This window comes from Nannobrachium achirus (genome assembly GCF_963921795.1).
Source record: "Nannobrachium achirus genome assembly, chromosome: 21".
Classification (NCBI taxonomy): Eukaryota; Metazoa; Chordata; class Actinopteri; order Myctophiformes; family Myctophidae; genus Nannobrachium; species Nannobrachium achirus.
In genome coordinates this window covers 40,995,595-41,139,773 of record NC_137828.1, presented here as the reverse complement: position 1 = coordinate 41,139,773, position 144,179 = coordinate 40,995,595, and the positions used below count along the sequence as shown (strand labels likewise).

At 41.7% G+C, this 144,179-nt stretch overlaps 5 protein-coding genes across 9 annotated transcripts; 3 read left to right on the top strand and 2 right to left on the bottom strand.

The window, feature by feature from the left end:
• Positions 1-26,660: 26,660 nt before the first annotated feature.
• On the top strand, positions 26,661-37,336 carry LOC308306733 (delta-type opioid receptor-like; the record flags this gene model as incomplete). The annotated part of the gene is made up of 3 exons (XM_080751777.1): positions 26,661-26,926; positions 33,669-34,021; positions 36,801-37,336. 3 exons carry the CDS (start codon positions 26,661-26,663, stop codon positions 37,334-37,336), a joined length of 1,155 nt encoding a protein of 384 aa, XP_080607903.1.
• An 8,309-nt stretch (positions 37,337-45,645) lies between these two features.
• Positions 45,646-50,449, top strand: chmp5b (charged multivesicular body protein 5b). The gene is made up of 8 exons (XM_080751937.1): positions 45,646-45,798; positions 46,670-46,774; positions 46,903-46,949; positions 47,938-48,031; positions 48,128-48,199; positions 48,408-48,516; positions 49,114-49,229; positions 50,073-50,449. Exons 1-8 carry the CDS (start codon positions 45,730-45,732, stop codon positions 50,121-50,123), a joined length of 663 nt encoding a protein of 220 aa, XP_080608063.1. The 5' UTR covers positions 45,646-45,729; the 3' UTR covers positions 50,124-50,449.
• Positions 50,450-50,623: 174 nt separating this feature from the next.
• On the bottom strand, positions 50,624-56,538 carry fastkd3 (FAST kinase domains 3; the record flags this gene model as incomplete). The annotated part of the gene is made up of 6 exons (XM_080751776.1): positions 50,624-50,797; positions 52,246-52,360; positions 52,864-52,933; positions 53,540-53,714; positions 53,956-54,041; positions 55,065-56,538. The coding sequence occupies 6 exons, from the start codon at positions 56,536-56,538 to the stop codon at positions 50,699-50,701; spliced, it is 2,019 nt and encodes a 672-aa protein (XP_080607902.1). The 3' UTR covers positions 50,624-50,698.
• A 2,543-nt stretch (positions 56,539-59,081) lies between these two features.
• myl12.1 (myosin, light chain 12-1) lies at positions 59,082-64,688 on the bottom strand. The gene is made up of 4 exons (XM_080751865.1): positions 64,626-64,688; positions 61,026-61,228; positions 60,297-60,458; positions 59,082-59,624 (listed from the first exon to the last, which is right to left on the bottom strand). The coding sequence occupies exons 2-4, from the start codon at positions 61,207-61,209 to the stop codon at positions 59,452-59,454; spliced, it is 519 nt and encodes a 172-aa protein (XP_080607991.1). The 5' UTR covers positions 61,210-61,228; positions 64,626-64,688; the 3' UTR covers positions 59,082-59,451.
• A 4,700-nt stretch (positions 64,689-69,388) lies between these two features.
• On the top strand, positions 69,389-136,085 carry myom1b (myomesin 1b). Of its 5 annotated transcripts, XM_080752198.1 has the most exons (37): positions 69,390-69,553; positions 78,653-78,713; positions 87,482-87,656; positions 89,008-89,165; positions 90,675-90,767; positions 92,919-93,007; positions 94,059-94,100; positions 96,204-96,365; positions 100,321-100,482; positions 107,459-107,600; positions 108,545-108,744; positions 109,272-109,325; positions 110,716-110,840; positions 111,427-111,610; positions 112,829-113,003; positions 114,173-114,294; positions 117,380-117,853; positions 120,920-121,116; positions 121,782-121,908; positions 122,526-122,710; positions 123,855-123,969; positions 124,810-124,966; positions 125,357-125,463; positions 126,064-126,108; positions 126,223-126,359; positions 127,291-127,435; positions 128,592-128,651; positions 128,758-128,825; positions 128,937-129,050; positions 129,969-130,056; positions 130,143-130,181; positions 130,272-130,377; positions 131,086-131,249; positions 132,152-132,188; positions 132,365-132,387; positions 132,786-132,841; positions 134,748-136,085. In XM_080752198.1, exons 3-37 carry the CDS (start codon positions 87,546-87,548, stop codon positions 135,000-135,002), a joined length of 4,518 nt encoding a protein of 1,505 aa, XP_080608324.1. In that variant the 5' UTR covers positions 69,390-69,553; positions 78,653-78,713; positions 87,482-87,545; the 3' UTR covers positions 135,003-136,085. The 5 variants fall into 5 exon arrangements, with proteins under 5 accessions (XP_080608327.1, XP_080608324.1, XP_080608325.1 ...); XM_080752199.1 differs by lacking the exon at positions 87,482-87,656 and having other exon boundaries at positions 69,391-69,549; XM_080752200.1 differs by lacking the exon at positions 87,482-87,656 and having other exon boundaries at positions 69,391-69,553.
• The last annotated feature ends 8,094 nt before the right edge of the window (positions 136,086-144,179 follow it).

Here is a 144,179-nt window from a genome sequence, read left to right as displayed (position 1 = left end):
TCACACTTTTGCCCTGCTCATATCTCCACAACCGTTGCCCCCATCCATGCCAAATTTTGCACACACACTCCTTACCAGCCAAACTACAACCTCCAAGGACCCCCGGAGCTCCAGGGGGACCCCCAGGTCCCTGGGGGACCCCCAGGTGTAAAAAATGACCAAATGTGCAAAAATGACCACCCCAACGGGGCTGCTCACGGGGAATTCCTGGGGACCACCCACTCCTGGTGCTCCAGAACGGATGCAAAAGTGGTGGCGCCCCCAGTGGAGGACCCCCTCCACTGCAGCTCACATAAAATGCCGTAACTCGGGCTAGGAGCGTCCGGGAGAGCCGGGGCCGGTACCTATTCGTCCACCAAGGCAACGCGGAGACCCCACCCCTCATTTCTCACATGGCCCTCTTCTAGCGCCACCTTCAGGACGATTTTTAAAACACATTTTTGGACACTGCTCCTACAGTTTTTGCCCTAAAATCACGCAAATCGCTACACAGTATGTCTACACTCATCCCATCAACATGAATCTGTCCCATATAGCGCCACCTTCAGGCCGATTTTTAAAAACACATTTTTGGACACTGCTCCTACAGATTTTACCCTAAAATCACGAAAATCACCACACAGTATGTCTACACTCATGTCATCAACATGGATCAGGAAGATTTTGGAAAAACACATTTTTGCCCTATTTGTGGCGATCTCCCCGATTAGGGAGTCTTACTGGTATTATAATATTTTGAGATGTGGATTTTTGTTGTACTGTTGGACTGATCATAGGTCCTTGCCATTCTATGCATTTGATGTATTTCCTTATATTTTCCTTGCTTACTAAGTCACTCTGGATAAGAGCATCTGCTAAATATAAATGCCTAAATTGTAAATGGTACATTGTTCTGGTGGAGGTTGCAGGCACTCCTGAGAGGGGTGGTAGGTAGGGTTTAGTCTACATTTAAAAGGCTTCAGGTTTGATTCCAGCAACAACAGTGGATGTATTCATCACTGTCATGTGTTCTGTTGAAGTGTCCTTGAACAAGACACTGTGAATTCTTACTCATATTGAAGGTTGCTTATAGGAGAAAAGTATACCTAGAAATGTTTCAAAAGAATAAAACAAAAATGCACATATCAGCACATACATTGTTGTTGTATTCTTTAAATGCACATTTAAATGTACTCTTCTGAATATGGAATAGCTATGGAATAGAAGAATGGGGCAGGAAATTCCATGATAACAATCACAGCTGATCAGTAGAAGTCCTCTGTGTGTTCTGATCTCAATAGGACTTTAAAGGACTCAAACCAAAAATATACCGTAATAATATCTATACTATAATTTTGCGAATGTCTGAGTGAGTGTCTGAGTGTCTGTCTGTCACAGCGTTTCTCCTCAATGGCTGGAGCAATTGATCTGAAATCGCATCACAATTAGCATATGAACACACCTAACATAACTGTGAAGCCCGTTTGTCACTTTCACAAATCGTATGCTGTATATTAGCATTTTTATGGTGTATCTACTATCTATTCTGCATCTAGCTTGAGGCTAATCTATTCTGCATCTAGCATGAGGCAACATGTTTAACCAGCTCTGTGTGTGTGTGTGTGTGTGTGTGTGTGTGTGTGTGTGTGTGTGTGTGTGTGTGTGTGTGTGTGTGTGTGTGTGCAGGCGGGTGGGCGGGCGGGGGGTGTGTGGGGGGTGTGGGGGGAGGGGGGGGGGGGGGGGGGGGGGGGGCCAGTATCTCTGTAGCCATTAAACGAAACGGGTATTTCTTACATTGATGTTCCTACATATTATCATGCAAACACCAGTTAAAGTTACTTTCCATCCCTCATATACTGTGTGCACAGTGCACATCCCATAACCCACACACTGCACATCATTTCGGAGCTCATATCTTTGAACGGGTAAGGGCTAGTTTTAATAATACATGATAATAATAAAAACAAAACAAAAAAATCACTGCACATACATACTGTACCTGTATGAGTGAGTGACAAAATATCTTGACTTATTTCCTTATTTCCATTAAATCCCTTTTAAAGTGATTTATTTTTCTTTTTTCTTTCTTTTTTTTTTTTAGCTTGATAATAAGTAAGCTAATAAAATCTATACAAATCATGGTGCATCTGACCCGGCCTAATAAATAATGATGTAGCACAATAACATTAAATATCCATGGTTTTTCCACAGTTCATTCTGTGTTTAATAATGTATTATTATTTCCTCTCCTGGTACACAGCTGGTACACGTGACTACTATACCTTTACGTCTACATGTATCTTCCTCCTTCAGGAAGATAGCATCTCATATACCGTATAATCCTTTCGCCTTCACACCCCTCCTTCCTTCGCCTCGGATGTTCAAGCGGATTTTCTTCCTGCTTCATATGGTGCTCATTCACGGTCACATCAGGGATTTAGAACGCAATAGGCCTAATAGTGGTTTACAAACATTAGTATCCGGGTCACAAATTGGTTTTCCTCTTGACTGACCTGTGAGGAATAGTTCCAAAATTCAAAGTACACGGGTTGGCACACAACAGGACTGGATTTCAAGTGCACAGAAGCCCAGGTTTTACTTGGATCCAGCACAGTCAAAGAACTTTTAAAAGGTTTAGACCAGTAGTCTTTAACGTTTTCAGGCCAAGGACCCCTTAGTTGAGAGAGAGATGAAGCAGGGACCCCCCACAACCTGTTCATAGATTCCATATAGTTTCATTGTTTGACAGCACAATCGTCAGTGTATTTTGGATTCATGTCAATTTGTGTTTTCAGATATTTAACCACTTGAACCGTCAATAGGCCTACTTAATAAACTTGACCTTTCACTCTTAGTCTGCTCTAGTGCAAAGCTCTTTGCCGAAAAATAGCCGATCTACAAGCTCTTGTGAGCTTGTAGATCTGCTATTTTTGGCTAAAGTTCTCAGAATATGGACGCTAGGGTTCAAGTGGTTAATATAAAAAAGGGGAAAAATAAGTTTCTATCACTCAAAGATTTGGAGGACCCCCTGTAGTATCTCTGAGGACCCGCTAGGGGTCCCGGACCCGCTGTTGAAGACCCATGGTTTAGATTGATTGTGTTGGATCCCAGGCTGCATGAATCAAAGGGCACTGGTGGGAAGTACATTTAATCAAGTATTTCCAATTTCTTGTTGCGACCGTAGGTCGCAGTTACTTCTATACTATCCAAACCTCCACAGGGTGTCAGTCCGTCAGTCAGTCAGTCCGTCACGTCACTCGTCACACGTCACACTTTCCCCCTACTCATATCTCCGCCACTGTTGGCCCAATCCATGCCAAAATTTCCACACAAACTCCTTGCCTGCCAAACTACAACCTCCAAGGACCCCCGGAGCTCCAGGGACCCCCAGGTCCCTGGGGGACCCCCAGGTGTAAAAAATGACCAAATGTGCAAAAAAGACCAAATGACCACCCCAACGGGGCTGCACACGGGGAATTCCCGGGGACCACCGACACCTGGTGCTCCAGAACGGATGCAAAAGTGGTGACGCCCATTTTAATAAGTGGTGGCGCCCCCAGTGGAGGACCCCCTCTACTGCAGCGCACATAAAATGCCCCATAAAATAAAATGTAACTTGGGCTAGGAGCGACCGGGAGAGCCGGGGCCGGTACCTATTCGTCCGCTTCGGCGACGCGGAGACCCCACCCCTCACTTCTCACATGGCCCTCTTCTAGCGCCACCATGAGGCCGATTCTTGCAAAACACATTCTTGGACACTGCTCCTACAATTTTTGCCCGAAAATCACGCAAATCGGTACACAGTATGTCTACACTCATGTCATCAACTTGGATCTGTCCCATATAGCGCCACCTTCAGGCCGACTTTTTAAAACACATTTTTGGACACTGCTCCTACAATTTTTGCCCTAAAATCACGCAAATCGCTACACAGTATGTCTACACTCATCTCATCAACATGGATCTGTCCCATATAGCGCCACCTTCAGGCCGATTTTTTAAAACACATTTTTGGACACTGCTCCTACAATTTTTGCCCTAAAATCACGCAAATCGCTACACAGTATGTCTACACTCATGTCATCAACATGGATCTGTCCCATATAGCGCCACCATCAGGCCGATTTTTTCAAACACATTTTTGGACACTGCTCCTACAGATTTTGCCCTAAAATCACGCAAATCGGTACACAGTACGTCTACACTCATCTCATCAACATGGATCTGTCCCATTTAGCGCCACCTTCAGGCCGATTTTTTTAAACACATTTTTGGACACTGCTCCTACAATTGTTGCCCTAAAATCACGCAAATCGCACAGTATCTCTACAGTCATGTAATCAAAACGCATCTGTCCCATCTAGCGCCACCATCAGGACGATTTTGGAAAGACATTTTTTTTTGCCTATTTGTGGAGATAAGCGACCGCTTATCTCCCGATTAGGGAGTCTTACTGGTAATTTTACTTCAACTCACTACCTCGTAGACACAAATATTGTACTTTTTACTCAACTACAATTATTTGAAAACTTGAGTTACTAGTAGGGGAGACCGAGGATGGTTGTCACATGGGTTGGTTGTCACAAGTAGTCCATGGGCCATACGAGATGTCGGTATCGGAAAGGTGGCAAAGGTTATCATGCATTTTTGAAAAGCTCTATATCTGTAAATTATATTTTGGTATGATAACCCTTTCTGAGACACAGCTAAATTGGTGTTATCAGCCGCTATAGATTTGGTATCCCATTAACTTTACATTACAGGAACAAAAAGCTAAAAAATAATCTGCTTTAAGTAACATATGAGGGGTCAAACTAGGGGTTTTTCATGATTCTAAATCCATTGTAAACATCTGTTTTGCATAAAAAACATTCCTTCAGCTAAAACGGGAAACGGCCCCCACAAAAGTGTGAAAAGTGATGACTCATCACTTTTCATCACTAAACCATAGTCTTGTGGGGCCGTTTTGTAGCCCAGGAGCAGGTTGTCACAGCGTGTCAAGATGACTTTGAAGGCTAATAACTCCCTGATAGAATAAGTTATGCAAACAAAGGTTACACCCATGTCAAGCCAAGACCTTAAGCTTCCTTCTAATGTAGGAGTGGTTATCATCAGATGTGTTGTTGATGAGCAATTCACGTCAGAGTAAAGAGTGTGACGACACTGTGAACAGGACTCCTATATATTTCAAGTGCAAACCAGGTTTTTACTGATCCAATCCAAACCCCTCAAAAACCTTTTAGAAGGTTTTGATGGATTGTGTTGGATCCCAGCATGACATGACACCCTCTGGAATCCAAAGTGTGTCACGCGCACTTCACTTGATTGCAGAAGTTGTGCGAACACCATTTCAACCATTTGCTGGAAAATAAAACAGAACGAACAAAACTGTAGAACTCATCTGACGCTATCTGACCTTCATCATCTGACATGTAGTTGCATGCAACGTAGGTTCAGGAGTGGAGGCCCACCTCTGCTCAGCCTTGCCACTCCCCGGTCACAATCACCTTATCGTACACACCTGCCTCTGCACTCTCTCCTGGCCAATCCACTTTGCAATCACCACAGTATAAAACCACCTGTGATTGACTCCCCTACCTGTTTGTATCTGCAATAGTAAAACGCCCTCCTTCCCCACCCCCCAAATACCTAATCTTTTTATAATCCTTGCTCTCCTAACCTTGTTTTTCTCCATCCTCCCAGGGCAGGGGATTATCGGAGACTACCCCCACACTGAGTCTCACCCTACCTCGGGCCCCATCATCACACCACATACACCTCAACATATCACTTTTGTTTAATAAGTGTGTTCAACTTGAGCAGAGGTGTGGTCTCTTAGTGAACTCACCATTGTAGCCTACTGTACATTTCTAATGAACCTGTCTTCATGCTGAGCTTTTGGGATCTAAGCAGCATTTGGGTTTTGCCAGGCCAATATATCAAAACAACAGATTCATGGATAAACCTTTTTTTCTTGTTTATGCACAGTACATCATTAAAGAGTAGCCGGAGGCTGATTTTAATTGGAGTCAGAAAAGGAGTAGAAAGATATGTTTTTCTTTTTTAATCATGTGTGTTGCTGCTCTTACACCAGGCTGTTACATAACCAGTAAGGCTCCCTAATCGGGAGATAAGCGACCGTAGGTCACTTATCTCCACAAATAGGGCAAAAATGTGTTTTGCCAAAATCTTCCTGATCCATGTTGATGACATGAGTGTAGACATACTGTGTAGTGATTTTCGTGATTTTAGGGCAAAATCTGTAGGAGCAGTGTCCAAAAATGTGTTTTTAAAAATCGGCCTGGAGGTGGCGCTATATGGGACAGATTCATGTTGATGGGATGAGTGTAGACATACTGTGTACCGATTTGCGTGATTTTAGGGCGAAAATTGTAGGAGCAGTGTCCAAAAATGTGTTTTGCAAGAATCGGCCTCATGGTGGCGCTAGAAGAGGGCCATGTGAGAAATGAGGGGTGGGGTCTCCGCGCCGGCAAGGCGGACGAATAGGTACCGGCCCTGGCTGTCCCGGTCGCTCCTAGCCGGAGTTACGGCATTTTATGTGAGCTGCAGTGTAGGGGGTCCTCCACTGGGGGCGCCACCACTTTTGCATCCGTTCTGGAGCACCAGGAGTCGGCGGTCCCCGGGAATTCCCCGTGAGCAGCCCCGTTGGGGTGGTCATTTGGTCATGTTTGCGCATTTGGTCATTTTTTACATCTGGGGGTCCCCCAGGGACCTGGGGGTCCCTGGAGGTTGTAGTTTGGCAGCCAAGGAACGTGTGTGCAAAATTTGGCATGGATCGGGCCAACGGTTGCGGAGATATAAGCAGGGAAAAAGTGTGACGTGTGAGGTGTGACAGACAGACTGACAGACAGACGGAGTTACTTACACTTTGTGGTGGTTTTGATAGTAAAGTGCGACCTACGCTCGCAACAATGTAAGTCAAAGAGTATGACTGTAATGGTGAGATTATTAGTGCACTGATTTTCCATTTCCATCACGCAATAATGTTACGTTATATGCAATTTGTTAATCAAGATTATCCTGATGTAACGAATCGACCAATCACTCTACAATTCAGTGATGCTGTAAGTTGAGCATTTTTCCTTTAATATCAGAAAGCTTTCACAAGGATCAGTTTTTAGAGGGAAGAGAGCAAACTTGGATATCCTTCTGATTACACATACTGTAACAGCATAACTAGCTTTCTAAATCTACCTAAGTAAAACTACAACTGACTTTAGAATATATCAAATAATATATAGCCTACTGTACAGTTGGCTACTTATACACAACCGTTTCCTTACCATAAATCAATGACTCCACCTATCTTCCCACTCCATTCTAAACGCTGACGTTAATGTTAATGCATGCATGCCTCTGTACTGTAAGTCTAATTTAATAGTCACCCAGAGGCAGTATTGAAAACAGATAGCAAAACAGATAGCCAACCAAAGCCTAATCATAAATTACCAGCACAAGCTATGTTTTGTTGACTAAAACGTGTTAATCTGTTGAAACACACCTTAGGTGTGCTAATTAGTCTGTAAATGGTAAATGGTGCATTTATATAGCGCCTTTTATCCAATTAGGGGTTCAGGGGTTTGACACTAACTCTGGAGGAGCCCGGGATCGAACTTGACGTTCTCAACCGGCTGCTCTACCCCTGAGCCACTGCCGCCCGCCTATATTTGACCCTTTCTCCAGGAAAGTTGGAAATGCTGCAGCCCTCCAGGTAATGAATTCATCCACATCAGCAGGACATTAAGTAATCAATGTTGTGATTTCATGTGTTATTAAAACTCATTCTGTGCCAAATGCCAAAATGGCTCCAAGGTAGCTGTGCCAGGATTTTTTTATTTTTTATTTTTTTTATTTTTTTTTTGAAAAAAAAAAAAAAAAAAAAAAACTTTTTTTTTTCTATACAAAAAACACAAAAACCGTCAAAACCGTCATTGGCACCCAGGGCTAGTGAAAAAGAACCATCAAAAACCGTCATTGGCACAGAATGAGTTAATAAATAAAGCCATTATACAAATGTGGTTATAAGGATTATGAACTGAACGATGGTCTTGGGAATGCGCGTAAGATTCTGCTCTATTTTATCTAGCGTGATTAACCTCTTGAACTCCAGCATCCATATTCTGTGTGATGGGGGTAGCAGATCTACAAGCTTGCAATGTGTCACTATGCAATGTACTGTGAGCTTGTAGATCAGCTATTTCTGTCGAAGAGATTTGCTGAGAAAAGAGGCGAAATGACCTTTTTGCCCTAGACTCTCCAGACTCCTAGACATATACCGTACTGTCTGGAGGATTTAAGTGATTAACTTTAGTTGCTTCCATTTATCAGTAACACTGCTGCCTCGATGTGCAGCACTGGAGTGATTTATTTCACATATTAAGTCTTTTTGTGGGGTAATTCCTTATAATACGCGCGCACACGCACACGCACACACACACACACACACACACACACACACACACACACACACACACACACACACACACACACACACACACACACACACACACACACACATTTTAACAATTTATTCACGTTCACGTAAAGGAGAGCATACAAGGACACAAATTAAAGGACAACTTCACCACTTTTTAACATTAATAACAATAGGAATTCCATCAGATACAGGTTTCCCTACTTTGCATTGGAACTCTAAAATTACTATTGTGCAGCCATATTCATTACAACAACACAGTGCTGCAACAAATGCCTTCATTTCCGATTTGTGATTTCTGAGTTTTATTTAGCTGAGAAGCTTGTAGACATACTCTATGTATGTATGTGATTATTTTCACTGATGGATTATTTAAGAGTGAGGTTATAATATCTTGCTTCTGAGCCATTATATTCTAATCCATTAGAACATTATAGGCTCGGTCGGCCAGTAAGGATGGCCGACCATGCATGCTGTGTTGGCACCGAAGCTGTGGAACAAACTCCCTTCGAGGATGAAAGCTGTCCCCACCCTATAGGACTTTTAAAAACATGGTTTAGAACCACCTTTTCACTGTAGACTCAAGGACTCCGAGGTTGTTTAGTATAGTTTGTGTGTGTGTGTGTGTGTGTGTGTGTGTGTGTGTGTGTGTGTGTGTGTGTGTGTGTGTGTGTGTGTGTGTGTGTGCGCGTGTGTGCGTGTGTGTGCGTGCGCGCATATGCATGTGCGTAGCCTCTACTCCCTCCTATTGTGGCTGACTGACAGTGTGAGTGTGACTGAGTTGTTGTTGTCCTATTGTCTAGTCTCCTTCGTCTTGTTCTGTGTGTTTTGCTCTTTTCTATTTATTTTCTCTTTCTTCGGGCTGCGCCCCGGGCTAGTGTATTATAACTGGATGGGGGGGGCGCACACAAATACCGAACCAACAGTATGAACCTCTGAACCATAATTTAATGTAAATCAATAAATAGAGCGCAATGGACTGGGGTGCAATGAATGTCATGGATAAAAAATCTATGCTGGAGGCTAAATTGTTGGATATGATGCACATCAAGACCAAGTGTCACCTCTAGCCATGGGATCAATACCAGGAGGATGGAACCCAAGAAACGACCTAAAAAAACCTCCTGTGCACCTCCAAAATGATTCCCCTAGTTTAACATTTGTTTGGTTTGGTAAAATTGTTTCGTTTCTTTTGTATAATCATTTGGTACCGGTATGTCCATCTTTTATTCTAACTGGAACATAAACTCATTGATTCACATTATGTGGGGAACAAAAACAAAACAAGTTTCACATTCGTCTACAACACATTGTGTTGTGGGGCTGAACCTTAGAATGCGGGTGGTTGTTTTTTTGGGACAACACAATTAGCAATGTGGACGAGTTATAGGACAAAATACAGGAGATTATATAACAGAAATTCCAGCAGACACAATAGCGTTCCCTGCTTTGCCGTGGAAATGTAAAAAAAACTATTGTGCAGCCATATACATTACAACAGTGTTTCTCAATCTTTTTTGGCTTGAGTACCCCCTTTCCCTGATTTTTGAATCCAAGTACCCCCTTTACCCGACAACAACATTTTCCTTATAAAACTGCAATTAAAACCATAGTGGTATATGATGCTACAATAACCACCCTTTTCAAGAATATAACAAAAAATAAGAAAGGGAGTGAAAGTTTAAAACGTGCCTTCTGAACAGATTTATTTTCAACACTGTGGCCATAACATTTCAGTCTAGTTTTCATGTCAATAACTTACATTCAAACAATATTCAAACGCATCCCAGTTGCCTGGTACCATGGAATTTGGGTTAGCAACTATCAGGCGTTTATCCAAGTGTCATCATTAAACATAACAGCAAATGTTCTCCTTCTAATTCAATTGTAGTTAATTATTTAACTATGAATAATATTATCATAATTTATATTTCTATTTTTCTGTAATTCAATTCCACTACATCGCAGAGGCAAATAATTGTACTTTTCTTTTTAGATATGGTTTTGGGTTTTAGTCTTTATTGATAGATTACAGTAGGCTTGTCGGGCAGTGACACGCAGCAAAGGTTGTTAGGATCGGGAGTCGAACCTGCGACACACTGACACGCTGCACCAGAAGCCAAGGTGCCCGGACCGCTACCCTAGCCGTTCGGAGTCTCTCTCCCGCACCTGATCCTCACGTTGTACCCCTTATTTCAACCAATCTCATATAACTCCCAACAGTTACCCTATGTCATATACTAGGGGATTAATAGCCGGTACTTTAATCATCAACTAGGGACTATTAATCTTATCTGGGCGTGGGAGTGACGACGCCTGTGTGTGTGTTTGTGTGTGCGTGCGTGCGTGTATACGTGCGTGTATACGTGCTTGCATGCGACTGTGCGTGCGTGCGTGCGTGCGTGTGCAAGTGCGTGCGAGCGTGTGTGTTATACGTCTGCCCGTGTCTGTAACTTGTATGAAAATGTGCGTTGCTACACCACAAATTAGCTATCGATCACTTCTATTGACAGCTCTCACTTCTCATTAAGTCACAGTCATTAATCAAATGACACATGATCCTGGGGGATGATCTGTGGAAGGAAACAGTGAGCAGCTTCGGTGGCACCATGACCCCTTGCGCTGCACATAGAAAACCTGCAATGGTTATGCTATAATAACACCATACCATAGTATGATACCACCTTTCTATGTTTCGTTTACAGACCCTGTGGTCTCCTGATAGCTTCTTTGAAAGAAGACAGTGATTCTTTTGTTAATGGATGTTTTTCAGAGCATTTCACATTTTGGTGGAGTAGCGAATTTTCCCATGTTTGTTCAATACGTGGGAGGTACCAGATCGTTTGTCGCTCCCTCTAGTGTCGTTATATGTGGGCGTCAATCACAGTAATTATGTGTGTATTGAGGGCACTGTCCTCATCTTAAATACCAATCGCATTTTTAATTGCTTAACCCTGTCTTCTGCCCTGAGCCATGTAACAGGCTGTTTACAGTGTGCTGTGCATGTGTGTTCAGATTCAGATTCAGATTCCTTTATTCACCATTGTGTAGAACACATAGGAATTTGTTTTGACAACATAACAAGTGTGCATTCAACATCCTTTTTTCACATATAACATGAAACGAAACCAACAACACATTCCTATATGCATGTCCACAGCCATTTGCATGTGTGCGTCATTGTGGAAACACGTGGTCACGGTGTCATAAACAACATGTATTTTCCAGAGTAAATAAGTCTCTATCTGCAGGGATCCTCTCGCCTGTCGGCCCTGTGAAAATGATGGGAGAGAGTCTCATTATTCACAGCATCGAGCTCTCACAGCACGGGGGGTGTTTCTGTGGGTTTACCGGTGAGCACTGAATATATTGTCCTTGTCAGGTGGAAACCTCATATACAAAATGGTTATTTTTCAGGAAATAGAAAAGAACCCATGTGTTCCAATGGATCCAATGTACATTAAGGGCGAGTGCCAAACTTGCACCAGCAGAGCGCAAGTACTGTGTTTCGTGCTGTTTATGTTTTCATCCTTCCAAATAGAGGCCTTTTTGGTTGCAGTGTTTTTCTTTACTTTATATTTTCATGTTTTTGTTCAATTTCTTGTCATCTTTCTGATGTGGTGCTTCATAGGTGACAGTGACACACAATATACAAGCTATAAACACACATACATGGTGTCGTAGCATTTTGTTAATAAAATGATTTATTTGTTTTTAATATGGCAGTTATTCAGATTGATCATTCCAAATTGATAGATTGACTACCAGTGTTATGATGGGCCACATGTGCCATATGATGTGCCATATGTTGCTCCTAATGTTATACTTGGTGCGTAAATTTAGCCCCGGATCCGGCACCTATTCACTGACAAATGAAGCACTGCCCTTAGCCAATGAAGGAGCAGCATTCTCTGTGACATCAACACCAACAAGTGCGACCTGATATAAATAACAAGGCGTGAGTTGGCACCTCGACAGAGTGCCAACTTGCCCACATACATACAGACAGCACTCATCACCCAGTACGCTCTGCTAGTCGCACTTGTCGTTTTCTTCGGAAAGTGACTATCAGTGTACAAGTAGCTAGTTGGTACAGTACCTCGACAGAGTGCAGTCTAGTTATTATTTCATCACAAACTCTTGTTAATACTTTCAATTGGCTAAATATATATAAAATCCCACTGGCAGAGCACTTTGAAGCTAGCACGCCCCTATTTGTGGCATCTTATTGTGGAAAGGAATACAAAAATATATATTAAAACAGATCTTATCATTATGAAAGAATATCGAAAGATGAAATATTGGAGATATAACGTTTCTGACCTGTTGTTGACATGTTACTTACAGTATGTGCTATAAGAAATGTATTTATGCCCTGTGAAGATGTTTCACATCTTATACAGATGCCTGTATAAGAGATAACTGACTTTCCTGTAATACCCAGTCAGTCACCAGACTGTAAACCAATTCTGAAAATGGATAAGATGGAAATGAAAAGGATAATGTCCCATAGGGGAAACGCATAATACTGGTCCTTTCGGGAAGTGAAAGGAACAGGCCACGCTCTGAAAATGGTTGATGACCTCCGCTTCCTAACCCTCTCTCCCTCTCCCCCTCCCCCTCCCCCTCTCTCCCTCTCTCTCTCTCCTTCTCTCTCTCTCTCTGGCTGGCAACAACCCCTGAACAGTATGTGGCATCAAGTGAAAGAATATTGTTTTTATGCTTGTAGTCTATCAAGAGCCACAAATGAAAAACCCCAATCAGAGTTGGAAAAAAGTGGCAAGTTTCACTTTTTGGAAAATTTATTTTGGTGTATGTGATGAGATTGCTGTTACTGGCCTCTTTCCTCATCTTCCATCACTCCCCTCCGCCCCCCTACAGCTTATTATTTTGTTTCAACCTCCCCTAAATTCTCCAACTTTTCCCTCCGCTCATGCTTTGATGTATCGAGGCTGTGGTTTAAGCATATGGCTCGCTTCCCCAGGCCACTGATCATAAACGCCTAGGTGTCGCATAGTGCACAGGTCAGCGTTTCCACCTGTACCTCAGGGCTATGCATCAAACAGTGGACAGCAACCCTTGCCAGCCCACCCACACTTGGCTGAACCTGGACCTTGAGTCCAAGGTGGAGCTGCATGCACTGGATTCATGCCGCTGGATCAATGGGATTGTCAGAATCAGAACTTTTTTGGCTTGATTGACAGGCTGCTGATCAAAACCTTAGACTGTCGGCTGTCACCTGTGCTTAACTGATTTGCACTTTCCTGACCCAGTATTAATGTGTTTAAGATCGTTTCTGGGGAGAAGAGAGATCAATAAAAAACAAACAAATGAAAAACAAAACACATTTTCTAGATATTTACACATAGTAGATAGATATCTATCAGGTGCGCTAAGTAATGAGGTAAGACATATTTTGAATGCGCTAATAAGAGCAGCTCTTAAAGGACCATTTTACCCCTGGGACAACCAGATCTTATTTTATTGTTGTTTGGGACACGATCAACACACTCCTGAGTTATGTTTTGTTTTCAATCTGTGTATTTAGATATTTTAGTATTTCAGCATGCTACAAAGCATCATATGATATACATCACTGGCCAGATGGCAAATAATTGCCACGACCTTCTCGCCCTTTAGGGCGAGGTCGCATGTTTGCCCTGAGGTGTCTTACTAGTTATATATTCTGTATATTCCACATACAAGGTAACTGTCATATATGTTACCACCTATGTTGTTTATTCCAATGCATTGTCAAGCCCAACTCGTCATAGTCAGATGCGTCAGGTGCCTTTGGCCATCTGGTTGCTGACGCTGAGGATGCTCTTTCGTGCACGATGCTGACGACAAGGGAATAATCACTACCAAAATTAACTCCCCCATCAGTATGATGGGCACGGGCACGGGCACTCGCTCATCGCTCGATCTTGTGGCCTTTGCGGGCCGCGACGCTCAAGCACACTTCTCACGGCATAAGTGTATTGACATCCTCCTGATCTTGCATCTTAAGTATAGGGGAAATTGACTGCGTCAGAAAGGCAGGAACAGTGGGGCCCTTGACTCTCAGGGGCCCTTTGGGGGGAACTGGGCCGTGGGGCCAACGTCAATTTAAATTAAAATAAAGTGTAGGTTAATCAAATATCTAATTTGTATTTACAGCAGTGGTTTTCAAACCCAAGGGACATGCAAATACATGCACAAACTACTTTAATTAGGTTACAGACTAAATCCTGTATGATAAAATGTATTTTTGATTGATAGAAGTTGATTGAAAACAGCACAGGAAAGTACAGCTCAATAAAAGGCCTACTAAGAGGATTTAAACCCAAGATAGCACTATGGCTCATTTCCATTGGGGTCTTTTGTATTCAATTCATTGATAAACTAAAACTAACCACTTTCTTGACCCACACATTCCGTGTGACTGCCTGCTGTGCCCACCTGACTGCCCATTGTGGTTAGCTAACACACTTGTCTACTTCTTGTTGCCCTATTTCACATCTGTGTTTTGAAAAAGTATAAATAAAAAAACACTAGTGGTGTTGATTACTGGATCCTACACCTCTTGTTTCACCTAAAAGATAAGTTGAATCTTAGCAATTTGTCTGAGTGTCCACTGAAGAATACATTAGAACATGAACATTATGAACACATGTCCATAATGATTTCCCTGGTTGATGTTCATATTCTTGGCCTTATGTTGGAGAGATGGAAAGATGCCAGATGGAATTAGATTAAGCCTACAGCCCACTCACTCTCTGTAGGCAGGAAGTATAGAAACCATGAACAAGCGGTCAACTTAGAAGCTCATGATAATCAATCATGGGAAAACTCCTGCTTCACATATTGGCTACATGTCCTTCACTACAGTAGCCTATGTCTTCTATTTGCTTCTCCTGCCAATGCAAATAGCTGGCAACAACAACCCCTGGGTCCTGAATTGCATGTAGCATCAACAGGTGAAATAATCTTGGTTTTACGCTTCTATCAACAGCCACCCACAAAACAAACAAACAAAACAAAAAAAGGGTTTCTAGATAGCGATATTTTTTAATTTTTCTTTGTATTTTTTCACATTCTTCTGATCAACGGAGAATATACACATGGCTAAAATAAGAACAACGCATACAACCCCGAAACGTAAAGCTCTATTGTTTTTAATCTCATTCCATCCTCTCAGCATGCAGGCACCTCAAAGGAATGGTGTGCGTTGTACTTCTTTGAACTAAAATATGAAAAACCATCACTTTTATGGTGGTATATGCTATATAGTGGCGAGAGAGAAAGAAATGTCTGTATATATTTTCTGTTATAACCCAAAGGCATCAATGCAATAAACTTGGAAGGGAATAAAACGCACACAAGCACACACGCACGCACGCACGCACGCACGCACGCACGCACGCACGCACGCACACACATATTTCAGGGCACTGCAAGATTGTGTGGCCCTCATTTCTGTCTTTTCACTGTTTATCTTCTGTATTTGACTGTGCTTGGAACCAGAACTAAAGAATGTTACACTCTACCCATACACAATTGTAACAATGACGAAACCGCGACCCATAAACCTGTGCTAGCTTCCTTAGCTCCCTGCAGTTTTACTCACTCTGCAGGGGAAAAATGTGAAATGTGATGCATATGAAAAATATAACCAATACTTCAAGTGATGTGGTGCGATAAAATAAAATAAAAAGCGTTTTATTTATGTATGTATCACTTTGACAAGTTCAAAACTGTAAACACACCCTTTTCCCAGCTGGCATTTAATGGTTAAACAAACACTGCTGATGGTAATAACATTAATTGTGGGTCTGTTTCATTTAGACATTGCTGCGTGCCAGACAGATCCTGTACAATTAACTACGTGCTGGCACATAGAAACCTGTATGAATTGAGTACAAAGGGACCCCAAAGCAAACAAGCCTAACAGCTTTCTTGTGGTCTTTATCCTTTTAGTTGACCTTGTCTCAGTGAACATTTTTGGACAGTAGGCCTACTCCTATACATATTTTGTCCAAAAATCATGCAAATTGGTACACAGTATCTCTATGGGGCTTTTAAGCCGTGACATCATTTTGTGGTCAGACCTCCAAGCAGATTTATTGTCAATATGTGTCCCTCGCTATTTCAACAGATCCGAGACAAAAATAACGACTTTCTATCACTTTCCTGTCAACAAGAAAGAGAAGAGAAATTCAGCCAGTAAATAGTAAAAATAGTCAAAAGATTCACGGAAAATGGGGCCTTTTGGCCCCAAAAGTGCTTTTTTTCAGATTTTTCATATTCCATCCTGAATGGCTAAGATTGGCTTCCAAAGTTTGCAGGAGCGCTCCGCTTGGAACGAAATGCCGCAAATCATGAACACAGTGCGATTTGCATGTCATTTTGCACGCACATTACCACTGGGCTGAGGAAGGAATGCTACTTGAAATGTTTCAAATCAGCCTCATGGTGATGCTATAACAAGCCGATTTGTGTTTTACCTACAACTCCACTGATCATTGTAAAATGTTGTATATGCACTCCCTAGAGGCCAAGGAAAAACCTTTGCCCTGCATTGTTTTACATCTGCCTTTTATAGCGGCACCAGGAGGCCGACTTATATAAAACACATTTTTTGATATTATTCAGATTCTTTCCAAAGTTCACGCAAATCGGTTCACAGTATCTCCATAGTCATATGATCAAGACTTCTCCAATTCTCCATTGGAAATGAATGGGATGCGTGTGCTCACTCACACAACACGCGGTCTGTCTGAATGAGCCTTACAATCATGAATGCAGCGTCCGATTGCCGTGAAAGGCCGAAGAAGACGGGATAGCTTCGCTGTTACTACATGTCATCTGTTCGACACCCAACTCTAACCCTTACCCTAAACCTAACCTCCGTGGGGTGAGTCGCTAACCCTACCGACGCTCCTTTGTCGAACTGGCGGTCGTTCGAAAGAGCGAGATTTCCCCGAAGAAGACATGGCACCCTTTTGGGGAAATCTCGCTATTTCTACGTCCCGTCATTTCGACTAAGGGAGTCAGCAGGCTATAGCTACTCACCCGCGTCACGGTTACTGAGGTTAGAGTCAGGGTTTGTGTTAGGTTTAGGCATAGAGGTTAACATTCGCCCACGTTGGCAGTTTAGCTTTTCACCAGGTTTGCGTTCACCCGTGTCAAAAGAATGAACCGTCGAACAGATGCTATGTTGCAATAGGCTATCGACATGCTCCCACCCTTTTCACATTGGCCTATTATTTCCCCACCAGGAGGCGACCTGACCTGTGCTCGGAAGAGCATTCTAGTTATGCTGTGTTTACCAATGAAAAATGTCTGCTGTGAAAAAGGGTTCAACGGTAAATCCATAAAGATTTAATCAGGACCTTCACTGTCGATACGTACGTGTCATGTGTATGTCACAGCTGTTGATCCATTTAAAATCACTCTGCCGTGGGCATGGCTGCTGTTTACATTATACAATGACACATTATGGTATGTCATGGGGGACACGTGAGTGGATAATTGGCATAATGCATTTGCTCTGCCTTTGACCAATCGTTTCCTCGATTTGGTTATAATTAGCGTCCTGTTTATGGTATAGCTCTAAAAGCCCAATAATTAAAATGTAATAAATGTAATTTATCGTCTATAGATAAATCTCTGGTGATTATTCAGTGGGTACTGTCATTCCTGAGGAACAGTGATTGTGTATTCTGTTCACTGTCCGATGTGAAAACAATCCAGCATGAAATACTTTTTTTTTTATTTTGTTCTTTTTTCATGTCGGAATGTTGTATGTCAAGTTGACTGTTCACTAGAAAGGTTTTGTTTCAGGAAAATCCACAGAGGAGGAATGGCAGTTGCGTTGGAGAACGGTGTATCCGTAACTCACAGCCTGGACAATCAATATGTTTATGTATTCTGTTTGTGGTGTATCTTGGTATATGTTAATCTGTCTGTCTGTCTGTCTGTCTGTCTGTCTGTCTGTCTGTCTGTCTGTCTGTCTGTCTGTCTGTCTGTCTGTCTGTCTATATCTATCTATCTATCTATCTATCTATCTAATACAGTATCTATATACCGGTATCTATCTATCTAGTACGATAGAGCTTAAAGGTGTGGGATGACTTGAGGGATGACTTAATACAAGTTTACATGTTGGTTCAGAAGAACCCAAATTACCTGAGCCCATTTTCATCCTTCATTAAAGAGTTGCAACTGGTGGAACTGATGGTTTCCATTCTGCCACAATGAGCTGACGTTTCATTTTCACTCTCTCTCCTCTGATTAAATGCAATTAAAGACCAGAGTGTGGATCCAAATGAGAACTCTTTATAACCTCATTAGCTCCATGGTCCACCAGCTTTCTCTATAGGCAACAGATACAATGGGCCCTATTTTCGTCAGTGCCTTACACTTATCCCTAAACTTTTTTGCCCCCTTTTTATTTTAGTATTTTGAAAAACATTAAAATACTTTAAATAGCTGATCTACATCGACACGTTGTGAGCTTGTCAGCTATTTAAACTATTTAAAAATATTTTCCAAAATAGTAAAAAATGGTGAAGATGTTTAATGATAAGGGTAAAGGCACTGACGAAAATAGGGCCCAATACCCCCCTCCCCCTGCAGAGGGGGGCGAGAAAGAGAGATCAGCACACACGCACATACGCACGCACGCACGCACATATGCACGCACGCACAGACACACACACACACACACACACACACACACACACACACACACACACACACACACACACAGAGACAGACCAAAAAGGAGGTGTGCCGTTTTGCTGGTAGGCCTATAGGGATTTGCGCACACTTATTAACACACCAGCAGTAGGCTATAGGCTACCTGTCCTGTTGCAAATCAGAGAGTTCAGATTTTTCTTGCTTAAAAGAAGCCCCCCTCATAGATCTATCTATCTATGTTTGGTAGATACATTCTTACAGTTTCGGACACAGACTGACAGACAGTCAGACAGACAGACAGACAGACAGACAGACAGACAGACAGACAGACAGACAGACAGACACAACATCCATCTTTAATTGAGGGTGAAGATCTCGTGATCCTTTCTATAATGAGACAAATATTGTACTATAGGCTAATTAATGTTTTAATGTGGACTTACACAATGTAGACCGTTTAGCTGATGGGCAGGCAGCAGGCTATGGTAGGTAGGCTATGACTTTATTCTGACATAGACTAGGCTACTTGAGCCTTCTCTTGCTCTCAGAATAATTTCTCTGATGTCATGCGTCTGTGCTGTGGGTGTGTGCAGTGGTGTAAAGTAACTAAGTACATTTACTTAAGTACTGTACTTATACAATTGTGAGGTATTTTTTACTTGAGTATTTCCAATACTTTCTACAACTCAGATCCAAATATTCTACTTTTACTACACTACATACAAAACATACAGTAGGCCTACATTAACCACTTCAGCTCTACATACATTTCGGCCATTTGAAAATAGACAATCTGCAAGCTCACATGATGTCAGATCATACCATCCCCATTCCCAAAATGCCTGCAGATCTGCTACTTTCAAGAAATGTTTATACATTTTGAAAACTTTAAATGGGACTTTCTGCATAATGAGTACTTTTACTTTTGGTAGACTATATTTTAAGTATATTGTAATACCAATACTTTTGTTACTTAAAGGACAACTTTAGTTTTTTACAACAAGGGTTCATATTTTAGATTGTAATTAAAGAATATAAGATGAGTGTTAAAATTATTTCAAGTTCAAGTTCAAGTTCATTTATTGTTTGTCCCCGAAGGGCGATACGGTTGCAGCCAGGGCAGGAATTTCAGGGAGGCCATGAAGGCCATGGCCGCCGTTGCCCCTCAGTTTGTCCATGTGCCCCTCAAAACAATGGCATGACCTGAGGCCACAGTGGCCTTAATGCCCCAGCTGACTGTACCACTTTCTCCTCTGTCTCTTTCTTGTCAATGTGTAGACACCAGTGTCTCTTTCTTGTCATGTAGACAACAGTGTCTTTTGTTGAGATTCTCAGCTATATCTTTATCCATGTCTTACCCCTTATCGCTATAAACGTCTTTGCCTTTTTTCTTTTTACTATTTTGAAAAACATTTTAAAATACATCGAAACGTTGTGAGCTTGTAGATCAGCTATTTGAAATATTAAAAAAATAATAAAGTAGTTAACAATGTCAAAAAGGTTTAGGGATAAGGGGTATTCTGGAGCTCATTGGAATGAGCTCCATAATGTGCGATTTTAACTTAACAGTTTGGTTTCTCAAATGCCATTCGACATAGAGTAATAATGTCATGGCGTCACTTGCATCCCCTAGTTCGCGGAAGTAATTTATCTATGGAGAATAACATTGAGTCATCTTAAAATCGTCTCATATAAGCATTGTGGTCCAAACATATACAAACTGTCTCCACAATATTGTTGGGGAGGTGGCTCTGTAGTCAGTCACTAATATTTGATACAGTCTATCTCTGGCAAAAATGTAACTAATTCGGCGACAGTAACATTAGCGTTTTCTAACCATCAGTTGTTTCTTCATATCCATATGAGTCAAACCGCTGAGATCATTTGTTTGTGTTTGGAACACAGTTCTTATATGACGCAATATGAAAAAAGTCTATGGGAATTCAGAATGGGGGGAAAAAACAGGAACCAAGTAGGATGTTTAAATGACGTCAAGCAGCTCTATTAACACTGACATTAACAGTCTAATAAAGAGTCCAGGTTTTTTAAACAATGAATACTGACTGGTGGATGATGTCAATGTGACAATTCTTCTCACTGTCTCTAATTAAATTTTGTGCTTTGTAAAGTTCAAAGCCATCATTTGGAAAAAGTAGAAAGTGAAGAAGGTAAGGAAGTAGACAAAAGTTCAGAGATGGCCATAGAAATAATAACAATAATTACACTTGACTTTTAAAGCAATTTTGGAAAATGGGTTATAAATTGCTCCATCTACGCCTTCCCTCTCAGCTTTCGTACTTACTAACTATTTGATTTGTGCAGGGCTGAGATTCTTTTCACTTCAGATAAGTCTACATTTCAAAATCATCCTTCACCCTTAAATTCAATTAATTATTTCAATGGACTAAACTTTGTTTTATTTGATGGCCTTCCTGCCCTAGCATTTGGCCTTTGTGCCCTAAAATAATTGACACCACCAAAGGCCAAATGGCCGTGCCCCTAAAATGATGAAATTCTAGGCCTGGTTGCAGCAATATATAAAAGCATACTCTGTCACAAAAGACACATAAAAACACATAAGACACATAGAGCAATAAAAACAGGGTAGCAGTTCATGATCTCATCCAGAAGTAAAGAACAAAAAAGAAAAAGCAACAATCATAGGCCATATATTGAAATTCGCATCATTTAATTTCTCCCAAAGCAACAGATTACCTCCTCCTCATATCAGCATTTAAAGCCTTTATTGAAGCAGGCACAAAGGAGAACTTATGCCTGTTTGTTTTGGCCACTACACACTCCAGGCGGAGGCCAGAAGGAAGCAGCTTGTACTCAGAGCTGAGAGGATGAGAGCTGTCCATACGAATGGACTTGGCTTTCTTAAGCATCTGTCTTTGGAAGACGTGATCCAGGCTACTGAAGTTTACTCCAGGGATCTTTGAAGCCGTTCTCACAATTCTTCCAAGGTGTTTTTTGTCTTTTATGTTCAGGTTTCCATACCAACAGATGATGGAGAAGGATATTATAGATTCAATAAAAGCACTGCAAAACAGTCTCATTAAAGATTTGTCAACGCGAAATCTGGCAAGCCTCCTTAAACAATAGAGGCGTTGCTGACCTTTCTTGCACAACATTTCACAGTTAACGTCAAATCTCAGCTTACTATCAAATGTAGTACCCAAATATTTATAGGTGTTAACCAGTTCAACTTGCTGACCGTGGACAACACTGTTCTGGGGAACTGGGGAGGATTTCCTTAAGTCAACACACATCTCTTTTGTTTTTGAGATATTCAATTGTAGAAAGGCATCCTCGCACCAGGTAAGAAAATCATCAAGCACTTGGCCATGACCATCTTCATTATCACCAAGCAGGCTGACAACTATAGAATCATCAGCATACTTGATAATGAATCTGTTGGCATGGTGACTAAAGCAGTCATTTGTGTATATGATGTACAGGAAGGCGGACAATACACAACCCTGAGGTGAGCCGGTAGAAGATGTTAATAGGCTGGACAAAATACCATTGACTTTTACCTGTTGTGATCTATTGGTAAGAAAGTCAAAAATCCAGCCTATAAGACCTGCATCTAAACAAAATAGGCGTTCCAGTTTTTCAATCAAGACATGAGGCTGGATCGTGTTGAAAGCTGATGAAAAATCAACAAAAAGTAGCCTGGCATGCTTCTTACTACCTTCTAAATGTTTAAGAAGAAGGTTAAGTAAGGTGGATGAAGCATCTTGCACACCTCTCCTGGCTCTGTAGGCAAATTGAAAAGGGTCTAACAGAGACTCGGTTTTTACCAGGAGCTCTGTTTTAACCAAATATTCCAATTGCTTCATTACCAGGGAGGTTAGTGCAACAGGTCTGAAATCATTTAACACCATGGGGTTCTTTATTTTGGCCACAGGCAGGCACCACTATGGACTGTTTCCAAAGAGATGGCACCTTCTGCAGGGAAAGAGACAAGTTAAAGATATAGTAAAAAATCACACCCGTGTGAAGTGGAGCTGTGTGTGTGTGTGTGTGTGTGTGTGTGTGTGTGTGTGTGTGTGTGTGTGTGTGTGTGTGTGTGTGTGTGTGTGTGTGTGTGTGTGTGTGTGTGGATCATGTGTACCGATTTTTGTGACATTTGAAGAAAATATGTAGGAAAAGGAGCAAAAAGTGTGTTTTGGAGAAAATTCAAGATGGCGGAAAATCTATCATGGCGCAAATGGGCGTGGCCTATGCGTCATGACCCAAGGAATCCAGGGAAAAAATATTTTTAATTTTCCGACCTACGGTTCAAGAGTTACAGGCCAAAACGTAAAGTGGGGTGTTATGGCGCCACCATGCGGCCAAATGACACAATTATTCTTTATTTAATCCTTGAAATCATTATGAACCTCCTCTCCAAGTCTTGAAACTCTAGCCCCTATGGTTTGCGAGAGACAAATAATTGAATGTGAGTTTTTGCGATTCCCATTATAAGTCAATGGGGAAAATTAATTCACTAATAAATTAATATCAATTAAACTATAGAACCTTTCTCTTAGAAAAGTAATAGCCCACGATTCCCGAGTAAGCCGTTCGATTTGACATATGGCGCGAGTGTGTGGTGGCAAAACTGTGGGACTAGTGGCGTGCCGAAGTTTAGGAAGTTCAGGCTACATACCACCGGCTTCGACTGCTCTCTTCGCATTCAACCGGACTTTATCACCCTTTTTCAGACGTTTGAACGCAGATAGTATCCACAGTGTATCCACGGAGGAGTATCTACTTTGAAGTACGCATGCGCCGATATCTCTCGCCTTGAATATTATTCCCCTCAGGGGAATCGAACCCAAACCGTGGGTTTATTGCATCCGTGCTCTACTGACTGAGCTAATGAACGGATGAATGATGTGACTCCTTTTTTGTGCATTTATCTATGACGTGGATAGTGTGGTAGACGTTGATAGTGAGGGACTGAATATTTACTATTCTGTCCATAACGGCACATAACTCGGTAACGCGGCTGAGTGGGATTGTGCGGCGTTCCCACCGCTCGTCGCGGCAACTCGGCTCGCTAGCGCTCGCCTCGGTGGCGACTCACGGGGGTCATCGCCGCCCAATACCGCGCCGCTCCGTCAGGGTCTGTGGCGTGGAGCGTTGCACGGGGGAACAGAGAATAGCTGGCTTCTGGTTCGAGGCTGGAATTCTCCTCAGGTTTTATTTTTGCGCTCCTCTGAGGTTGACCACTAGATGTCGTCATTTTACTACTAATATCTCTGCCTTGGTGAGATACTTCTCTGCATTGATGAGATACTAGTATGCTGTATCTATGGATACCTCTGCATTGAAGAGTCTGAAAGCACGTGAATATTTCGCATTAAGTGCGTTGATATCATTAGAAGCAGGTGCTACATACAGACACACACACAGACAGACACACAGACAGACCCACACGGCCACGTATAGGGAGCCTGTGCTTCACACAGCTCCAAAAATCGAACCTCTGTTCGAAGTGGAGCTGTGTGTGTGTGTGTGTGTGTGTGTGTGTGTGTGTGTGTGTGTGTGTGTGTCTGTGTGTGTGTGTGTGTGTGTGTGTGTGTGTGTGTGTGTGTGTGTGTGTGTGTGTGTGTATTGCAGTTGATGCTCAGGGCAGGCTAGACTCAACAGCACCTCTCTGGTCACCCAGGGTACTCAGGCTACACCAGAGGCTACATACAGACAGACAGACACTGAGCGGTGGTTTACCCACCTCATAGATCATGTGTACCGGTTTTTAAGACATTTGAAGAAAATATGTAGGAAAAGGAGCAAAAAGTGTGTTTTGGAGAAAATTCAAGATGGCGGAAAATCTATCCTGGCGCAAATGGGCGTGGCCTATATCTGGAGATGCGTCTTGACCCAAGGAATCCAGGGAAAAAATAATTTTAATTTTCCGACCTACGGTTCAACAGTTACAGGCCAAAACGTAAACTGGGCTGTTATAGCGCCACCATGAGGCCAAATGACACTATTATTTTTTATTTAATCCTTGAAATCATTATGAACCTCCTCTCCAAGTCTTGAAACTGTAGCCCCTATGGTTTAAGAGAGAAAAATAATTGAATGTGAGTTTTTGCGATTCCCATTATAAGTCAATGGGGAAAATTAATTCACTAATAAATTAATAGCAATTAAACTATAGAACCTTTCTCTTAGCAAGTTACTAGCACACGATTCCCGAGTAAGCCGGTCGATTTGACATATGGCGCGAGTGTGTGGTGCAAAAACTGTGGGAGGAGTAGCGTGCCAAACTTTAGGCTACATACAGACACGGACGGACGGCCACACACACGGCCACGTATAGGGAGCTTGTGTTCCACACAGCTCCAAAAATGGGGCCTAGCTGGTCAGCACAGGTTTTTAACAGGCGACCACTGAGTTTATCGGGACCAAGACTTTTTCATTTACTTCTTTCTATTGTTTTAGAGATTCTTATTTCAGTGTTTGGGGGCATGCGTACAAGTGGATAAATATGTCATTTTACACAGAATAAGCCCATTCCCAAGATACAATGCAACCTTTGATGGTTGGATGTGACTTATGGGGGATAGAAGTGTTACTGTAAATAGCAATAAAGAAACTGCTGGCTTATTTTGTCTAAAAAGACATATTTAGCCACTTGTACGCATGCCCCATGCGTACGCATGCCCCACATTTTAGCATGGTAAACGCAATAAAACAATAGAACGAAGCAAATGAAAACATTTTAATACTCACTTTTTATTTTCTCTAATTAGGCTACAATCTAAAATATGAACCCTTGTTGTAAAAAAACAAAGTTGTCCTTTAATTCAGGGCTTTTACTTATATTTACACATTCCAGTATTGATACTTGAATTAAAACATTTGAGTACTTTTTCCACGACTGCTCTGATGTCATGGGTATGTGCCTGTGTGTGTGTGTGGGGGGGGGGGGGGGGGGGGCTGCGTGCATGTGCGCGCGCGCGCGCCGTATCCGCGAAGCCTCTGCTCTGTCAGATCATTCCCATTCCCAAACTTCATGTGCTCTCTGACCGTCATATAAGATCAAGACAACGAAATAGACATTTCGTGGTAAAGTTGCTGAATAATAGCCTACAGTTGTTCCTTTTATCCAGAGCGCCTGCAGCAGCAGCTTATCGAAGGGGTGAGTGTCCAAATATTGTACGATCTTGAAGTGTGTGTGTGTGTGTGTGAACGTGCGTAAATGTTGCTATATTGTCCACAATACTTTTTTCAGATCATCGAGATTTATAATTGACAGATTCAGGCCACGGACTGTAGGCTAACATGCATGTTGTCTGTTTTGTATAGGCTATATTAATCTATTCTAATGATCTTTTCGTTATAACAAATTAAATAGCCAGTATTTGTTGTATGTGTTTTAACTTTTAACCCTCTTCCACCGATCTTCCCTTTCAAAGGCGTTTTATGTCAAAAAGAAATTGATTGATTTATTAGGCTAGTTTATTAACAGTTTGCAAAAAAAAAAGCTCTGTAGCACTGGGCACAGATAAATACATATTAACCATTTGATCTAGGTGTCAAAATGGAAAGCACGTCGGTTGAAATGCTCAAAGAAGACTTGTGCCTCTCGACGCTCGCAGTCGCAGAAGATTGTCTGGTGATGAATTCCACTTTATTGCTGTCTGATGGAGGATATCCAGAAAACCACAGTAGTGGTTCGAAGCATGACGAGAGCTGGGACCAGGAGCCCATCTCTCCCATCATCCCCATCATCATCACCGCTGTCTACTCTGTGGTGTTTGTGGTGGGTTTGTTGGGAAACTGCCTCGTGATGTATGTTATCATCAGGTAAGAAGGTTCTCTGGGATACATTTGCATATATTCTAATTGATTGATTGATTGATTGATTGATTGATTGATTGATTGATTGATTGATTAATTGTTTGTTTGTTTGTTTGTTTGTTTGATTGATTGGTTGATTGGTTGATTGAGAGACTTATATGTTTTGATGGATTGATTAAATACTTTGTTAACAGTTTTAGTAGTCTACAGTGCATGTGATTTTACAATTATGCAAAATGGATGATAACACAAAAGCCCTGTAAAGGGCTTGTTTCCATTGTGGTCCTGTGTATTCAATTCATTGATACATGTAAATACATACAATGATATACAAGACATAGTAGCAACTAGCAGTGCTCTTCCAAGCACAGGTCTCCACCAGGTCAGGTATTAATTATTATGGCCTCCTGGTGGCGCTACATGTGAAAAGGTTGCCATGTCTTCTTTGACCTTTAATGGTGACGATCACATGAGTGTTGAGATACTGCCAATTTCATTACAATTGCACGCTGGGTTCATGATTTGAGGCATTTTGTTCGAAACGGATCAATCCTGCAAAGTTTGGAGGCCAATCTTAGCCAATCAGGATGGAAAATGTAATATGGGACAGATCCGTCTTGATCATATGACTGTAGAGATACTGTGTACTGATTTTTGTTAATTTGGGCAAATTTATTTTAAAATGTGTCTTACATAAGTCGGCCTCCTGGTGGCGCTATAAAAGGCTAATTTGAAAAATGCAGGGAAAGGGTTTTTCCCTCGCCTCTAGGGAGTGCGCTTACACAGTTTGCAACTGATCGGTGAACAAATCGGCCTGTTATAGCGCCACCATGAGGCTGATTTAAAAAAATTTAAGTGGCATTTCTTCCTCGGCCTAGTGGGAACGTGTGTGCGCGATTTCATGATAATTGCACTTTGCGTTTGTGATTTGAGGCATTTTGTTCAAAACGGCTCAATCCTACAAACTTTGGAAGCCAATCTTAGCCAATCAGGATGGAATATGCAAAATCGGACAGATCCGTGTCGATCACATGACTGTCGAGATACTGCCTACCGATTTGTAGGATTTTTGGACAAAATCTGTAAGAGTAGTGTACAGAAATGTGTTTGGCAAACATCGGTCTCATGGTGGCGTTAGAACAGGCCCATTTGAAAAATGTGGGGCAGAGGTTCTGAATTAGCATCCAGGGAGTGTTTGTGCTCATTTTGGCAGCGACCGGGCCAACGGCGACTGAGATTAGGTGGTAACAAACTGCGAGGACACACGCACGCACGGACGGACGCACGGACGGACGCACGCACGCACGCACGCACGGACGCACGCACGGACGGACGGACGGACGGAGGGGAAAACATACTCTCCCCCATGCCTTCGGCTGGTGTGGAGACAATAAACATATGTGTACAGTAAACAGTTGGGGTGTGTGTGTGGGGGGTGGGGTTTCTCTTAAACCCCATATAGTTGACCGGAGTCCCTCAGGGCTCTATAATAGTGACTTCCCTGTTTTGCTAGTGGTTAAAAGGATAGACTTTAAAGTATTCTGCAGTATAACTCCCAACTGTTTTGACTCACACAAGGGTGAGTGGGGGCAGTATATCTGTTGCACAGAACAGTAGAGCCTGCGGTTGTGAGATGAGCAAGCTACCAACTAAACAGTAAGGTGTTTCTTTCGAGCCAGTAGGTTGTAAAATAGGCACTGGTATGGTAAGTATTAGCCTTCATGTTCCTATACGATCATACAAGAATTTCTCTTTTCATAATGGTCTTCTTCAGTAGTAATTTTGTTGGAAGGCATGCAAACCTATAGGGCCATGTACAGTTGAGAAAAGGGGCATGCTACTCATCTATCTATAAATGCGAGAAGTCTCTGCGTGTGTGTCTGTCTGTCTGTCTGTGTGTCTGTAATCCGCGTATCTCGAGAACCGTTCGTCCCACCGGCTTCAGATTCGGCACGTGCGTTCCCCGCCGCGGCACGGAGTGCAGTGCCGGGTCTCGACCCGACCCGACGCGCGGTTTTCCCGAACCGGCGCGAAACGTTCGGAATCTCCTTATGCGGGGTTGATTGTTGACATCAGGCTGTTCCGGAGGAAATCGGCGAAAGCTCTGACTCATTGTGACATCACTTCATAAAAGGCTCTGACATCACGTACGCCACATGAGTCAACAAAAAATCTCTGTGAGTGTGTATGTATGTATGTAATCCGCGTATCTCGAGAACCGTTCGTCCCACGGGCACGCGCGTTCTCCATATATGGGAATAAAATGAATGCCCGTATGCGGAGCTGATGTCTGACATCAGAGTTTTCCGCAACCGGTACTGTGTGTGCAGAGATCTTCATATATGGGCATACGTGGACAAAGACAAACAGATGGTCAAAACGGGTCCTATGACAACAGGTATATTGGGGTTTGCATTAAAGGGTGGGGCATTCATGGGTTTGCACCGCAGCAGGTAGTGCAGTGCTCGGCCTCGACCCGACCCGATACACGATTTTCTGGAACCAGCACGAAAGGTTTGGATTCTGATGTCTGACATCAGGATTTTCCGGAACTGGCACTGTGTCTGCATAGATCTCCATATATGGGCATAAAATGGATGCAGACAGACAGATACAGATATCTCCATATATGGGCATAAATGGACACAGGCAAACAGATGGTCAAAGATCTCCATATATGGGCATAAAGTGGACGCAGACAGACAGATACAGATATCTCCATATATGGGCATAAATGGACACAGGCAAACAGATGGTCAAAACGGGTCCTATGACAACAGGTATAATGGGGTTTGCATTAAGTTTGTCTCCTCCTCCATCTGTTTGTCTGTGTCCCTTTATTCCCATTATGGAGATCTCTGTATCTGTCTGTGCCTCCGACTGTGTTGCAGACACAGTGCCGGTTCCCCCTTTAATGCAAACCCCATTATACCTGTTGTCATAGGACCCGTTTTGACCATCTGTTTGAAAAAGCGACAGAGATCTCATATATGGGCATAAAATGGACGCAGATAAACAGATATCTCCATATATGGCATATATGGGCATACAATGGACGCAGAATCACAAAGATCTCCATATACGGGCATAAAAGGGACACAGACAGACAGATACAGAGATCTCCATATATGGGCATAAAATGGACGCAGATAGACAGATATCTCCATATATGGGCATATATGGGCATAAAATGGACCCAGAACTATAACTGCAGTGATCTCCATATATGGACATAAAATGGACGCCGACAGACAGATGGTCAAAACGGGTCCTATGAAAACAGGTATAATGGGGTTTGCATTAAAGGGCGGGGCATTCATTCCCTATTTACATTGTTCCGAGTTGGCCAGGTCGCCTTCGGGCGGCCCAGCTTCTAGTTATACTAATGAGTCATTAGTAATGTTGATAATCTAGTTGTGATGTAGATTAGAATGTGCTTGAATCTAGGATGTGCTCCCATTGGTTATGGAAGACTGGTAGAGTGGGTACTATAAGGAAGAGTGGGCCGCACAATGTAAGATTGTCTTTAATTGTCCTAAATGTAAATATATGTACAGTATATGTAAAGTATACTTGATTAGAACATGCTTGTACATTTTACAATTAAGGCCTGGTATTTCTACATTGCTACAAAACCTGTATTTCCAATCATTTGGAGATTAAACAAGAAGTTGAAGGGTAAACCTATAGGTCTTATAGTGATGTTCACATCATGTATACTTTACATTATTATTATTGTCTCCACCAGCCGAAGGCTGAGGGAGAGTATGTTTTCCCCTCCGTCCGTCCGTGCGTCCGTCCGTCCGTCCGTCCGTCCGTCCGTGCGTCCGTCCGTGCGTGCGTGCGTCTTCGCAGTTTGTGAGCGCCTAATCTCAGTCGCTGTTGGCCCGGTCGCTGCCAAAGTGAGCACACACATTCCCTGGAAGCCAATCTAGAACCTCTGCCCTAAATTTTTCAAATGGGCCTTTTCTAGCGCCACCTAGTGGCCGATGTTCGCAAAACACATTTCTGTGCACTACTCTTACAGATTTTGTCCAAAAATCCTACAAATCGGTAGGCAGTATCTCGACAGTCATGTGATCGACACAGATCTGTCCGATTTTGCATATTCCATCCTGATTGGCTAAGATTGGCTTCCAAAGTTTGTAGGATTGAGCCGTTTTGAACAAAATGCCTCAAATCACAAACGCAAAGTGCAATTATCATGAAATCGCGCACACACGTTCCCACTAGGCCGAGGAAGAAATGCCACTTAATTTTTTTTAAATCAGCCTCATGGTGGCGCTATAACAGGCCGATTTGTGGTTTTACCTATAACTCCACCGATCAGTTTCAAACTTTGTAAGCGCACTCCCTAGAGGCTAAGGATAAACCTTTGCCCTGCATTTTTCACATCAGCCTTTTATAGCGCCACCTTTGGGCCGACATATGTAAAACACATTTTTGGATATTACTCCTTGAGATTTTATGCAAAAATCACGCAAATCGGTACACAGTATCTCTATAGTCATGTGATCAAGTCCGATCAGTCTGATATTTCATATTCCATCCTGATTGGCTAATATTAGCTTCCAAATTTTGCAGGATTGCTCCGCTTTTGAACAAAATGCCTCAAATCATCAACGCAGCTTGCGATTACCGTGAAATTTGCCACACATATTCCCACTAGGTCAAGGAACAAATGCTACCTTTTTCACATTGGCCTGTTATAGCGCCACCATTAGGTAGACTTTAGCAAAACACATTTTTGGAACACAATGCTTCAAATCATGCATGCAGCGTCCGATTGCCATGAAAGATCTAAGGTGAAGAACATATGCCACCCTTTTTACATTGGCCTAATATACAGTAGCACCACCAGGACGCATGGCCTGGTGGAGACCTGTGCTCGGAAGAGCACTGCTTCTAGTTATTATTATTTTTACATTTTGGACGAAATTCTCCTTTTGCGCAAAGTAGTGCAATGCAAGATAGAGGGCGTCAGATCCCTTTGAGTCACACCCTACCATTACTTCCTGTAGATCCACAGAGCATTGATTCTAGTCATTTTCTCCATTAGGTTTCTTTTCACTTTTTTCAACTTTTATTACTCGGGATGGTAAAAAGATTGCATTTCATTCAATATCATTTATGACATGCACGAGCAACAAATCTCCCATGATGTCTTGTGAAATGACAATTACCTCAAATCATATTGATTGCATAATCCTGTCAGCAGAGGCCAATTTCCCCACCTCTCCATTAATTCCATACCACAGGCTGTACATTTTACTCAGTGGCACAGTAAAACTCAAACATAATCACTGGTATATATTTTACAAATACGTTGCAGAAGTTTGAGCATTTGACGTGAGGAAGAGGCTGGATGATTGACTGAGAATAAATGGGTGATTCTGAATAGCTATAATTCAGGGGATGTGATTGTTATTTAGATGTAGTACCATATTTACAGTCAAAGATAAAATGCTAAATAGGCACATCTGGTTAATGGAACGTCAAGGACAATTGACACAGAAGTCTACCTCTTTTGTTCAAATAGCAATGACTAATTTCACATTATTTAACTATGGTGGTGACTTCTTTTTGCCAAGGTTCTAGGATTTGCTCACAAATTACATTAGATCAGTGGTTCTCAACCTTTTCAAGCTCTGACCCCCCAAAATAATATATTTGAACTGGGGACCCATGGGGGTTGAGGCATTACATTTAGTTTGACTCGGTTCTACAGATGTGAAAATAGCTGAACTACAAACTATTATTTCACAATGTTTGACCAGTTTTTATAGTATAGTTTGTTGATTATACTATTATACAACGATTATACAAAAAAGGTCAGGTGGGGACCCCGACCCACACGTTGAGAACCACTGCATTAGATGAAAGTTGAGAATATATTGTGTTATTATATTATTATTATATAATTATATTGTATCTATTCTTATGCTTAGTTTTTTGACCACAGTGAGATTGCCTTTGTCACCTCATCTGAGGAATGGAATTTTACATTCATCTTTTACTTAACCACATGAACTCTATAGTGTCCCAATCCTGGGAATTTCATAACAATCAAAAATTCGTCAAAAGTAGCCGATCAGAATTTTACATGCATGCTTACACGTGTTGTGAGTTTGTAGATCGGTTATTTTCAGCAATGAGATTTGGAGTAGAGGGAAAAAAGGAAGGGGTCGAGTACAGATACCTAAAATACCTAAAATATATAGGCCTAGCGGTGGTTAAGTTATACATTCATATTATAGCCGTATGAAACCGTGGTCAGCACTAAATATTGCTCAGCATATAACAGCATATTTCCAGAGCTCAGAAAAATAAGGTAAACTGAAGTGAGTTGAACTGAGCTGAAATTACTATCCATGGTTACTATCAGAATGATGAAGACAGTGAGAAAATAGCCAGCACACTGTAAATGTCCTTTTTATTTACCTCTCCGTGGACAGAACTACTGACTCATTTCAACCTAACAGGTCTTCCTCAGCGTTGTCTGAGAATGAGCCTTGTTTTAATTAATGAGCCGTGTTTTAATTAATCTCCGTGAACCACACTGCATAACTGCATGATATTTTGATGACTTTGAGTCGTTTATTATCCAATTACAATCAAGTAGTTATGCAAATGTTTGATTTGTTACACGTGGGCACAGCAAATTGCTTCATGTTTCTGCCCCTTCTTCTCATTTATGCAACATTGTATTTTCCCTTCATTGTTATTTGCCGTGACCTACTTTTAACAGGTACACAAAGATGAAGACGGCCACCAACATTTACATATTCAACCTGGCTCTCGCCGACGCCCTCGTCACCACAACCATGCCTTTCCAGAGCACCGACTACCTGCTGAACACGTGGCCCTTCGGCGAGGTGGTGTGCAAGGTGTTCATCTCCATAGACTACTACAACATGTTCACCAGCATCTTCACCCTCACCATGATGAGCGTGGACCGCTACGTGGCCGTGTGCCATCCGGTGAAGGCCCTGGACTTTCGCACCCCGATGAAGGCCAAGATGATCAACGTTTGCATCTGGATCCTGTCCTCGGCTGCGGGGATACCAGCTCTTGTCCTGGGCGGTACCCAGACCAACAATGGTGAGAGAAAGACCTTCTACTTCTGTAACCTCTACAGATTTATCTAAAGCCTGATTTGTACTTGCACACAGAGATGGGCAGTATTCGAAATAAATGTATTTGAAATACGTATTTGAAATACTTTTTTGTATTTTGTAATTTGCATTTGGCTGGGATGGAAAAATTGGACGTAATTTGTATCAAAACACTTTCAGGTATTTTATGTATTTGAAATACAAAATACATTTTTAATTTAATTTAATTCTCAAATGCACACATTTTAAACATTCATAAAGGTATAGACTGTAGGGGGAAAGACACATTTTATTTCAATCTAATTTGCTGGTGGTTCGTGTGTGTGTGTGTGTGTGTGTGTGTGTGTGTGTGTGTGTGTGTGTGTGTGTGTGTGTGTGTGTGTGTGTGTGTGTGTGTGTGTGGGGGGGGGGGGGTGTGTGTGTGTGTGTGTGTGTGTGTGTGTGTGTGTGTGTGTGTGTGTGTGTGTGTGTGTGTGTGTGTGTGTGTGTGTGTGTGTGTGTGATACAGCCATAGCACTGATTTGCTTCAAATGTAACATGCTTTATGATTACAATTTACAATTTCGAATTACTTGCACCAGCAGAGCGTGCAAGTACTGCGTTCGGCTGCGTATGTATGTATGTATATAGGTAGGTTGGTAGCTGTGTGTGTTTAAGCCCGTAGCCCAGGGGTATTCAACTAAATAAAGCAGGTGGCCACAATTGTAAAATGACTTGAAGTCAGGGGCGACACTGCAACAGCGTGTTTGTGGTTTGTTTTATGGGCTATTGGCCTATATAGGACACAACAATCAGTGGTGTGTTCTACCGTGTTACGCTTTAGCCTATACGTAGTATGACATGCAGAATAAAAACACAAAGCTTGGCCCTCTCCATTTCATCCATTGAAAACACGCAAGCATAACCACGACCACGCGCATGTCAGCATTATCGTATACCCTCCAAAAAAATCTAGAACACACCACTGACAACAATGCCTGGACATATTATGTCCATTATGGTAAATTATTATGACCTGCTTCATACATGCATTCATGCCTTTTAATGTTTGATATGATAATTTCTCTGACAGTCCTTTATAATGGGTGGATGGATGGATGGATGGATATCATTAATTGATTTGGAATTATATTTCAGAATCGGTTTATACTAATATACCCAGACAGTGGCATGGAAGTATCCTTGTGAGAAGAAGAATATATAGGAGGCAGGCTGGCAAGGTGAAGTGCTTGTTCGTATGATTATTATTATTTTTATTTTTTGAGCATCCGGCTGATAAGAGCACTATTCTAGACAGACCTTCATTCAGCCCAGGACACTATTGAGGACGAGTTAGTCATACTGTGTAAAACCTACAAGTGGCTGGAGAAGATGGAAAATGGGCAAAATCCACTCAAAACGAGGACTTTTTTTTGTGGGGGGGGGGGGGCTTTTATGCCTTTATTGGATAGGACAGTAGACTGACAGGAAATGGGGGGAGAGATGGGGAACGACACGCAGCGAAGGACGTCCGGATCGGGAATCAAACCGGCAATGCCACCATGCATCCATGTGGCAATGCCTAAGTGGTATGCGCCTGGACCAGTAGGCCAGCGGGCGCCCCATTCAAATATCTTTAATACCTTTTGATACTTTTACCGCTGGGGCCAGATTTGGCCCATGGGCCGCCAGTTGAATATCGCTGCCATAGCCCAATCAGGGATCAGCATTTCTGGCAACATCATCATTAACAGCCAATGAGGGACCAGCATTCCTGATGAAGAGAGTGGTGATGTCACTGTTTTCGCTGGCGCACAAGTAGGGCTATGCTGGCGCACAAGTAGGGCTATGCTGGCGCACAAGTAGGGCTATGCTGGCGCACAAGCGTTTTATTTTAAAAGCCTGTTTCTAGCGAAAATGTAACATTAGCATTTTCTCACCATCAGTTGATCAGAGATCATTTGTTTAGGTTTGGAACATAGTTCTTATATTACGCGATATGAAAAAAGGGAATTCAGAATGGGGGGGGGGGGACGTGTACCAGGTAGGATGGGTAAATGACGTCAAACTTCACTGCTCTATGATAAACATTTAGGCTGCCTGCTCTAAAGATAAACACCGTATGGTCAATTTATTCTTAGAAATTCTGACAGGCAATTAAATTAATACTTGGCAATCAATCTATGAAATTACTAATCATTGCATACATTTTTATAAAATGTATTTTCAAAATACAAAATACGTATTTGAATCTCCAATACATTTCTCTGGCCTGTATTTATATTTTGTATTTTGATACATTTTTTAACCCAGTATTTGTATTTTGTATAAAAAATACTTTTCAATGTATTTTCGCCCATCTCTGCTTGCACACTGGGTGTTGCATGGTGAGCTTGTAGATCAGCTATCAATCAAGCATTCGGAATACAAACTAAAGGGAGAGGGCACAGATCATGCTGAGTCATACATTTATTTATATAGAAATGTGCCAGTGAGAGCTCAATCTCTCTCTGTCAAAAAAGAAAAAAGAAAAAAAATCATATTTGTATGAATAGACTCTAGCTAGCGGTATTGAGGTGTCCATTATGTTTTGTCCCTGAATACAGATGATGCTGTGAAAAGATGTTCAATTCAGAGAACACACATTAGCTGTTCTGTTCCACACGGTGACAGCCAACAAATGGACAGTTGGAGTGTTGTTTAGCTGATGATGAAGTAGTTCTGTTCTGAAGTGTGGGTGTATTTCCCTCCCCCTTCTCTCCTTCCTGTCCCACCCCCCGCTATAGGCACGACGGAGTGTGCCTTGCAGTTCCCGGAGCCGTACGTATACTGGGACACACTGATGAAGGTCTGCGTGTTTGTCTTCGCTTTCGTGGTGCCAGTGCTGATCATCACCGTGTGCTACACCCTGATGGTGCTGAGGCTGAAGAGCGTGCGGATGCTGTCCGGCTCCAGGGAGAAGGACCGCAACCTGCGCCGCATCACGCGGATGGTGTCGGTGGTGGTGGCCGTGTTCGTGGTGTGCTGGACGCCCATTCACATCTTCATCCTGGTCAAGGCCCTTGTGGCAGTGCCCGAGACCATAGGTGTCATGGCGCTGTACTTCTTCTGTGTGGTCCTGGGCTACACGAACAGCAGCCTCAATCCGGTCCTCTATGCCTACTTGGATGAGAACTTCAAGCGCTGTTTCAAAGACTTCTGCCCCCCTGCAAGGTTAAAGGGAGCCACCAGCAGGGGTTCTGGGAACAACAAGACTCGCAGCACGGTCAGGGAGGCCCCTGTTCCTCTGGAGAATCCAGACAGGACTAGGCAGCCTGCATGACTAGCAATGGAGCTCTCCTCTATTTCCCAAATTGGAAAGGAGGATTCAAATGACCTTGGCTTAACCCAAGTGACATCAGCAATGTAGACTCCAACAATTATATGTTATTGAAAATAATTTGTGTAAAATTGGGTGAGGGAAGTTAAATCAGTTTCGAGGACAGGATAACTTGGCCTCATATTTTATTTTAGGTGAATATTATCAAAGTTTCCTTTCACGATATAATCAGTTGCAGTTGACTAATTCTTAACTCAGTTGTGATGACTGCAACAGAATAATGCCACATAGTGCATTTACACAGACAAACCTATAACTCAATGCTGTGGATACCTGTTGCAGTGAAATATGATTTTCACTTAATGTTATAACATTCACAAATTGGTGTAATTGAACTGGAGCCATACCGACTGTCTAATGAAATCATAGAGACATGGGGATGAATTCGTTGCAACCCTTTAATTTATTAATTGTAATTTTCCATCTTTACGGCATAGAATAGATTAAAGAGAATGTTTGATTTTAGGACTTGCCAAATCAAGTAATGTGGGAACAGATTCTGCTGTTTCAAGACATTTGAGTGTGATGTATTTCTTTTTTAGCACTTTCTGAGCATACTTACTAAAACATTTACCATAAATTATGTGATTATAAAAATATACAATTAGGATGTATAGCACAAAATAGCCTTGAATCACAGGTTGTCAAATTAAAACGTCAACATTCTCAGGGATATATTTGCTCATTTACACTTCAGTGTGAAATCTAGTGAGGCACTAATGAAGATTGTTTATTGTCTTGGTTCACGGGTAGGTTTATAGGCTATACACTGTTTCATCAGTTTATTTTTGTCTCCACCAGGCCGAAAGTGTGGCAGAAACTATGTTTTTCCCCCAGACCGTCCGTCTACAGTATGTGTCCGTGTGTCCGTCCGTCCATCTGTGTACAGCTAATCTCGCCACCGTTGGATTTTTGCAAAACAATATTTTGTGCTATTACTCCCACAGAGTCACGCAAATCAGCACTCATTATCTTTATGTCATTAAGACAGACCTGTCCAATGTTTTATATTTCATCCTGATTGCCTGGCTAAGATTGACTTCTACTACCTGGCCTGGCTGAGATCTGTGCTCCGAGGAGCACATTTTCTAGTTTGTATTGGTATTAGCATGTGCCTTCCTCCTCTTTCTTCTTTCCTTAACTTTTTGTTTCAACAGTGCCTTTGATAGTCCAGGATGCTATATAGTATAAACAATCTCCATGTTCATTTAAAAGAATGATTAGTGCATGTAGTCAGGACAGCACTTGAACAGTAGCTGTTGGATGGAAACCTATATGTCCAAAACCATAACTTTACAGAATTAAAAAAAGTATGAAAAGCTAAGTATGAAAAAATATAGGGCATTCATTTACAAAAAAAAGTTAAATTATAGAGATACAATGTTTCTGCCCGACTGCAACGGAAGATAGCGGCTATAGGTGTGTGTATATAATTTACAGTGCTGTTTCCATTGCCTTGCCCTCGACACCCTCTGAATTACAAGCCTGCAAGACATCTGCAGCGTGGCTGATGGACCATGGCGTCAGCAGCATGGCTGTTGTTTTGAGCTGCATGTTGAGAGCTGCTTTTATGTGCTTGAGTGCCAAAAATCCACATGTTTATATGGATGAGGCTGGTCGTCATAGTGGAAATCCTGGACTTGAATGTTTATTTTCAATTTGACAGAGGGCTCTCTATCAACTCTGACTCTGGAGCTGTGTCCAGTGTGATGAGTTGTTAGTAATGTTTATAGTGTTATGTACCGGTAAATCAATCAATCGCGTGAGCTGTTTGGATTATTTGGTCTTGATACACATACGGTACTGTATTGCATAATTGAAGCATTCACTTTAATGTAGTACATAAATAGTAAATGAATGCTGTCTATGAAATTGGATAGCTCTTTTACGAACGTGTGCATGTCCTTGAATATACAGTATTCTGAAAACTATATCATTGATATTCTATACAAACATAAACACACTCATACACGCACGCACGCACACACACATGCGCACGCGCGTGTGCACACACACACACACACACACACACACACACACACACACACACACACACACACACACACACACACACACACACACACACACACACACACAGTGCTTGTATGACATTTTATGTACAGCTATCAAGCAAGCCTATATTTATGTTTGATAAATATATGTAATGTTGTCAGTGCTTGATGTCTGTGCTGTTGAGTTTTGAATGTATTGTACAGTATACTGACTCTGTATTGTGTACATATGACCAGCCATTATGGGTGTATAGTGTGTAGTGTGTAATATGTGTAATAAATATATGGAATTGGAATTTCATTAGTTGTCATTTTTAAGTAATAGTAATGAATCAATCAAATGTACGTATCCTATCATATTCTACATTTTCATCTCAGCTTGATTATAGTATAAACCTTTATTTGGGTTAGATCCTTTAATTTGGTAGGAGGACACAAGCAAATAAACATGAATTAAAATGATATAACTGAATGTTTAAAGGTTGTGACCTTCTTCTTTGACAGCTGGGGATGGAAATTGTGTTCTCGGAGCATGAACAGTGACATTATTCAGAGGAACTTTGTATGAAGGCCGTCCTTATTAGCTCATGTCTGTGCTTGCCGTTTTATAACCCTGTTATTTTTCTACATTTGATTTTCCTGCGAAATGACAGCCAGCTAGGTCGATAGATAAACAGACATACCTAATATGTCCAGTCCAGTGCTTGATCATAAAGTAAGGTAATGAAATGCATACAGGCTCTCGTATTTAAAATGCCTTCTTTATGTCCATGCAGTCTGCAGCAGACGTCTGTATTCAGAGCCTCTGTGTCTTCAAATGGAACTCTACAAGTGAGAAGAATAGCAAGGAATGGGAATGCGCTCATCCTGTTTGTTACACTTTGTATATATCACTTGAAGACGTGTTCATAGTGGCTGACTCAGAATGCAAGTCTGTATTTGAAGAGGTTTAGAACAGTGGTGTAAAGTAACTAAGTACATTTACTCAAGTACTGTACTTACTGTAAGTACAATTTTGAGGTACTTTTACTTGTAATAGAGTGTTTCTACATTGCAGTATTGCTACTTTTACTTAGGTAAAGAGTACTTCTTCTTCCATCACTGGTTCAGAGGGCCTTTTGCACTTTCTGTGTGTGTCAGGGGAGCCCTCCAGAGGAAATGAAACGGTACTGGAGTCCAGAAGATTGTTCTGTATTACCCCATGAAGCATTGAATTGATGGAGATTTTATTTTTGGTGGGCGACAAAAAGAATCTCCTTTGTGTCTCCTACAGGAAACTTTATTATTATCATCTAATTATTGGTTTAGGTATGCAACAAAAACAAAAAGATATCCATGAATTCAAGTCTCCATGGAGTAATTAATAGGGGGGAAAAAGGTCATTTTGGGGGTGAACTATCCCTTTAAGATCCATGATTTTAGGATGTCTGCAGTAGCTTTCGTGACATTAATATAAAACACACACCTAATCTAAGTAGCCTACATGTCTAATCACGTGTACATATGCTGCTTATTTTATTAGTCCAATGAGTCAAGGCGACAAGACCCCAAATGTAACAAATCGTTACTATCTGGACCTTGCTCGCTGGTAGCTTGTTAGTGGTTTTCACCTCTTCTTCCAGGAGGCATGTTTGCCCTTTAGCCAGAGGAGGAAGCCTTCACAGGCACAAGCCTCATCAACTTTCTGTCTTCTATCACATCAGCTGAAATGTACACCCCCCACACTGCCGCATGGACCTCCAGGATATGCTCTATCCTCCCTTACGTTTGATGGCTAACAATGCACATCCACACCAGAACATACTGTCAGCCTCCCAGGCTCCAAAACACACACACACACACACACACACACACACACACACACACACACACACACACACACACACACACACACACACACACACACACACACACACACACACTGGACAGAGCCCGTCTCCACACTGCTGTAGGTGTGGAACAGCATGCCAAAACAGTTTGTTCCATCACACACAGACAATGGTCTTCACTTTAACACAGAGTTCATAGACATCTCCTGAATCCTCCTCACACTGGCTGTTGAGCTGCATTGAACCGCATGATTGGCCAATGTTTACATTATCTGACCTCAATTACATCCAATAAAAAAATAAAACCTACTGGCCCTTCCAGAGTAAAACAAGACTCCACAGAGGTCCCTCAACCCTGCATCTTCAAATCCGTTCAACTAGAATGGAAAGTAGATAGATTGCAAATGGTGTGGAACTCCCCCACACCGATGACAGCAGTATTTTGTTTTTACTTGCCATCGTTTCACAGTATTTGTTTTACCTTGACACTAGGGCTCCACGAATCACGATATGGACAAAAATGTCATATGTCTGTATTTATGACAAATATTTAGACATTGATGTAACAGAGGTGATCCGAACCTCCCCACCCGGCTTCGAACGGGTGGGGAACCCGGCTTTCAAGCCACCCGGCTTTCACGCGGCTTCTCCCGCGTGAAAGTCCAATATCTTAACCATTACTCCAAAGGGCTATCCCTATGGAACAAGAGCAGATACTAGACTTTTGATGCTTCAGGCTGGGGCTGCGACTCTCTCCGCCACATTGATACGATATGCGATATTACCGTACACATTTCATATTCAATATTTGAAGAGTTGCAACAGTGAAAACTAAGCATCATTCAAAAATCACACCCGTGTGAAGTGGAGCTGTGTGTGTATGTGTGTGTGTGTGTGTGTGTGTGTGTGTGTGTGTGTGTGTGTGTGTGTGTGTGTGTGTGTGTGGATCATGTGTACCGATTTTTGTGACATTTGAAGAAAATATGTAGGAAAAGGAGCAAAAAGTGTGTTTTGGAGAAAATTCAAGATGGCGGAAAATCTATCATGGCGCAAATGGGCGTGGCCTATATGGGGAGATGCGTCATGGCCCAAGGAATCCAGGGAAAAAATATTTTTAATTTTCCGACCTACGGTTCAAGAGTTACAGGCCAAAACGTAAAGTGGGGTGTTATGGCGCCACCATGCGGCCAAATGACACAATTATTTTTTATTTAATCCTTGAAATCATTATGAACCTCCTCTCCAAGTCTTGAAACTCTAGCCCCTATGGTTTGCGAGAGACAAATAATTGAATGTGAGTTTTTGCGATTCCCATTATAAGTCAATGGGGAAAATTAATTCACTAATAAATTAATATCAATTAAACTATAGAACCTTTCTCTTAGAAAAGTAATAGCCCACGATTCCCGAGTAAGCCGGTCGATTTGACATATGGCGCGAGTGTGTGGTGGCAAAACTGTGGGACTAGTGGCGTGCCGAAGTTTAGGAAGTTCAGGCTACATACAGACACACAGACACACAGACCCACACAGCCACGTATAGGGAGCCTGTGCTTCACACAGCTCCAAAAAACAGTATAATAATAAGTCAATATCACTCTTGATTTTGGGTTCCCACACTTGTTATTTGATATTCTAAGCGTAGCAAAAGTGAAGACTAAGCATTCTTCAATCAAAATGGCAACGATATGGGCAAAAGGCAATGATAGGGGTGATATAGTATATCGGCCAGGGCCATATATTGCCCATATCATTGACTTTTGCGATACTGATATTGTGCCTGCCGCGATAACAATACAATAACTATATATGGCTACTTGACACCCTATCACACACGCAAATGATTATCTTTCTTCCGTTTCTTTCAAAACAACAAAACGTGTATGTAGATTCAAACACACTGATTTTATACTGTAAAATGTCTTAGTTGCCTTATAGTTTTAATATTAATATGTTTTATATGATCCTTTCTTTCCTGGAAAACAACAAAATTACAATGCACAGTTGAACACATAACACATTCTGAACACATAATGACCAAGCCTAGTCCCTGAGGTCTCAGCACCCACTTGGGAAGAGCAGCGAGTCGAGGCCTCGATCTGCCTGGTCAGGCGCTGGATGAAAAGTAGCAGTAGGCATGGCCAATTATATGGCATGGGAGTCATTGTTACAAAATAGGAATGGATTCATTAGACATCTCACAAGCTCATACATGGCCAATTTATATTTTTCCCCCAAGGCTCCCACAAAGCTTCCCATTGGAGTTACATGTACATGTGATCACTTTACCGCAGGATCGTTATGATCTTTGACCCTCAAAACATATAGCCTATACACATTTAGCTCATCATTTTGTATCCCCCCCCCCACCCCCCCAATCTAGAAACACTGATTAGAAGCATATTTCCCAGGGCCAGGGATTGCATGATTCCATCTTCTTCTCACTAGACCAGGGTTCTTCAACATTTTTCAAGCCAAGGACCCCTTAGACCCCTTACACTTTTTGGTATATTTATAGCTTCATGTACTTGTTTGATAGCATCAGTTTTGTGTAATTTTTTATGTTGGATTCATGCTAATGTGTATTTTCAGACAACAAACTTGACCTTTCACTCTGTACTTGGTCTACACTTTTTTCCCTGTTCACCAGGATATCACTCCAGTAGATGGCGCTATTGCCAGTGGTGTAAAGTAAATAAACTAAGTACATTAAGTACTGTACTTAAGTACAATTTTGAGGTATTTGTACTTTACTTGAGTATTTCCAAAATACTTTTACTTCTACTCCATACATCTCAGATCCAAATATTTTACTTTTACTCCCCTACAATTATTTGGATTGATTGATTGAAGAATTTATTAGAAGTTTGCAATAGAAAAAAGTACAGTTTCATGACAGTACAGATCACTGGTACAAGGTCAACTAAAAGGAGATCCTAGAAAGCTGAGGCTTATTTCCACAGGAACCACACTTTAAGTATCTCATATAACATTGAAAGACAGACGGATAGAACATAGTACTTTATCTAGGATAATATCAGTTTCAAAAGCATAACATCAAAAACAAAAAAGAGAAAAGGGGGGGGGGGGGGGGAAGCATGGGGGCTTAGTCTATTTACAAGTCACGGGTAGCAGGGCTAGGGATTTGCTCTCCTTTAGGGCTTGTGGAAGGGCGTTCCACATGTTGATGGTGTAGCAGGAGAACGAGTTAGAGCCTTGTTTAGTGTTAAATCTACGTTGATGATGATTAGTGGAGCTGCCTCTGGTGTTGTGATTGTGAACATCCTTGACCTTTAAGAAGTAGTTTGTCAGGTACATGGGAATCTTGGAGGTGTAGTGTATCTTGTACACCAGGCCCATTGCAAGATGCTGTACTCTGTCAGCTACTTTGAGCCATCCCACGCTTTCGTGGTGATGATCGGTAAGGTGGGTCTGAGGAGGGAGACCAAGCACAACCCTAATTAGTTTGTTTTGGGCTGTTTGGAGCTTTAACTTTAAGGCAGCTGGGGCGTCGCGATACCAGACAAGGACTCCGTAATCAATGAGGGGCCCAATAAGAGCACCTCCTAGTGTCTTTCGGGATTTAATATTGATCAGCGGGGCAACCCTTTGCAAGAAGCGAATTCGTTGGTTGACTTTATTGATTACCTTGGTAAGACCAATAGCTTTGAGTTTTTCAATCAGGATAGAATGATCGACGGTGTCAAATGCCTTCTGGAGGTCCAGCATGACCATGCCGCAATATTTGCCATCGTGAATTTCACGTTTGATGTAATCATTCAAATAGATGAGGCATGTATCTGTGTAATGGGACTCTCTGAAGCCAGACTGGAACTCGTAGATCAGTTTATTCTCTTCAAGATATTTAGCCACCTGTTCATGGCTGGAAACTTTAGTTACTATTTACTTTTTAGATGTGGATTATTATTACAAAACATACATTACCCACTTCAACCATTTGAACATAGCCGATCGAATCTGCTATTTTCAAAAGATATTTGAGAACTTCATTCTGCATAATGAGTACTTTCTACTTTAAGTACATTTTTATACCAATACTTTTGTACTTTTACTCAAGTACGTAACATTGCAGTATTGATACTTTTACATATTTACAAAATGTGAGTACTTTTTCCAACACTGCCGGCCTGGCGGAGATATGCGTTCAGCAGCTCAGACGCCAAAGAACATAGAGTTAGATACTTTGTGTACTTTTCAGTTTTTGCCCCCTAGTGGCGAAAGAAAATTACCTCTGGGAACTCAGATTGGATACTTTGAGGATATCAGTCCAGTAGATGGCGCTAATGTAATGATTATGGATGCCAACGGCCACACAACTCCACGACCATGACGAACAACAGAGCGTCGTCATGTGACTACGTCAGTCCAAAGTTGCTCTTCCGGGTGTGACATTTTTCTAGATGGTGTTTGGTCTGACAGTGCTAAGTAGCTACATTAATAGTTTGTTCCTATAGTCAAATAGCTTTAATAAAGAAATGAATCGTATTTTCGGTCGAGGGACACCAAAGGGTCCGCCGCCCAACCTCACAGACTGCATAGGAAGCGTAAGTTGATCCTTCTAAACGTCCACATGAAGACTGTCATGAACAAAGTAAACAAAGAGCTCTTTCTGCCTTGGCATTGTTTCTGGGTCTTGATAGAGAGAGCTAGCTTACTGACGCCAAGAAACAGAAACCAAACCAAACAAGAATTACATGATTATTCATGGTTCATTTAGTATTTTAATTGATATGTCATGGCCAGATTGTTACTATTAGGCCAGAGTTCTTATGCAAAAGGACGACGTTAGCTGTGCTTGCTGGATACTATTTCTTCCTGAAGTCTTGTTTGGTTACGTAATTGACGTAACAAGAGATGACTGTGTGTCAAATATAAAAAGTGTTTGTCAATTTGTCTGCTATAGGGCATGATTCAGCAGCATTATATCGTTGTTGTTGTTTTAAAGAGATGAACTAAAGTAGGAATTTTAGCTTTTTATGTGGCATAGATTTGACTGGGATGATGGTAACATTGGTCAATAACCAGTTTTGCAGGTTTGAAGGGAGGAACTTTAGTAGCTTGAACCTTGACAAATTATCAGCACATTTCTCATGGCTGTGACTCATCCCTGGTGGTTTACTGGTTAGGATTTGTTGCTCACATTGTTCTGTATGGTATTTTTATTTATTTTTAAGAGGTGTAGGGTTATTTATTATTTAATTATTAAGCAGCAGTTGTGGTTGATTCTACAGATGCCTTCCAAATCAGTATTTTATGTCAAGGACATAAAATATATGTATACCCCCCCAGAAGAGAAGATTTGTGTTGCACTACTGTTATATACGTATTGTTTGGTAATTTTGGGGCACATTATGTTGATACCAAAGACCTAATTTATGTAACAAATACATAATGTATATCTTATTCTGTTTTAAGGTGGACTCTCGAGCAGAGTCCATTGACAAGAAGATTGCCAGACTAGATGCTGAACTGATGAAGTACAAAGATCAGATGAAGAAGATGAGAGAAGGGCCTTCAAAGGTGAGCTTTCATCATGTTCCGTTACTATGCTGACATTGACATACTGCATTAAGAACATTAGTTACACAACACCAAATCTGTCTTTAAATGTGGTGCCGTGTATTCAATTTGTTTTTGTTTTCTTTTAGAACATGGTCAAGCAGAAGGCAATGCGAGTTCTGAAGCAGAAGAGAGCGTAAGTTGTTCACTTGGTGCAGAACAGTTTATTTATATTTATTATTGCGACTGTAGGTCGCAGTTTACTATCAGAACCGTCACAGCTTGTCCGTAGACGTCCGTCCGAACGTGTACACGCGGCGCACTGCAACGCGCTGTGAGCTTGAAGCTCTGATATTTTCAATGCGCGTAACCATCGTACGACGAATTAATATAGACTGATCTAATGCGCACAGCGCAGCATGAAGTAGGAGCAGCGGCGAGCTGCGCTGTCGTCTCGCGTCAGACTCGCAGAACATGATAGGCCTACAATTTTAAAATTATGATAGGTTTTAATGGTTGTAGCCTTACTACTTTAGCCAAATAATTAAGTGAATAATAGGATTAAATGATAAAATAGCCTAAGAGGCATTTTCCCAGCCGGCCACGGTGGCCGGTGGACTTTATAATTACCGGCCAATTAAACATTTAACCGGTCAATGGCCGGTAAACACCGGCTAACGGAAACTCTGGCTCCGACGTCACTGTGATGTCAGGGGAACCACTCTAACAGAATGGGTTTGCTGCTCTGACATCACACTCGGACTTCACTGTGATATCACACTAACAGAATCCCTTTTATGCCCATACATGGAGATCCCTGATGTCATCAATATTAAGCCCGTATCTAACAAGACTTCATATGGGAATGCCCATATATGGAGGCCACATATCACACTAACAGAATCCATATATGGCCAAGACAGCCCATATCTGTGTGGCAGGTTCTACAGACAGGGATCTCCATGTATGGGCATAAAAGGGACTCGGAAAAACTATACATTAACCCTCTAAGCAGTGAATGTCCCTCCAAACCTGGAAACGTGTATCTACAAGCTCACAAGGTTTCATCATCACAGCCTGTGATTTGTTATTTTTGCAATTGTGGGGTGGAAAATTGTTAACATTAGGGGGAAATATGATTTAAGAATAAACCTCACTGTATATGGATCTCGTCTCCATCCCAGGTATGAGGGCCAGAGAGATAACCTCATGCAGCAGTCTTTCAACATGGAACAACAAAACTACACAATCCAGACTCTCAAAGACACTAAAACCACAGTAAGGGATATGATGTGACATTCTGCTACTACAGTATGAATACCTTGTCTGGGATGCTTGCAAAACGTTTCTTAACTTAAGTGTGCCTTCTTTTAGGTGGAAGCCATGAAGATTGGTGCCAAAGAAATGAAGAAAGCCTACAAGAACGTGAAGATTGACCAGATCGAGGTATTAAGCTGGTTGCACACTGCTGCGCTTTTTCGTTGCGAAATGCGTATTTCAGGCCAAGGAGAGAGCGATAGAGAGCAAGGGACCCAGTGGTCCAAAAATAAATACGAAACGGTGGCAGTGTGCAAACGTGATTGACATAACGTGAGGTTGATTTCTTTATTTATGTGCTCCGAAATAAGTGGTTCTTTTTTGTTGGAATATTCAGGATCTTCAGGACCAGCTGGAGGATATGATGGAAGATGCAAACGAGGTACAGGAGGCGATGAGCAGAAGCTACGGCACGCCTGAGATCGATGAAGATGACCTGGAAGCTGGTCAGTGTCCAACTGTGGTTTTCAAACCTTTTCATGTCAAGAACTCTCCAATTGGCTGAGGACCGCTCATCTGAAAATAGTTTGTACCAGGGACCCCATACAAGATTTACAGTATATTAAGATGTTTAAATATTCAAAATCTTTTACATTTCTTTCAAGATTTCTCAACGCGTCGCATCGTATTGTGCTGCGCTTTTAACCTAAATAGCCGAAGTATATAGGATAAGTGGAAGTGGTTAAACCGAGTTTGATGCAATAACAACACATTTCGCTAGTGCTCCATTCCCCATGGTTTTCAGTTGAAATGAAAATGATACAATTTAGCTGAAGGGCAAGGATAATGCCATTCCAATTTTGAATATCTTCTAATGGTTCCAGCATATTCAAACTAATTATGGCTCTTTATAAGGGCATTTTAAAATACATGTGACCGCAATGGAAGCAAGTCCCCAGGACTTTTTTGTTTTAGCCTTAATGCCTCATTGTACCTTGTGATGTTTACATTTCTGACTAAAGTATTCAATCAATCAAAAATATTAGTAAGTAAATTGAAATGTGATAGTTTCAGAAGTGAACTCAGTAGATTTTTGTCCACAGAGCTTGATGCCTTGGGAGATGAGCTGCTGCTGGATGAGGACAGCTCCTACCTGGATGAGGCCTCAACAGCTCCTTCCATCCCAGAGGGCTTGCCCAGTGACAAGGCCACCAATAGGGTAAGACTTAGGTTTTGCCAGAATTTGCCCCAAGACCATGATAATAGTACCTGGATAACACACATCAGAGTAACTGACTCACCTCTTAGCTCACCATCTTAGCTCATATCACTTGCTCTAGCCTTGACTACCTTGCAGGCTTATGCAAAAGGCTAAAATATCATTTAGATAGCATGTTATGTAGACAGATGCCAGGTTATTTGTAGATCTGGCATCCCATAGTCGTATAGTGTGTGTAGTCTCAATGTACATATTTATATTTATTTTTAAAATATTCTGCTTAGACTGATGGTGCGTTCTTGGTTTACCTATGGGTACCCTGGGTACCCACACACACAAATACGAAATACCTACCCTCCCCACACACCAAAATACCTATGAGAGTGGAATCCGCATTCCGCCAATGCATTTCAATGAGAATGGAGCGTTTTTTGCAGATATACTCTACTGGCATGAAACCGCTCCATTCTCATTGAAATGCATTGGCGGAATGCGGATTCCACTCTGTATTTTGGTGTGTGGGCACCCTGATCCTAGATTACGATTTCTATGCATTTGATGTATTACCTTGTTTTCTGTAAATCGCTCTGGATTAAGAATGTCTGGTTAAATGCCTAAATTGTAAATGATATGCATTGCTAGTAGTAGTAAAAAAAATAAAAAATAGTTCATTTTCCCAAAGTCAATGAACTATGATCATTTTAGTAGAGTTATTTTTTAAGATGTTTTGGGGCTTTTATGCCTTTATTGATAAGACAGTAGACTGACAGGAAACGGGGAGTGTATTTTACAGTTCTTATTCTGAAGGTTGGTTTGGTGTAATTGTTCTTTGTATTTTTTCAGGATGGCGTTCTGGTGGATGAATTCGGCCTGCCACAGATTCCTGCAACTTAGGAATTACAGCAATGCTGATGTTTTACTGCAACCTAAGAGTTACAGCCAGTGGCAACACTGCTGTTTTATATGTATCATAGGCTTTTTTTGTATTTATGCAACAGACACTCCCCCAGCGTCAGGTGTTGACAGCATTGAAAATGTCCTATAAGCAAGCTTCAGGTTAGTTAATGGTAAAGCATGCCATGGATCACACTCCATAGTATATATAATGGTTAAGGAATAGTCTTTTATATGAATAAATGCCTTTCCTCTCTCGAGGTGATTCTTGGAATTTGGAGTGACAACTAACAACTTTCTACTGCAGCATGTTGTTTCCCAGCACAATAAATTATATTTTCTGAAAATGAACCTTATCTTTTTTTGTTAAACTTCATGTAAAAGAAAAGTCAAAAAATATATATAAAATCATTTATTACACAGTAATGTTTACAAAATGTGTATTCAAACTTCATCACAATCCCTGGATAATTGGCTGAAACAATAAATACTGTGTCGATTACAAAGTACAGGGTTGCAAAAGAAATCTCTACAGAAATAAGTGCTGTAACATTCTCATCACGTTTTTCGTTTTGTCACCAGTTCAGCCTGTAACTGTGTGGAAAGATCTTTTTATGCAGATATTCTACGATGTCCGTCTTGCTTTGTAGTTTCTCAAATTCATAGAAAGGTATCTAAAAGAAAAATGCACAAAAATAATTTGAATGTCAGTCAGGAATGTATGCTGCCAGCCAGAAAAATATACAAAACTGTCAGACACCTAAGGGCAAAATGGGTTAGGGTTAGAGTAGGGTTACAGTATAAGAGGGGGTGAGCGCTGAGCAGATCTTAAAAGTGCAACTTAACACACTTTGTTTGAGTTTGTAGATGATGTATAGAGCCACTTAACACCAGGAATTGATTCTGGTCGAGTTCTCATTTAAAAAGTCTCAGATCTCCGTTTCCATCGTATATCACGGTGAGTAGTCCTAGCCTCTAGGTTGAAAATGTCTGAAAAAATGATGTGATAACGCGGCTGTACTCGCCTCTGGTGGAGCAATAAGTGCATTCATTTAAAGGGCTCCCAGGCGAGCTATTAACTAGGCACTCCATTTTTAAACGGTCAGCAGCAGAGGCTCTGAATCAGAAGCAAATAGCTGACGGTAAACAGGCAGGTCTGGTTTGCCACTGCTAGTTCTCTACACTTAATTATTGCAACACATTTTGCTTTTGCCCACCCATTTGTCATGTAACTGGAGGGGTCTGGGTCTCTTTAAATGAGTGCACTCAATTTAAGTGAAAGGCTCAATGGGGTGGTTAGTTCCATTTAAAGTGAGGAAGGTGCCAAAGTGTTCCAACAAATGTGAGCAGCTCAGGGAGACAATATGCTTCCGAAAGGAGGGTGAAACCTGACAAATGAGTGCATATTGGTCATTAGCATTGATGAAACCATACAGCACATTGTGACGAAGGCATGGTATGCATGCCTGCATGGTATTGTATTTGATGTATGTAACATGTTGGAAACTATGAAGTGACATTTCCAGTTCATGTAAGAGGTAATGGGTCTGATTACTCAGTGATTGAATTAAGCCACACAACTTTACTAATAGAGGGCCATGGACATGGTACAGGGGGGAGGGGGAACAAACAAACCGGTGTACCAGAAATGACAGGTGAAGAGAGAGATCTCCCAAGCACCAGTGTTACGATTTTAGTTTAAGTTTAAACTAAAGCGTAAACTGCAGCCGAAAGTTAAGAGCTGTCGAGCCCAGCAAAAAACGGGATTGAAGGACTGTCGCTATACACACGTACGCAGTGGTGAATATTAGCTCTTATGAATGAACCAGCAAGGATTCTGACAGAGTGGAATCAATGCTTAAGATAAGTGTATTTGATTTGCCATTTGATTTGTCAATTAATCATTTGTGGTTTGAAAATAAATGAATTCAGCTAAAAAACATGCCGATCCTGTTATTCTTCCATTAGTTAATGGTTATCCTTTCAAAGATAAAGGCAGATTGTTATTACATTATCTTGGGCATTGTGTGACCATCAAAATATATCACAATGTAGCTTTAAATAAAATGGAGAATGACTTAAGCTATACAAATGCAGGGAAGGGGACTCTGGAGCCTCTCACCTGAATAACTTCATATCCCAGAAGTCTTAGATGTCGTTGTTTGATGGCCTCTTTTCCCAGCAGCTGCCTTGTGTTGGTAGTGAACCTCATTTGTCCATCAATGCAAAGTGCTATCCTGCAATGACCCAAATGATTAAAGGTGTTAAAACCATAGATATATAAACGCAGATACTCTTTCATTGGACCTCAGCTGCTGCTGTTCATATTTTTGAGTGGAAGCCTTGCCTCCTGCTGCATGTATGCCCCATGTATGTCTAGAAGTACAGTCTCTCATAGCTAGACATTGTAGACAACTATTCCACAATCTCCGAATGCTATATAGTCTGGAACTACACCTCCTGAAATCCGACTAGGAAGCTGGCATTTCCATTCCCGAAAATATATTTTAAAATATTTTGTATTTCCATTTCTAATAAGCAGCAAGCCATATATGCTTAGATTATTTTGATTTATATTAGGATAAATTTGCGCTACTGTAAAGACGAAACAGAAGTGGCAAGAAGGCTTCACATCCGAGTTATGCTTACTCAAGATAAGAGCTTCCAGCACAAAAAGAATCACCCCAACTATTTTCACAGCTATATATTAATAACCCAATCAACTAACAATCATTCACACCTCTTGTAGACCTCTTCGGTGTAACTGGCAGGCTGAACATATCCTTCTTCATCAAGCTTTATTTCCACATCTGAAACAAACATAACAAAAAAGAAGTTAGGCTTAAGTAACTAAAAGGGGAAGTTACATTTTAGTAGGTTTTGACTGATTGATTGATTGAATACTATAGTTTGCAAAAGGTACATTGCAATACAAGGTCTGCTAAGAGGATTTTAAACCCAAGAAAGCCTATTCCCTATGCCTATGGCTTGAAGTTTAACCTCTTAAAGCAGTACTATGTAACTTTTTTTAATTAATACATTTTACATTTACATGTTGTCCAATCTGTATGGTAGAGTATGTTAATACAATATAACTCAAACAGGGTGGTTGTATTTTGTCTCCCTGCTCTTCTATTGAGACATTTTAGATTGCATCAAAGCAAAAGGTCATGTCTCACCTAGACACAGGATCTGACACATTTTGACCTGACAAAATTAAATTTATACCTTAAGCAAGCAGGCAGTGTGACGCATTGTGAGCTTGTAGATCTGTTATTTTATGGCAAATATTCCACCCCAGGATAAAGGACGTTGGGGATATTTTGATTTTCGTGATCATATTGTAAATCGCTATTTCTTTGGTCACAATAGTCGAGACATGAAATGTTCATATCGTCTCATCCCTAGTTTGTTACCTAGTGTGTAGCAGTACGGAGTGAGTACTTTAGATGCAAAGTATGATCGGCCCCCTAGCAGGTTCACCAGTCCATTCTTCACACGGTGGTACAAATGTACGTCCACTGGAGTCTCCAGCGAGCGCCCGAGCAGGAGGAAAGACTTGACCCGGTACTTAGGAAGGAGTCTGGGACCCTGCAGGGAATTGGATGTCACAGGAGTACATCGGCTTCATGTTTCACCACTGACCATCTCAGATTTCACAAGTTAACGTTCGGTTTGGGTTGATGTATCCGATGTGAAAAGGTATTTACATTTTGTGTTTTATTAAATTACAAATCCTTTCACAGTATATTGAAATGTGTAATGCTGGAGAATAACTTCAAGACGTGATATAATTTGCTATAATTTATTATTTTCTTATGATATTACTTACTTTATAGAAGGGACACTCCAGTTTCACAGTCATGTAAAGTTGAGTCAGCTGAGCCAGGTTGATGCGGTCAATTCCTGTACCCTGTTCTAGAAGCAAAAGACAGAGAAAGAGACAAACATTTTAGACTTTGGTTTTTTGTTATCCAGCTTCAGAATCACACATTTATTATCAAATCACAGGTTTACAGGGGAACAGTGTGTGAGATTTGTGCAAGCTCCATCATTGTTTTAGTAATTTTCCTGTTTTAGTACATTCACAATCTAGGTCTTGTGCAAACAGAACGATTAACATTAAAATGTTTGGTGTTTAGGCAAATAGGCATTACATTATAGTAGGTTAAGTCTAGGTATGGGGTTTGATTACGGTCAGTTTAAGGATCTGGGTAACCTTGCGTCACCAGGCTTTCTTGGGGGAAAGCCTGGTGTTCGTTTACAACGGGCCGTTGATCCGTTCTAGGCGGAAACCACTAGCAGAATAAGCGGCGTTGCTTTGTTTTGTTTCCCCCCGTTTGTTTCCCCAATCCCTATTAAAATGCTCGAGTAGCCTAGTGTAGTCTTGCCAGTCGCGACGAGTTGGACTAAAAGATGCATATACCAAACGAATTTTCCAAAAGCAAAACTACGCCGCATCAAGGGGTTTATTAGGTAGGCCCTAAAAGTATGTCCTTGAGTGCAGGGGGATATTTTGGGATAAAACTGAATCGGGTTTGATAGTTCCGGCCAAAGTGTAGACCGTCTAGGTAGGACTACAACATGATGTAAAGTGGTTTCCGCTCCCGACCGGATCAAACCCCGAAAAGTGAAGGGACCCTAGGCTAGGATCTGGGAGGGGCCTCAACTCTCAAATTCTTAGCTTGAGTCACAACCTAACTAAATAATAATAATAATAATATTTTGATTTAATTCATTTGAAATACAATACAAAACCACAGGTTTACAGCAGTTCGAGGAGAACACAATAAAGTCCTAAGACTTATTTCCATTGCGGTCCTCTCACAAGCAACAGTTCATAAGTAAAAGAAAATAAAACATTACAATACAAAAACATAACAGTAACATATACAGTACATACATAATAATGATAAAAAGGCATTTGTTAACAAACTTTACCTTGCAGCTGTTGAAGGAAGTAACTGCTGAAAACCTTGGAAACAAAGTTGACCGGGAATCTCTCCACCAGGATGCAGGCATGGAGCAGATTGAGGAGCGTTTTGGGCTGGAAGTGAGAGAAGCGCGTGTGCAGGTTGGCCTCGACCTTCCCGAACACCTGGCCAGCGTTGGGGGGTAGGTAGCCCAGCTTTCCAAACGGTATGATCTGCCTGGCCAGCTGCGTGGTGGTGTAGTCGTCCGCCCGATACACAAAGCTCTCGGCCACAGCGTCAAACACAGGCACAGACAGGATATTCCTCTGCCCAAAGTACTGCATCACCTTGGTGACCGTCTCAGCATGGGAAGTGAACGCTATCTTTGGTACGTGCCTCTCCATAGCTGCTACAAAGTAATAGTCACTATGACCAAAGTGCATCAGCGCCCCGAGCACTACCGCCAGCTCCTCGTCGCTGAAGTGGGGCACGTGTCTCACGGCCTGCTTGCACAGGTTAATCACCAAGGGCATGGCCTGAGACTGGTCCAGGACCACCAGAGCGTCGAGCAGCCCGCTCACGGCAGCGGGGTCCATGCTGGAGGCGACCAGCATGGCATGGGCGTTCATGGCATTGAGGAGGTTCTGATAGTGTCCGCATTCGCCCAGCCCACCCTGCAGCATCCTGTAGACCGCGACGAGGTTGGCCAGGCTCCACTCCGCGGGCTTCCGCTTCTGCACCTGCTCCATCAGCTGCTCCAGCATGCCGCAGCCGGGGCCCTCCAGAGCCAGCATGGCCTGCCCCAGAGTGCACAGCTGCCCCACGCTCATCTGCCCCCTGTCCAGTCTCTCCTGGCTCTCGGACACCAGCCGCACCATCAGGGTGCTCCAGGGATCCAGGTAGAGACGCGTGCACGCCAACAGGGCCGACACCAGCCCCTCGTCCGTCAGACGCCCAGAGTCCTGCTCCAGCTGGAAGCACAGGGTCCTGATGGTGTCCTGCTCCAGCACCGCGGGGTTCTTCAGAGAGCGGCTGTCCTGCTCCAGGTCAGCCACCCTGTGCAGCGCCGCCGCGCCCATGGTGTCGGACATGATCTCTACCGTGCGCATCAGCCTGAGAATCTGTCGGGAGGAGGAGCAGTTACCCAGTCGTTCCCGGAACGCCAGCTCTTCGGCGTCCGTCGGCCGATGGAGCAGGGTCAAACTCAACCGGAGGGCAGGGTCCCTGTGGAGTCTGGCGGAACCGGTGGTGAGGAAGGACGTTTCCCTGGCGATGGTGGACACTCCCATGTTGTTCCCACAGTTCTGCTGGAGCTTGAAGCGGATGTGTCTCTGAATGCAGCATCCACCTGAGGTCCAAAGGCATGGTGGTGCAATGCACTTCTGTCCAAAGCCTCTGGCACTCGGGTGTCCTGAAAGGCACCTCAGTCCAAAGGTGCGATAGCTGTGAGCAGCACCAGCCTGCCTGAGCAGCTGAAGTCTCTGGGTCAACTTTAAAGCCATGGTTCGGATCCAGAGCTCAGCAAAGTACCCACCAGCAGACCTAAACATAAAGAAAAACTAAACAAAAAATATACTGTAGTACACTCAAAACAATCTAGACCAGGGGTCATCAATATGTCCGTCCGTGGCAAAGTCTAGTCTTTTGTTTTTACACACCTTGTCCTTTATATACCTTATTTGGACAAAAATGTCCACCAGAAGATGACCCCTGATCTAGACAGGTGTGCAAATAACTTCCCAAAGCATGTCTTTCAATCCTCAAATATAATTTTAATTATGTGTAAGACTAGAGAGTAGAGACAGAGGGTCCCAACTCGAGTAGAGTAGCTCTTTTATGTAAGTGAACTGACAGGGTGTTACCAATGCCAAGTGCCAACACTCATGTATTTTAGTTAAGCATACAACAGAACACATATAGCACATTTGTATAAGTAGAACACTGAATGAAACGATTTAGTAACTCATGCTGCTTTATCTTTTTGCCCTTGCTTAAAACGTAGAGTTGGCTTTCCAGCAGCTGGCTAACAAGTAATTGCTGTAGTACTAAAACAAGCTGCCTCTAGATTCCACAAAACGTTACAAAGAGTAGCTACTGTCACTGACTGAACTGTCTGCTAAAATGGATAAAATAACAATAGTCATACCCGGTCTTCTCTAGGATTGACGGTCATGATAAGAGATGCCACCATCTTTGATTACAAAATCAACGTGGTTCCGTAATGTTGAATAATGGCCTATGATTGGTTTGTGTAAAGCCAAGCTGCGCCAATCGCTGGGCCGCGAACAGGAAAGGTGTATCCTTGACTAACCTCGCTCTCCAATCCTCGATCGCTAGATGGCGACATATCTCCTGTAAAGGCTACTTACCGGTAACAATTCCCTGCTTGTACAGCATCATCTTCATATTATTAACTGCATTTTTCAACCTCAGTGTTGTCATCCTCATGACGTCATGAGTTATGTTACTTTCCCTCCAAAATACAAAGAACAGACAGATTGTTCCAGTTTAAATATCATGAATCATCAATAGGAAACTAGTGGTTTCATATTTGCATTGTGAATTTGTGATCATAGAACTTACACAAATACACGTTCCATTTTTAAATTCCACAATTTTCCAGATATATAGTCCAGTGACTTGGCGTTTATATAGGCCTACTGTATAGGTCAGCACAGTTTAACAAAAATAAGTAACAGAAACGGTCCTACCTATACTCATTATTTCTTCTAATACATAGAAAACATATCTATTATTGTTCTCCCCATGAATGTAATCTCTTTTCATAAATAAGAACGGAGAAATGAGCCAATAAAAACATGAATAGCCTATGTCATTCACATATGAATAGCTATTAAATTAGTTTAATGTAGTTTACTTTTTTTTCATCACTGCATAACTCTGTTTAGACAATATTTTGTTATAATTATGTAGTTACAGTATTTGTGATTTCCTATATATATGCAATTCAGAGATATTGCAACATTTTCTTAAAACTAATTTGGTAGGTGTGTGGATTTGGTTGAGTTATGTCAATAGTCTTTTATGTCAAAACTCTTTTTGCTATACAATTTGTTCTAATTTTCATACTTATCCAGACCTGTAAATGACTAGGCCTACAATCTAATTCCATACTTGTGTAGGAACTGTAACTGTAGACTGTAAAATAAATAGATCGAGATCTGTTAACAGTCAGCTAGTCATGCGTAACAATACTCAAAATGATGTGAAGTTGTCATCCTGTAAAAAGACTACTCCCAACAGTACAGGAATGTTGTGGATAACAGTTATGGACGGCGTTGATAAACTGTAGAAACATTCATTCATATTCACTCTTGATAACTATAGCTAACATACAGTACATTCAATATACACATTGTTGGTAGACTGTTCAAGTTATAATTTATTGATAGTATGTTCAATTTACCAACAGTATATAGCCTACCAACAATGTATGCAGTATACTGTATGTATATTCACCATTGATATTGTGAGGGGTATAGAGAAAAAATACACTCTGACTCAAGACATATTCCTGATATTCTAGTGCTAGATCATATCATTTCGGCTTTTTCTTCTTCTCACTTTTACCATTTCAACCTCACCGTCACCGAAATTTTGCAGGGAATATCTGGGCAGGAATCATGGAGTGTGTATCGTCATCTTAGCCAGAAGTACCAACTTCAAATAGTTTTTACTTTATAAAACTCATTCAGTTGCACCTGCACATGTCTGTTCTGTTACATTTACCAAAATCTAATTTATTTCATCTGAGGTTTTGTCAGTATTCAGTAATCCCTTTTTAGACAATTTACCTACCACAGCTAACTTTTCTCCCTAGACAAAGATTACGTGCAGTTGCTCACTTGTTCAAGTCTGGACGTGCTGAGTATAATGGGTAATGGAGGAGAAGGAATTTGCAAAGACATGATTATATAACTAGAGGGGATGACGATACCATCAGCCTTGTCAGCTCCATAAAACCAAATGAAACGATGATGTAATTTATGGTCATTCAGCAGAACAAATGAGATTTGCAAAGTACAACTTTATATAGGGCTTTTATTTTTTCCAAAAAGTTTATATTATAAAATGTAAAAACTCAGCTAAACACAGATCATTTGAATGGCAAAATGCTTTCGTCCCTCAGAGTTGTGCCTCCACTGTTTACATCTTTGCATGACATAACAGTAGACTGATAAGCAAACTAACAACCCTTAGGAATTTCTCCATTACAGATGTGCAAACCAGGCAATGCTGGAATTTCACTACAGATATGGTTGATCTAAGTTACTGTATTTGGCTGGCTTTATAATTGGGTTTACATAGAGTTGAGAGAAATGCAGAAAAATGATCTGGGTAAAGGGCGGGGTAGAAAGGGTGGAAACAACTACAGTATGTCTGGTATGGCTTTTTTAATCGTCCTTGTCCTTGGCACCATGCTTTAGGATGCGTGTGAACTCCACATAGTTGAAGTTGCTCTTCTTGTCGATGGGGGCCTCCCTGAACAGCTCGTCCACGTCTTCGTCTGTAAACCGGTCGCCCATTGTTGTGAGCAGCTCCCTGAGGTAATCCTCCTGGATGGCACCTGAGGCAGAAGACAGTCCAACAAAAGATAAAAATGTCAAGAATGCCCTAGTCATAAAGCTATTACAAAGAACTGGTTGCAGAAAAACTGTCCTATGGGCATATTTGTCAATACTGTGAAACAGTTACATCTTCTAGTGCAGATGACCTATTCTGATGGGGAAAAGGTTTGACTATTTACATAACAAATCAGTTCTCTTGTAACCATTGATTGGTTGCATCCTTTTAGCTGTACCTCAAATCCTGTAAACATTCATTTCCGTTATCTGTAAACATTCATTTACGTTATTGCTATATTGAATGTCCCATGTTGTTTGTTCTTTGTTTTCTATGGTTTTATGTCTTGCCATTTCTTGGACATTTTTTAAATAGTTTAAAAGGTATCATTTTGTTATATAAAAAAGTACAGCCAGTCCATAACACCTATTCACTGTGAATCAGGTTTGTGTAAAAACTGAATATTTGCCTTGTTGGTCTCATGACTGAGCTGTTCCCTACCCAAATATTTAAGACAAATGACTGCATAAGATCATGTGATGGAAGGCCTTTGAAAACTATTATTAACAAGTGATTAATAAACAACATACAAATATATTTTCTAGAATTCATATTGCTCAACCAGAACATTGCAAACAGACATCATAGTTGGACTACAGAAGAAGAAAAAACGTACCTGTTCCCTCTTCATCAAAACAAGCGAATGCATTTCTAATCACATCCTCAGGGTCTGTGCCATTGAGTTTCTCTCCGAACATGGTGAGGAACATGGTGAAGTTGATGGGCCCAGGAGCTTCGGTCATCATGGCCTCCAGGTAATCTTCAGTTGGATTTTTCCCTGTGTAAAATAAGGACAGTGTGAACACTGCAATGAATCAAACTCCTTGAGGAAAGTCTGATTACACATACAAATAACAATGATAACAGGTAGCATAAATATTATAGCAATAGCCAACTAGGAGCCATGGAGGATTTGTTTTAAACCAAACACACTACAAGCAAGGAGGATCTGATCTTAACAAACCCCTTTTATAATAATAGATCCTATAAGTGTTACAACACCTAACCACTTAACGTAATTGTACATTTTGCCCAATTATAAAATTGGAACACCAGAAAGAGGTTTAAGATGTACAAAAGAAAACACGTTACTCAGGAACCCAATTAAAGTTACTCTTCATAATATGAAAACACCAATGCTGCCCATCAGGCATTTTGATGATTGATTCATGACTTAATCAAACAAAACCAAAAAAGCCAATTAACCGTGGGTAATTTCCGAGTTTCAGAGATGTTGTGTATATAAGCTAGTGCCGGCCGATTTTTTGTGCCTTGCCATTTGGTTCCAAAATAGCCGCTGTTGATAATATATTTTCGCCCTTCCCCAAAACAAACACCCACTCACCCAGTGAGGCAAGCATGTCATGAAGGTCTTCTTTGTCAACAAAGCCGTCCCGGTTCTGATCAATCATATTGAAGGCCTCCTTGAACTCCTGGATCTGAGACTGGTCAAACATAGCGAAGACATTGGAGGTGGCACGCTGAGGGCGCTTCTTTGTGGTCTTTCCCTTAGCCCTTTTGCTAGACATGTTGATGGTTTTTTTGTACCTGGATGAGTAAATAACACAAACAAATCATGTATCAACTTGGTGCATCCGGGTTTGTCCAGCATCTACACACAAACACAATCGGCCTGTGACTGAAAAATGGTCATCCTATGGGCTGGGGTGGCAATTGTCAGCAGGCGGGAGGAGTAGGACAAAGACTACATCCTCCCGGTGGGTGCTCTTCACATAGGATACAACAGCATTGACATAAGTGGGGAGGAATCAATTGGCATAACAAAAAGAAAAAAGGGGTAAAATTAAAAGGCCAAAACAAAAATGCAAAAAAATATCCAAAGACAATACATTTTCTGCAATAACATACTACATTTTGTGTAGTGTCCCACTAAAATGTTTTATAAATGTCAATCCGGTTTGTTTGCAAAACTAAGAATAGGTAGAATTTTGAGGGGATGTTTGTCCTCCTGTGTATGAGTTCTGGAACAGTATTCCACATAGTAATGGTTCAGGCACAGTCTGTTTTTAAATTATCATGTCTTAAAATTCTCCAATCAACCACTGATGGCTGTCTACTTACTACTACATGGAATAATATTGCCATCTTGAGTCTTTTATGCAGATTTATATTGTAGTCCTTTTTTGTGCTATAATATTGCCGTTTTTATTCTGCCATTTTGTACCCTGTTTTTTATTGTCCAGTTATTTTATTGTAGAAGGGCAAGGAATATGAGCTTATATAAAGTGAAGTGTGCATAAGACCATAAGCGTGTGGATATTGGATAACCAAAATAAGTCATGACTTCATGTTAGATAGTATCATCCTTGGCCTTGATGAAGAGCCTCTCATCCTCCCCCATTCAGGCCTGGCCTAATAAAGTCAATACGACATAAGAATCTGAAGAGACAGAGGAAACGAGGACGCAAGTCAACATTAGAGTATGTGCATCCAGCCAAAATAAGGTTGGGTCAGTCATGCACATGTCTGTGGTTAAGGCGGGGGAGTCCAACTCTGTGAGGCTGCGATTCCCTTGTGTGGTGTCCTTCATTCACTGTGCTATAAATGGAAGTGTACTAGCTCTCTCTAGTTGGGTCAATTCGTCTCTTATGAGGCTGGGAAGGAGAATTACTGATGTGAGGACAAATGCCCTTATCAGGCTACTGGGTCTGGTACCCATCCTTGTTCCCTTCCCTAGCTGACAGCAGAGGCTTGCTGGCTGGCTCAGTGCTCACTGCTGTAGAGATGGTCCGACTCCTAAAATCGAGTTGACATTCAAGCGCGAACAGATGTCTTCACCATTTGGTTAACACTTTAATCTGGGAACCCCCAGGGGTCCTTGAGGGAGTTCCAGTGGATCCCCAGCTAAATGATAGTTAGGAACCAAATGGACCCTTATTGGTATGCAACTCAGAGTGTACAAATGGAACCAAATGGACCCGTTCACTCTTCAAGTTAAATCAACATTGATTTTACGATAAGAATTTAGGTCTAAAATAGAAATGACAATCAATGGGGTCTGTAGCCTAATGCATGTAAAACTGGAGGTCCTTGAAATTAAAATGATTGAGAATCACTGCTAGAGCCATACAAATCTTCTCTTATGGGGGTCCCTGGCATATCTATTCAAATGGGGGTCCGTGGGTTAATAAGTGTCAATTTTGAGGTCCTTGACATGAAAGTTTGAGAACCACTGGGTTAGTGGGTTCACACACACACACACACACACACACACACACACACACACACACACACACACACACACACACACACACACACACACACACACACACACACACACACACACACACACCAAATAACTGACTTTATGGTCAGTCTACTTACTCTAAAGGTAAGCTTGATTCATTTGACGTTACCCGTTTTGCAAACAGGGAGTAAAAGCACTACTGTAGTGTGGTATCCGTATCCCTCAAACAAAACGTTATGATTAAAAGTAAAACAGCATACAGTAAAATCCAGCATAAGAAATGCAGGTCTAGGCAATAAGGTCAGGATAAATATAATGTTAAAAAAAGAAAAGAAAAAGAAGCCTTCTTTAACTCGATGTTGGGTGATGGGAGGCCAGGATCAGACTAGACTGCGTAGTCAGTTAGCTTCCAATTTATTGAGTCAATCTCCTACTTAGGATGTATCCTTGAAGCTAATCTTTCCAGCGAAAAGATGACTTCAAAAGTAATACAAAAAATCAACCAACGAACTCGTTTCCTACAGAGGATCGCCCCAATGGTCAACTTCAACACACTGAAGACCATAGCTGGTGCAATAATCCAGCCCCTCTTTGACTATGGAGTCCACGTATGGTATCGTGACGCCCCACAAGCCCTAAAAACTAAACTCCAAACAGCCCAAAATAAACTAATTAGGGTCCTGCTTAACCTTCCCAATCAGACTCACCTCACCGCTACTCACCAGTTAAGAGTGGGGTGGCTCAGAGTAGATGACAGAGTACAGCAACTTGCAATGGGCCTGGTGTACAAGATACACTACACCACTATGATACCCAAGTACCTGTCAAAATACTTTAAAAACGTTAAGGATGTCCATAATTACAACACCAGAGGCAGTGCCACAGATCACGTTCAACCCAGAGTCAACTCAAAGAAAGGGTCGAACTCGTTCTTCTGCTACACCACAAAAATGTGGAATGCCTTACCGAAGGCCATAAAGGAGTGTGGATCACTAGCATCCTTTAAAATTGCCCTAAAAAACCACTTACAGGCAGCAGCCGTTCACAACTGGTAAAAACCTAGCCCAACCCTACCCTCCCTGCCCCTTCCTTGTATATACTGTACATACTGACTGTTTAGACTTACTGTTACCTGCCCCTTCCTTGTATATATTGTATATACTGTACTTACTGATTGTATAGACCTACTGTTTTCTTTTTTTCTTTACATATCTACTGCATAGTACTGTGTTCTATTTGTCTGTCATTCAATGTTATATGAGATACTTTAATGGTTTCCTGTTGAAATAAGCTTAGTCTTTTCATGGATCTCCTTTTAGTAGACCTTGTACCAGTGAACTGTACCGTCATGAATCTGTACATTTTCCTATGCAAACTTCTAATAAAGCCTTCAATCAATCAATCAATCAATCAGCCTCGAGTCTTGACTCGATTCCGAGTCCGTAAAATTCGCCTTTACTCAGTTACACACGAATAATTCATAATTATAAAATGGCCGGCTAGACCTAAAAAATAGTATTAGAACTAGACGTTTTGCCAACATTTTAAATCGTCTCCAATTAGCAGGGCTGGCTAACCCGTTAGCAGTGATAAACGCGTTTTAAGAATTGTCAACAGTACTTTAATGTTTTTTTGGGGTTTCAAAACACATGCGTGTTCGAGTGACTCTAACGCACAAGACAATGTAACTATGAAAACACAAGATACCATATTATTAGTCATAAATGTTCTTCTTACCTGACAAGACGTAAAATAAAAAAACACAGACAGCTGTTGTGCCCCGATGCTACTGTTCTGAACCACCGCCCTTGACTTCCTGATTATACTGTTGGTTCCGGCCAGCAAATCCAGAACAGACCAACTGACTCAAAGATAGGGGTGTCACGGAATACATAAACTACTGTTAACTGTGAAATAACACTTTATACATCTATGTAGGTTACGTATGGGATTTCTTTATGAGTTTGATTCGTCTTTTTTCAAGAAAATGTTGGAATGCGTGGTGTTATTTGATTATGGGAATTATATTGCAAGGCCATCTCCCCTACTGAGGGGAAATGTAGTTTTCACAAAGCACTCCCTTTTGCCTGCGTCCACATTCATGGATATATGCCCTTTTAAGGGCAGAAGAGGAATGTTTCTGGTGTTGTGTTGACTTGAGTAATCAATCATCAACCTTACCTGGACATTACCATACAGATACCATTGAGCTGTATCATACCCCCATAGATACATAGCCGTGTGTTTAATTAATTTCATCAAAGAAAAATGCCAAAGTCACAATTATAGGACTGGATTTCATTGTAGAATATTCAAATATTATATTTATTGTCTTATGTATTATTTATTATCTGTGAGGATTTTACATAATTGTAATATTCTATAATTGTTCATCACGACAATGGCCGTACAATGATAATAATGTTGACTGTATGGATAATTATAGATACTGAGAGTGTGAGCGAGCATGATATCTAGGTCCCCATGCAGTTCCCCATCTGGGTCAATGAACAGTTGGTACCCTATCATCACTAGAGAAGAGGCTTAGCACTGGGGCTTTACGGGAAAAGCAGGGGAGACAGACGTGGCTTCAATGACTAACGTCATTGGTTAAAATGAGCCACATCAATAGTCTGGTCTCTAGTGACTAGTCACTATGTTACACTAACACTGGGAGATTACAATGCTGGGAGTTGCAAAACAGTGTAGATAAGCAACAGGACAATCTTTGTAATCATAATCCCTTTACATTTATTCAAACTAGGCCTATTCATTCTAGCCTTGCTTAAATTTGCACCTCTCTTGAGCCCAAATATTAAAACACGAAAGACTCTGGGAGGTGCTCTTATTGGGCCCCTCGTTGATTACGGAATCCTCATTTGGTATCGCGATGGCCCAATTGCCTTAAAGTTAAAGCTCCAAACAGCCCAGAACAAACTGATTAGGGTCATGCTTGGTCTTCCTCCTCGGGCCCACCTCACCGTTTATCACTAGGCCTACATAAGCGTGGGGTGGCTTACAGTAGCTGACAAAGTACAGCAGCTTGCAATGGGCCTAGTGTACAAGATACACTACACCTCCAAGATACGCATGTACCTGACAAAATACTTCCTAAAGGTAAAGGATGTCCACGATCACAACACCAGAGGCAGCTCCACTAATCATGTTCAACGTAGATTTAACACTAAACAAGGCTCTAATTCATTCGCCAGCTATACCACCAACATGTGGAACGCCCTACCGCAGGCCTAAAGGAGTGCAAATCCCGAGCCTCCTTCAAAATTGGTCTGAAAAGTCACCGTCAGAAGATGCCTGCTACTCGGCTAAATGTCTATAGCTTCTTTTCTGTTTTTGTAATTGATGTTATCCTTTGTAAAGTACTATGTTCTATCCGTCTGTCTTTCAATGTTATATGAGATACATGAAGTGGTTCCTTTGTAAATAAGCTGTAAAGTTTACTAGGATCTCCTTTTAGCTGACCGTGTAACAGTGATTCGTGCTGTCATGAAACTGTACTTTTTTCTATTGCAAACTGCTAATAAACTCTTCAATCAATCAAAAACATAATAAACGAGTAGTAATAAGAAAGATATGTAGGCCTACAGTAAACAGGGCAGGATGGGGTGGGGTAATTTCCTGTGATGCTTAGACTTTTAACTTTTTACAGGGGCTAGTTACAATTTGCAGCCACCTGTAAGTGCTCTTAGAGTGGTTTTGAAGGAGGGTAAGGAGTCACACTTTTTGGTAGAGCACATATAGCAGTAGCAAATTTGACCCCATTTTTGAGTCAAAACTGTTGTTGTAGTTCTATGTTGGATAATGGAAAATACTAGACCACTACTACTACTACTAATAGACTACCAATACTAATACTAATACTTCTAATAATAATTGTTTCCCCTTTTAATTGTTGTTAGAGTATATGTAGTAGGTCTAACCTGGAATTTGTCCTCTGCAATTAGGCCTACCCATCCTAATTGGTGAAAAATAACTATCCATCCACAGCCCACTCACTGTTTGCCCTAGAGAGCTGCATGGCTTAAACCGGATGTATCTTCTGTCATGATTGGATTGTATGTCCATGAGTGATGAACAGTTGTTAAAAGTTCAAAGGTTTGTTCCAGGGTGTAATGGAAAGAAATTGACATGGCTCCTGAACTCTCCAAAGGTCTGTACATAGAGGCTATATCCATCTCTAGGAATTGTAAAGAATTTGATCTCTTTTTCACACTGAATTGGATTAACTTTATTCACCCCCAAATGGGAAGCTGATTTGCTTCCACAGACAAAAGCCTAAATGCGAGAAGTCTCTGTCTGTCTGTCTGTCTGTCTGTCTGTCTGTCTGTCTGTCTGTCTGTCTGTCTGTCTGTATGTAATCCGCGTATCTCGAGAACCGTTCGTCCCGCCGGCTTCAGATTCGGCACGCGCGTACGGCGCGAAACGTTCGGAATCTCCTTATGCGGAGCTGATTGTTGACATCAGGCTGTTTCTGAGGAAACCGGCGCAAGCGCTGACACATTGTGACATCACATCATAAAAGGCTCTGACATCACATACGCCACATGAAAATCAAAAATCTCTGTGAGGGTATATGTATGTATGTAATCCGCGTATCTCGAGAACCGTTCTTCCCACCGGCACGCGCGTTCTCCAGATATGGGCATAAAATGAATGCCCGTATGCGGAGCTGATGTCTGACATCAGAGTTTTCAGCAACCGGTACTGTGTGTGCAGAGATCTCCATATATGGGCATAAGGGGACAAAGGCAAACAGATGGTCAAAATGGGTCCTATGACAACAGGTATATTGGGGTTTGCATTAAAGGGTGGGGCATTCATGGGGTCTGCTCCAAAAAAGAAAAAGAAAATAAAAGAGACAAAGACAAACATAAGACAAGCAACAAAGCAAGATACAGAGATCTCCATATATGAGCATAAAATGGACGCAAATAGACAGATATCTCCATATATAGGCATATATGGGCATAAAATGGACCCAGAACTATATCTGCAGTGATCTCCATATATGGACATAAAATGGACGCCGACAGATAGATACAGATATCTCCATAGGCCTATATGGGCATAAATGGACACAGGCAAACAGATGGTCAAAACGGGTCCTATGACAACAGGTATAATGGGGTTTGCATTAAAGGGCGGGGCATTCATTCCCTATTTACATCGTTCCCGAGTTGGCCAGGTCGCCGACTAGACGCTTCTAGTACAATAAATAACGGCAGACATTTAAGGGTAAGTAGTTCTATTGCATCAACGATAAAAGGTTATATATATGAATGACATAGCCTACTGTCACTGTAAGCAGCAAAACTTCTTAGCAAAGATCTTTACTGCATTTTTGATGAATGAAAACACAATTGATGAAATATGCTCATGTGAGGGACATTCTAAATTAGGTTAATTTGATCAAATTATATTCATAAGTTTCAGTATTTTGATTTATAGAATTAAGCTTACAGACAAACTTGAACAGACCTTTGTCAACAGTAGCATTATTCCTATATATACCCACAAGCAAAAATACATGAAAAAGCCTCCTTATGTTTCAAGATTCAAGATTCATTTATTTTGTCCCGAAGGAAATTTGTCTTGGACATGCAGGCTGCTACATAACATACAACAGGACAAGACAGACAGAAAGTAAATTACAACGAATAGTGCACAACACACAGTGCTGACATACAGGTCAAGTGCATACATTACACTACATTACACCAGAGTCATCACCCCTACTAACGGCCTGAGTTTAGCAGATTAACAGACAGGCTGCTACATAACATACAACAGGACAAGACAGACAGAAAGTAAATTACAACGAATAGTGCACAACACACAGTGCTGACATACAGGTCAAGTGCATACATTACACTACATTACACCAGAGTCATCACCCCTGGCCTGAGTTTAGCAGATTAACAGATATGGGAATGAATGAGTATTTATATCTGTTCAGATGTCTTTTCTTGTTTTTAACTGGGACTCTATAACGTCTACCCGAGGGTAGCAGTTCATATTCTGAATGCAGAACATGAGAGGGGTCCGCAATTATTCTCTTAGCTTTCTTATACACTTTCCTCAAATATTGCTTGAAGGGTGGGGTGCTCCCTCACACCCATCACCTTCAATGCAATCTGAGCTAGTCTATTAATCTGTGCTTTTGACCTCACAGTCAAATTACCAAACCAAAATGTGTCAATACACCACTTTCCTAATTGACTTGAAACAATTATTTATTTATTCATGCATTTATCTATGTATTATTTGTCATTCATGATACAGTCATTCATGTATTTGGCAAATATGGCAAATATTATTGTATTGTCAAATTGAACCACTAGAGTGTGCTATTAGCATAGGAAAACATCTATAGCGTCTACTCCGGAAACAAAGAGCAGAGAGGTTAGAATTCGAACCCAGGGGTCATTGCCCTCACTCTCGAGCTGCGTCTCCTCTCAAGCCCTTACATTAGATCCTATTTCCTACACTTCTTTCCTATTTCCTTGATTTCCTTGCTTGACGATCATGGGGGGAAAGCTGGAGAAACTGGCCCAGGACCGGGCGGGCCGGGATCGTATGGGCGGGATGCCTGGAGAGCACTTGTTTGTGGCTTTTGCCCAAAGTTGGGCTTTAGGCTGTATAAGTAAGTAGCCTAAGTATGTTTGTATAAATTGTAGTACCTAGCCCTAGAATGTCTATGATGTTGGATATTACATAATACACTTTGCTATACCATCAACATGTGGAACGCCCTTCCACAAGCCTTAACGGAGAGCAAATCCCTAGCCTCCTTCAAAATTGGTATGAAAAGTCACCTATTGCAAACTATTGCAAATGAAAAGTCACCTATTGCAAACTTCTAATAAATTCTTCAATCAATCAATCAATCAATCAATCAAAAAACGCTTTGTGAATATTCCATAAACACAGCCATAGATCACTCCTATTGCGTGGCGTTCAGCAGATTAGCCTATCTCAGTGGCTCTAAGTGGTGCACCACGTTACTTGTGTAGGCTACTCACCCAATAATTAATTCCTCAGCCTTGGAGACAGATATGGTCCTCTAGTTTCATATCCATTTGAAAGTTCTGGCAGAAAATGTGTATTTAGTATTTTATCTCCACTTTTCCACGAGCTCGGGCGACATTCAGTCCTCAATCAAAACTTCCTTTGGGAAGCACAAATGTATGGGGCACACACTTGGCATAATTACTTTTGTACTTCCCAAAGGAAGTTTTGATATAGGCCTATTCAGTCCTGCGCACGCATTCCGGGCCCCTCGCCCAGACGTCTGGGTGACCTGAGCAATAGTTAGGTAAAGTTAGCCAAAAGTTAAACCAATCTGGGAACTAAATCAAAATCAATATCTTTCTTCACAAATGTGTTCATAAAGGTGTCAACTATCACCTCTGAACTTTCTCAAACTCCCTTGGGGGACTTTGTGGGAACCAATAAAAGTTGGGGGTATCGGGATACCTGGGCCTGGGATTAAAGGAGATAAAATGAAAAAAATGCCAATATGAGCATATGGGGTGGGTAATTAGGGTATTTTTGGGCTGCTGAATCCATTCCAACCATTCGTTTTCAGTTTAAATGACTCCTTGGCCATAAAATAGGCCTAATTGGCTAAGGCTTAGCCAATCATGTCATTCGAGTTCACCTGTGTCCTAGTCCCTATGCTTTAAACCCTTTTGAGTGTTCCTTGTCAGATTGTATCATGTTATCATGTGTGTCATGATGTGCGCTTACCCACCTGATCTTGAATAGTTTTCATGAATTCAAACTGTAGAATAGTTATTGGTTCAAGGAACAGTAGTCATCACCATGGTACATCTATCAGAATGTATGACACAGTATGGTCCGTTTAAGCCTTTTATTGGTCCGTTGCACATACAAGCAATTAGGGCAAGGAGTCATGAAGGCTTCACGGTTGTGGTTATGATTTTATTTCATTTATCATAATGAGGGCCTGCTGAGACTCCCTGGCAAGGGCTCTCAGAGGGAGTGTGGTTGCTGCTGGTGCCAAACAGAACTGAGGGAAAACATGCTGTATTTATAGCAGGCCAGTGATGAGTGGTTATTGAGCACAGGTGCGACAATTGAGGGGTGGATCCAATCCAGGAGTAGGGGGAGGGTTTCTGACTAGATGACTTTTGAACAGCCGCCCCCAAATACTGTAAGGATTTGCAACTCCCAAGAGTCATACTAGGAAGCATCATGCGGAGGGTCCTCAGGAATTTCAGGCAGTTTAATGAGTCGAGAAACTGGGCGGACATAGCACTTCTTCTGTACCGTCACTTCTGCCGTCCTGACGTGGCCATCCTTACTTGACAGCGCCTTGGTAATGCGACCAACAGGCCATAGGGTCCTTGGGAGTTGCGGGTCCATGATCATGACAACTGTATTGACTTGCAGGTCCTCCTTGTGGGTTTGCCACTTCTGTCTGCCTTGCAAGTGGGGAAGATAACGCTTAATAAAGTGAGACCAAAAATGATCAGCCAACACTTGGCTATGACGCCACTGCCGGCGACTGAGGAGTTCAGAACTCGGATAAGAGGCCAGAGGCAATGAGGAGTCTCGCCGCCCCATAAGAAGCATATTTGGGGTCACAGGGTCAGGATCTGCAATATCTGAGGAAACATAGCCCAAAGGCTTAGAATTCAATATGTTTTCAACCTCTATAAGAAGTGTATGTAAAACTTCAGCAGTAACCAGTTGGATGCCGAGGGAGCCCTGCAAGGCCTGTTTAACAGAGCGAATTTCCCGCTCCCAGGTTCCTCCGAAATGAGGAGCATATGGGGGGTTGAAGTGAAATCTGATCCTTTGTTTCTCAAGTAGAACTTGGAGGGATGGATGAAGTACCTTTAAGGCCTCCCTAAGTTCCTTCTCTCCTCCCCTGAAATTGGTACCCCGGTCTGACCAAAGTTCAAAGGGGGTGCCCCTACGGGCCGTGAAACGGCGGAGAGCCATGAGAAAGGAATCTGTGTCGAGACTACAGAGAAGGTCCAGGTGTACAGAGCGAGTTGTCAGACACTTGAAAATAATACCCCAACGCTTCTCAGTCCGACGTCCATGTTTAACATTATATGGTCCGAAACAATCCATTCCTGTTGAATAGAAGGCAGGCTTGTGCAGCTGGAGACGAGCTATTGGTAGATCTGCCATCCTAGGTACGACTGGCCTGGCCCGCCACCTTTGGCAGGAAACACATCCATGCTGGTACTTCCGTACAGCCTCCCTCCCTCTCAAGATCCAGAACCGTCTGCGAAGCTCAGCAAGTACTCTTTCAGGACCTGGATGCTTCAGCCTTTCATCATACTGCTGAATGAGCAGCTTAGACACTGTATGTTTGGGATCAAGGACAATGGGGCAAGTGGCATCAGGTTCCTGAAATGGCTGAAATCTAGGACAGGCCTACTTGTTGCCACTCCGCAAAAGGACGGCTTGATTTCAAGCTGATGGCTATCCGTCTCTTGGTTACGGCCATCCGGGGTTTGGGGCCAAGTGTCAGAGTGTTGGTGAAGGAATTGAGGGCCTTGGCTCCACCGGTTTGGCCGCTGGATCTCTACAAGGCTTTTACCTCTCGTCAAGTCATCAGCTGGGTTGTTTACGGTATCGACATACCTCCAGTCTTGGCAATTTGTAAGCTCTTGTATCTCAGACACTCTGGTCCCAACAAAGACTTTAAAGCGACAGGAATCTGCCTGCAACCAAGCAAGCACGGTGGTCGAATCGGACCAATGGATGGTATGTCTGATAGTAAGCGTCAGTTCTGCTTGTAGGAGTGCGCTAAGACGGGCACCAATTAATGCTGCACAGAGCTCTAGTCTTGGAATTGACTGCTGCCTCTTTGGTGCCACACGAGATCGAGCAAGCAAGAAGGACACCTGGACGTGCCCCCTTTCATCCTCTGACCGGAGGTACGCCACTGCTCCATAAGCTAATTCTGATGCATCACAGAATATGTGGAGGTCTTGTTTGAAGGGGGAGGAAAGGCGGATGGCTGTGTAGCAGCGAGGCATAGTTACAGTGGGTAGAATTGATAGTTCATCCTTCCATGCATTCCATCCAGAGAGTAAATCAGAGGGCAATAGGGGGTCATCCCATTCCCGTCGCTTGTCCCATAGCCGCTGAATGAGCACCTTTGCTCTGGTGGTGTAAGGGATAAGGTACCCTACAGGGTCGTAAAGGCTGGCCAGGACATGGTAAATGTACCGCATTGTTGTGGTGGCTGATTCTGTCACTTGACCTCTGTAGCCAAGACAATCTGTTTGACAGTTCCACTGCAAACCAAGGGTGCATTCGGTAGGGGACAGGGATTCCTTTGAGAGCCAAAACTCACTGTTCTCAGATCTAGCTTCCGATGGCAAGTGACTGATGACCAGTGGGTTATTACTGGCCCATTGCCGAATGTTAAACCCAGCAGAAGACAGAATCGACCTCAGCTGATCAAGGGTCTGTCGGGCCAGGGCGACCGTGGGGAAGCTTTGAAGGCAATTGTCAACGTAGAATCCCCTTTCTACTGAATGGCGCACTGGGTCATCTGGCTGCGTATTCAGTTCAATGTGCCTTTGAAGGGCAAATGTAGCACAACAGGGGCTGCAGGTCGTCCCGAATGGCAATACCTGCCATTCGTAGATGGAAGGAAGGGAGTCTTTCTTCATAGCCCGCCAGAGAAAGCGTAAAAGGGGCCTATCTTTGGGCAAGAGGCGAACCTGATGGAACATACTCTTAATGTCGCCACTAATGGCAATAGCATGTTCTCGAAAGCGGAGTAAAACTCCAAGAAGGGAAGGCCCCAAAGTAGGTCCAGGTAACAACATCTTATTTAAGCTCTGGCCGTGGTATTCGAATGAACAGTCAAAGACAAGCCGATGCTTTGCGTTATGTGTCACCATGTGATGAGGTATATACCATGCTTCTGGGAAGCCTTGAACTTCCTCACCCGTAAGCCGTTTCACATGACCTGCCTGTTCAAGCTTGGAGACCTCGGCTGCATAAGCTACCGCCTTCTTCGGATCCTTGGCTAATTTGGATTCCGTGGCACGCAGTCTAGCCATTGCAGCCTGTGCGGGAGCATTCAAGGAAGGAGTCCCTGGAATCCTTAAGAGGGGCGTGGCATAACGATGAATCCCATCCACTAGGACTCTCTCTGTGGCTGCCTCCAGCATGGCCACTGCCTTGTTATCCAACTTGGACCTGGTGGCTGCTCTCTCATTCCGATGGGGAATCACATCCAATTGCCAGAGCCTTTCCACATTTTGGAACAGCTCAGTTGATCGAGAAACATTACAAATGTGGAAGCACTTGGCAACCGAAGGAGATGGTTCCATGTCTCTGGTGGGGCCTTGCAGTGTCCAGCCAAGGCAAGTCTTCACGGCCGCTGGTGCGCCTGGTGGGCCAAATTGAACCGGGGCTGTAGGTAAGATCAAATGAGTATGGTCTGAGCCAATGAGAAGTAGTGGGGTGACCTTATGCATTGGGGTTAAGGGTAGTCCACATAAGTGTTTGTATTTCTTCTGAAGGGAGATGACCGGGTGTGTATGCTCAGACAAAGCAAGTCGGTCTGCAGTAAAGGCATGGTTGATGTGAAATTCACTGGAATTGGTGGCTGACCTCACTTTGAAGGACACACTGGTGCCTTGGAGCATCTCCACTCCTTGCCTCACTGTTCTGAGGGCCAGATGTTCTGGTTCTCCATCAAGCTGAAGTTTATGAGCTGCTGACTGCAAGAGGATAGTCCGCTCTGACCCGTCATCCAGTAGTGCAAAGGTCTCCAAGGTATGGCTGCCGTTCTGTAGGATGACTTTAACCAGTTTCAAGAGGACTTGACCAGCATGACTTGGACGATCAAGGTAGAGGGTGTGAGCGGTGGAATTGACAAGATACGAACTTGAATCCGAATTATTGTTAATCTCACAAAGGATCTGTAGGTGTCTTCTCTTGCAGGTGTTACAGTACTTCTTCAATGTGCACTTCGCGGCCAGATGTGGCCGGGCACAGCGCCAGCACCTCCTATTCTCTCTGATCCATTCTGTGACTTGCTGCTTGTTCAGGATTTTGAAGTCATCACATCGGTTTATATGGTGGCTTGTGGAGCCACAGTAGGCACAGGGGACACAGGGGGACCCTGTGGTTCAAGATGCTCACCAGAGTCAGCTCCATGATATATGGTCGTAGAATAGGTAGGTGCTTGTGGTCGGTGGGGTCGAGGGGGGTTTTGCCCAAGGCAGTCACGAGGTTGGCAACGGGACTCGAGTTGCAGCCATTCAGAAAGGTGGATAAGATTGTAGGAGGCGTCTACCTGGTTTCGCAACATGTGGCGCTTGAAGCGGCTGATCTGTTCATGTGGAAGCTTCTCCAGAAGCCGATCTACATGAGAACCACAAAGGAGTTCAGCATTGCCCTGGTCAGGCATTGTTCTCAGCAGCCCGACCAGGGCTTGAACACGTAATGCCAAGGCGTCGAGAGCATGACCATCTCCAGGACGAACTGGAGGAAGAGCCATTATGGTTCTTAGCTCCTTGAGGGCCAGCTGACGTGGCTGGCCATAGCGGTCATCAAGGGCTCTCAAAGCTTCTGTGAATGGCTGCTGGGCATAAGAATAGGCTAAAGCCAGGCGTCTGGCCTGGTCTACCTTGAGATGGTCAAGAAGGATGTGGAACTTGAACTCTTCCGTTTCCTCCGGATCCAGTAAATTATTCAGGGCCATTCTCAGCATCCTGTATTCCACCTCATCTTCTCTGGTGAGGTCTGGAAATTTAGGGGCTTCCACTGGCCTGTAATGCCTGGATCGGCCAGCAGGAAGTGCTGCAGCTTCTCTATGCCCAAGTACAGGCTGCTGGGGGGGTGGGAGATGGGTGGCAAATACAGACTGCTGAAGGGGTGGAGGATGGGTAGAAGGTATAAGCTGCTGAGGGGGTGGGGGATGGGTGGAAAGTGCAGGCCACTGAAAGGAAGGGGGATGGGTTGAAAGTTGGGAAAGTGAAGGATTAGTTGAAACTGGCCGATGGTGAAGAGCTGGGGGGTACATAGGCATGGAGGAATGAGAAACCAAGTGATGAGATGATATGAGCTGGCCAGAGGCTAGATGGTGTGAGGGGACCAGTTGGTTAAGGGCTGACTGCAGGGGGGGGGGGGGGGTGGCGTCGATGTGACCGAGTCTGGTCTTGTGGGCTAGGGCCCGATGCCTGTAGGTGAGTTGTCATGGAGGGGGAACTGCTTTGTCTGGGAGCTGCATCGCGCTCGGAACAAAGGCGCTGCAAAAGCTCTCCTTGCTGCTTCATCTGCTCTGCTTGCTGCTTCGCCTGCTCTCCTTGCTGCTTCATCTGCTCTGTTTGCCTCTTCGCCTGCTCTGCTTGCTGCTTCGCCTGCTCTGCTTGCCGCTTCATCTGTTCAAAAAGGTAATCGATTTTCATTGCTTGGCTAAGCTCTGGGGTGCCTTCTGGTGCTCTACTTGAACTTGGGGGGGGTTGAACATTGTTCGGATGTTCAACCTCCTCTTCAGGGTGTTCCTCTTCTTCATGCTCTTCCCCTTCCTCTTCTTCATGCTCCTCTTCATGCTCTTCTTCATGCTCTTCTTCATGCTCCTCTTCATGCTCCTCTTCATGCTCCTCTTCATGCTCTTCTGATTGCTCGTATGTGTGGTCTGGGCCTGTAACAAACCCCACCTCGAAGCCCTCCAGGCTTTGGGGCAGGCGGTGGGAGCGTTGAGGGCGAGATGATTTGGCTAGCTCCTCTCCATTCATGGCAATGACACTTATCCGGGATCGAAGGACCACTTGTAGAATAGTTATTGGTTCAAGGAACAGTAGTCATCACCATGGTACATCTATCAGAATGTATGACACAGTATGGTCCGTTTAAGCCTTTTATTGGTCCGTTGCACATACAAGCAATTAGGGCAAGGAGTCATGAAGGCTTCACGGTTGTGGTTATGATTTTATTTCATTTATCATAATGAGGGCCTGCTGAGACTCCCTGGCAAGGGCTCTCAGAGGGAGTGTGGTTGCTGCTGGTGCCAAACAGAACTGAGGGAAAACATGCTGTATTTATAGCAGGCCAGTGATGAGTGGTTATTGAGCACAGGTGCGACAATTGAGGGGTGGATCCAATCCAGGAGTAGGGGGAGGGTTTCTGACTAGATGACTTTTGAACACAAACCCTACTCCAACAATTTTTTGTATTGACAATATTATGTCTTGTGGACACAAAAAGGTAATTTGTTGTGGCCTATTGTATGGCCAAGGAGTCATTTAACTAATGGTTGGAATGGATTCAGCAGCCCCAAAATACCCTAATTACACACCTCATACGCTCATATTGGCCATTTTTTATTTTCCCCCCTTTAATCCCAGGCCCACGGGATACCCCCAACTTTGATTGGCTCCCACAAAGTTCCCCAAGGGAGTTGTGATTGAGAAAGTTCAGAGGTGATAGTTGACACCTTTATGAACACATTTGTGAAGAAAGATATTGATTTTGATTTAGTTCCCAGAATGGTTTAACTTTCGGCTAACTTTACCTAACTACAACTATAGGCACCATTTGCACCCCAAGGAGGAAAAATCGATCATTTGAATTGTGATTGAACAAAAAGTTTACTCAGGCAGTGACTGAGGCCTATTGCCTAAGAATTCAACTTAAAGGGCCTACACCATGCTTTTAAAACTATATTTTTTGTATAAATATATGCTCAAAATTGAGTCTTAGACAGGTTTTAACCCTCAAAAAACACTCTGACCATTCCTTTTGTTTGTTCTATCTCTACTATAATGAGGCTCTCCAGCTGCAATACCAAAACGGCCTCTGTTTGCTCAGGGGCGCATCTAGTGGGGTTTTTCCAGAAAAAAAATAAGTTTTTTGAAAAAGAAAAAGTTTTTTGAAAAAAAAAAAGTTTTTGAAAAAAAAAGTTTTTTGAAATAAAAACATTTTGAAAGTTTTTTGAAAAAAAAAAGTTTTTGAAAAAAATTGAATTTTTTTTTTTTTACTGAAAAAAAAAACGGGAAACGAGAGTGACGTCACTCTCGTCAACTCTCAGAACAGCACTGTTCTGAGAACCCGTGGAAAGCTTTTCATCTCTGTCTGCCCAAAACCAGAGAAAGACACAACGGTCAGAAATAGGACTTTGTGAGGATAGAAGGTGCCAGTGGGACCCCAAAAAAAGGTTTTAAAATAGAAAAAGTGAAAATTCATGGTGTAGGTCCTTTAAGGGATATTTCACTTTCAAAAAAACTTTTGGTCTCAGGCTTTTGTGAACACCCTTTTGTGAACACCCTATTTGCTACATTCAGTATTTAGATATTTGATATTTATTTTATCAGACACACTCCACCCAAGGCCCGTCCATTGTAATCATTTATAGATTAATCAAAAACACCATCTTTTTTCTGGTGACTCATACTGCCCTCCTATTACGTGAGCTTTTTTTAATTTATTTTATTTTATTTTATTACAATAACAAAATGTAAAAAATTACTGAAAATAAAAGTTATTGGAAAAACACTGGCAGCTCACGTAATAGGACGGCAGTATGAGTTATAAGTATGATACGGAGGAGAGGAGAGAAGATTCCCACCACGTCCCCAGCAGGAATCGAGCCCAGGACCTTAGTGAGGCGACAGTAGACTACCGACAGCACCACTGTGACCCCATGCTTGATGTCTTATAAGACCAGATTTTCCATGAAATAATTTTCAAAATATTTGTAGGCCTAATAATACATTTAGATCTGCTGTATTTTTCAGGTGTAAATTGTGAAGGGATTCAGCAAACGGAATGCAACACTGCTTCAGAATAATCTCAAAGGTAAACAAAGTGTGTGTGTGTGTGTGTGTGTGTGTGTGTGTGTGTGTGTGTGTGTGTGTGTGTGTGTGTGTGTGTGTGTGTGTGTGTGTGTGTGTGTGTGTGTACCTGCTTTCTCCCGAGAGGGGAAATTAAGTATTTTCAGCTGATTCGCTGCCCACAAGGAGTGCATGAGCAATTAGGGATTAATAGTCTTGCTCAGGGACACACATCGACATTGTTACCCTGGCCTGGATCGAACCCCAGATGGGCTCCCTAACCATTCAGCTATGCCGCCCCTAATTCAGCTATGCTGTGTGTGTGTGTGTGTGTGTGTGTGTGTGTGTGTGTGTGTGTGTGTGTGTGTGTGTGTGTGTGTGTGTGTGTGTGTGTGTGTGTGTGTGTGTGTGTGTGTGTGCGTGCGTGCGTGCGTGCGTGCGTGCGTGCGTGCGTGTGTGCGTTTGCGCGTTTGCGTGTATGTGTGTGTGTGTGTGTGTGTCAGTCTGTGTGTCTGTTAAGAGAGTGACAGTGATTGATGCCATGTGTCATTGTGTGGAAACAGTATGGGCTTCATATTTGGCACAATTCCATTTACCTTAATTGTTTGTCTAATTACAGGCAGCGTCACTATTTCCATGGTTAGGGGCCAGGGCCCACAAACATAAATTTGCTTAGGATTTGATGTGCACTTGTGCAGTGCCTCCTCACAATGGCCAAAATACCAGGCCCCCCAAGCTATACTGAGGACGGTCTGGGCCCCATTGGCAATGGAAGACCCCATTGCTAAAATAGAATATGTGATGTGACAGCAAGGAATCGTCCCCTTTGAAATAGCACAGGATGGAATTAGATGAGTCATTAAGTACACAGTCAAATCCAAGAGCGTACAAATTGAACCATTGGCTTGTTTCTCTTTATTTTAACTGCATGTTCTGTGCGGATGATTAAGAACGTCCTCTTTCCAAGTGTATCTTATATCATCTTATTTTATCTTATCTTATCATTTATACACTAAATTTGTACATTATCAGAGTTAAATGAATGTGTAAAGGAAAATATTCTTTATATATGAATGTATGAATGAACTCGGATTGACAGCTGTTTATGGGGTCTAGGGGTTCTACTCTGGTAGCTAGAGTAAAGCTCAGGATATTCTCACTCTAATCTACTTAAAGACAGGCAGCTTAATGAAGTTTGATGTTCCGTCACGCTCGGTGATCCTTTGGGCAACAGTCAGTCTGTAGTATAGGTGCCGGACAGGGCATTAAGGACATTCTGGACATTCTGACCTGGAATTTACTGTACTGTACTTAATTCACCCAACATGCTATTTGTTGTTTTGCTTCATGATTAAGGATAATAAGGGAAAATAATTAAAAGGACAGGTTTATTTAGAGAGGAGGGGAGGAGAGGCAAAAGGGAAAGAATTATGTTTTCCTCCTTAGAACTTTTGTGGATTTTGCTGATTTAACTTAACTTTAACTTATTTTTTAGGGATATGTCTTTATGCCTATGTGGTGATGTGAACGGGGTCGGGGACTAAAGATCCATGAGGGAGGAAGGGTAGGCCTATGGGGATTGTTGAGTGTCAAGTCCTAAGTGTCAACTCAAAAGCTAATTCTACCATATGTTGGCTGTTAAATGTTATGTCGGTGTGAATTGTTTTGCATTTCAAAGTCAAGGCATGACTATACTGTATGTATATAAAAATAAAAGGATAGCAGTCCAATGAACCCAACCAAAAGTTCTATTACAGTTCAACGTTGCATTATAATAATGACATATTTGATTTGCCATTTCACGTGATGTGGCCTACAATATCTGCTAATGGCCATGAATGCTGTTCTAATTGTTCTAATTATAAATATCTCTTTGTCTCATCATCATAAAACACAGCCATTCCTTGGCTATAGAGTGACATCGCTGACTTGTTATTTTCCGTGATGAGAAGAGACTATCTAAAGATGCCTCTTTAACTGTCTCAATCACCCATCTGCACTGCATGCCACACATACACAGAGAGAGAGGTCTGGAGACTTCTAACAGGAATGTGATGTATGTGAATTAACAATAGCATGGCTAAAGTTAGCAACAGTCACAGCTGAGAATATAAACTGCCAAGACAACCTTTACAGGGGCATTATGTTTAACAATACGGATCTTCACCTCTAAAGAGCTTAAAATGGGAAACATCCAGCATGTACAGTATCTACATTACAGTTATCCAGTTTATTTATTTATTCATTGTTTTATCTTCATCTGCCTACAGTGTTTGTGTGTGTGTGTGTGTGTGTGTGTGTGTGTGTGTGTGTGTGTGTGTGTGTGTGTGTGTGTGTGTGTGTGTGTGTGTGTGTGTGTGTGTGTGCGTGCGTGCGTGCGTGCGTGCGTGCGTGCGTGCGTGCGTGCGTGCGTGTACATTGCACTCCTTTGATTTGATTTTTGGAGCGGTGAACAGCGCTCCCAACCTTTAGCTTTGTGTGTCTCCCTGTCTCCCTGAGCACGAACTGCTGCAATACCGCTGGGTGACCAGACGGTGCGTGGCTCAAGTTATGTTTCAGATTGAGATTGAGAAAAGGCCACTGTTGCGCACCCTAGACACACACACACACACACACACACACACACACACACACACACACACACACACACACACACACACACACACACACACACACACACACACACACACACACACACACACACACACAACACACACACACACACAAACAAACACACACACAGGGTATAGCTGATCAAATTCACCACTCCACTTCGAACCGATGGTTTGAATCTTTTTCATTATGGTGCCCATTTGGCATTAGGGAAATCAAAAGAGTATTATGCTATAGTGTTGTCACACTGACATGAGTGGGGAAGAATAAGTTCTGTAGTTATAGAACTCCTTTTCTCACACATGAACCACACTAAAAGGAGCTTGAGGCCTCAATGCATCCATGCTCGAGGCCCACTGGCCAGTTGCCCACTGGTCTGTTGCACTGCTCCAGGCTATATTTATCTGCACCCCCTCACCATAAAAGGACGCGACTGCTGCTGTGACATTCTGGTCGGTGCCAACATTATTTTTGTTGTGTAGCCTGCAGCCCTGTCCTCTGCTAGCTCACCTACTGGGATATCAAGCTTTGTTGCTTTGTGGAGTTGGACCATCTTTTCCTTTGAAGTTGGGAGTTTTGTGGCTTTTTGGCCAGGGTAAGTGGTCTTAACAATCTAAGTCCACTGTTCCTGCAGGCAGTGCAGGGACAGTGTGTGAGAGTGACTGTACGTTTACTGTTGCATTATTTCTGTCTGGACATGCATGTTGATATAAGCTGCCTGATTGCCTGAATCGTATGTGCCATGTCATGCCAGCCAATTTGGCTTCCTTATGTCAGTACTTGTTCTTTGGACAAGACATTATATTTCTTAGATGAAATATATGAATTCAAGTATGTGAAATGGAAATCTTATCTCATTTGCTTAAAAAAACAACAACAACCATTGACTGATTGCCCATGTTGAAACAAAGAAAAGAAGAATATAATTCAAATCTAATGTCCCCATGTAGCAACCGCCTTGTGCTACAAGTCAAATGAAATCCATGAAGTGTCCATGACAGAACGTTTTACTCATGACTGGCTTTTACCGTTAGGCCTGTCATCCTATCCAACATTCAGCATAATGTTTAACATTCAATCCAACTGCTTTTGAACAGTAGCTTTAAACACAAGAGAGACAGTTAGGCAGGAAGAGACTTGGCCACTCAGGGCTCGTGCCAGCCAGGAGAAGCAGTGCTGTGTCCAGGATGTCGGGATCTATACCATTCTACCAGAAGCAGCATCGCCACTATGACCGTGGCTACCGCAGCAGGGAGACGGAGTCCACCATTAGCCACTACCAATCCGCCAGCAGCAACTACGCTGCACGCTCCAGCAGCGCCAGCAGGGGGTAAGGCGGAGGAGGAAGGTGGTGATGATGTCCCTGTAGCTCACCCCTCCATCATCAGTCCATCCCTTTGTCACAGTGGAAATCCTGGCTGCCTCCTTAACCCCATCACCTACTGCACCCCCCCCCCCCCCCCCAGTCTGACCCATAAGGCTTTTATCAAGTTTACACTACCTTCCATCACCCCCGTGCTGGATTACCCCCCCCCCCCCCCCCCCCCCCCCCCCTCACTGCTTTGGAACCACTTTACCTGCCCTGTCGCCATATTAAGCAGGCCACACGTAACCATTCATTGTACCTCTGTGATCCATCTGCATCATAGTCTACGTCCAGTTCCTGCTGAGTTTTCTCCATGACTCTGGACTATATAGCTGTCTTTAATTCCTTTGAATATAGTCATTAATCCTGCATGAATGTCCATGCACCTCCTTCCTTGGCATGTTTGCCTGCTTGTGTTGATATATGCTAATGCACTTTACTTATTTATTCTACCTTTAACCCAACTTTACCCAACTCTATCGAACAAAATATAAAACCCAGAACTGTTGCAATATTTGGTGATTGTGGATCCAGTTTTACTTCCCTTGTGGATATTAAATTAAATATGCTGTCAAGGAATTTGCTGTATAATGCCATGTTATGGTATACTGTGACATAGACTGAAATAGCATAGTTGCCGGTGTGTTACGTGTTGTTGGTAATATGAGTCGTGACTCGTGTTTCGGTTTCTCTGCTCCAACAGAGACCTGCTCCATAGTCCTCTTGGTCATGTGTCTGCATGGGAGGAGCTTAAGATAGTGTAACTGGTTATTATGTAATTAGAATCATATTTGAACTGGGGACTCCCCACCCTGACAAGCACTTGGAATCGTAGGAGTTGAGGCATTACATTTAGTTTGGCTTGGTTCCATAGGTAAATATTGCAAAAATAGCCAATCTACAAGCTCTGTAGATCAGCTATTGTCTTATATTATTTGACAATTTGGCCCATGTTTGACCAGCTTTTATAGTATAGTTTGTTGATTACTTGTGAAGGAGTCTTTCTAAAAGGTATTAAAAAGGTCTTGAAAGTCGATCATTAAATTGTCACTTAACTGACATCTGGGGCCCCCTGGAGGTCCCGACCCACAGGTTGAGAGAATGGTCTAAAATGTGTTTGGTCCATGCTGAATCTGTTACGTATAATTAAGTTATAACATATTTGATTGTAATGGATTATGTGTGTACCGTCCGTTACCGTATATGCTGTTTTCAATGATGGTGTGTACCGTATGTTATCAGATTACATTTCAGTTAATCGTGTTAACAAGACTTCTTGTTAACACTTTTCATTGCATGTCCAAGCCCCCTCACAGCCACTCCGGTATTGCTAATCTGAATTCTTCTGGAGAAGTAGTGAATTTGATGACGTTTCGAATTGGACTAGTTGTATTTTGAGTGTTAAATATTTAAATATGTTTCCCTGTTGATCTGTGGTGATAGACATTTCAGATTTGTGCAGCATAATTTCAAAGCATGGAATTTCTTGTAGTGAACGTCCTCATACTAAAAGACAGCCAACCCACCAGGCTTTACATCTGTTCACTGGTATACAAGCAATATGTTCACGCTATTGTACTGCTGATGTCAAGGGTGCTGTAGTAAGTGTCAGCTGCAGTTATGGTGCAAACTCTAGTTTTGCATTTGCGTTATATACAGTCATAGCATAGTTTTTGGATAGATTTTAGATTCCCTGGTATATGAAGAATGATTGAATTATTTGACAGCTTCAGTAAAGTATCTGTGTAGCTCAGTCGGTAGAGCTCTTGCCTTTGGACCGCAAGGACATGGGTACCATCCCGGGCACCGCTCAGCGTATGGGTAGTATGGCTTGGGTGTGGCAAGTACTGGGAGCTGATGGTAGGTGTGGTTCAGCAATCCATCTCTCAGGGGTCTAGCACATTGTAATGGGGACTGACTCCCTTATGTTACTGGCTGATACAGACAATAAGCCACTCCCAAACTACTTGTACAGTGTCAGTCGTGGGGCAATACTGACAGTTGTCAACAGATTACTATTTGGGGATGATGGGTTGTTGCGTTCATAGTAGTGTTTTTAGTGTTTTTATTGTTAGAAAAAAGCTCCACCCACAAATTTGTGAAGCCAATTACAGACCAGCAGTCTCCATAATACAAGTGTTAATAAAAGTGTCCAGGAGCTTTAAAACAGTGTGCAGATTTTTTTAACATTCATTGTCACATGACTCACAAGACCATGTGTGTCTGTTTTGTCATTGAAAAGGACATTTCATTTCCCCATATCCTTTGGTGTGTCATGTTGTTTTTGTTGGACACTATATGAGCAGGCTGACAGTACTGTATGTTGTACTACTGTATATCTCTAGACTTAGATTGTCTTCATACTCTGGGCTGGAGGATAGCAGAGTGAACCCTCTGCCCAAGAGATCCAAGCCATCTTATTTGGCTGTGGACGACCAGATCATCGGCTATGTTGTGCCTGGCAGGTAACTGTATGGAAAAATCTAAACCCTGTTTGATGGTCATTCATCGTCACATGAAACGTATTAATGGTTGAAACGTTGCACCATTAATAAAAGTGTCTGGGAACTTTAAAACACTATGCAGATGTTTCAACCTTTTCATTTTCACATGATTCATTTTCACAATACCATTCATGCCTAATTCGGCGTCGAAAAGCACATTTCTGCAAGAAACAGTTACATCTAAGTAGCATTTGTGGCATCCTTATGCGTGTAAGTGAAATATCTCTCTCTCGATGTATGATTACATCGAGAGATGTATGATTACAATTTGGGGTGGATTTGTGATTTGTTGCTTTTTTGTTCCCGTCCCTGGCCTACTGGGAGTGTGCGTGCAAGGTTTTGCACCAATTAGTTCAATAGTTAGTTCCAGAGTGCCTATAGTAGAAGTGTGCAGGAGGTTTTACTAGAGAGTTTACACGTACAGAGTATATAGAAGGCAAGAGGATGTCATCACTCAATATACTAATGTATACATCAACACACCAAATGTTGTCAACATATGTGGTGCTGATGGTAACAGTATATGTTGTGCCAAACATATACTGGGACGCGTCCTCTCTAAGAACACACACGCATACCATTCATCAGTTGTTTCCATCTTAACCACATTTCCATGGTGGATTTGAGGTCCTCTTCTTCATCACAATCCATCACGATGCGTTTCTCCATAATCCCTGTATGGCATTGGGCATTCCCAGACCCAGAGGCCTTCAAAGGTCAGAGAAAGAGGGACAGTCACTCAGACACATTCTGTTCTGTTCCACTCTTGTTACCAAGCTATTCTTTTCAACTCTTGGCACACCAAGCCACTACTCCTGTTAGGCTTCATACAGACAGCCGTATTGATTCCAGAGAAACAAGATGAGAGTATTGACCTTCAATTACTGAGTCTAGCCTGAATTCTATAGTGCAGTGGTTCTCAACCTTTTCAGGCCATGACCCCTCCAAAACAATCATACATGAACTGGGGACCCCCCTACTCTGACAAGCACTTGGAATGTAGGTTGAGGCATTCCATTTAGTTCGACTCTGTTCCACAGATAAATGTTTAGAAAATAGCAGATCTACAAGCTAGCTTATAGATTGGCTATTTTCAATTTTCCTCTTTCTTATATTATTTGACAAATTTGATCTGTTTTTATAGTATAGTTTGTTCATCAGGCTACCTTTAATATTGTAAGGCTTTTTCTTTCTTTTCTTTGATGATTTTTTTGTTGAGCTATTAAAAAGGTCTTAAAAGTCCTTAAATTGTTAGTTCACGTTCATCAGGGGACCCTTCTGGCGGTCCAAACCCACAGGTTGAGATCCCTGCAATATATATTATATACAGTAGTGGACAGGTCTGTGGAGAGCTGACAGGCTCAAGGTAAAAATTTCAGAATATGAAGCCTGCATGATTTACAATATACTTAATAGCCGATTTATAAGCTCACAACACGTTGCATCGTTGCTTTCGGTGCACGATTCTGCGTGCAAACCAATATGCCTCAGGTATTACTAGTCTTCGAATGGATATTATCGTCTCATTTTGTTTGTGTTGTTTAGGCCAATGTGAGAGAGGCCCGTGAGAATATTCACATCATGAATAATGTCTTCATCAGGGACTGTGAGACATTATTCATTTGGTCTGTCTGCATTAGTTGCATAAACTTCATCCTATTTGATGTATTTGATTTATTATTTGAATAGTGTTAATTTAGAATGGTTCTAAATGTGATCTGTACAGTGATTGTGGCTTTTTGGCTGTGTGTTGTCCAATGTTGATTTGTAGACATGGTTTATTTGAGCAGATTCGGTTTCTTTCTGATGCCTATTAGCTTTACTTAGTGATGAACTGATGATCAGGTATTTGTTTTGAAGAGGAAATTACTTTTAGACACGTATAAAAGAGCAGGTCTTCCAAATTAAACCATTGACTCTCCCACTGAACATTAATACATCTCATCATCCACCCTTGACCATGGCTTCATCCCCATATCCATTTTGGTGTCATGTTGTTTTTGTTGGGCTACTATACCAGCAGGCTGACAGTATTATATATGTCGTACTGCATAAACTTCAGACTTAGAGTGTCTTCATACTCTGGGCTGGAGGACAGCAGAGTGAGCCCTCTGCCCAAGAGATCCAGGTCATCTTATTTGGCTGTGGACAAAGAGAACCAGATCATCGGCTATGTTGTGCCTATCTTCAGGGGCAGGTAAATCCATAACCATTGTGAACGTGAGATAAATGTTTCGCCTAGAAGTTCTGTAACTTTAAATGCTTTACCTTAATACTACCTATACCGGCTCTTATTGTCAACTCCCATAGTCAAGAGTTTGCCACGGGATTGTCCAATACAGAGGAGGCGAGGGTAAAGGAGACGTCTGCATACATGGCCCAAAGAAATCTGTTCACCAGTGGGCTGGAGACGGAAATGTCAGAGCTAACCTCCAGGAAGCTGGCCATGCGCGAGTCAGCCCAGCGCATCTCTCTGAACAAAAGGGTTAGTGGCGGATTCCTCCTGGCCCTTTGGAGACTGTAGACAGGAAGGCATTCTATTCAGTGACGTACGGATGAGAGTTTTCTATTTTAGTGACATGATGAGTGCCTGTTCTATTTCTACAACACGGATGAAGGCATTCGCTCTTTGTGACATCAGGGTCAACTATGTACGTTATAGACGCATTCCAATTTTCTGAGGGGAATATGGCGGCCCATTAATTTGTCCCATGATTTCCCCAAGTATTGACATACAGTATTAAGTATTAGCATTAGTTTAAGCATAGAACTAACCAGAGTAAAGTCTACACGACCGAAACGTTGTTGCATCAATAAAAAGTTTCAAATTTGTATGTTTTTTTTTGTAAAGTAAAGCCCTGCTTCATCATACAAGACTGTCGCACAAAACTAGTGAAAATAGCAGATCTACAAGCCACAACACCTCACGGTGCGAGGCGTTGAAGATCAGCTATTTTCACTATTTTAAAAGAATACAAAACGAACGGTTTGCAACAATGATAAGTAGGCCTAGAGAGGCAAGTTGCCACTCACCTCTTCTCCAAGGAGTTTATTTATATCCCTTGGTAATTATGTCTCCAAATACCTACACTGCCCATTCATTAAGGATCATAAAAGCCACACTGACTAGTGACCACTGACCCCACTCTCTGGCAAATAGTCCTGACTCCTGGGTGAAACATTCATCAGGCTATCCCGTTTCTTGAGACACAGGGAGGCTGTGTCCACGTGGATGTGTTGTCACATTATGAGTTAAAGTTAGGCTACTGAATGCACAACCTTGCCTGTTAGCTTCCTATAGCTATTCATTGGACACAATCAGCATTCAGAAATAAGCTACATACTGTACATGTAGCCTTACCGAGCGTGCCACGTGCCACACATACACACATGCAGAAAGCGCATGTAGTTTGCATGCATAAAGAGAAAAGACTTTGCTTTGGTCTTCTTGCATTGTGAATTGTTTGTCACCAGGGTTCTTTTTTATGTTTTTATTTACACTTTGTGGTTTAAGGAGTTCACCCAAACATGACTTATTTTATCAATATATATTTTTTATACAGTATATATACAGGTATTTTGCATTCCTGAGCCAAATTCATTTTATGACCGGGTCAACAGTCAATAGGAGACTCAGTAGGAGACCCTTTAATCTCCGGATAGGCCTACTGGCATTGAGTTAGGAATGTGACAAAAACAAAAAGAAATCTCCATCAATTCAAGGTTTCATGTGGTTTGTAATTCATAGAAAATAAGTAGTGTTTTGGGTGAACCACTCCTTTAAATAAATGTTGAAATCTTCATATAATGCTAAATGAGTGCCAACATCCCTGTAGATCCATGACCACGAGGCGCACTTCAAGCGCATGAACGAGGATAGCCTGATGCACGCCCCGGAGTTTGTGATTAAGCCACGCTCCCACACCGTGTGGGAGAAGCAGTGTGTGCGACTGCACTGCACCGTCTCTGGGTGGCCTGACCCACGGGTGGTCTGGTAGGTGTCCCACACACACACACACACACACACACACACACGCGCGCGCGCGCGCACACACACACACACACACACACACACACACACACACACACACACGCGTGCACGTGCACATGCACACATGCACACACACACACACACACACACACACACACACACACACACACATACGCACGCACGCACGCACGCACATGCACACACACATACCGGTACGTATACAAATGGCTTCTGTCATTCTTCTTTCATTATTTCCCTTATATGTGTCTATGGAGTTAACATTACTCTAATAGACCACCGGGTGTGGTTATAATGTGCAAATTTGCCCTCCCTGTGTATTTTAAGTTTCTAGCTGAAAGCTGAAAGCCTTCGAGTCAAAAGGCCCAGTCGAAAAACACAGATTTAATGACATCATAAACTCATCCCCTCCCCTTTTACCATTCACCCAACACTGTGGGTGTGGCTAACTTCAGCTGGGTCACCTGACAACCAAACATAATGAACTGGTGGGTGTGGCCACATAAAAACATAATTTTAACACTTTCTGTACACTGTTTTGGAAAGAATCTTCCTTCTAGTATAGAGCATCGCAGTGAGGTGTCGGAAGTAAACGTCCCATTCATTTTCACCATAGGGTTTTTCATTATCAGCCACAAAGTCGTAGCAATTCAATGTACACTTACCACTAGGCTGGTGGTTGTAAAATGGTTCTATATGTTCCTGTAGAACCCCTGAGTATGTATGCAATGACTCTAGTTTTAGTAAAAACACGTTTTAATCAAGATCGTAAGGAATTCTTCTGTCATGTATCTTGTGGTTACCGCGGAAGTAGCTTACTGCCCCCTGTCTTCCCGGCGGATTATTGCACTTCAGCAGAAATCCGTGAGCGAGTGTCTTTCTTTTACACATATGATGCACTATGTTAAAGATGACGATAAGAGCGTCCACAGAGATGAAAATCACTACATGTCAGGCCATATGCTGGACTGAATAACTAAACTGAGCATGATTTAAGGGATACATTTCAGGAAACAAGTGTCATTCGCAATGCATTCTGGGAGTGTAGTTTCCGCAATTTTTTAAATAATGATGTACACAGTCTTGTACCCTGCCCTTTTTTCAGCTTTCTAATTAATCGTTGCATTAATTTTTTTTGAATATTGTCATGATTCCTCACCAGCCGAGGTGGCTTTGTCCGAGGCTTAAAAACGTTTAAATAAATACTTTATGAAATGTCTATGGAAGAAATGAATGGGGAAAACGTTTCCGACACCGGAGTGAGGACGGGGTGGTGCTTCAACTGCGATGCTCTATAATCATAATACCTGATCATCGTGGTGTAGGGGAAAAAAATCATGGCACCGCATCTTTAAACATTTTGACAATATATTTCCACTCCATTTATTCTTCCTGTCATGAATCATCTTCACCCTCTGTCCCTGTTTGATATGTTTTCAAAGTTTTTGGTCTACACCCCCCTCCCTTATCCCCTGTTCTGCTTTTCACAACAAGGTACAAAAACAATGTGACCATTGACCCAATGGCCTACCCGGGCAAGTACAAACTGGAGAGCAGCTACAATGTCCACTCACTGGAGATTAACAGGTAGGTCTGAGCGCTTAGTAACTGGTAACTTAGCACTGTAACTGAGAATACATAAGAGACCTCAAAGTTTACCCATGCCAAATCATCATTAATCACAGGTGGACAGTTTAGTGTTACAGTATATGGTATAACTTTTATATTTCTGGAAGTTGAAACCCAGTCCATGAACTGATTAATATAATAGTTGTATAGTACTCTTTTTGTTGGGAGTGTCATTAACTACAGTGACTGGGCTGGTTATTGTAGCAGCAACGCCTTACCAGCAAGCCACTGTCATCTGTCATTCAACAGAGTATAAATGTATCATCTTAACAGCTTTTGTTTTGTAATACAATCTTACCCTGAGGAGGAAACCTTTATTGGAGCTTACTGGCAGATGGATAGCTCCGCTCAAAGATCATGAGACTATGTTTTTGTCATAGTTCTTGGGGTGAGAGGGTAATTGGTGTTTAAGACCAATATGCCTCTGTCCTTGACTGACTCTATGATCTGTCAAACAAAGAGATTCCAGAGGCCCACTAAGAGTTATGCATTAGACAAGAAGACTCAAGTAATTCCTGAGATTTCCATTGATAACAACATGGTCGGCTAAAAATAGTCTAGAGAGTTGGGCTCACCTCATAGTTTATTTTTTGTCCATGTCAATAAAGAGTTGGTACTCAAGTGCCTCAAGAAGGAAGGAATACAACTATAATGTTTTGTTTCAGGCCCTATTATGATCCAGGTCTTATGCCTTAACTTCTTTACCTTTTTTTCACTATTTTGAAAAACATTTTTAAATACTTCAAATGCTGATCTACATCTGCACGTTGTGAACTTGCAGATCAGCTATTTGAAATATTTAAAAAACAAAAACAAAATAGTAAAAAAAAGGCAAAGAAGTTAAGGCACCTGGATCATAATAGGGCCGGAGCCAGGTTTGTTATGCCTTTGGTTTGTTTTTATAATGAAAACTATGGAATTCTCCCACTAAGCACGCCGTCTAAAAGTGGTCTAATAGTGGTATAGATTTGAACGTTTTTGTTGTTGTCTAAACTTAAACTAGATGACTAATAGACGTCTAATAGTCGTCTAAATGCAGACCGTCTATATTTAGACGACTATTAGACGTCTATTAGTCGTCTGGTCTAAGTTTAGACAACAAAAAAACGTTCAAATCTATACCACTATTAGACCACTTTTAGACGGCGTGCTTAGTGGGCTTTGTTTGCTTGGTATGCTTAAATAAACCCTACAGTAAGGTCTTGAATCACACTGAAATGACCCTGAAATCAATAATTAAATGGTGTGTTAAGATTATGCAAATTAGGTCCTGTAAACATATTGATATGATCCAGGTGAGCTATTTGACCCAGGTGCTCAATCTACTGTATGTCCATGGCAACAGTCGGTTATTCATAGCAATGGTCTGGTATTAAAGGTGATACACCATGAAATTTCACTTTTCCTATTTTAAAACCTTTTTTTGGGGCCCCACTAGCACCTTCTATCCTCACAAAGTCCCATTTCTGACCGTTGTGTTTTTCTCTGGTTTTGAGAAGGCGAAGGTTAAAAGTATATTTAATATGTAACATAAAGTCTCATTGCTTGGTTTCACGATGGCTTGTTGCAATTGCAAACACCAGTAACTTTCATTGACTTGGGACAGCACCTGATACATGTGACATCATCAGTGGTATCTATTTATACCCAAAGTATCCTTGGCATGGGGTTATGAGAACTCCTTACAGTAGGGGGCTCACATCGTGGATATATTATTTCCTCACTGTCGGGCAGAAACCTTGTATCTCCAAGCTTAAAATGTGTAGGTTTTTTGTAAAGTAAGCCCTGCTTCACCATACAAGACTGTTGCACAAAACTGTAGTGAAAATAGCAGATCTACAAGCGCACAACGCTTTTTTAAATAGTGAAAATAGCTGATCTACAATAATCACACAGCGCCTCATGGTGCGACGCATTGTGTGCTTGTAGATCAGCTATTTTCACTATTTTAAATCATTTTTAAAATAATAAATACAAAAACGAACGGTTTTGGACTTGCAAGGTTTCCACCTGACAACAACTATTTACATGTTTGAGAGGGTTGTGGTTACATGGCCACGTGAGCCCCTGCAAGACACATTGCTAACACGAGGCTCTCTCTTCTTTCAGATGTGATTTTGATGACACAGCACAGTATCGCGTCTCCGCCAGTAACGCCCAGGGGGAGCTGGACGCGTATGCCTCCGTCGTCGTTAAGCGTATGTTTTGGATAAGTCTTATCTTCATCACTACATAGCAGAATTCACTATTAACTCTGTACTGTTATTGCGCCAATAAGGAGTCAGGGAAACACTTGTAGATAGAAGGTGTAAAATGCCTTGGATGCAAGAAGAGTCACTGGGCACTAAGGAAGATTGGGCACCTCAATGCAAAATTGTCTAGTTTGTCCAAAATGTTTAGAAATGTTATATTTGAAACATGGCTTTAAGTAATGTAGTAAACAATGTAGGCCTATACTGTGAACATACAGATACATGGTACATTATTAAACTTAAATTGACCCTTCAACTTCTTGTTTATGCCCAAAATGATTGGACATCATTAAGTATGCATGGATGGCATGGTGGGTGGTGACCCAGCTGATATAGCCACACCCCACAGTGTTGGGTGAATGGCAATTGGGGAGGAGTTGATACTGTGACATACTTATTATCTGTGTAACTGACACTTTTGACCACAAGGGGCAGCCTCCAAGAGAAAACAAACAAATACTAAGAGAATACATAATTTCTAAAAAAAAAAACACATCAGGGGGTCTAATGAAGTACTTTCAACCTCCTAGACACATGAAAAACAGAAAAAGTACAAAACTATGGCACCACCACAAGACCATAATTTAGTCACCGTACAAGCAGCCAGCCTGTGTGATGCTGCTTCACCACCGAACATCGCACTGTGATTTGTATGCAGTGTTGCCAGATTTTGTGAGAGGAAATAAGCAACCGTCTAGGAAAACAAGCCCAAAAGAGGCCAAATGGGCACATTAAACCTGTTTGCATCGGCTGATTGAAAATAGCCGATCTACAGGCTCACAACGATACTCATTGTGAGCCCGCAGATCCAGGTGACACTCATTAAGGATACTGTCTTATTGTTACTCTTTGTGAAAGAATCAAAAGAGCATACTGTACATTTACACAACATACATTAGTTATACATTCTCAAACAATTATGGACTTTATATCCCCAGGTGGTACCACGTTTTATATTTCAGAAATACATAGTAATGATTATGTTCTTTCCTCTCAGGATTCAAGGGTGAAGTTGAAGAGTCACTGCCTGCACCCAGACGTAGGTTTGAGTTTCATTTGTCACTTGTAATTTTGTATTATTTATTATGAATGAGTAATATTATGAATGTAATACATAATATAATTCATTGTGAGTGTAATAAATAATATAATTTATATAATAAATAATCTATATCTATTTTATATATTAACATATTCATGTATCTGGTATTGTCAGAAAACTACTCAGATCTAATCAAAGTGACGGATCGTCTCTGTCAGGTGGAAACCTCATTATGTGACATGTCCAAAACTGTTGGAGCCTGCTTTTCAGGATCTAAACATTCAATCCGACAAGCTCAGATCTGCTATTTTTGATACGTTTGTCTGACTGTAGTAGGATCAAGTAGGGTAATTTACAAAAATTAAAAAGGTTTCTGCCTGACAGCAACGGTATGTTATATAATATAAGTAATATATTAATATATTATTACCCATGCTGCCTGGGATATGATGATGATTGCTTCTCCATGATGGACCACTGTGCATGATGTACAGTACAGTATACTAGCACAGGGGTTCTCAACCTTTTCATCCCGTTACCCCTAAAATAATCATATTTTAACTGGGGACGCCCCCACCCTGACGAGCACAAGAGTTGAGGCATTACATTTGATAGGTCAACTTGATGTACAGTTGATGATGTTCTTGGTTTACCTATGATCCTAGATTACTATTTATATGCATTTGATGTATTATCTTGTGTTTTCCTTGCTTACTGTAAGACGCTCTAGATTGAGGGAGCCCATAGAGCGAGAATCGCTGATGTAGGGGAAGGGAGGCCCTGGGAACAGGCTGGATTGGATTGGGATGGAAATAGACAGCTGGTGACGGCAGGGGAAGAGAAGAGAAGGGGGGTGGGGGGATGTTGGTGGGGAACACTGCTTCACTGACAGCTTTTCTGTTCCTTTAATGATGCTATGCAGGGCCAAGTTCTGCAGGTAACAGGGCCACTGGAGTCGGGTTTGACCATGACTTTGTTCATTTGGGTGTATCTATGCATGCATGATCACTCTTGCACATTTGTTTAGAAACCTAGTGTACTAGTGTTCCAGGAATACTTTCCTGGAACACTCCTGCGATTCCTCAAATAGATGATCGGGAAAGGAGCGTGATTTGGATTTTTCTCTCCTTTCACTTTAACTAATTGCAAGTACTTTATAGCACTGTGTTTTATGTGCTGTAGAAAGCTACATACAGCCAAATTACTTTAATTAATTAAACATACATATTTTTGCCCTTCAATGCAAGTTGCTGGTTTCAAAGTAGATTTTCCGTTTCACAAAATACTCTTTGATTACTCAAAGAATATGTTGTTTTAGAGCCATTTGGACCCTAATAATGACACATTGATATTAATATGCAACTAATACCACTGAAGATGTGGGGTTAAATTGATTTTAATTCCCAAGTCTTGAACATGTGTGTAATCACGTGTGTATCACTCTTAAGAGCATGACTATAAAGTGTGCCGCCGACCTTCACCGCTGACATTCACCGCTGACCTTCATCAATATCTTTGTGATCACATTGTGGTGTACAGTCTCTCTTTTGGTCTGGTCTGTATGGTTCATATTATATCTCTGTTCTCTGACTTTACACATTCTGTTTATATTAATGTCTATATCTTCATCACCATCCCTGTCTTTCTGAATTGCACTGAATCTCTCTCCTGTGAAGCAAGGGGGTTGATATTCTGTCAACGTCTTTCCGATCAATCCTCTCCTCTCTCTTACAGTGTACAACCTTTGTTTATCCTCAGCCCTACAAAGTGCGGTAACTAAATTTTTGGACACACCAACTTATTTGTGTATCCCAAAGGTCAAATTAGCCTTCGGGACTTTTGGGGATAAACAATTACCTCAAGAACAGATATACAATTAGTGTAATATCACTTATATGCTGATATCTCGTTTTGCCGAGTTGTTGAAACACTTTTAAACCCATTTATCAGTGTTTTATTTCTTTCGTAGTTACTGCACTTTGGCTTTGTAAGGCATTCGTCAGAACTTGAAAAACTTTACTGCTGAGCGAGTCAGTGCAAAATGCATGATGCTTAGCATGACACCAGTCCATGATCTGACTCTGCTGTGCTGTCTTACAGTTGGACTGGTTTCTGAATATGGCATCACCTTCCAGACCCACATCGTGGACACGTTCGGCGTGTCGTTCGGCAGGGAAGGCGAGACCATGAGTCTGGGATGCACAGTCATCATCTACCCTGTCCTACAACGCTACGTACCAGAGATCCAGTGGTACAGAGATGGTAAGTAACATGCTCAGATATGTATTTTTAATTAATCAAGTACAATGAGGAAAATGATTTATTATATATATTTGTATTTTGTGCAAGTTCCTTCATTTGTAGTTTTCAGGAAAGGGAGATCAATGGGAAAACAGGACCCAGGATAGAAACAACATACAAATATTAAGGCTGGGACTTTAACTGATTAATTGAGATTAATTAATTACAGAAGAAAATTTTTTTAATCGCACTTAGTTTTTGCACCACAGAACCTTCAGTTTCGGGCATACCGATCATAGCGATGCACCAACCAAGAAGAGACAACAAACGCGAAGGGAAAAGTAGCCGATCAGAGCGCTTTGCTTGGCCCAGTGGATGCGAAATTTAGATTTAAAAAACTCACTCGTTGATTCACTCGTACAACAAAATGTGTTTTACTTGAAATAAAATGCTTCTCAGGTCAAATATCGATGTGCGATTAAAATGCGATTAATTGCGATTAATTAATCACAGAGCCTGTAATTAATTAGATTACATTTTTTTATCGCATCCCAATATATAAGCATACAGTATACAGTATATAGATAGATAGAGTGGTGGAAAAAGTACTCACATATTTTACTTAAGTAAAAATATCAATACTGCACTATAGAACTAAACTCTTTTACAAGTGAAAGTCCGGAATTCAAAATGTGCTGGAGTAAAAGTATGAAAGTGTTGGCATCAAAATGTAGGCTACTTAAAGTACCAAAAGTAAAAGTACAAAATGTTTGAAAATAGCAGATCTACAAGCTCACAAAGCATTGCAATGCGACGTGTTGTGAGCTTGCAGATTGTCTATTTTCAAATAAATGTAGTGGAGTAAAAGTACAATATTTGAATCCGAGATGTAGTGGAGTAGAAGTAAAAGTATTGGAAATTGGAAATACTCAAGTAAAGTACAAATATCTCAAAATTGTACTTAAGTACAGTACTTAAGTAAATGTACTACTACTTAGTTACTTTACACCACCGGATAGATAGATGCATATATAGATATATGTTGTCCTTTCGGAAATTCATTTTACACCAAGCAGCCACCAGGACACTGAAATCACATGAATACAAAATACGTAGACAGATCACACAATATTGACAATACTACACAACACCTCTCTTACAGAGAGGAGAATAGAATAGGCTACCAGTCATAGTTCCACAGGCACCACATATCACATTATGTGCAGAACTGAGATCGGGTCAGTTTGTTCAGAAGTCCTATACTTGTGGGGATCCCAAGCCTGAAACATTGGTAAAACTTAGTATTGACTGTATAGTGGGTGCGCCCAATTCTTAAAGGTCTTATCACATTTTTTTATTTTTTATTCTTAAGCTTTTTTTCATGTTTCCTGACCTCAATTACACCAAAACAACCTGACCTTTCAACATTCAGTGTTTTTTCTGTAATCTGTAGTTAAAAAAAAATAAAAAAAATAGGCTCAGAAAGGTGAGTTCATTTGTCTCTGGACGTACGCATCAACTTCCAGGGGAGGGTGTGGTTGTAGGGGAGGGTGTATCACCTTTGCTGTTACTTTACATTGTGTTTGCAACGGTCCAATGCACCATTTACCATTTACCATTCAGCACTTTGGTTGTTGTGTTCACCCTCCCCTACAACCACACCCTCCTCTGGATGATGATACCTACGTCCAGAGGCAAATTAACTACATTTTCTGAGCCTAGTAATTAAAAAAACAACAGATTATAGAAAAAAACACTGAATGTTGAAAAAAAGCCTAAAAATAAAAGATAATGAAATTTGATGTCATAAGACCTCTAAGTACCCGGGTCTCGTACATATAGCATATAGCACGAGATTAGAAAAAGCATCAGATGCAGATGTGTACACAAGGTGCAACAATAAGGTGAGGTTAAAAATAGCAGCAGGTGCAGCAGTAGAACAATAACAGATATACCGGTAGGCATATCCGCCAGAGGCAGCTCCACAGATCACATTCAACCAAGATTTGTCTCTAAAAATCAAATCAAATTCGTTCTCCTGCTATACCACGTCTGCACTGGTCGAAGGATTCAATGACCTTCGGGTCACAAACCTGCTTCTCTTTACCCAGTGGTTCCCAAACCTTTTCGCTGCCATTGATTGCTAGAAGCCTGCTTGGCTCACCTGTCGAGCCTCGTGATCTCTTATTAGATCTGGCTCTCTCTGCTGTACACCCGAGTTTCACTCACTGCTGACAGACACAGCACATTGAAATATAATCTCTTATCTCATTACACTGGAGTGCTTGTGATGGTGGGAATGTGTGACCTATATCATTTCATAGTGACATCATATACATTTCATCTTGTTTGTGCCAGGGCATGCAATGGACAAACAATAATGAAATCTCATTAAATTAGTGTAATTATTGATTTATTTCCTAATACAATCTATATTAGACTGTTGTTTTATTGCGACCGTAAGTCACAGTTAACTATGAAAACCGTCACAAAAACGCCTCGATGTCTATAGCTGACCTATGACATCACATTTTGTGACATCACATTGTGACATCACATTGTGACATCACATTCCGTCCTTGTCCCTTGTATGCTCATATACTGTATGGAGATCCCTGATGTCATCAATATTAAGCCCATAGCTTGGAATGCCCATATATGGACATATTGTGTGAGTCTCATGTGGTCTATAACATAAGACCATGATGTCAGACGTCAGTCATACTCGTATCCATATTTGGGAAAATATTTTGTCCACATATTGTCCAACTCAAACAACCAACCGCAACTCGAATCACACTTGAAAAAATGAATTCCGTCCTGTGCGAATTCCGTCCTGCGCGACCTTGCCCTTTAGGGTGAGGTCGCTTTTCTGTCTTACTGGTAGTTTTAGTTTACAACCACTGCTCGTCCAAAGAGAGATCCCCCTTGGCCATGGAAGACATTATAGGCTGTACAGTGGTCTGCTGCATTTGAAACCAGTATGTACTAGCACAGCTAAAGAAGAATATCTCTCCCTCAGCCCCCCTACCCCCTGACCCAGGAAGACTTTAGGCTTCTGGGGATTGATTGATTGGTGAATACTTTATTAACAGTTTGCAAAGAGTACAGAGGTACATTTATACAATAATGGACCTCAAAAGGTAAGGATAAGGATAACATAACACACAAAAACTTAAGTCCTGTGGGTCCATTGTGATGCTATTTATTCAGTTCATCAATAATTCATATAAAGACATACGATACAATACTATACAAGAAATCATCAATACCAAGAGAAGTAAAAGTATATTTACAGAAAACCTGTGGGGGGGTCATTTCTTATGGTAAGCCAGAAGACTTGCCTAGGTCCAGTTACAAATTAGGTGATCTTATATTATGCTGGGTTTGAAGGAGGGTAGGGAATTGCACCTTTTGATGGCTGGTGGTAGGGCATTCCACATTTTGGTGGCATAATAGTGTAATGCAGGGGTCTTCAACAGGGGTTCCTCAGAGTTACTACAGGGGGGCCGCCAAATCTTTGAGTGATGGAATCAAGTTTTTTACATTAACCACTTGAACCCTAGCATCTATTCTGAGTGGAACATTAGCCAAAAATAGCCAATCTCAGTTATTTTTGGCAACAAGGTTTGTAGAGGGATAAGAAGAGCAGACTAAAGTATTTGACGGTTCAAGTGGTTCAATATCTGAAAATACACATTACTCCAACATGATGATAGTGCTGTCAAACAAGTCTAAGCTGTCTGAGAAATCTATGAAAATCTTTATTCTGCAACACAATATTATACAATACATAGAGGGGGTCATCATCTCTCTCTCGACTAAGGGGTCCTTGGCCTGAAAAGATTGAAGACCCCTGGTGTAATTAATTCATCTCCATGTTTGTGACGAATCTGGGGGGAATGAGATCAGTCAGATCACACAGAACATTTCTACACATACAGATAAAATGTGGTATCTGTCCTATCTCTTCCAGATGTCCTGCTCAGTCCCAGTAAGTGGAGCCACATGCACTTCAGTGGAGACAAGGCCACACTGACCCTCACACACCTCAACAAGGAGGACGAAGGCCTCTACACCATCCGTGTCATCACCAAGTCTGGATACGAGACCTACTCTGCCTACGTCTTTGTGACAGGTGGGGGCGTCGTCCGTTATAACTTTGCCTAAATCAAACATAGTGAATAATGCCTTGCTGTCTGTACATACTATTATGATTTATGATACTGTATGTTGTTACGTGATTTGAAGTCACACATCAGTTGGGAGGTATAAGTGAATAGTGATCTTACCTGTGGTTATTATGGATACAAATTACCAACATGTCACCATATTCATATTATTCATGAGTAGTATGGTTATAATAGACACAGCCTCTTGTTTATGTCCTGCCACAATGTTTCTGTTGGCCCAGTGTGTGATCAAGGTCACCTGTCACCCCGTCACATCCTCTGACAAGATAACAATGAATACATTCAGTGATTTTAGATGTTGGTGTGTGGTATTCTTTTTTGTTTTATGATTTTTATTCAGCATGATAATGGGGCAATAGAAATAACATATACAGTTAGTACTTTCCTAAATAAAAGCCTGGGTTGCCGAGGCTAGTATTTTCCTAACATACAAATGTAGGAATACAATACAGTGCAAATACAAAACAATTCACACACAACATAGAGACAGGGATGGTACAATAATAGTTTGAGTTAACACTTAGGACTTGTCTTCCCTCATGGGTCTTTTGTCCCCGTTAACTTTACCAAGCAGACATGAAAAGGGATCCTAAAAAGGGTACAATTAAGTTAAATCAGCAAAATCCACAAAAGTTCTAAGAAGAAAAAAAAAAGGAAAAAATGGATGTTGGTAATAAAGACCACAGAGAATGGCAGTTACCTGGCATCATCAGTATGAATAACTAACATGGAAAAGCTGAGCAGTGGAGCTTATCTAAATGATTGTGGCTTGTACACAATGATGAGGTGACCTTCACGTGTTGGCTAGAAGAACAGACACCTGCTGCTCCCTCTGGCACGCTTCAGTGTCACCCAGTAAAACACAGAGGCCAGGTATAGTCGACTGTTTCCTTAATGTCGATGACGTAGCTGAGCCCAGTGTTAGCCAGAGAATTCACAGAGAGCTCAGCTATGGTAAGAGTTTTGGCGGTGAACAAGGATGTGTATATCTGCCTCAACGAGAGACAATAGGCTACTTGGCTTCCTTATATGTAATAGAATATCTTTGTGTGTCTCCTTCAGACCGACCTGTCTGTCTGTCTGTCTGTCTGTCTGTCTGTCTGTCTGTCTGTCTGTCTGTCTGTCTGTCTGTCTGTCTGTCTGTCTGTCTGTCTGTCTGTCTGCCTGTCTGTCTGTCATTTCAGTCATGCTTCTTTGTAAGCAAGTTTTAGTCAAACTTGATGACTGTGACTGTTAATGTTACTTTACTGTATGTACTGCCAACAAAACTGGGAATGAAATGGATGATGGATAACCTCAAACTAAAGTAATAAATAATATAAACTCAGCTAGTACTAGTAGAACATTAAACTTAGGACAATAACAATTTACAGGAAAACAATCTGTACATGACAACAATATTCAGTTTGGTTTTATTTTCAGTTTCTTGGACAAATATAAAAAGGAAAAATATGTATTAAATATACTGTATGTATTCATTCATTTGGTTTACATATTTACAGTAATAGTCATATTAATATCAATCATATTAGTTGTCCAAGACCCTGAAAACAGGCTAGGGAGAAGCATAAAGCTTGACAGCGTTTAAGCTTGTTGATTGATGTTTTTACTTCACTGCATTTCCTCCTCTAGTTACTTCAATAGGCAAATTACATCGGTCTTCAATATCTTTCAATGTCAGTAGGTCACTGTAAAGTCAGTGTAAAATGTAAGAAACTTCTAGTCATTTCAGCATATACCAAACTATTTTCTTGCTGCTAAAAACCCTTAATACAGTATCTGGCTTAAAGTCCTGTTCGCAATTTGGTGTTAGGGGAGTTTCTCACCTGAACTGAGTCAGTGGGTCCCTAGACATGAAAAATCACCGAGGTGCTCGTCCGCCATAGTGCCACGAATGGCGCAATGGCCATATCAAATATGGCTGCCATCGGCTATGATGAAAATCCAACATTTCTGTTTCTGGGTGTATATGCACATGTAATACCTCTATTTTGACTAATTGTGGTGTGGGGAATTCATTTCTGATATTGTTTTGACCATTTTGGGTGATTTGGACCTCAAAAGGTCATGGTCAAGGTCATTTTGCTATTTCGAAGACCGTGGGCCATAACTTGGCCATTGTTAGGAGTAAAAACAGGTGCAGTAGGTCTAAATCAACTAATGCTGACATGTATAATTCTTTTCTGACATTGTTTTGACCATTAAGGACCATCTTGTCTTTGAAATATCAAGGTCAATGCCATTGTTCAAAAACGATTTTGTTCATTACTTGCACTTTTATAGTATTTTTATAAGTTTGTTACTATTTTATAGTAAGTTTGTTTTGTTTATAACAAAATACATACTAGTGAGAAATACAACAAGTAAACATCCACATTTAACTTTAAAGGGGGGTTTAAAATGGGTGTTTAAATGAGCAAATAAGACTATTTACGAATAAAAGTGACAAATAAAATCACACAACTAAAGCACACACAAAATTAAATAACAATTTCCCTCAAAGTGCACCATATTGTGATTGTGTGCATCCAAGTCAGTATGATGTGTTTTTACAGGATGTATTTGCCATTGTTCCATGGCAAAATATGATGCACCGATATCCATCAGCAAGGCAGCCATATCCTCGAGTGTCGAAGTGTTTTGCATCCATCCATGTTCCATTGGTTCTAGTCTTTCCTCAGGTTCCTTGGCTGTTGCAAGCAGGTGGCAAGACATGCACTAGAAAGGTGCCTTGTTGGTCTCAGCAGTTGTACTTTTCTGCTACCAATGCTGTGTCTTGTTCTGTCAAGGTCTTTGCCTCTCCAAAGTTTGTTAGATATTGTATTCGGTCAGAAGCCATAGCTGCATGCTTAGTCCCCACCTGGCCCATGCAGTCATCTCCAGTTTCCAAGGCATAATATGTCCCCTGATCACTGTCTTGTGGTGCTCCAAGATGAGAGACTGCTTGATGCTGTAGAAGCATGTGCCGCTGCACACATAGTGCCATACTGCTACCAGATCTACTTCATCCCCAGTGCTTGGAAGTATCACTACGACAACTCTCTGGGGTCCACTCATAATCCTGGCGACCCATTATTCCCTCCATTGGGTTAGGGTTATGGGTAGGTTTAGTTAGAATGGGGCCAGTTGACTCCACATGTACCAGCAGCTTGGTGACAGCCTCCTCAATCTAGTTCAATCTTTGGGATCTCTTCACCTCCAGTCCCTTTTGCAGGGAGCCACTCATCATCAGAGATAACTGAGTCGACAGACGCACCCATCCCTCATCAACTTTACAAATTCTGGATGTCTGAGGAGAACAAACAGCTCTCCAGCTGTGTGTTCGGAATATGGTGTCCATTCAAGCTTGTGGCGATGTAGGTAGAACGGCTGCCTCCTGCTTATCCTGCTAAAGTACAATGTGTGATGTCATCAAGTTGTAATTTGCAATACAAACCCCAACATCAATCCTCCAGTTCTAGGCAACACAGAATAGGGGGAACTTTTTTTTATTTCCACACAAACTCCTCTAAGGTATATTAATGACATAGTTCAATATTGAAAATGGGTGGTCTTCCCCTTTAAGAAAGACACTGAACCCCTAACTGCTCCCGATGAGCACCTTGCATGGTTTCATGGTGAGAATGTATGTGTGAATGTGTGTTAATGGGCGAATGTGAAATACATTGTACAGCGCTTTGGAGAAGAGCGCTATATACTGTAAATGCAGTCCATTTACCATTATCAGCTCTGTTGTCTCTGTTGATGATGTCGCTAGTGGAGAAGAGATCGCAGACATCTTGAATAGGATTGAGGAGGCTGTCACCTGGTGCATGTACAGCCTCCATTATAACTAAGCCTATCCCTAACCTTCACTAACCTAATGGTCAGAATAATGGGATGTCGGAACTATGAGCAGACCGCAGAGAGTTGTTGTCTCCTTCACATTACTGCTATACTACACCCCATATTTCCAAGCACTGGGGATGAAGGAGATCTGGCAGCAGTATGGCACTGGTGAGACTCACTTCCACTGCATCAAGCAGTCTCATCTTGGAGCACCACTAGCCAAGACAGTGATCAAGGCACATATGCCTTGGAGACAGGAGATGACTGCATGGGCCAGGTGAGGATTAAACATGTAGTTATGGCTTCTGACCGAGTACAATATCTAACAAACTTTGGAGAGGCAAAGACCTTGACAGAACACAGTATTGGTAGCAGAGAAGTACAACTGCTGAGACCAACAAGGCACCTTTCTAGCGCATTTCTTGCCACCTGCTTGCAACAGCCAAGTAACTTGAGGAAAGACTAGAACCAATGGAACAGGGAATCACATAAAGGCTTGTCCTGTTTTCCGGGACAAGTGCCCATACTATGGAGTGGAGGGAGCAAGGGGGGTCATTAGCCGTCCTTTTGTTATTATTTCAATGTATGACATTTTTATCCGGACAAGTGACTTTTGTCCCCGGACAAGTGAATGGGAAATATACTTGTCCAAAGGACAACTGCCTCAAAAAGTAAATGTCAAGCTCTGATGGATGGAAGGAGCACTTTGACTTTAGTACACTCCTGCCATGTCTGAAGCAAGACACTCGACACTGATGGAGTTCTGTGCATCATATTTTGCCATGGAGCAATGACAAATCCATCCTGTAAAAACACCTCATACTAACTTGTATGCACACAATCACAATATGGTGCACTTTGAGGGAAATTGATATTTAATTTGGTGTTTGATTTTGTTGTGTAATTTTATTTGTCACTTTTATTCGTAAATAGTCTTATTTGCTCATTTAAACACCCATTTTAAACCCCCCTTTAAAGTTAAATGTGGATGTTTACTTGTTGTATTTCTCACTAGTATGTCTTTTGTTATAAACAAAACAAACTTACTATAAAATAGTAACAAACTTACAAAAAATACTATAAAAGTGCAAGTAATGAACAAAATCGTTTTTGAAAAATGGCATTGACCTTGATATTTCAAAGACAAGATGGTCCTTAATGGTCAAAACAATGTCAGAAATGAATTATACATGTCAGCATTAGTTGATTTAGACCTACTGCACCTGTTTTTACTCCTAACAATGGCCACGTTATGGCCCACGGTCTTCGGAATAGCAAAATGACCTTGACCATGACCTTTTGAGGTCCAAATCACCCAAAATGGTCAAAACAATATCAGAAATGAATTCCCCACACCACAATTAGTCCAAATAGAGATATTACATGTGCATATACACCCAAAAACAGAAAAGTTGGATTTTCATCATAGCCGATGGCAGCCATATTTGATATGGCCATTGCGCCATTCGTGGCACTATGGCGGACGAGCACCTCTGTGATTTATCATGTCTAGGGACCCACTGACTCAGTTCAGGTGAGAAACTCCCCTAACACCAAATTGCGAACAGGACTTTAAGCCAGATACTGTATTACCTGTTTTGCTGGGGTTCAGAATCAGAATCAACTTACTTTAAATACTTTAAAACTTTGAGAAATTAGATGTGCTTTAAACTAGTTCACCCCAAAAACGACTTTCTATCAGTTACACATCCCATGAAGCCTTGAATACATGGAGATTATGTTTGTTTTTGTCACATTCCTAAGCCAATAATTTGATGACAGATGGAGACATAAAGACTCAAAGAGTCTCCTACTGAGTCTCCTATTGACCGATGACCCGCTCATCAAATTATTGGCTCAGGAATGCGACAAAAAACTAAAAATCTCCAAGAATTCAAGGCTTCATAATAATCATTATGTAATTAGAAAAGGTGTTATGTTTTGTGTCGAACTACAGTACTCCTTTAAAGTGGAAGACCACCCATTTTCAATATTGAATTATGTCATTAATATACCTTAGAGGAGTTGTGTGGAAATAAAAAAAAAGTTCTCCCGCTTCTGTGTTGCCTAGAACTGGAGGATTGATTTGGGGGTTTGTATTGTAAAGTACAATGTGTGATGTCATCAAGTTTTATTTTACAATACAAATTCCAAAATCAATCCTCCAGTTCTAGGCGGGGGAACTTTTTTTTTTATTTCCACACAACTCCTCTAAGGTATATTAATGACATAGTTCAATATTGAAAATGGGTGGTCTTCCCCTTTAAGTAAGTAGTCTCGGAACAAATGTAAACACACCATAGTCTACAGTCTACAGAGTCAATTTACATTTACAATTTACAGAGGCCTTGCTTTTCCCATAGCCATTAGCCACACAACCATTTCTCTTTAAGAGTCTCCTCTCTTATCCCCTTTCACTCAGAGGCTGGGCTGCAGCTAATTCTGTCCCTGCCGCCACTCTCTCTTTGCTCTGGGCTTGTGTTTAAGACCAGGGACATTCCAGGGACATTCCTAGCATCCAGCCCTTTGAGCCTCATCCCCAGTTCAGGAAGGGCCAAGCCCAAACACCCACTCTCACTACACCAGGGGGGGTCTTCAACGTTTTCAGGCCAAGGACCCCTTAGTTGAGAGAGAGATTAAGCAGGGACCTCCACAACCTTTTCATAGATTCCATATAGTTTAATCGTGGACGCCGTGAATTTGGCTTTACGTTGATTCAAATGGTATTTTTTTCATACAGGGGTCATTGTAGTCATCTTGTTTGAAATTAGGGTTTACAGTATACGGTAAATATAGAAAATCACACTACCTGTACATTGTATAGCATAGCAAACATAATTTGATAAAACCAGATGGGGGATTAATAGTCTGATACAGCACAAAATAGTTCTCATGGGGTTGAAGAGTCTTAAAGTCAAATTTAATTCTTATGTGCACATTAAGTACTTAGTGTTAATAAATAGTATGCCTAGTATGCAGAGCTCAACAATCAGGAAGAGAATTTCCCCCCTGAAGCTGTTAAAGCCCTCAACAAAGACATAACAACAGATAAAGTCAAAACAAAACTGATGCACTTGCTACTGTATCCATCAGATTCTGAGGCTGAGGTGGAAGGGGCCCCCGGCGCCCCTCTGGATGTGCGCTGTCTGGAGGGCAATAAGGACTACATCATTGTGAGCTGGAAGCAGCCAGCGATTGACCGCGGCAACCCCATCCTGGGCTACTTTGTGGACAGGTCGGTCACTACTGAATTTCACTGCCTCTACTCTGGTTTCTAACACTACCATAATAGTCCCCCCCCCTCTCTCCCCCCACCGATCCTTTGAGAAATTATGAGAGCCCTCAATGAGTTGAGGAATGGGATAGCATGTTGGTCAAAGAGTTAAAGGACCATACCGCCGTCAATCCCATTGATGGCTTAATTTGTTTCAGGTTTGTTTACCTTTTCCCCAAAGTCATTAAAATATTAATCAAAGTATATGTGTAGAAAAAACACAGAGGCCAACCGGTTTCGCACAGGAGATAAAAATGCTAAGTGTATTGAAGGTGCTTCTCGGATAAGTAGGAATGTAGAGGAAGAGGAGATTCACTCCAAAAATGTTGAGAAGAGGAAGAAAAGTTTAAACGAATTTTATTCTATAAAGAATACCAACATGTTTTGACCAGTTAAGGTCTTCATCAGGGTGAGAACTGATGAAGTCCACAACTGCAAATAGATTTTTACCGTATACCTGTTCATGTAGAAACTAAATATAGACTCATATCTTATCTACAGCTGCTATTTTACATTTTAGAAAAATGCAGTTCTGTTCAAGCGGCCTGTTTTGTCACGGCCCAAACAGGCTGAGACATGAGTGACATAACCTTGGATATGCCCAATTATTGACAAGAAACCACGCTTCGACTGTAGTTGAGTCGTTACATTTTTGCTTCATTTTTGGTGTGAACAAAGCTTTAGTGTTGGGGCACTGATGTACCTGACTCTCTCACTAAAATGCCTGAAACATACAGTAGCCTATGCCCCAAATATTATACTCAGACAATAGGGAAAATCCAAGGCTAATACAACGGGACAGAATCCTTTGCCTGCTCTACTTTAATCCACTTGACTGAGAATGTAGGAACATAACGTTATACACTGCTGACCGTGTGCAATCTTTTTCCCTCATTGTGTCTCAGATGTGAGGTTGGCACCAACCACTGGATCCAGTGCAATGACACCCCGATCAAGTATGCCCGTTTCCCGGTGACGGGCTTGGTGGAAGGACGTTCGTACATGTTCCGTGTGCGTGCTGTCAACAAGAGCGGCATGAGCCGCCCCTCCAGGGCCTCTGAGCCAGTGGCTGCCATGGACCCTGCTGACAAGGCCCGCATGAGAGGTACCGGTGGCAGGCCTTGTCTTTATGTTGTTGCTGTCGGGCAGAAACCTCCATATTCTAATTTTTTGGGTAAATTAACGCCATACTTCATCATACTACAGTACTAGTGTCACACAAAAAGCAGATCGACAAGCTTTTGAGCTACTACTGTTTTTGAATCCTGAAAATAACCGTTTTGGACAGGTTTCCACCCGACAGAGATGATGTATTGAGCCACCCACACTGCCCAATATCCAGGTTGTTTCTGCATGTTGGTTGACTCCAAGTCATTTTTGTTTGGATGACGCTCACTTGGCTGTGGCCCCTGAACATTTGATTCTCAATCCCAAAGCATTAAATCTGATTAAGTAAAGGTTAAAAATGATTGATGGATTTTAAGTGACCCCATTATCTATTGTAATCATTTGATTATTTTAGGTATAATTATTTGATTATTTTAGGTAAGTAAATGTCTCAAGCTTTCATGTTTTTATCACGATTTATAATAATTTATTAGGCATCTTCTGACGCCGTGTCTTGCCCTTAAGGTACGTCTGCTCCTTGGACTGGTCAGATCATTGTCACAGAGGAGGAGCCTGCAGGTAGGAACCCCAAAGGGATTCAAGACTTTTGCATACTTTCTGTGATATTTGTCTCTACCATGCCGAAGGCATAACCTGACTATCAGCCTGAATTTTCATTTTGCTTCACCTGAATCGCCTGAACTTATTTTTTAATGGGTGTGGCTAGCGATTCAGGGGCTGGAGAAAGGCTACCGAAGGCATGGTTGAGACTATGTTTTGCACCCTGTCTGTGTGTCTGTGTCCGTGTGTCTTGTGTGTCTGTGTTTTTATGTGTCCGTCCGTCTGTCTGTGAGCAGCTAATTTCCGACACCGTTGGCCCAATCACAGTGAAACTGTGCACTCGGCCCGGGCGGCTTGCGTAGCGGTCCGGGCACCCAGGGCGTCGCGGGTTGGAACCCCGATCCTGACAACCTTTGCTGCGTGTCACTCTCCTCTCTCTCCATTTCCTGTCAGACTACTGTAATCTATCAATAAAGACAGAAGAATCTTAAAAAAGAAGCTGTGCACGCACACTCCCTGGAGGCAAGAGAAGAATCTCTGCCCTGACATTTTCAGATCGGCCTGTTATAGCGCCACCAGCAGGCTGATTTTTGTTAAACTAATTTGAACAAAATGCCTCAAACCATGAACGCAGCGAATGCAGCGTCTGATTGCTGTGAAAGGCTGAGGCAGAAATGGCAATTTTTTCACAATGGCCTATTATAAAGCCATGTGCTATGGTTTATGCTCAATCCTGAGGACCTTTTCTAGTTAATGTGGTTGCTATAGGCAACACACTATTGTTCTAGGTCCTGCTTTTTGTTACTCTTTGCACAACAGAATAGTGAAGCTTTTGTTCATGCTTCACTTGACATCACAATATATAATACCAGTTACCCATATATGGAGACTCCTGGTACGCATATACCAGTATAGAGATCCATGTACTGTATATTAGATATGCTGTGAGTTATTCGTTATGTGAAAATCCTATGACGTATATCACATCTGACATCATACATACAATCCCTTTTATGCCCATAGATGGAGATCCCTGTCTAAATAAATAGTAAGACAGAATTCATTTCCCAGTGGATTTCCCTGAATTGCACCTTTCTAATTCCATCTTTGTCTCTATTAAAGCAAAAAAACACACCTAGTGTGAAGTGAGCGGTGCTATTTATGAGTTTTCAAGTGTCCCGTGAAGCTTGGCCAATGTGACCCTGGGCGCACAACAGACTTTGGGCTTTTTGTGCAAAGATTTAGGCCAAGCTTTGCGCCCTGCGAAGCTTGGCCAATGTGACCCTGGGCGCACAACAGACTTTGGACAAAGCGGACAAAGCCAGATGTTGGAGCTTAGCTCCTTCCAGGAGCACCGCTCAAAAATGAAGGGACCTAACTCTTGATGCGTCTCTCTTGTCCCTGTTAGAGGGCGTGGTTCCTAGCAAGCCACATGATCTGCAGGTGACAGAGGCCACCAAAAACTACGTGGTGCTGAGCTGGAAGCCACCGGGTGAGAAAGGCAACGAGGGCATCATGTACTACGTGGAAAAGGTAAAATATGCCAAGATAGATAGATGGATAGATGAATAGATGGATAGATGGGTGGATAGATGGATGGATGGATGCTTTATTTTCTCCTTGCGGTAATTCTTTCTGCACCAAGCAGCCATCAGGACGCAAAAATCACAACACATAATACACAAACACAATACATAGACAGATACCACAGTTCTCTGACAACATGATACAAAACGAGAATAGGCAACAGTCATAATTCGAGAGGCATCACATATCACATTTTATGACCAGAACTGAGATGGGGCCTGCTTGTTCAGTAGCCCTTTACTTGTGGGGACAAATGTCCTCGAAGCCCTAGCCTGCAACGGAGGTACTGTGTACCGTCGTCCTGATGGTAAAAGGTCGTAGTGACTGTAGAGCGGGTGCATCCTATCCCTAACAATAGCTTTGCCCTTCCTGAGTACCCGGGTCCCCTTTCTGAGTACCCGGGTCTCATACATCGATGTCATCGATGTATGCAACAAAGGCTTGTAGGAATAACCTACAGTGTGGACCTGATCAAAACAAATATTCGTGTGACTGTATTTGATGGTTTATTCTTCAATCCTGTGCCTTTCAGTGTGTCGCTGGCACAGACTCCTGGCAGAGAGTGAACACAGAGCTGCCGGTTAAATCCCCTCGCTTCGCTCTGTTCGACCTCGCAGAGGGCAAGTCCTACAGTTTCCGGGTGCGCTGCTGTAACTCTGCCGGTGTCGGGGAGCCCTCGGCCCCCACCGAGCCCACCACTGTCGGTGACAAACTTGGTGAGGAGGAGACATCATTTGCATCATTTTGTTAAGATGTAAACGATTAACCACCTGTTGCTCCGAGGCACGTTCCACGCGGTTCTCTCTGGCTTTGAACTCCCCGTTAGAGTTCAAAGACTCACGCACACTGGGGGCACTGTCTAAATGTGAAATGTGACTCTTGTCTGAACTGTACTTTTCTTTTCTTTGTTGTTGTTTTTTGTGTTTCTTTCTTTTCTGCTTTATTTGTTTGCTTCTTTTACGTTGCTGCAAATGTCCTTGCTTTAACTTGTGTATTGAGTCTGAAACTCACCTCTTCAGACTCACCTCTTCAGACTCCACCTTAGCCCATAGCACTTGCCCTATATAGCCTTGACAACCTTGCAGGTTTGGCTAAAATGTAATTTAGATAATATGTTATGTAGACAGATGCCAGATTAATTTGTAGACCTGACATGCTATAGTGCAGTGTTTCTCAATCTGTTTTGGCTTGAGTACCCCTTTTCCCTGATCTCTGAATCCAAGTACCCCCTTTACCCGACAACAACATTTTTCTCATAAAATTGCAATTTAGCCAATAAATAGTGGTATGCCTATATGAAGCTATAACTCCCCATTTCAAGAATATAAAATCACAAATAAGAAATGGAGTGAAAGAGTTTAAAACGGTGCCTCCTGAGCACTGAGCAGATTTATTTTCAACACTGTGGCCAAAACATTTCAGTCCAGTTTTCATGTCAATAACTTTAAAACATTCAAGCACATCCCAGGTGCCTGGTACTATGTACAGTAATTTGGGGTGGCAACTATCAGGCTCACCAAGTTTCTCCATGTGTCTTCACTAAACATAGCAGTGTTTTTCCCCTCCTAATTCAATGGTTTTTAATTATTTAACTATGAATAATATAAACATGATTTTTACTTCTTTTTGGGTGGGCATTTTCGAGTACCCCCTGTAGTACCTCCGCGTACCCCTAGGGGTACACGTACCCCCATTTGAGAAACACTGCTATAGTGTGTATAGTTTCAATATACAGATTATTTGTGTTTTGATATTACACTATTTAGACTGATGATAGGCTCTTGGTTTACCTGATGATCCTAGATTACTATGCTATTCTATGCATTCGAAGTATTACCTTTTCCTTACTTAATGTAAATGCCTCTGGATTAAGAGCGTCTGGCAAATGCCTAAATTGTAAATTGCTTTGCACACCGTCCTCGTCCTGTCCACAGATATCCCATCTGCCCCGGGCCGTGTGGTTCCAACCAGAAACACAGACACATCAGTGGTGGTTTCTTGGGAGAAGTCCCAGAATGCACAGGAGCTGGTTGGATACTACATTGAGTGCAGCATTGTGGGCAGCAACGTCTGGGAGCCCTGCAACAACAAACCTGTTAAGACCACCAGGTAAATGGATAGACATTGTAGCAGTGCTAGGAAATACTGTTCCTGAAGAATTACGCCTTACCTATTTATTGCGACCATAGGTCGCAGCTAACTATGAAAACCGGCACATCTTGTCCGCGTCTTGTCCATGAGTAATGCCTCAATGTCTATAGCTGCTGACCTGTTGTGACATCACGTTGTTGACATTGTGACATCACATTGTTGTGACACCACCTCATCAAAGATCAAACCCTGGATATCCATATATGGAGACGACTGGATCATCACCTAGATCTCCATATATGGAGCTGACCTCTACATGATTCCCAGATGATGCCCTGTTAGGGAAACCACACTAATAGAATCCCTTTTATGCCCATCAATATTAAGCCCATATCTGGGAATGCCCATACAATAGAATCCCTTTTATGCCATCGATATTAAGCCCATCACCCTTACTGGTATTATATATACTAGCCCTTACCCGTTCAAAGATATGAGCTCCAAAATGATGTGCAGTGTGTGTGTGTGTGTGTGTGGGTTTGTGTGTGATTGTGCATGGCCTGAACAACAGCGCCCCTCCCTTAACATGTGTGGTCACAAAAGGTACTGTAGGCTAAATAGATATAGATACACCATAAAAATGCTATTATACAGCATACGATTTGTGAAAGTGACAAACAGGCTTCACAGTTATGTCAGGTGTGTTCATATGCTAATTGTGATGCGATTTCAGATCAATTGCTCCAGCCACTGAGGAGAAACGCTGAGACAGACAGACAGACAGACACTCACTCACTCACTCACTCAGACATTCGCAAAATTATAGTATAGATTGTGATGTCAAGTGAAGCTTGACCAAATATCAGAAGATTGCAGACCTCTCTATTCTCCATTCAAAATTGAGTCACGTATTGGAGTGACTAGCACCGCTCAAACAGTACCCATAGACCCGTACATTTCAGGTAAAAACTGATCACTGGTCACAATGTGCCAACTTGTGTTCCAATATGTGGAAGAGCACTCCAAAATAACAGAGGTTTTAATGTATCTCAACTTTTATCTCCATTGAGCACGTGGTTAATCTCTCTCTCTCTCTCTCTCTCTCTCTCTCTCTCTCTCTCTCTCTCTCTCTCTCTCTCTCTCTCTCTCTCTCTCTCTCTCTCTCTCTTGCGTTCCAATGTGTTCAGGTTTATTTGTCATGGTCTGACAACGGGAGCGACCTATGTGTTCAAAGTGAGAGCGCTGAATGCCGCTGGTATCAGCGGTTATTCCCCAGAGTCTGAGCCTGTTGAGGTCAAGGCTGCTATCGGTGAGTAAAGTGAAAAGGTCTGGACTGCTTCTTCGTTACAAGAGGGTAAGGGGTGATAGGATCAGATATGCAGAGATAATGAGACCCCAAAATACACTTTCAGCTGCACTAAAAAATTACCTCTGTCCAAGTGTGTTGTTGACCAGAACACGTACTCCAAATACACTCTTGTAAGTGTTTAAATACATAATAATCCTATTAATTCAAAATAGAATAATTATTATTTAATTTACGGTAATTAACTTTTTTATAGTTGAATCCAGACTTTCATGCACTGGAAGAAGGCTATAAACCTATATTTATGCCTATACAGATCTGGAACAATATTTCTTACCATTCATAGTTTAATGAAAGTGGTCATAATTAGTACTATTTGGATTCAGAATTAGCACTGCATAATCCATAATATAGAGTATGCTTTATGTGTACTGTAGGCTGCCAGAATGTCTTTTCCTGTCCATTGAGATACAGTATGTCTTCAAGTCTGTGTTCCATCTACACTTTTACATGTTCTCTTTTTACATGGTTTTCCGCTCCGCTTACCTAGTCACGTTATAGTGCACCTGTCATGTGCCCCACCCACCCCACCCACCCTCGCTGCCACCACCTCTATCCCCCTCCTCCTTGCACAACCCGAGGTGGGACCAGGGTCAGGACTTGTATGCTTCCTCTAATTTGGGTCGGTACGATCCAACTCAGTGGTTGTTGCAAACCAACCAAACCCACCTTGCGTTGGTTCACCTGTCACGTGCACCGCCCACACCCCCATTCCCCTCTCCCATCCTGGACACGAGATGTGTCGGCAACCCTCACCTGCTGTTAAAGGTATCACAGATAGTCTTACACCAATCGCCCCTATAGTGCCTCTGATTTGCATTGTTTGTTTTCAGTTTTTCACCTCTCGTCTGGGAACACTAACTTAGTAGTATTGCTCTGTTGAAACCTTCGTTCACAGAACTGGATTTGAATTAAACAACTCAAATTTGCAAAGAAAAGGGCCGATCAGCTTGTTCACGTTTGGGGACGCATTGGCCTGGTTATTAGGGGCTACTGTGATGTCAGGCATGGCCATATATGGACAATGCATCAGGCATTGGCACTATGACAGACTCACAGACAGACAAAACTATTAGAACTTTATATAGAAGCATTTATGCATTTTTGTATTATTTATACATAATGTATAATTAGTATTCCTCCAGACGCTGATAATATACATAGATAGATAGTGCATGAAACAAAGCAATGCTACTGTTATGTCTCTGCCTGCATGCTCTCCTCTTACGTCTGCATTCCAACTAGGGGTGTAACGATATAGTAACTGTATCGAAATATCGCTTTTAACTTAAAAAATCGAAGTATACCGAAATGAAAACAGCTAAAATCGAACCGTATCGTTTTATTTTGTATCGTATTGAATCGGCAGTGCAAAGAATCGATTGTATCTATACTACCTACTTGTGCATTATATTTAGCATTTTTAAGAAGAAAACAATAAAAGGAGGGGTTTAATTACTTTTCCATTCCATATAGCTACACTGGTCTATCGATAAATGTGTGTAATCTCTGGGTTCATGTCAAGGTGCAGGTTTGTCAATATACAATGTCCTTGTATTTGGCAGATAATCACTGTTTACTTCTTTATATCCATAATAATACATGTTTCCCTTAAAAACCTGCACTATCCACACCTTTTACACAGATTTAATGTCTTTGCTAAATAGTTACTATATCGGTTTTAAATCATTGAATCGAATCGTATCGTATCACCATGAATGAACCAATATCGTCCATGTATCGTATCGTCAACCATGTATCGTGATATGTATCGAATCGCTATTAAAATGTATCGTTACACCCCTAATTCCAACTGATCCCTCCATTCCAGTTGCTCCATTTTGTCTCCCTGCATTGTGACTAAAACAGCTAATGCTTAACTTATAGGCTACTAGTCGCATGCCAATCTACAAACTCACAATGGGGTGCATTGTAGATTGTTTGTAGATTGGCAATTTTCTTCACTCAACAACACGTATAAATCAGGCTTGAGAATCACTTTCTCTGGACTGCTTTGCGCTGAGCAGCATGTTCCCTTTTCCCTTGAGTGAAACACTCGTAGTGACAATGTCATAAGAAATGTAAGAGTGAAACACTCTTAGTGACAACGTCATAAGAAATGTAAGTATGCGCAGAACACAAAGAACACACAAAATAGTAACAGATTTCATTTAGTTTTTTAGCAAATGCTGCTATGGTAAATCTTAAGCATCTTTTTTGGCTATAACATAATAAACATATAATCTGTAATAGGTTAATATTTTCAGTTTAATCACCTGATGTAATGAAATCCATGATTCTTACAGTTAGCAGCACACACACATGCACACACACTAACGGACTTTCCTGCTTCATATGCCCATGCCTTTGTTCATAAACCCTAATTGTCCATAGTTACACCACGGCCATTTTTTGCTCTTACGTTATACTGAAAGCGGGTGGGAAACCCTATCTCATAAATTGTAGTAAATCCACAGAGCATAATGTAAGAGAAAGAATGGCTGCCGTGGTGTAGTCTATGGATGGTGCCAAGCGACATCGTCCCATAGATGTCACTTGTCTGTCATCCTGTCTTCATGTCCTCACGTCATCAGATGAAGACATTGTATTGTATTTTGCTATCGTCACTGTTGGGCGGAAACCTCATGTGTCCTTTGTTATTATGGATTTTTTAAACGACTTTTGAAAATAGACAATCTGCAAGCTCACAACGCCTCGCAGGACGCGAGGCGTTGTGAGCTTGCTGATTGCCTATTTTCAAATCGGCTATTTTCATGAAGAAGGACTTTAATCTATGAAAGAACATACAAAGTTGAAAGAGATATGAGGCCTCTGCCCGACACCAACGATATGTTGCTATGAAGGATAATATTTTCTCTCTTCTTCTGCTTGTTCTCTTTCCTAATGTAGCTCTTGAATGGTGTGTTGATTGACAAATGAAGCTGTCTTGTTGGCGAACGGGATCCAACTGCCTGTCTAAAATAGCCCTCTTTTTGCTTTTTCTTCCTCTGCTATAAAACTCCTATAGGGGGCGGTATTCTTCACGGTGTGTTGCCGGAGATGGGGCCGGGGGTTTACGTGGGTGGACTAACCGAGCACAGGCCCCAGCACTGCTGGACGGGCACGCATGCGACCGTCCAGTACCCCTCCCCTGACACTATGCCCGACAAGCCCTATAAAGCTCAAACTGACACTGTGACATGGGCAGGGGCAGCCGGGGCTTCTGGGGGTCCAGGCCTCTCACAGCCTGTGACCACAGCGGAGGGTAAAGGCAAGGGGGCCAAGAGAGGCAGTGTGACCTTCGCCCCCGACCTGGTGGTGGTGGCGAACGACTCGGTCACAGACTCCATGTCAGGCTCTATTTCTGACCCGCTTAACAACCGCACTGACAGGGACAAAGTACCCTTAGCCCAGGTTAAGGATCAGCACGCACAAGCACGTAAGTTGCCTGTAGACGGTTCTGCTAAACGGGGGAAGGAGAGGTCCGGGAGAGACTCAGAAGGTGAGCACTAGTGTCCAGACGCCAACCCCCCCAATATGAGAAAATAAATACTACTTCAAATGTAATTGAAGTAGTACTTTTCCCCTGTTATGTTTATTTCTTCTAAAGAGCAGTGTCTTGTCTAGATAATACTGTGCCAATTTGGGAAGCCCGACTTTTCACGTTCACAGGGAAGTTGAATAAAATATAGGTAGTGGATATTCAGCCACCATTGGACCCTTTGTAAATGACACACCAATTGATTGTCCTGGTCCCTGGGGCGATCACACATTGCAGTTAGATGGGTCTAATATGATTTAGTTACGTTTAGTCTTGGGGTTTATAGAATTGATTAGTTGGTATTGTTGTGTGTAGGCATGCAAGAATGAGGATAAAGATCTGGGGAGAGCAGCCACCATCTTATAATGTTTGCTTCACCAGTATCGTCCGACAGCTTAATATCCACTGCCTAAAATGTAACATAATTAAGTACTGGTACTAGGCCTGTTTTTCAAAGGTAAGTCACTGTAAATCACCTTTTAAGATTAACTTACAGTAACAGTCACATCCAGTTTAGATAATATTGCTGGCCACCATCACAGCACTGTCACACACACACCAGGGGGATGCATTTCTCGCACAACCTCACTGTTGAAGACTTGGTATTAACTGTCTTGATGAATTGAATACCCAGGACCACAATGGAAACAAGCCCTTAGGGCTTTTCCTGTCATCCTTTTAACAATCATTGTCAAATCGTACATCTGTACTATTTGCAAACTGTTAATAAAGTATTCAATCAATCAATCAACTATCCCTTAACTTAAGGCTGGCTCCTTCATAGAGCCCACGACCACTTTGACCAATCAGAGCACATTAATACACACATAGAGCTATGACCACGGCATGAGCCAGCCAATCACAACCCTGCCCTTGAAAAGTGGGTCATCCAACCACATCATGAACTGAGGACGTGTGACCTGAACCCTTTTGGTGATGCAGGCTGCTTTATCCAGCCCCTCCCTTCCTCGCTGAACTTCTGGCCACGCCCCATTCCCTAAATAGGGGCGAATATCAGCGTCACGTGACTCTGTTCTGTTCGCACTCGACAGGCAAATTTATTATCAGCATGTAACGCAATCCGTCCTGCTGAAAGAACTCTCCCTCCAAATCATACCGTCCGTCCAGTCCCCAGAGATCACTTTGCACCAGTCAGAAAACTTTATTACTTGTAATTATTATCATTACTTCAGTCATTATAATATAGGCATTAAGCTGCACTATGTAACTTCCCGCTTCTGAACCTGGTTTCCCGGGTGTTGCTGAAATGTTTCCCATTAAACCATGGGTCTTCAACAGGGGGTCCGGGACCCCTAGGGGGTCCTGAGAGTTACTACAGGAGGTACAGCAGATCTACAAGCTCACAACAGCTTGTAGATCGGCTATTTTTGTCAAAGAGCTTTGGTGTAGAGGGGAAAAAGAGCAGACTAAGTACAGAGTGAAAGGTCAAGTTTATTAAGTATTGACGGTTCAAGTGGTTAAATATCTGAAAACAAATTGACATGAATCCAAAATACACTTAACATTGTGCTGTCAAACAATGAAACTCTATGGCATCTATGATAAGGTTGTGGGGGTCCCTGCTTCATCTCTCTCTCAACAAAGGGGTCCTTGGCCTGAAAACGTTGAAGACCCCTGCATTAAAAAATAGAGCCTACCGGCAACCACCCTGGACAAGATATGCGCTGTGCTTTGTTCTAGTAGTGGATGTGATGTGTTGATGGGAAGATACGTCATGTGGTGCGGGTCTGTTTACATTCCCCAACGAAACAAACAAAAATAGATTGTAACCGACGGAGCGGGAGACGCACAACATACTGTATTTTTTCCAGCGGGGAATATGTTTGCAGGAACACCGTACTGTGAAAAAAAGACAACTTCCGTGAAAATTCAGCCCCACCTCCTAGAACTCTCTGCCTCATATCCCGCCCACGCTTTTGTCTTTGCAGATGAGTAAGCCTGGCTATGCGAGGCTAAAGCCTCGATCAGAGTCGGCTCCGCGGTGGAAGGCTATTCACCGCGGTGTAGTCTTTTTGAGTCATGAAACTACAGCGTTACGTCATTCCTCGTGGTGAAGAGCTTTCCACCGCGAGTCCCGACACATCTCTCTGTTTTTACTATCTGACAGATAGGCTCTTCACCCCGTTCACTGATTGGTCGATCTAGACCAGTCAGTCACGGTGAATAGGACTCCACCGTGACGGACTATGATGGCCTCCACTTATTTTCTGACTTGAGGTGGAAAGCTTTCCACCTAAAATTTGCGGTGGATAGCTCTTCACCGCAGACTCTGATCGAGGCTTGACCTGCAACCTGCTTGCTTAGGGGATAAATTGAATCTTGATCTTCATGTCAATATTTGTGTCAGATCCTTGACCTTTGACACAATCTAAATGTCTCAATATAAGAGCACGGAGAGTAAATACAACCACCCCAATTGTATATGTTTTATTGTATTAACTTACTCTACCATACAGATTGGACAATATTACATTTTATTCATAAGAAAATAGTTACATAGTGCTGCTTTACAGTGCAAATTAGAGTGGAATAAAAAGGCCAACCGTTTACGAAACAGTTCAGTCATGTGGTTTGATAATAGTCAGATTACAACAAGTATTGCCTATGAATTATGTAAATTCATATGAGAAATACTGTATGCAAGAGAAAAGTGTCGTGGCTAGTTCTTGCAGTGAAATGAGAAAGTTAATGGAACACTGAAGCTCATCAGTACAGCATATCAAATTAAGTAAAGTTACAGGACATAATATATCAATATTGTTATTGTGAAAGAAAGAAATACATACACAAATGAATACATTTTGTATTTTTCTGGTTTTAAAGGATGCATTTCTGGGTGTTCTAGCTCGATTTGACATAGTCCATAATATACAGCCCTACTTATGAAATGCATTATTATAGTAATAGAACTATGATTAAAGCTTCCGTCTCCCATTACGTTCATACTGATAATGTCATAATTGTATCATGGTGGTGTTAATGTGAGTCCACTCCACTATACCCCAGCATCACCCACACCTCCCTACGGCATCAGTGTGCTGGAGTGCGTGAGGGACTCCATGGTGCTGGCGTGGAAGCAGCCGGCGTTCATCGGCGGCGCCGACATCACCGGGTACTTTGTGGATTACCGCGAGGTCATCGACGGGGTGCCAGGGAAGTGGCACGAGGCCAACATCAAGTCTGTCAGCGACAGAGCCTACAGAGTGAGTCACACATTCACACCCAAATACATGTGTATTTGGCTGGAGATACTTTGTGCCAGGGACACCCATACAAGATTTGTGTGGGGTCCGGGGGACCCCACTTTTAGAACCACAGTTCCAATCTATCCTCTGATGTACGGTATGTCAGCGTCACGCTGATCCATTCAGAGATTGGAAGTCAAAGAAAATAAAAATATACTATTTTTTCATTAACTTTTCAAACAGGACAATATAGACAGACGTGTATATCGCAGATTAAGACAGACAAGTCAAAAGGGGAAATTACTTAGGACAACCAGAGCAACAAAAGGACACATACCGTACTTAGTTTCATCACAGCACTGTAACATGTTACCAAGTTTACAATGCAATATCTGGAATTCAAGCATTAAGTCAGCATAGACAACTGATCAACATACAGTATAGGAAAGAAAAGGCTGCCACACTAAACTTACCAGTAGATCCCCTCAGTGTGTATCTAATCTCCCCTAATTTAAGAATGCCCTCTAAGATCTACCAAAGGAAGGGACACAAGTATTTTTTCCAATTCAAGAGTCAGATGCCTTGCTAGCAAGGCAGAGTAAGCTATGCTGTCCGCCTATGTCTGTATATGAATACAAATATACTTTATTGTTTTGATGTCCTGCGTCTTTCCGTCCGGCCAGGTGTCTGACCTGAAGGAGAACAGAAAGTATCAGTTCCAAGTGAGAGCCGCCAACATGGCAGGTGTGGGCATCCCGTCTATGCCCAGTGACACCTTCATCTGTGAGGAGTGGACCATCGCTGTGCCTGGTGGGTACTGCCAGTAGCTGTTGTCTTTGTTAATTATAATTATACAGTATACCATAGGCGCACACACACACGCGCTGGCATGTCATCACTCATCCTCTGTTTCTGAATTATATACTGTACAGTATACAGTATAATATATGTATATGCAGTATATAATATACTGTATATTATGTGCTATATTAATGCCTTACGTGATCATACTACAGCATCGCAAAAAGCACCAAAAGTAGCAGATTGTAGATCTGCAATTCTTTCCGTTTTTGAATTTGAAGTTTTGGACATATGATGTTTCCACCCGACAGAGACGATAATATACACATACAGTATATGGTCACTGTCGGGAAGAAACCTTGTATCTTGCCAGTTTCAAATTTGTATGTTTTTTTCGTAAAGTAAGGCCCTGCTTCATCATACAAGACTGTCGCACAAAACTAGTGAAAATAGCAGCTTTTTTCACTGTTTTAAATCACTTTTAAAATGATAAATACAAAACGAGTGGTTTTGGACAGTATACAAGGTTTCCACTCGAGAACAGATATGAATGATCTGCAATGTTTAGTGCAGTGTTAATCTCAACACCATGCGTTCTGCCCTCTGTCGCTGATTGGAACACACAGGACCTCCTCATGATCTGCAGATCAGGGAGGTGCGCGGAGACTCCCTGGTGTTGCTGTTTAAACCCCCCGTGTACCAGGGCCGCGACCCCGTCAACGGCTTCTACGTTGACATCAAGGAGGCGGAGGCACCGTTCGAGGCCTGGAGAGGAGTCAACGAGAAGGCTACCGAGAACAGCTTCCTGAAGGTCACTGTCAGGGGCGTCACAAGGGGGGGGGAGTGTGACTGGGATACTAAGGCCCAAGGTGGAGGGGCCTTAATTATTTTATACTTTAGCTATTGAAAAATATCAGATATACAAGCTCAGGTGCCGCGCTGCAAGCTTGTAGATCTGCTATCTTTTACATTTTTTAAGCGAACATTTGTAATGTTCCCAGTCTAAATTAGTTAAACCCCCTCCCCTTATGAAGAACATTCATGGGGGGCCCGCAGTGAATCCTTGTACCTCCACACACCTCCATGTCCTCCACACAGCAAGGGTTCCTAAACCTTTGAGATCCAGACCCAAAAGAGAAATGTGTTTCCTCGGGACACAACCCAACGCGTAGCAACCAGTTGTGAGCTTGTAGATCTGAAATTATCACTACTTCTTAAATGGGTTATGTCATGCCCCAAAAATTATCATTATGATGCAGTAATAATGGATGGCATTTTTATAGCGTTTTTCTAAGCAAGTTGTGAGCTCAATGCGCTTTCTTCCTGGAGGCTGACACCTTGTGGGTCAAAAGTGCCGATCCAAAAACATTGATTAAATGACATCATATAATCATCCCCTCCCCTGTTACCATACACCCAACACTGTGGGTGTGTCTAACTTCAGCAGGGGTCACCACTCACCTGAACAACCAGGCATACTTAATTAACTGGTGGGTGTGGCCACATAAAAACCTAATTTTAACTCTTTCTGTACACTCATTTGGAAAAACTCCTACTCCTAGTATAATCATAATACCTGATAATCATGTTTTAGGGAGGAAATAAATCATGGCACAGCATCTTTAATCAAATTCTTTAGAAAAATATTTGTATTCCTTTTTAATGTATGAAGATTTTAGAAGATTTTAGTCTACATCTAAAGTGGCACCCAACCTTTTTCATTACAAGGACCCGCCGTTTTTTATTCAATAGGCCACAGTCCCCCATTTGATATGATTTCTATCTCTGAGACTGGGACCCTAATCTGCACTGTCAAATCCTCAGTGACAATCCTTTTAGAGTGTACAAATTGAACCTGGGTGGGGACCCCCTGGAACTCCCTCAAGGACTCCTGGGGGTCACCTGAACCCACTTTGAGAACCACTGATCTAAACGATGTTATCTTTCATTCACAGGTTAAGAATCTGAAAGAGGGAGTGTCGTATGTGCTCCGTGTGCGTGCACAGAATAAGGCTGGTGTGGGAAAGACCTCTGAGACCACAGAGGCAGTCCTGGCCCAGACAAAACCAGGTATGAAGAGATAGGCTCAGAAAATATGTGAAAGTCACTGTTACTATCAGTAGTAGTAGTAATAATAATAATAATAATAATTACTTTATTTGTATAGCACTTTTTAAAACAGGAGTTACAAAGTGCTGAACAGCAATTGGAGGATAAATATATATAAATACAATTACCGGTAAATAAAACATTCAAATTTAAAATCCTATGGAAACAGGAATAATATAGTTATCAGTTATCAAGTTCTAAGAAGCGATAAAACACATTTTAGCATCAGCACCCACACCCTAGGTGGAGGTGCTGATGCTACACCCTAGGTGGGGTTGGTGAGTTTGCATGTTCTCCCCGTGTCTCCTTGGGCATAGGCCCTCACACAAAAACATGCAGTAGTCCTGGTTTCTATACTACCTCCCCCTAGCCAGCCGGGTGCTCCCCAATGTCCCCTGGCGCGGCAGGGGAAGAGCGGAAACCAGGACTACAGGTTAGGTAGTCACCGGGTGAGAAAAATCGTGGGATAAAAAACATTAAAAAAAAAATATATATATATATTTTAGGAGACTAAGAGGAGAAGGACCAGGCTGTGGGAGGAGCAGTACTAGTAGTAGTAGTAGTAGCAGTAGTAGTAGTAGTACTAATAATAGTAGGGCCTAGTAGTAGAAGTAGTAGTAGTATTGTGGTAGCAGTGCTGGTACTAATTTCAGGAATAGATGTAATAATATACAGCAACATTCTATTTAGTTATTATTAAATATATGGTGATGTACGTACGTAGCCAACAGTATGTATTTGCAACTTTGTCAGTGACTTTATTTCTAGAGTGAACATCACTTTATTGGCATTTAATTTCAGGCACCAAGGAGATCGTTGTGGAAGTCGATGATGATGGTGTGGTATCTCTGAACTTTGAGTGCGGTGAGATCACCCCAGACTCTGCGTTTGTGTGGTCTAAAGATTATGTGGACATCACAGAGTCAACCAGAGTCACTGCCACAACCAAGGGAAACAAGTGAGTTTGTTACTGCTTATTAGTATTCATGGAGACTCTTCAATCAGCATTGAACATTGTATCGTCTCTGTTGGATGTAAACCTCAGATGTCCAAAACTGTTACTTTTCAGGATTCAATTTCTAAAATAGCAAAAAACTGACGCTGTAGTATGATCAAGTAGGTTAATTTACAAAGTAAAATGATCAGAGGTTTCTACCTGACTGCAACGATATACTTGTCATACAAATAGCAAAGATATTAAGTCTATAAGCTGTGAGCTTGTACGGTAGTTCTGCTATTTTAGGGGGGCAATTGTTACTGAAAATATCTACCTATAATGTCATGCCCAAAATAGGGTCTCTGGGGTCAACGTGGTTAATAATCACTGTGATATCATTATCCACCATAGGTCCAAACTGGCTTTTGCGTCTCCTGATGTGGAGGACGTTGGAATTTACTCATGTTTCGTTACTCACACCGATGGTGCTTCCGCCAGCTACACTCTGACAGATGAGGGTATGTACAGCAGTAGTAGTAGTAATGTGGTATTTGAAATGAATACCAGAAGAGTCGCCGGAAAGAAACTCGCCTGGGCTGATGGTTTATGCTTTTGATTAATTGAATGAGTTATTTATTAGAAGTTTTGGATAGGAAAAGGTAAAGTACAGTTTCATGACAGTACAGTTCACTTAAACAACGTCAACTAAAAGGAAACTCAGGTAAGGCAAGGCTTATTTGTTATTTTCCATTGAGATCCTTAATATCCTTACACAGGGTTCCCACAGGTCTTTAAAAAGTCTTAAATTGTCTTAAATCAATTTAACACTTAAGGAATTTAAGGTCTTAAAAAGTCTTAAATTTGACCAAATCTGATCGTAGGTATTACATTTGAAGATGATGTTTTTAAGGCTCATGGGAAAATTAAGCCATAAACATTTGTGCATATTCATTTGATTAGTTTATTTCATGTATTAATATTAGACGATGAGAGACTGCTAACAGGCTTAAGCGAATTAACATACCGGTAATCAGGTAACCCGTTCTCTTCCCTTCTTGTTCTTCTTGAACTGATGATTTCTGCAACCCTTATTTGAAATATTTTCCCATCTTTTACAGAGTTGAAAAAGTTGCTGGAGATCAGTCATGACCACAAGTTCCCCAGTGAGTATCCATCCCCACACTGAGTTCCGCTTCTCCTTTTTTTGAATGTGTCCGGGGTCTGACTTTTCTTCATATTCGGTGACTCTAACTAACCCCCGTGCTCCGTCTTCCCAGTTATTCCCTTGAAGACAGAGCTAGCGGTGGAACTACAGGAGAAAGGCAGAGTTCGTTTCTGGCTCCAGGCAGAGAAGATCTCGGCCAACGCCAAAGTGGACTACGTGTTCAATGACAACATTATCTCCCAGGGAGAGGTCAGAGAGCATTAAAGCAGTATATTAAAAAGAAAATAATTATAATAATAATAATCAGTAACCCTTTACTTAAAGGTCCGGTCTATAATGCATTGTAATCACATTTATTATGCACTATAATGCACTTTTAAGACATTATTTACAACACTTGTTATACATGTTAATAATCATTTATGACAACTTACAACAAAGTTTATAACAGATAATTGCTGGTCATAATGCATTATAATCTCAGTGGAACAGCACATTATAACTAAAACTGAGTTGGTTATAAAGTGTCTTTGTTAGAAGTTGTATTATATGTGCATTATAATGCATTATGATGCATTATAAATGTGATTATAATGCATTAGACCCTACATTTAAGTGTTACCTGGTAGTTACAGTATGTGCTGTTCCACTGAGTTTCTAATGCATTATGACCTGCACTTATAAATCATATTATTATAAGTTATAATACTTCATAAACCTTGTTATAAATTGTTATGCATAATTAAAAACATTTATAAAAACAATCCTTTGATAACCTACTTATAACCTAATTATAATAATAATAATAAACGTTATTTGTATAGCACCTTTCATGACATGAAATGCATGCAGCTCAAAGCGCTTTACAGAGCAGAAATGAAGCACAAGTGCTTAACAGAAAGTACACTTGATTACAACAAAGCAAAAAAGAAAAGTAAAAACATTTTCAGAACAGTGTGGTCGTGAATAACAGCACAGGGATTTAAAAGTTCAGCTAAAAGCAAGAGTGAAGAAATAGGTATTGAGCTGTGCTTTAAAGCTATCCACAGAGGCTGCCTGTCTCTTAAGCAGAATGCTGCTTAACCATATTTTTTCATTTTTCATATTTGTCATTTTAGGCACATCAAGCAGGTCTGCACTAGAGAGTGAAATCTGTAAACATGTTGATGTTGATTTGCAGAAATACAAGATGAACTTTGACAAGAATACAGGTGTGATTGAGCTGATCATGGAGACTCTGACGGCAGCAGACGAAGGAACCTTCACCTTCCGGATGCTGGATGGAAAGGCCACCAACCAGTCCAGCTTGGTGCTGATTGGAGATGGTAAGTTTGGCTGTCACAATCTCACACTCCAACTCTCAATGGTGCTAGAGCAGGGGTCTACAACAGGGGGTCCTCAGAGTTACTACAGGGGGTCCTCCAAATCTTTGTGTGATAGAAACTTTTTTTCTCCTTTTTTTTTACTGTATATTATTATTAACCACTTGAACCATAACGTCCATATTCTGAGAACTTTAGCCAAAAATAGCAGATCTACAAGCTTGAGCTTGTAGATTGGCTATTTTCGGCAAAGAGGTTTGGTGTAGAGGGGAAAAAGAGCAGACTAAGTACAGAGTGAAAGGTCAAGTTTATTAGGCCTAAGTATTGACGGTTCAAGTGGTTAAATATTTGAAAACACAAATTGACATGAATCCAAAATACACTGACGATTGTGCTGACAAACGATAAACTATATGGAATCTATGAACAGGTGTTGGGGGTCCCTGCTTCATCTCTCTCTCAACTAAGGGGTCCTTGGCCTGAAACCGTTGAAGATCCTTGTGCTAGAGGATCATTTATTCTGCTGTTTCTGTGGTATATAGTCTATCAAGATTCAAGATTCAAGATTGCTTTGTTTGTCATTCATCCCTTTCTGTCTGCAAGCAGATTTAGAAAGAGCAAACTAAATTGTGTTTCTCCTAGTTTAAGACAGCAATTCATAAAAGAATAAAAACAAACAGTGCAGCAAAATACTCTACTTTAAATCTAATAATAATAAAAATAAATCCTAAAAACTACTCATTAAAAAGCACACCAATAAAAACAGTATCAAAACTGAATTAGAGATTCATCCCTTTAAGTTCATACATAATTAGGCTCAGGGCACCATGATGTGACTTTGATTATATAATCTTAATACACTTTGAAATGTAATATTTCTGTTAATAGCTTTTTTCATGCACTTTAAGTTAGTTAACTTTAGTACTGTAATAATATACAGTATTTAGTAACAGACCTCAACACAAATGACAGTTGCACTGAACTTACAGTTCAGCACTAGAGGGCAGTAAAAGCACTCTGTAAACAGTACAAATGCCCCCTAGGATTCCATTACAAATATCAGACAAATATTAGCACAACTACAAATTAGTTACATTTCATCAATTTCAATTTCATCACAACAACTAACTTTTATAATTTTCTTCTTTTTTTCTTCCAGTGTTCAAGCAACTGCAGAAGGAATCAGACTTCCAGAGGAAAGAATGGCACAGGAAGCAAGGTATGACAATCACATATGGCATTTATTTATTTTTAATAGAATTAACGTAATAACTTTTGATTGTCAGTTTCGTGTGGTAATAATGACTGCCTTTTTTTTGTCACAGGGCCTCACTTTGTTGAGTACATGAGTTACGAGGTGACCGCAGAATGCTGTGTAATCCTGAAATGCAAGGTGAGAGTTTATCAAAATGTTCTGTGCTGTATAATACTTTATTGAGGAATATGCATTTGCTATCATTCTGTCACACACATCACCTTAAGTAGCATTTCTGCTTTTCTAAAGGTTGGCAACATCAAGAAGGAGACTGTAGCCCTGTGGCACAAAGATGGCCGTGAGATCAAGTCAGATGAGCAGCTTGGTTTCACAGAGGGAGTGCTGAAACTGGAGATTACTCAGGTAAGGAAATGAGATGACGTTTTTGTGTGAGACTATGTATATATATACCTGTATATAACTGTTTTGTACAATCGTACAGATGTAAATTCATTTGCATTTATAAATGTGAACTATGTTCCTGTTGTTCCACCTTTTCACATGTTTGTCTGTTTGTGTCATGTTCACATATCATCGTGGGCATCCATCCACACAGCAACATCCTGAGCTCTAGCTTCTGTAGCCAAATTATCACTAAAGGATTTGATTTTATTTCCGCTTACACCTTGCTAGTGTAAGCTGAAATGGAAAATAATCTTGTCGTCAAATTACATTATACTATTAAGGAATCATAACTTATAGAAAAGTGACATATAAATCAAATCAACCCAATTAAACACAGTGTCATCAACATCTATATGTACATGTTCTATCTGCCCTGTTTAATCTGTCCTGTTCTTTATTATTTCTGTTCCTATTCTGTCCCTCAAAACTCATCGTCATCTCAGTGTGGTCGTCTCGTCTGTCAACGTGGCGTGATATGAGATGCTAGCCTTCCAGCCTATAATAATATGTTCCTGTGAACATGACATAACATCACATAAAAATTGTTCCATTTCAGTCCGGCTCCGCCGCAGCCAAGGCCACAGACGTCGCAGACAAATTCGACGATATAATCCGGAGGAAAATTCAAGTTGGGATTCGTTCTATAAACGCATGGCCATTAGTTGGTTGTTGCCTGAGAGTGCTTTTTTTTATTTTTTTTTATTTAGTTTTGTCTGTCCATCTTTTTTGCCTTTTGAGTCGTATATACGTGTTGTCCTGCAGCACTCATAGCAGGAGAGAAAAGCTTTTGTCTTTTCTGTTAAAATTCAAATTATACTTTTGAGACAAAGTCAGCGTTGGTTGTGACTCTCTACTGTATGTTGCTATTGTTTCCAGATTACCAAGAAAGATGCTGGTGTATACGAGGTTATTTTGAAGGATGACAGAGGACAGGACAAGTCCATGTTGAATTTGACAGATCAAGGTAACCTGTCAACAATATATGGTACAATTCAGCATTTATATTAATATAGCACATTAATGATGTTCAAAAATGTTGTTCTTTTCAAGGCTTCAAAGACTTGATGAATGAAGTTTTCAGTGTTATCGGTAAGCATTGACTAATATCCATTATAACGCTGTTTAGTCATTACAGCGTAATATTTCTGTGATCCATAACAAAACTGTGTGTTTCTCTAGCCAACTCCTCTACACCACTGAAAATCACAAGCACAGAACATGGCATTCGACTCTACACCTTTGTCAGCTACTATAATGATTTACTCCAAGTGACCTGGCAATACAAGTAAGTTAACCACTGTAAACCCTCTAGACTTAGTAAACTGTACCTCTGTACTTGGTCAGCTCTTTTTTCGCTCCACACCACCAAATTGGCAGAAAATAGCAGATCTACGAGCTCACAACACGTCACACTGCGGTGTGTTTGGAAGCTTGTAGATCTGCAATTTTCTGCGAATGTTCCCAGCACCAGAATTGGGTTTCCCCTATTTCTGTGCTAGGGTTGAACAGTTGGGACTTTATAGTGTGTGCTATTTGATTTATTTCTGTGTTTGTCATAATATATTTGCCACATCACATAATCTCTCATCACATTATGTCTGTATTGTTCCAGGGCCTCCACCATAGCTTAACCATCTTAAAGATGAAACAAAAGAATAAAGAAACTAAAATGCTCTTGAAAGTGCATTTTAGAGATAAATAAGATAATAATCTAAAATAGCAGATGTGCAAGCTCACGTGAGATTGTACATCTGCTTTTTTTATTAGCCAACGTTTAAATGGACAAAGTGGTTCAAATGATTTTTTGCTTGTCAAACTGGGGGGTCCTTGAAATTAAAATAGGAATCACTGCTATAGAGCCTTAATAATCTTCTCTTATGGGGCATATCTTTTCAAATGGGGGGTCCGCGGTCTAATAAGTGTCAATTTGGGGGTCCTCAACATGAAAAGGTTTGAGAAACACTGACACATGTCATTGTTTGTATTGTTCCAGGGACTCCGCCATAGCTTTCACCGATCGCATCAAGAGCGGCGTGGTGGGGGAGCAGCTGTGGCTGCAGATCTCAGAGCCCACAGAGAAAGACACGGGCAAATATGCCATCGTGTTCCATGACGGAAAGGGTGGTTTGGTGAGATCAGTTGAACTGTCAGGCCAAGGTGAGATGGATGCACATAATGCATCATGGTGGACTTCTACAAACTTGCTTGATTATCCCCCCCCCCTTTCCTCTTGTTGTATACAGTATTATGTTTACTATGTTAATATTATTAACTGTGTATAGATTCAAAGTCAAGGTACAGATTATTATTATTTTTTATATCATACTTACACCAGGGGTAGGCAACCTTAGGCCAAGTGCCAACATTGGCACAGGGGAAGGTGATCACTGGCACACTGGCAGAAGTGTGAGAGAAAGGATTTTTATGTTAAAATCAAATATAGTTTTAAACGTGGTAAATTAAATTAAGTCACCTAATTTGCAGCAAATTAGATTGTGCAAATAATTCTACATTCAATAAAACTCTGAACTTTGACTGGGGAGGGAGTCGGGGACGGGGAGATAGGTGGGTTATTGCTCTGAATCTAATGATCGTTATAACAATGTCCTGACAATCAATATACGTCAGAATGTTTGATGGCGTGTCATTAAAATGTATGTTGACATGGCACACTGACTATTTAGAAAATAAAAACACATTTTATTTCAAAAAGGTTGCTGACCCCTAGTTTAGACTGATTCTTGGACAGGTTCTTGGTTTACCTATGATCCTAGATGACTATTCCTCTATTTCTATGCATTTGATGTATAGATATGATTACCTCGTATTTACCTTGCTTACTGTAAATCGCTCTGGATTAATCTGCTAAATGCTTAAACTGTAAATTGTAATGCTGCTGAAATTTCTGAGGAACCAGAACAAATGACAGATTACACTTATGTACGTGTACACAAGATGTAACAATAAGGAACACCTTGAACCCTTGGCTTGAACCAAGCCATGGTGGCGTTTTCTAACCCATATCACTTTGTACCAATGTTCCGTTTTTTGTGTTGCAGCGTATGATGACGCGTACGCAGAATTCCAGAGACTCAAGTGAGTTTTCCATCATTTGTGGAGTTATGTGGTGTCGATCTCTATTACTGTTGTTCTCTATGAGCATTGATTCAGTGTTATTGTATCGCCCTTGAGGAAGTATACAAAGAAGCAGTAGGAATGTCCTGACTCTTAACTGTAATTCTTGTTCCGTCTGTCTTTCCCCCCATCATCAGAGCTGCTGCTACAGCAGAGAGAAGTAAGTACTGCTGCATTGAACACTCTGAGCTTGAGTGAAGTGTCTCACAAAATGCGTCTCCTTTCCAGCTTGTGTACAGTATATTGTCTCTTTTGGGTAGAAACCTCACATGTCCAAAATTGTTACTTTTCAGGATTCAAATTCAAAAGTACTGTAGCAGATCTACAAGCTCAAAACGCGTTGCTTCGCACCGCGCTTCGAGCTTGTGGATCTGCTACTTTTTGCTTTTGTGTGACTCTGTAGTATCAAGTAGGGCGTTCATTTACGAGAAATAAAAAGTTTAAATATGAAGATACAAGGTTTCTGCCCAGAAAAAAGCCATCCTTCGTGAGCTTAATTTATATGTCATTGCGTTTCTACTCTAGATTTGTGTTGAGTTATACTGCTGTTGCTTTCAGATCGTGCTCGAGTTGCAGGAGGCCTGCCTGATGTGGTCACCATCCAGGAGGGCAAGGTACGCAGCTTCAGCTGAGACTGAGAAACATCACTTAATACAACATTAGCCACAACCCAGTAAACACAAGCCGTCATTTAGCCCAATGGTTATGTTTAGCCCTCATTTGAACCGTCTATCGTCAGTCTGTCTATAGACCGATTGTAGCTGATTACATTTAATCCATTATTCCATACTTGTTGATTAAAAAAACAGCTTTAATATCCACACCTGGTTTTCAAATATTGGACTAAAGTAATTTTAAGAACCAATTTCACTATATAGTCTAGTTGAGTTGTAGCCGTCATCTGAACGCTTCCATAATAACGATATATTACCGTTCAGGACAAACGTGTGTTAGACCATCTTTTTTTTAAATACATTTTTATCAAGTTGTTCATTATCGGATGCTAACAGTATCTCCCGGTTTTACCTTAATAGTTGATTGCATCCACTGAGCAGTTTCTGGCCATTGCACATCTTATAGCCGTCTAAAAGACGTGCTGGTCAATACCTTTGAAAAATTCTAAAAGTGTATTAAATAATTGCATAATGCCGTGGTACGCTGCTCATGACAGCATACTATTACTTCTCTGAGTTACATAATTCATTCTGACACCAACAGCCACAAACACACAAGACTGCATGTCACCCCCACCATACGATAATGATTAAATAAAATCGTTTTATAGCTATGCATCAATATAAAGTTAGTTTGTGTTGTCAAACAAATGCACCGACCTCAAACGAACAGCGGGAAGCGATATGTCAACTACTAATAGCTGGTGGAACCCCTTTGAATCACAAGCTGCCGTGGTTGAGCGGTTAGCGCGCAGGTTTCAAGTACAGTAGATCCTGAGTTTGAACCCTGTCGACTCCCAGTGTCAAATAATAACAGTGCAAGAAATCATCACAAATACGATCAGCTGCGGTGGTACGGGTAGGATACGGCTCTCAGAGCTAAGGAAAAATGATTTTAAATCCTGCTGGCTGCCATCATTTTCACTAAATTTTCACTACTTTCGGCGGCCGCTAGGGGCCGCTAAAGGCGTTTAAATGACGGTGATGCAATGGCTTGGCTTGGCATAGACGGTGAAAAAACGTTAACATTTAAACTCGTCACAGACTGGATCTAGCTATACGTCCGGTTTAGGCGAAGACGTCATCTGAACGCGATTTAACCCCCAAATTGCTTAGTGGGAAGTAGCAGATATATATATAAATATATATATATATATATATATATATATATATATATATATATATATATATATATGCTATTTTTGGCTGGCATAGAGATTTGGTGTAGATGGAAAAGTAAAGAGCCAAATCAGTTTTGGTTTAGGCATAGTTTTACCGGGGTTATGTTTAGGAATAGGGTTAGGTTTAGTCCTATTTTACTGAGGTTATGTTTAGGAATAAGGTTAGGTTTAGGCAAAGTTTTACTGAGGTTACGTTTAGGAATATCTGTGGCAACCGTTCCGAGGTCGCTGGACTTTACCCGGGGAGGGCGTGTTTTGGGCCGAACATTCTTGTATTCGTTCACACTGCATAAAACCAATCCAACCCCAATCTGATTAGGAAATCACATTTGAGTTATCTGTCTTAAGTATTAGTCTAGATGGTTTAAGTGGTTAACTTTGTTTATAGACGAAGGTGGCAGGGCAGTCGATCTTGTGAACTGAATTTCAACAGATCGGCTTCCTGCAATAATAACCAATGTATAATAATCCTTCTCCCATTGTGAATCTTTAAAACGAAATGCACGACAACGCGCACAACATGGAAACCTAGTCATTGTTAGCCTGGTCCCAGACCCTTAATCGCTAGCCACACCCTTTTCAATTCAGGCTGAGTGTCAGGCTAAGTCATTGTTACTATGCAAATATTACGGGTTATTATTATGCTGGTTTTCTATCTCCCTCAGGACCTGAACCTCACTTGTAACATTTCGGGCGATCCCGTGCCAGAGGTCACCTGGCTGAAGAATGACAGGGAGTTGGTGTCCAGCGACCACTGCAAGCTGAAGTTTGAGTCGGGCAAGTTCGCCAGCTTCACCGTCACCAAGGTGGACAAGGGAGACTCCGGCAAGTACAGCATCCTGGTGAAGAACAAGTTCGGCACGGAGAGCGCGGAGTTCACCGTAAGTGTCTTCTCCACTGAAGAGGCCCCGAAAAAATAAAGAAAGGTGGTCCAAAGATATTTGACGTAAATATGTATAAAATCATAGCGCACTGTGGAAAAAAAGGAAGAAAAATAAACTTGAGTATTTGATGGAGGTGTTTGGATAGTGTACACGCTAAACTAAAATGGTGCTAAGTAACAACCAAAGTGGTTCATTGGCTCTTAATCATAAAACCTAATTTGGTGCTATCTATATACTGCTGCAGCTCAACCACAGAAGAAACACCATTTTGTTTTTGTGTATACACTGCAATGTCCTGACTGTCAATTTAACTCTGTAAGTGTTCAAATTGACCTGTAAAAGGGTGCAGGAACTCTGGGGGTGATGTACACTTTCAAATATGAACTGAAATTAAATGAAATGTCCAAAAAGTTCAGAGAAGCATCCAAAGAATGGCCAAGATTTAGACTATTCAAACAGAAAGTAACCTTTGTGTACTACTACACTATTTGTCCGCTAGTGTCAAAGTCACTCTCTGCTTAAAAGCATTTTGTAACATTAATGCCCACCCAAAAATGTAATTGTTGCAATTTTCATTTTTTTTTTTTGTTTGTGTGAAGTTTCAAAGTGGCAGGTCGAGAAGTGAATGGTTGTATTTATTTGCTGCAATTTACGCAAAGCGAGAATTAAACTGCCCAAAGAACAGTACTGGTACAGTAGTGATACGGTGGGTCATATAAGAGAGATGATGAACCAAGTGTAAACAGAGGAAATTCTGTAATGTGCAATTTTTGAATGGATTCTACCAGAGTTTCTTGTGTGTCCCATTTCCTTCACAATGACCACGGACAATTGTGATATCACCTCCACTGCTTTTGTCTGTCTGTTGTGATCACCACCCTACGTGCTCCCACACTCTACGTGCTCCACACTCTCATTTAGTGACTTTGTTGTTCACTATCACTGTTTGGTTCGTGACATCACCTGGCTTCACATGTATTTTTGTTTGTGATTCTGCTGACATGTCACCTTCCCTCTCATTTAAAGTGATTACGATGCCTCTTCCTCTGTGATTTATGTAGCGATTTGACATCACTGTCACTGCATATTGCTATCACTTCATTTTGCCCCCTGTCTCTCGAAAACACTAATAAAAAAGAGCATGTGTTCCCTCACCACCTCCCCTGGAGTTCTTTCACTGTGTTTTGAACCCTCTAGTACCCATAATAAATACTCATTCTACTAGCTTTACTGTAAAATGAGGAAACCTCTGTCTGTCTGTCTGTCTGTCTGTCTGTCTGTCTGTCTGTCTGTCTGTCTGTCTGTCTGTCTGTCTGTCCTTCCTTCCTTCCTTCTGTCTGTCCTTATGAGTTGAATCGATTTGAATTTGCACATGGACATTGATGACCAATGGTATACTGTATGAAGGAGCTAGGGAGTGAGGAAACACATTAGTCACTTTTGCGCAACAGTTGATCTGCCATTTCCCAGACATTTAAGGTAAGTCCAAGTGGGAACGTAATGAACGTATACAAAGTCAGGTATAAAAACCTGTCACTTCAACCTCATCAGTGTCACCACAGGACTGCTATTATGATATTATCTCACAATGGAGTGACAGAGGTATCTAAGGTGTCTAAAGCCCCTTTTCCACTGCAAGGTGGAACCAGAACTTTCAGGAAACTGAACCTATTTTTGTCTCCACCAGCCGAAGGCATGGGGGAGAGTATATTTTCCCCTCCGTCCGTCCGTCCGTCCGTCCGTCCGTCCGTCTGTCTGTCCGTCCGTCCGTCCGTGTGTCCGTGTGTCCGTGCGTGCGTCCTCGCAGTTTGTGTGCAGCTAATCTCAGTCGCCGTTGGCCCGGTCGCTGCCAAAGTGAGCACACACATTCCCTGGATGCCAATCTAGAACCTCTGCCCTAAATTTTTCAAATGGGCTTTTTCTAGCGCCACCTAGTGGCCGATGTTCGCAAGACACATTTCTGTGCACTACTCTTACAGATTTTGTCCAAAAATCCTACAAATCGGTAGGCAGTATCTCGACTGTCATGTGATCGACACGGATCTGTCCGATTTTTCATATTCCATCCTGATTGGCTAAGATTGGCTTCCAAAGTTTGTAGGATTGAGCCGTTTGGAACAAAATGCCTCAAATCCCAAACGCAAAGTGCAATTATCATGAAATCGCGCACAAATGTTCCCACTAGGTCGAAGAAGAAATGCCACTTAACATTTTTGAAATCAGCCTCATGGTGGCGCTATAACAGGCCGATTTGTGGTTTTACCTATAACTCCATCGATCAGTTTCAAACTTTGTAAGCGCATTCCCTAGAGGCTAAGGATAAACCTTTGCCCTGCATTTTTCACATCAGCCTTTTATAGCGCCACCTTTGGGCCGACTTATGTAAAACACATTTTTGGATATTACTCCTTGAGATTTTATCCAAAGATCACGCAAATCGGTGCACAGTATCTCTATAGTCATGTGATCAAGTCCGATCCGTCTGTATTTCATATTCCATCCTGATTGGCTAATATTGGCTTCCAAAGCTTGCAGGATTGCTCCGTTTTTGAAAAAAATGCCTCAAATCATCAACGCAGCTTGCGATTACCGTGAAATTTGCCACACATATTCCCACTAGGTCAAAGAACAAATGCTATCTTTTTCACATTGGCCTGTTATAGCGCCACCAGCAGGTAGACTTTAGCAAAACTCATTTTTGGAACACAATGCTTCAAATCATGCATGCAGCATCAGATTGCCATGAAAGATCTAAGGTGAAGAACATATGCCACCCTTTTTACATTGGCCTATTATACAGTAGCACCACCAGGACGCACAGCCTGGTGGAGACCTGTGCTCGGAAGAGCACTGCTTCTAGTTTTGGTTCTGGTTTTGTTTCCATTGCGAACAGCCCAGTTCCAGACGAGGTTCCTGGAACCTTTTTTAGGTCCTGCTCCTGAGGTAGATCTAAACTTTAGTTCTGGGAACCTATGGGCGGGGCCAGCAGCGCTGCTGCTCTTTTTTTGGGACCTTCCCAGTTAGTTCTGGTTATATGGAAACGTAAGCAGAACTTGGTCCCGGAACTTCACAGGTTCTTGAAAGTTCTTGGTTCCGTAATGTTCTGGTTCTAGTTCTGGGTCGGCCCTACAGTGGAAATGGCGCTTAATTGACACTCTTAAGGAAACTGTACAGCACTTGATTTTGTATGATAGTATCTATACATCAGAACTTCTAGGTGAGGAATGCTGAGCTGAACTCACTTGAGCAGGCAGCAGTTATGTTTGTGAACACGTGTGTGTCCCCATTTCTTTTCAGAGGCAGTGACCAGAAAGGACTGGTGGTGGTGTGTATGAATGTGGTTAGCATGGTATTAAAGCAAACAAAGGGTTAAGTCAGCAGCATCTAATTGGAAAGTAAACACCCCTCACACAGGGCAGGATTCTGTCTGACAGATCTTGTACAGTCAGTCTATCAAAGGCCCATTCTGCAATAATGCACAATGCTGTCACTTACAGTATACAACGTATTGGAGGATTGTAATAACACCTTCCTGTGCATGGTTCAAGTATAGGGTCTAAAAAGCAGCGGTGGAAAAAGTACTCAAATTCTTTCCTTATCAATTAAAAGTATCAATACTACAATGTAGAAATACTCTGTTACAAGCATAAGTATAAGTCCTGAATTCAAAATGTACTTGAGTAAAAATTACAATAGTATTGGCATCAAAATGTACTTAAAGTACCAAAAGTAGAAAGTACTCATTATGCAGAATGTCCCATTTCACAAGTTTTCAAATGTATGCAAATTGCAAATCATTTAAAAATAGCAGATCTACAATCTCTCGCTGAACATTGGAAAGTAGAAATACCTCAAAATTGTACTTCAGTAAATGTTCTTAGTTACTACACCATGCACTGCTAAAAAGCCAAGCTTGCACCAATGATGTTCGATGCAACAAGTTACAATAACTTGCAACCACTTGCAACAGAATCCTAAAAACTGCACCAACCTGCAATGGGGGAAATCCAGACTGTTGTAATGTCTCTCTGCAGCGAATTGCAACGGTTTGGTTGCATTGCAAATCATTGTTGTGGAGCTGGGCTTGCAGTAAGTGATACTATGAGTCATGTCAGAGCCGATGAAGCAGATCCTGCAGTTTGTTTCAGATATGAGGTGGCATAGAAACTAAAAGCTACTTCCCCATGTTCCCCTCCTGTAACTCTGGGGCATACTTGGAAATGAGGTCTAGTTATGTTATGTAAATATTGATGTTGCATAATTATTTAACTTTCTGTCATAACTTGTTATGACAGAAAGACAGGTGGGTTACCAAACCAACTACAGTATGTTTAAAGGTTTTCATCGCTCCGTAATTGAAATAACAGAGGAAATGAACACCACTGTTTTAGATGTATTCATATTAGAAAGTCACAGGACTAAATAGATTCATTTCACTCAAACATGTTTGCAATATGCACTGTAATATATTAAGATCTCTGATCGATGGTTATGACTGCAATTAAGGATGTTATGGTAGGATTTGTCAAGAGAGTACAGGGAGACAGGAATTGGCCGTTTGGCCAGTGATGTATATCGGACCAGTTACCCATATTTGGAGACCCCTGGTACCCATATATGGAGATCCATGTACTGTATGGAGATATGCTGTGAGACCCCAAACATGCTTACTCAGTTATTCGTTATGTGAAAGTCCTATGATGCCGATGACATCTGACATCATAGATACAATCCCTTTTATGCTCATATATGGAGATCCCTCCTGTAGAACAAGCCACACATATATGGGCTGTCTTCCTCCATATATGGGCATTCCCATATGTTAGATGTGGGCTTAATATTGATGACATCAGGGATCACCATATATGGGCATAAAAGGGATTCTGTTAGTGTGGTTCCCCTGTCAGAACGACAAAACCATAGACCGTAAAAAGTGTACACGTATGGACGGCCTGAGACATGTATGATGTGCCATTTCTCATACTAAACTGTGACCTTCGGTCGCAATTATATTAATGGATATCATTATATTATGCATCATTCACATTTGAAGTGATCTGTTGTAAATGCCTTTGAGTAAGTATACTCATTAATAATTTTACTGACGGTGGAGTCTGATTTGATATATATATATATATATAGCAAAGCATTATGTGATCACATCTAAAATCGAATCCTTCCTCATCAGCTGATCGTTACGGAGGGCACAGCGGACTTGGGAGTGACTTCATATATGACTGATAAAGATGGGAATGTACACTTTGGCCCAAATACCCCAGCAGAAAAGAAGAGAACCTCAATTACAGGAAAGAAAGTAGTGAAACGGAAGGGTGAGTGATGAGATGACATTGTGTGTGTGTGTGTGTGTGTGTGTGTGTGTGTGTGTGTGTGTGTGTGTGTGTGTGTGTGTGTGTGTGTGTGTGTGTGTGTGTGTGTGTGTGTGTGTGTGTGTGTGTGTGTGCGTGCATATCAAACATCTGATTGTGTATCATAATGTACATGGAATTGTCACTTTCCTGTCCACATGATGAATGATGATTAAGAGCCACAACTCAAGCATTCAAACATTTTGTTGCACTGTGTATAGATTCAGTCGTTCTGACGATTCCTCCCATGGGGAAAGGGGAGGCCAAAGCAGAAAGCCAGAGCAACAAGGAGAAGCAAGTCGTGAAAAGGGACCCGGAGGATGGTGTGACACGTGAGGCTGAAAATGAAGCTGTACCCAATACCTCGGAAGTTGGAGAGGAGGACATAGTTGTTTCTGGCACGATGCAGGAGACCACAGGGATGCTCCTATCAAATGCAGAGGAGACAGCTGAGACACAGGCATAAACAGGGAACACAGACTTTTAAGGCTAATTTATACTGTACTGTGGGTTCAATAGAAATACTTGTAGCAACCAGCACACACACACACACACACACACACACACACACACACACACACACACACACACACACACACACACACACACACACACACACACACACACACACACACACACACACACACACACACACACACACACACTGGCTACATGAGCATCAACTAACATCAAACACATAACATATAAATCCCCCAACACGTTCCCAATGGCATAATAACACATTAACAGACACACATGCACCCCGTACCGAGGCATGCTCCATTTAAGGGCTTTCACTGTCCCAGTAACCCTAACTAAGGTCCCGGAGGTGACGAGGATGGACACCTCTTGCGCTACCCAGGGCTCGTAAGCTCTAGTGTGGAAGGGCTCTCTGACTCCACATGGTCCTCTTCTAAATGACAAAGGGGCCATAAGATGTCAGCCTGTCCTGATGTATGACCACTTATATGGCCCCACATAGTTTGGATAACACAGTACACGGTCCAATCCATTTGTGGGCCTCTCAGGGGGTAGCTCGGCCTGTCAGTATCCACTGAGCTAGTACCAGTGAGGTGAACCAGCTGGGGCCAATAGTAGGTGGTTGCAGTTAAACTGGACTGTTTTGAGGATGACTGGTTGAGCTTGCCAGACGGTGCATGGCCACACAGGTCTGCTTCTGCTCGTTTTACTAAACGTCTGTAGGAAGTGTCTGGGTAGCTTAGTCAGCTCTCGCCTTTGAACCACAAGGTTGTAGGTTCGATCATGGTCACCGCCAACTCAGCGAATGAGTTGCACGGCTTGGGTGTGGCAAATTGTGTGGTAAATACTGGGTAATGATTGTGGGTGTGGCCCTCCACCTCAGCAATCCATCTCCCACGGGTCTCGGCTGATACCGACAATAAGCCTCTCCCGACCCATAGGAACATATCAGTACCCACTGGCGATATGATATTAGACAATTGGTCAAAATTTTAAGGAAAAGAAAAGTATGATTCCCAACAGGGAGTCATCGCCAGTGGTGATGTTAACAGGGTGTGCCCCACAAAAATACCCATGTCTGTTTCCCCAATACACACACATTGATTACTGTCTGTGTTTCCCCAATACACACACAAAGAAAATGGCTACATGAACATAAATTAACAAAATGTATTAATAACAAATAAACAAAACATTCCTTGTGGCAAATAACAGATCAATGATGGACACAGGCATGATATACAGCATAGCTGGGAAACTCCATCTCAGCTGGGGACACTATAATAACGTTGTCATATTGACTGTGACACTCTACTACAGTATCATGTATAAATTAGCCTTAGAAATGGGCAAGAATGAAAAGGATGTTTCCCAAAAGAGTGCAGGTGCCACGATTCCATCCAAGTAACTTACCAGCTGTGTTTGTGAGTAACGAGATTGATGTGTTTTGGTTTTGAATTAATTTAGCGTGGGCTGTGAATAGTTGTTTAGTTTTTGTCTCACTAGTAAGAGACCACGTCACTGCTGAATACAAAATTATTTATTTACACATGAATGGAATGTGTAAGTGCAGGTGAGGTGAGGGACCCGAGGAAGGATGAGACTCAGGGTGGAGGTGTGTAGCACCACTACTACACCAGAGAGAAATGTATTAGTGTGGAGTCTGTGGATGTACTTTACAGTATGGCCATACAGGCTCACAACGCGTTGCAACGTGACACGTTGTGAGCTTGTAGAGGGGTTATTTTCAAATAGCCAAAGTGTATAGGGCTGAAGAGGTTGTAACAATTCAAATCTACAAAGTAACTAGTTGCTCCGCTCCTCCTTCACTTGGAAAGGAGCCAGCTTTAGGTGGTTCGGGTATCTAGTATGGATGCCTCCTGAGCATCTCCCTATAGGGAGGTCCTTGCTGCATGTCCCACTGGGAGGAGACCCCTTGGCAGACTAAAGACCAGATGGGGGGATTATATCTCCACATTGGCCTTGGAACGCCTTGGGATCCCAGGAGGAAGCGGCTAATGTTGCTCAGGAAAGGCAAGTTTGAAGCTTTCTGCTGAAACTGTTGCCCCGCGACCCAAAGCGTTTGAAGATGGATGGATGGAACTAGTAGTAACTGAAGTTTTCAAATAATTATACTCGAGTAAAAGCACAACATTTGCCTCTGAGTGGAGGAGAAGTAAAACAGAAAATTTACTCCAGTAAAGTCAAAATGGTACGGCCCCTACCCACTCACCCACCCACCCCACCCACACCATTGTGGGTTACTGGTAAGAGTGTGGGGGTATAGAGTGGGAGGGATTGAGAAGAAAGGAGTTTGCAAAGCATAAAAGGGTGGTCTTATAACCCCTGAACTTCATTTATCACAGGGGTCTTGAATGTTTTTCAGGCCAAGGATCCCTTAGCTGAGAGAGAGAGAGATGACACAAGGGATGACACAAGAGATGAACCACTACATATTGTATAACATTGTGTTGCATAGATTTCATAAATATAGCTTCATAGACTTGTTTGACAGCACTGTCATCATGGTCTTTGTGTTTATATAATGATGTGATGACAATGTACTCATGGCACAGAGAGTGGAATAAGAATCTTTTACTGTCACATTTTGTTTTATATTCTAGTCTGTTAATAATGCAAGCAAGCCTATAGCGATCTTCTACTGTTTGCTTTTGATAAGTTTGAATGTTTTGCTGTATAATCTTGTGCTTGAATAAAATGCTGTTCACATACTCTTTGACTTGTGTTATGAATCAGTAGCTATTGGGAAGTTCACTTACACAGACACAGACGTGCAAAGGAGCTAAGGACTTTGAAGTTGCTACACAGTAGGTTGTGCATATAAGCATGAGACATTCTTGAGATGAAGCAGAGCAGAATTAATGCACAGCGAGGATTAACTTTTGAGAGGCATTAGAACACAACTCCTTCAATATGTTTGGTCGTCTTAAAGTTGGCCATAATGATATGTTTTGGAAACAAAAGGATTCCTCTCTGTATGCATTTTATGTTCGATATATGTCAATATAGTAAGTAAAATGGTCTTCCTCTTAGAAGCAACATCCAACTTGTCACCCTGTTTGTGTTAAGGCACTACTTGGCAAACTATGCCTGCATTTGACAGAACTATTAAAACTCAATACATCAAGTCATGGTACAGTACTAGACCTCAAGATAAGGTTATGTTGAAGGAGCATTAAGCTGGCCTGGGAGATACGCGTGGGAGATAGACTACAGCGGACAGCCTTCAGTGTGTATGCTCCATATGTTATTGTTTCTTTTGCTATTTAAAACAAATGGAAGAAGGCATACAGTAGTCTACATGTATATGCAATATATGTAATATTTGCTTTTAATATTTCATTTA

What these genes read in the sequence shown, in the direction of transcription:
- chmp5b (XM_080751937.1), top strand. Translation starts at nt 45,730, where the DNA reads ATGAATCGTATTTTCGGTCGAGGGACACCAAAGGGTCCGCCGCCCAAC. An exon ending in TGAGAGAAGGGCCTTCAAAG is followed by an intron (nt 46,775 to 46,902) that starts GTGAGCTTTCAT and finishes GTTTTCTTTTAG; the next exon opens with AACATGGTCAAGCAGAAGGC. An exon ending in TCAAAGACACTAAAACCACA is followed by an intron (nt 48,032 to 48,127) that starts GTAAGGGATATG and finishes GCCTTCTTTTAG; the next exon opens with GTGGAAGCCATGAAGATTGG.
- myl12.1 (XM_080751865.1), bottom strand. Translation starts at nt 61,209, where the DNA reads ATGTCTAGCAAAAGGGCTAAGGGAAAGACCACAAAGAAGCGCCCTCAG. An exon ending in TGACATGCTTGCCTCACTGG is followed by an intron (nt 60,459 to 61,025) that starts GTGAGTGGGTGT and finishes TATTTTACACAG; the next exon opens with GGAAAAATCCAACTGAAGAT. An exon ending in TTTTGATGAAGAGGGAACAG is followed by an intron (nt 59,625 to 60,296) that starts GTACGTTTTTTC and finishes CTTCTGCCTCAG; the next exon opens with GTGCCATCCAGGAGGATTAC.
- myom1b (XM_080752198.1), top strand. Translation starts at nt 87,546, where the DNA reads ATGGCCCAAAGAAATCTGTTCACCAGTGGGCTGGAGACGGAAATGTCA. An exon ending in AAACCTGTTAAGACCACCAG is followed by an intron (nt 113,004 to 114,172) that starts GTAAATGGATAG and finishes CAATGTGTTCAG; the next exon opens with GTTTATTTGTCATGGTCTGA. An exon ending in CAAGTGACCTGGCAATACAA is followed by an intron (nt 130,378 to 131,085) that starts GTAAGTTAACCA and finishes GTATTGTTCCAG; the next exon opens with GGACTCCGCCATAGCTTTCA.